This window comes from Dendropsophus ebraccatus, chromosome 1, assembly GCF_027789765.1.
Source record: "Dendropsophus ebraccatus isolate aDenEbr1 chromosome 1, aDenEbr1.pat, whole genome shotgun sequence".
NCBI lineage: Eukaryota > Metazoa > Chordata > Amphibia > Anura > Hylidae > Dendropsophus > Dendropsophus ebraccatus.
Genome location: NC_091454.1, coordinates 208,057,298 through 208,195,434, shown reverse-complemented (window position 1 = coordinate 208,195,434; position 138,137 = coordinate 208,057,298). Strand labels below are relative to the sequence as shown.

Sequence of the window (138,137 nt, the reverse complement as noted above, 5' to 3'; positions counted from 1 at the left end):
ATACCTGTAGGAGCAGTCCAGAACTAGAAAAAAAAAGTTTCAGAATTTTTCCCACAGTAGCAGTGACACATATGGGTGGTGTGTGGTATTGCAGCCTTATTCGCTGCCTTTAGGAGTGGTAAAGGTTGCCTTACCTTCACATGTAATAGGAACCTATTAGCTTTTATGATTGTTATTTTATTTGTTCTTTCAGTGTATTGCTTTAGCTAAATCGGTTTGACTAATGCAGAGAAAGCTCTATAGTAGCCGCATGGTGACACGTATACTCATCATGCTACAGGAGGAGGCCACAATACACAGAGCTCCATAGTTTAACACTTTGAGTGCCGTGATCTTTGCTGATCATCTGAGAGGGCCCATTTAATCGAAGCTAAGCTCTACACACAGTCCAGTGTGTCCAGAGTCACCGGATGTGGTTGTTGTGTTTGGCGCTGAAGGGTGAAGATAAGTTGTGTAGGGACACCAGGGATCCCTGGCCTGTGTACAGATCCGCCACTGATGCAGTGACCTGTGTGAGAGAAGAGACAGCTGGAGGTATGGAGCTGGGCCGACACTGACGTGAGAAAGCAGCGGGTGCAGAGACTGTGTCCTGACGGAGAAACTGTGTGGTGTCCCACTAGGGGTGTTGCATATGTATACTGTACTTATTGTGTTATTATAGTGATGAAAGTAGTACTAAAGTTCGCCATTAGATGTCGCTATATTATGTATGTGTATATGGAAGTTGCACAGCTGAAGGATTGCAAAGGGTTATTGTTTTCTTTATGTCACCTGAATCTGTAGACCAGTAGGAGTCTAGCTTTTTTCTCTGCTATCATCTCCTCTCTTTCTTCTTCTATTGCACTCTTTCACCAACTCACATCGCACCTAACACGCTGGGGAGGAAGTAAGTCACATGGGTGGAGGAGGAAGTAAGTTCTTTTCATTCTGGACGTTGTGGAGGAAGGACACAAGCTCTCTACAGTGGTCCTGTCTGGGCCCTGGCCCTCTGCCAGGTCCCCGTACCTCAGAGCAGTCTTAGCGAGTACCCCGCATGGGAAGAATGCAAGACAGCACACTGCTACCAACTTCTTCACTATTTACACTCCAAAGCACTATGCATTGTTAAACTCCTCTTAGGAGAGGACAAGCCAGAGACAACCTCAACCCACGCCGTGGACAAGAAGAAGTCACAGAGCAGGACAGTATCCACAATAGAGCCAAAGAGCTAGGAACTAATCTGGACAGTTCCTAGCTGGTGGCCACTGCAGGAACGCGGGAGGATAACTTCACACTGACACAGGACAACCATATACCCGGAGGGATTTTGGGCACTCACTAAAACACAGTAGCATAGAGGGATAACTGATCTATTGTAGCCACTGCCACTGAAGACCTTCCCTCCTACTGCCTCTGATCACGGTATAGTGAGTAGCCATACTGCTGTGTCCTGATATTACAAACAGTCCTCTCTTGATATGTGTTTAATGAATTGACTTGCACTGTCAAAATTATTGATAGCCTCGACGCCCCTGATGAGGTCACGATCACTAGTGACTGAAACGCGTTGGGCGAGGCATATGTTATGACTTTCTGGACTTACACCACTCAATACGTGACTGGTTGGACTTACTGCCATACTCATCCGGTTTCAATAGATAGAGTAATTTACTGGCATTACCATCACGGTGTGGAGTAGCTTCTGGTTACAGCTTAAATAGACCACTAATGGTTCTGGACTGTACTGGACAATCCCGACATAGGGAAAGAACGGCACAACAACGTGCATTGTTGCTTAAAACTGAACTCTTTTGTAAATATTTGTATATATTGGTAAAGTTGTCACCTGAATAAATACCCTTTGATTAAGCATATCCTTTTTCTTGTTATTCAAAGTTGCAGTAAGCCTAATAACTCTGTCTCGCAGCGCGGGTGTCAGCAGGGAACCCTCAGCATTCTGCTCAACCCAGGTAACAAGGTCTGGGGCCTGTGTCACCCATTAGGAAGGTTCAGCGGAGTCTAGTGGGCATAAGGTGGTGTGAAGACTGAAGTCAAAGGTCAATACACAGGCACAGGTGTTCTTATTCTTCTGATTCTTCTTCTAAGTATTCTACCTCATCCTCCAACATCCTGGCAGAGCACAGTACTACATGGGTTGAGACTAGGGATGGTCCGAACCTGCCGAGGTTTGGGTTCCTATGAACCCGAACCCTCGGCAGCAGATACGCGCTGTCTGCCCGCTCCGTGGAGCGGGCGGATACAGCGGTAGGAACGCCTGGAAAACTGGGATACAGCCTATGGCTATGGCTGTATCCCAGTTTTCCAGGCGGTCCTCCCGCTGGATCCGCCCGCTGCACAGAGTGGGCAGACAGGGGGAATCATTACCAAGGGTTCAGGTTCGTACGAACCCGAACCAAACTCGGTTCGGACCATCCCTAGTTGAGACTCTCACGGCATTCTCCTCTCTGCTACTCTATCTCTTATATCGCTCAATACAACTCAACCAACACGACTATCTCCTACACTGCACTTCTACTACAGATCTGGTCGTTTTATTGTCAAGTGTTTATTGGAACTTTGTCAAGCGTGTTTCAGAGACTTTATCTAAAGGAACCTTATACTGTTGAACCTGTACTACCTGCTGCACATTTACAAATAGTAAACCGACTTAAAGGGGTTATCCAGCGCTACAAAAACATGGCCACTTTCCCCCTACTGTTGTCTCTAGTTTGGGTGGGGTTTTGAAACACAGTTCCATTGAAGTAAATGGAGCTTAATTGCAAACTGCATCTGAACTGGAGACAACAGTAGGGGGGAAAGTAGCCATGTTTTTGTAGCGCTGGATAACCCCTATAACCGGAGAATCTGTGATTATTCATGGAAACTACCGACAAAGCACACACTGCAACCTTGGGACAATCTCCCCTTTCTGTGGGTGGCGGGTCCTACTATCCGGGAGGGTCACTACACCGCTCTGGCCACCTGTCAACGCTCTAACCCAAGGGACCCAGTAGCAACCCAGCAGGACACTGACCATGGGGGAAAAGGGTACAACCGGCCTTGTCAAATAAAAGCAGGCATGCCATCACACCTGTGTACCCACACTGGCATCACGCAACAACATCCCAAGGTCCGGCTGTATCTCGACCATCCACCACAGAAGTCACACCATAACACCTAGCAAGTGTCCGTCCTCCCCTCCAATATAACACCTCTGGGGGTACACCTCAACTGTAAAGTAAGAAATGTGCACTACATGATCACCATCAGTGACAGAGAGGATGGTGGCAGTGAAAACATCAACATGGGATGGGCAAATGTGACGTGGAGCACCATCATCAGTAACATCGGATAGCACCTGAACAAGTGTCGCAGACACTGAGTGGTATTAAACAGGAGTGAGGCCTACTGTGAGAGTACAATGTTAGAGACTGTGCAAAGGGAGCCTAAGGTTCTAGGGCCTTGCACTGGACTGCCCTGGGATCAGCAAACAGAGACTGTGGCCTCATTTACACGTTCACTGATTTTTCTGGTCCATACATTAAAGAGGTTGTCTAGGCAAAATTAACTTGTCCACTGGGCACAGAACAGGGGACAAGTAAAAGATTGTGGGGGGTACAACCTCCATACACCCTGTCGATCTCTGTTTCGGGCCCCCGAGTATGGCACGTGACCCGTGGCTCTATTCATTCCTATGGAGCTGCCAGAAAGAGCTGAGTAAGCCAGAAAGTGCTTACTCGGCTCTTTTGGGCAGCCCTACAGCAATGAATAGAGCCACGGGTCATGTGCCCAATACAGAGATCGGTGAAGGGTACGGAGGTCGGACTATCCCTTATCCCGGGGATAGGGGACAAGTTCATTTTGCCTAGACAACCTCTTTAACATCAGCAATCTCCTCCCCAATCCACAAAAAATTGTCCATATCTGGATCCATAACACTATGAACAATGGGACTAGCCCTATAGAAAGCCTACGGAACGCCTGTATAAGGCCTGTGGCTGCAAGTCTTCTGTTATTACTGCTGCTGGTATCCAAGTACTAATACTGAAACAATTAAGCTTGAATGCCTCTATGAGTAAAGTGTTCTGCCTTCTGCAAGCAAAAGGGCCGTGTCTGCCAAGTTTATGCTACGCCACTACCCCAGTGAGGGGGTTACCACTGAACGTCATATTACCAGCTGCCCATAAACATCCTCATCGCACAGAGGGGTGAACCCCTAAGCCACTCATTCCCGCCACGTCCCTTCAATAAACTTTATTTTTATTGTCTGTAAATAAGAACTGGAAATGTTATACTAGAATTATGCGTGTGTATCCTCCGGGGTTTTTTTTACTTGGCGTAGCTACTTCTACAATGGTATACAGTTGTCTGTGGTAGAGGATTGTTTCCATGTAATTGCCGCATCCTCATGGCTCCCCGGGGAGGTAATGCAGGTGCGATGATGGTCCCTGATCACCCATTACTGGAGGTCATTACCTAATACACTTGTTTGTGTCTATGAAGCACCTGTGTGTACAATATAGACAGCCAATCCTCATATCCTGTATTCATATACAAACCAGGCCAGGCTGGATCTTACCGGTGTGCATTCTTACTTACACATTGTCACTTTGTGTAATAAAAGGCAACAATCAGCCGACATGCACAATGTCTGCTGAACATTGTCTTTTAACATCTTTCAACATGTTGAAAGACAAAAGACAACGATCTGCTGCCGTCGCTGCTAGCAATAGGAGCAGTGGCAGCAGACCACCGCAATATCCTATGGGCAACATCCCACCGCAACTCCCCCCCTCCCCCGCACTTAGGTATGAGGAGCAAGCGAACACTAACCGGACAGGTTGACGCTCGCTTGTTCCCTCTGATCGCCTGATCGCCCTTTAGGCCCTTAGTTACGCTCCTCTGGGTACCTTAAAAAAGGGATTTTTTTACAAAATGGCCGCCTCCTTCAAGCTTCCAGAGAGCTGAGAGAGCATGAAATCTTTTATCCATTGTGACTGCTTTGAAGTCTCTAGACTTTTCTTTAGAGGTTTTTATCTCTTTCTGGATCATTCAATAATTTTTTTATCACCACCGCTTACACGGAGACATGGAGCAGATTGTTTAGTTTAATTATGGCCGGGTACAGCACAGTACAGTCTGTGTCTATTACGATGCCATGCAGATATACATATTCCCACGTAGATGTTAATACCCAACATCTGCCCGTCTCTTCTGTCTTCATTAAATGTGTCATTAAAGGGAGAATAACTGCTGGAAACTTCGAGGATTCCCATACATCGCATTACCATCAAGCAGCTGGATCGCATGCTCGCCGACTTTACTGCGGCCACAAAACTTGACCCTTTATTATTTCCTTATAAAGTTGATAACGTGGCAGACGCCGATAATTATACGTGACTAAGCAATCGTTTTAAAGGGATAGGAAATGATGGTGTGTCATGATGGGAATTCAACCGCAAGGGGACCCATTGCTCAAGAAGTTGATAGGTGCAGCCAAACGTTCATGTGTTCCCTATGGGAAGGGGAGGGATAAACTTCTGCCAAACAGATCTGATGCTGGCTTACCCCTCCCAGAACAAAATGGTCAGGCTGTGAGAATCCATCATAACTGATCCCTATCTGCACTAATATAATCTGTTGGTGGAAAGTTGGGAGGCCTCCATACACCTTATACCGTCAGGTTCAGTACCTGTGTGTGAGAACTAGACATAGGTATAGGTCACCCCACCAGTCTCCCCCATTTCTCTGTCCTGGTCTCCATAGCTGACACACATCTGCCTAAGATAATATTTAGTCCTATAAATATTTGCCTTGCAAGTTGCTTGATAGTTATGAGCCGCAGTTAGTGGTGTGCGTGCAAACAACATCCATGTCAATAAGGGCCTAAGTCATGGCTGGTGGATTGGGCCTTGGGATTGGAAGAACCTAATATCATCCATGTGCTTTGTTTACTATTGCCTTGTAGAATAAGTACAAAGCACGATAATAGTAAAAAAGAAAAATTATTACAAAATGTAATAAATTGTTATTATACTTGTATACTACTACAATTTGTATAGTACTTTGTACTTGTATTTTACAGGGAATTTAAGAAGATCACATAAAGTTGTAAAAGTGAGGTGTCCAAGAACAGGTGTGCCACTATGTTTCTATCTCACCTGTCGCACAGATGTCGCACAGATGAAGTGTATAAAATGGTGTTATATGTTCTGTGTTTCCTGACCAATCCGTAGCTTGGGTGCCTCACACTACACCACCTATCAGACGCTGACACCTATTCCTTCCTGCACTTTCCCCCCCAATAGGATGTTAGTTCCGGTCACCCCTACTTAGGCTTGTTAGTTCCTGGTGGAAGTATCTTCTCTTAGTAGATGGTGTTGAGAGAGAACGAAAAAGCTAGTGTTTCTGCTAAAGTTCAAGTCCGGGCCTGGCCAAAAGGCCAGGGCCTCTGTGAAAGGGTCTTTTTCTAGTAGTTGGGGTTTGGAAGGAGAAGACTAGTTTTGTTGGAGTCATCTGAGAAAGCGATTATGCAGTGCTGTCAACTGGGATACCTTGTCTACGCCTGGGATAACATTATTAACATTATTATTATTATCCTTAAACTTACTCAGGAAAATCTAAAACAGATTTGTCTGCAGTGAAGCAAAGTGCAAGCAAGCCGACGAACTCCCTTGAAACCTGCTCAGGGAACCTTGAGAGGTTAGCTTCATCTGGTCTTCTAAAACCCGGGACTCGTGCTACCAGACTTGACACTTCATGGGCTCTTCTGGCTGAAAGTGGTATAGTGGTATATATCACTGTTCTAATCCATGAGTATGAGAGTCTTCAAGCAAGTCACTAACTTACAATACAAGTTGCCCCACCAGACAAGGCCCCAAGACAGCCTCTTAACCTTGCTCACACAAGTTAAACCTAATATAGATACCTTAAGCACCCAAGTTCCCTACTCTGTGTTGTTCATCAGGTGAAAGGACTCTACTGTTGTGCCTAGCTATTGCAACTTGTCTTCAAGAGTATATCTACTGTAGTGCACTAAAGATTTTTCAGACTGGCCCGCTTCCAGTGCTTCAGCCCAGGACGGTGTCTGGGAATAGAACGGCACCGTATGCAGGAACCTGGTCGTGGTTCAAAAAAAGGACTGTGGCACCAGCTTCCCCGCCCCAGCGCCATTCTATCCATGTGAAAAACGTAAAGTGAATGTACTGCTGGTTGAAAGTTGAAAGGTCTGGCTCAACTTGACAACCAATGTGTTTGTGGTGACAACAGGGGAAAAATTTACTAACATGAGCCCCTTTTGTATGCCACAGAAAAGGCGCAGATTCTTACCTTATTCTTGATGTACACCAGCCATAACCCCGCTCGAATGATGTATGGCAAGGCAAAAAAAAAAAAGGCTAGGCACCAGGGCTTTGAGACTGAGGGCCCTATTCCACGGGACGATTATCGTTTAGATTATCGTTAAGTCGTTCGAATCTAAGCGATAATCGTTCGGTTGAATAGCAGTTAACGATTAACGACCGAACGAGAAATCGTTGATCGTTTAATATGATCTGGACCTATTTTTATCCTGGCTCGTTCGCAAATCGTTCGCATTGAATAAGATGTCGTTCGCAGTAGTGACGAACGCAATAGCGACGACAAGACGACCGCAAGAATGATCATAAGTAACAATTATCGTTCCATGTAAATGGGTGAACGATTTCAGGTCTTTCGCAATAGCGGTCGTTTGGATCATTTATCGTTAACAATTATGTGAACAATAATCGTCCAGTGGAATAGGGCCCTAAGGCCTAATCTCCCCCTAAATGTATACCTACAACAGAAGGCTACAATGTATTGCAGCGGAATACATTGCCTGATCCCACAAGGGAAGCCCTTGGGATCTTCTGATGACGCAACTGTCTATATATGGGCATTACCATATATGGATAGTCCATGTATGGTAATTGTCCATGTGTAGACACTTACATCATCAAAGCTTCCCCAAAAAAGTCAAGTGGATCTAAAAGTACACTTTATAATGCCATCAGTAAAAGGGTATGGAGACCTTCTGTGTCTCCGTTAATAATATTGGTGGAGATAGGGATTGGGAGTAAAGAATTTCTCTTTGTTCTCAGGGAGATAAGCCACCACCAGGAAGGAGGAATGCCTGACTCCGGAAGCTCTGGTGATAGTGTCTATAAATGGACAGTGACATCACAGCAGTTTCTCAATGTATTTGTTGGAAGGATACCTATGGTGGATACTATATATTGGTGTCCATCACCCATAGCCCAATATAGGACCTATTTAATGGATACATTTTTTTTTAAAGGACCATGTTAGATGGAATGGCATGTCCTATTTTTTCCAGTATAAGGACATATTGCAACCAAAAATAAGTCACATTGATGGAATCAGTTTTGCATGTACGTCAGGAGCTTTCCCGACATAAACATGTGGCACAACCACTGTGGACCCAGCCAAATTCTGAGAAGCTGGGTGACATCTTCTGCTGAAGCGGGAAGTGTTGTCACTTTTCCCAGTCATTGTGGCCGTACCCCATAATCGGGGTTTTCGGCCTGGAGCGTATGGATGGATCTTGTCTTTATCAGTTTATAATGGTAATGAGAGACGCGTAGAAACAAACAGCAGAACATGTGGTAATATTTAGGAGGTTTATTACATGATGCTGAGGTTCTGTATCCTGTCGTGAAATGTAGCAGTCTGCTGCGAATTACCACCTCTTCCCACAAGTACAGGCCGGAGGGGGAGGCACGGCCTTCAAACACATGGCCGCCCGCTTTATTTATGTTATCCCCCCACAACAGGGTCTCATTTCCCCCATCGGCCTTATTTGTTGAAATAATACAGTAAATACCACAGCACACGCTGCCTTCCATTACTTCATTATCATTTTACTATAGTACTTCTAAAAGGCGGCCATTTTTATGCAGTGAATCAGTATTTAAATGTGACAAGTTTCCACCTCCTATAGGGCTGTCATCCAGCTTTCCTAGATTCGGGGGGTAACTAGTAATCATGGGACTCACAAAGCAACCCAAGCCCCACCCCCAGCAGCATGTTCATTACATGAAAAGCTTAGGATTTTTTGTGGTCACAGTACAGGATAATACACACAGTGATGTCACAGTACAGGATAATACACACAGTGATGTCACAGTACAGGATAATACACACAGTGATGTCACAGTACAGGGATAATACACAGTGATGTCACAGTACAGGGATAATACACAGTGATGTCACAGTACAGGGATAGTACACACAGTGATGTCACAGTACAGGGATAATACACAGTGATGTCACAGTACAGGATAATACACACAGTGATGTCACAGTACAGGGTAATACACACAGTGATGTCACAATACAGGGGGGATAATACACACAGTGATCTCACAGTACAGGGATAATACTCACAGTGATGTCACAGTACAGGGATAATACACACAGTGATGTCACAGTACAGGGATAATGCACACAGTGATGTCACAGTACAGGATAATACAGTGATGTCACAGTACAGGATAATACACACAGTGATGTCACAGTACAGGGATTATACACAGTGATGTCACAGTACAGGGATAATACACACAGTGATGTCACAGTACATGGATAATACTCACAGTGATGTCACAGTACAGGGGGGATAATACACACAGTGATGTCACAGTACAGGGATAATACACACAGTGATGTCACAGTACAGGGATAATACACACAGTGATGTCACAGTACAGGATAATACACACAGTGATGTCACAGTACAGGGATAATACACACAGTGATGTTACAGTACAGGATAATACACAGTGATGTCACAGTACAGGGATAATACACACAGTGATGTCACAGTACAGGGATAATACACAGTGATGTCACAGTACAGGGATAATACACAGTGATGTCACAGTACAGGGATAACACACACAGTGAGATGTCACAGTACAGGGATAATACACACAGTGATGTCACAGTACATGGATAATACACACAGGGATGTCACAGTACAGGGATAATACACACAGTGATGTCACAAAACAGGGATAATACACAGTGATGTCACAGTACAGGGATAATACTCACAGTGATGTCACAGTACAGGGATAATACACACAGTGATGTCACAGTACAGGGATAATACACACAGTGATGTTACAGTACAGGATAATACACAGTGATGTCACAGTACAGGGATAATACACACAGTGATGTCACAGTACAGGGATAATACACAGTGATGTCACAGTACAGGGATAACACACAGTGATGTCACAGTACAGGGATAATACACAGTGATGTCACAGTACAGGGATAATACACACAGTGATGTCACAGTACAGACATAATACACACAGTGAGGTCACAGTACAGGGATAATACACACAGTGATGTCACAGTACAGGGATAATACACACAGTGATGTCACAGTACAGGGATAATACACACAGCGATGTCACAGTACAGGGATAATACACACAGCGATGTCACTGTACAGGGATAATACACACAGTGATGTCACAGTACAGGGAAAATACACATAGTGATGTCACAGTACAGGGATAATACACAGTGATGTCACGGTACAGGGATAATACACACAGTGATGTCACAGTACAGGGATAATACACAGTGATGTCACAGTACAGGGATAATACACAGTGATGTCACAGTACAGGGATAATACTCACAGTGATGTCACAGTACAGGGATAATACACACAGTGATGTCACAGTATAGGGATAATACACACAGTGATGTCACAGTACAGGATAGTACACACAGTGATGTCACAGTACAGGATAATACACACAGTGATGTCACAATACAGGGGGGATAATACACACAGTGATGTCACAGTACAGGGATAATACTCACAGTGATGTCACAGTACAGGGATAATACTCACAGTGATGTCACAGTACAGGGATAATACTCACAGTGATGTCACAGTACAGGATAATACACACAGTGATGTCACAGTACAGGATAATACACACAGTGATGTCACAGTTCAGGGATAATACACACAGTGATGTCACAGTACAGGGATAATACACACAGTGATGTCACAGTACAGGGATTATACACAGTGATGTCACAGTACAGGGATAATACACACAGTGATGTCACAGTACAGGGATAATACTCACAGTGATGTCACAGTACAGGGGGGATAATACACACAGTGATGTCACAGTACAGGGATAATACTCACAGTGATGTCACAGTAGAGGGATAATACACACAGTGATGTCACAGTACAGGCATAATACACACAGTGATGTCACAGTACAGGGATAATACACACAGTGATGTCACAGTACAGGGATAATACACACAGTGATGTCACAGTACAGGGATAATACACACAGTGATGTCACAGTACAGGGATAATACACACGGTGATGTCACAGTACAGGATAATACACACAGTGATGTCACAGTACAGGATAATACACACAGTGATGTCACAATACAGGGGGGGTAATACACACAGTGATGTCACAGTACAGGGATAATACTCACAGTGATGTCACAGTACAGGGATAATACACAGTGATGTCACAGTACAGGGATAACACACACAGTGATGTCACAGTACAGGGATAATACACACAGTGATGTCACAGTACATGGATAATACACACAGTGATGTCACAGTACAGGGATAATACACAGTGATGTCACAGTACAGGGATAATACTCACAGTGATGTCACAGTACAGGGATAATACACACAGTGATGTCACAGTACAGGGATAATACACACAGTGATGTCACAGTACAGGATAATACACACAGTGATGTCACAGTACAGGGATAATACACACAGTGATGTCACAGTACAGGGATAATACACACAGTGATGTCACAATACAGGGGGGATAATACACACAGTGATGTCACAGTACAGGGATAATACTCACAGTGATGTCACAGTACAGGGATAATACACACAGCGATGTCACAGTACAGGATAATACACACAGTGATGTCACAGTACAGGATAATACACACAGTGATGTCACAGTTTAGGGATAATACACACAGTGATGTCACAGTACAGGATAATACACACAGTGATGTCACAGTACAGGATAATACACACAGTGATGTCACAGGACAGGGATAATACTTACAGTGATGTCACAGTACAGGGATAATACACACAGTGATGTCACAGTACAGGGATAATACACACAGTGATGTCACAGTACAGGATAATATAGTGATGTCACAGTACAGGATAATACACACAGTGATGTCACAGTACAGGGATAATACACAGAGTGATGTCACAGTACAGGGATAATACTCACAGTGATGTCACAGTACAGGGGGGATAATACACACAGTGATGTCACAGTACAGGGATAATACTCACAGTGATGTCACAGTACAGGGATAATACACACAGTGATGTCACAGTACAGGGATAATACACACAGTGATGTCAAAGTACAGGGATAATACACACAGTGATGTCACAGTACAGGATAATACACACAGTGATGTCACAGTACAGGGATAATACACACAGTGATGTCACAGTACAGGGATAATACACAAAGTGATGTCACAGTACAGGGATAATACACAGTGATGTCACAAAACAGGGATAATACACAGTGATGTCACAGTACAGGGATAATACACACAGTGATGTCACAGTACAGCAATAATACACACAGTGATGTCACAGTACAGGGATAATACACAAAGTGATGTCACAGTACAGGGATAATACACAGTGATGTCACAAAACAGGGATAATACACACAGTGATGTCACAGTACAGGGATAATACACACAGTGATGTCACAGTGCAGGTATAATACACACAGTGATGTCACAGTACTGGGATTATACACACAGTGATGTTGCATCATGTATAGGTATAATACACACAGTGATGTCACAGTACAGGGATAATACACAGTGATGTCACAGTACAGGGATAATACACACAGTGATGTCACAGTACAGGGGTAATACACACAGTGATGTCACAGTACAGACAATACACACAGTGAGGTCACAGTACAGGGATAATACACACAGTGATGTCACAGTACAGGGATAATACACAGTGATGTCACAGTACAGGGTAGTATGGGATGTGTAAACAATAGCCAATATGTCCCTTAGTGCACATGGGTGTAAATGGATGAACTGCGACTACAGATCTATAGCTATATGCACAGCCTCAGAGAAACTGGAAACAGCAGCCAGGTAATCTGGATGCTCCCTCCATGTCGCCTGCGTTTGAGGCCGTTGTCTGGTCTTGAGGCAAACAGTAAGACATATAACAAATAATGGGGGACAGAAGTGGTGAGGATGAAAAGAACTGATAGAACTGATAAAGCAGGAAACAGAACACGTCATTTACTAAAATGACTGCCAAATGTTTCCCTGACTGGAGGCTCTGGGCCAGGCACCAGGGCAAACTGTCTTCTCCCTTGGGTAGTTGAAGAATGAGAATACTTACAGATAAAGTCGCTCGCATTTTAACAGAGCGTTCTGTAGTCTCAGGTCACTTTGCTGCTGAGTCATCGTAAGTTGGCTGTCCACATTAGAGTAAAGGCTATGGACATATTCGAAAAGTCACTTTTTTTAAAATTCTGGCTTTGTACATTTTTTCCATGGGTCTTTATTAAAAAAAAAAAAAAAAAAAATCAGTTTACTCTTTCTTCTACAGCCTCTGCAGTTTGCTGTGTGGACTCTGTTTTCTCCCTTTACTTGTACAGGTTATACTTACCTAGAGCTGTGTTTTTTCGCTCACCGCAGCTGGCACTTCCGGACCCGTCTCTGAAGTGACAGGCCGCTCAGACAATCACTGGCCGTGGCACTGTCCTGTCTCGGCCAGTGATTGGCTGAGTGGCCTGTTACTGCAAAGACGGCTCCGATGAGTGGAGAACACAGGAACAAGGCTGCAGGACACCGGGGGAGCCCAGACAGGTAAGCACTCTCTTTATTATTTTACACCAAAGCATGGGCATAGGTATAAAAGGCACTCGCTTATCTACAATATCTGTCTGCCATACAACACTAAGCGGGAAGTCCACCAGGCGGTTTGTATGAACCTGAACTATCGGCTTCTGATTCCCGCTGTCTGCAGCCTCCGTGAACAGGGTGGATACAGCCTTACGGACCGCCTGGAAAACTGGGATACAGACATTGCCATAGGCTGTATCCTAGTTTTCCAGGCGGTCCGTAAGGCTGTATCCACCCTGTTCACGGAGCGGGCAGACAGCGGGAATCAGAAGCCGATAGTTCAGGTTCATACGAACCCGAACTTCGGCAAATTCGCTAATCTCTAATTGTTTCCTGAGTAGCAGCTAAATGGTAAGAAAGTTTTAATGAAGACTATTAAGAAAGTTTCTTCACTTTCCAATAAGGAAATAAATCGACAAAAAAAATAACCATACTCACCTTATGTTTATGGCGGACCTCTATCTTTCCCTGACAGCAGATGTTGGGGAAAAGAAGAGCAGCTTTGCGCCTACTCACATAGTAAGCGAGGTTTGGGAACAATAGCCCTCGACCCAGTTAGTCTGACAGCTATCCAAAGTATATGTATTCACAGGGTGCACACCTGTATGACAAGCATCTCATTCTGGTTGACCCATAAGTGTCCCATAGTGGAAAGTTTCCCCTGCTATTGCAGCTCTGTAGGGGGCCGCATCTGATAGTTGTTGGGAGAACTATAATATAGGGGTTGCCCAAACCAGACAACCCCCTAAGTCTTTGACTGATACTTGTCAGTAATAATTGTTTTCTCACTTCTTTATTTCATTGCAAGCTGTTCAGTGGCGCCTACTAGTGTTTGCCTGTACTGCTGCAAGTGATTCACGCAGGTATTTCATATGTCCTCGAGTGACTCAAGTGGATTGTGCCTTTAAAGGGGTACTCCAGTGAAAATCTTTCCAAAGATTTTTCTTTCAAATCAACTGGTTTCAGAAAGTTATGTAGATTTGTAATTAACTTCTATTTAAAATTATGAAGTCTTCCTGTACTTATACAGCTGCTGTATGTCCTGCAGAAAATATTATTTTCTGACCCAGCGCTCTCTGCTGACATTTCTGGCTGTTACAGGAACTGTCCAGAGCAGCAGCAAATCTCCTTAGAAACCCTTTCCAGCTCTGGGCAGTTCCTGTCTCAGCCAGAGAGCACTTTGTCTGAAAATAACATTTCCTGCAGGACATACAGCAGCTGATAAGTACCAGAACAAATTACAAATCTATATAACTTTCTGAAAACATTTGATTTGAAAGAAAAAGATTTTTGCTGGATAACCCCTTTAAGGTCACGAACACAGCTACTTTCTTAGAGAAACAGCGCCACCCAATGCTCTAATTTTGTTTATGGAATTACAACTCATCTCCATTCACTTCAATGGATCTGAGCTGTACACCCAACGTGAGGATAAGAGTGATGCTGAGACCACTCTTTTAGCAAATTCCAGACAAAATACCAATCCCAGAGAGTCTCTTCTTAGAACGCTGTGTAGTCCTCTGTAATTCTACCTGGAAATATATATAACACAATTATATCGCCGTGTAAAGAAATCCTCAGCTCATTACTGGCTGGGGGTATACGAGGACAAGAGATGAGAACGCTCAGATTCTTCTATGTATTACCCCACTTTTTTCAACATAGTGGGTGGGATTCTACGTCGCGCCAGGCACAACTCAATTCATGATGATTTTCTAGCACAGTGGAAACTGGCCTCAGTTTGGGTGTGGGGTTTTTGAAGCTCAGTTCCATTGAAGTGAATGGAGGTGAATTGTAATACCACACACAACCTCAGGACAGGGGGGCCCATCCCTGGTACCGGGGAGGTAAGTGACCAGCGGCATCTATATCCACCCCCTCCCTGGCCATATACAAAAAAATAACCCCAGCCCGGAGTAACCCTTTAATATAGGATCAACCCCTAACGAATACAAATTTTAAAGGGATTATCCAGGATTAGAAAAAACAGCTACTTTCTTGCAAAAATAGTGCGTCCCGGATCATGCTGCCCCGTTCTTCCATCCTGCTGCGGCTTTCTAGTCTGAGCTGCGGCTTAAGACGTGACGTCTCAAGGCAGCTCGGCCATTTTGTGGCCGAGGTGGGACTCCGCCACGACCACTGAATGGCTGAGCTGCCTTGAGACGTCACATCTCAAGCCGCAGCTCAGACCAGGAAGCGGCGGCTGGACGGAAGAGCGGGGCGGCGCGATCTGGGACCCGATGCCGCAACCGCAGAGATAAGTGACCGGCAGCCTCTATTTCCACCCCTTCCCCGGCTATACCTTAAAAATAACCCCAGCCCGGAGTACCCCTTTAAGCGTGTCGTGTCCATTCCCCATTGTTATATATTTTTATCACTTTCAGCGCTTAAGATTACTTGATGGAAAACAGAAGATCTGTGGACGTGATTGCCAAATCCTGAGCGACCTCCAGTCTCGTATAATTGTCTTTGGCGCGCTTACGCCGTAAATGATCTTGGAATAATCCTTACGTCACCGTGTCAGAATGTGTTTGCAGGGAATTAGGCTTCTTTGATTGGAACCTTGATTAAAAGATCTGGCACGTCGGTGCGGGATTCCTTCATCTTGGCGACCCAGAATCTAGAGGGCGGTCGCACTTCGTTCTGGGAGATTAGATTCTTAACTATATTCATCCACTTCAGAATTTCTTTCTCATTGAATGAATTCTTCTTAAAGGTTATGTCCACTTCTACAACTAAAATGAAAAATGAAGCAGCTTTGCAATAGGTCTTGTTTAAAAATCTTCTTTTCGTTTTGTGTCTACAGCTCCAATGCAGAAGAATGCGTCTTCATAAAGTCATATTTATGAAAACTGAGACATACAGTATATACCCATATCGACCAATCACAGCTCAGCTTTCATTTCTCAGGTTACTCTGGTAAAATGAAAGGTGAGCTCAGGGGCGTAGCTAGGATTCACGGGGCCCCATAGCAAAAAAGTTTAAGGGGCCCCCCTCCCCTATGCACAAAACCAAGCACTGCACACATATATATATCTAACTGCTTTACTGCTGGTGCACCGATAACCCCTGACCTCTGCACATTTTACTTTTCTACTTGATTGCCAGCTGGAGAGCAGAGGTCAGAGGTTATCAGTGCAGTGAAGCTTGTTAACCCTTTCTTTGTGTTGTAGCATGTAAGTAAACATTGGGTCACTCACACACTGCAGTACATGAGGGGTTAAGCAGAAGGACACACGCTCTTACCTTCTCCCCCGGGGCCCCCCTCCTGCATGGGCCCCATAGCAACTGGCTACTCTGCCTCTATGGTAGCTACGCCACTGGGTGAGCTCTGATTGGTTGTTATTAGAGATGAGCAAATTTACAGTAGGAACTAAATGAATGGCCTTTCTGCATTCTGCTCATCAGGCTGCGGGCTTTGAAGTCTGCTCTGCTTTGTGGCACTCCTCCCGGCTGCTGGGAAAAGCTGGATCCAGTCCTGGGAAACTCTGCTTTGTGCCTTCTGTAAACTCAGGTTATCCAGAAGTAGGGGACGTTTAAAAAGAAGTATGATAGCCGGGGTCAGACTACACAGGATTGGTTTGTAGTCTGTCACCATGGAGACACATAATATTACAAAGAAACTGAAGTTCCTAAATCATATTTCTTTCCATTGTGGACGACTCTGTACCCTTAATGTATATATATATATATATATATATATATATATAGTATATATAAAAAACAAAGAATTACCACAGCACTTCAAAGGATATCTTCAAATGAACGTGTTTATTTCCCCCAAACTGCAACGTTTCCCTCTCATTGCAAAAGCGAAACGTCACGGTTTGGGTGAAATAAACGTGTTCATTTGAAGATACAGTACACCTTTGGTCACTGGTGTCTACCGCTTTGCACCTTTCTATTCCTATCTTGAGTGCTGCATTTACTATTTGAAGATATCTTATCCTATATGGACTGCCCAGGGTTTCAATCACTTCACCTTAAGGACCCTATTACACGGGACTATTATCGTGTGAAAAATCGTTATATCGTTCACATTTAAACGATAATCGTTCTGTGTAATTGCAAGCAACAATCGAAAAATCGGTTGTATGTCGTTGATCGTTGATTTAGATCTGAACCTAAAATTATTGTTAATCGTTCGCTGTAATTCCACATTCCTTCGCTCAAATTCCGCATTTTTTCACTAATAGTTAAGTGTAATAGCACATTGTCCATTGTTTTCCTGAGATCAGAAGGAATAAACAATCACAATAACGATCGTATCTAACGATTATCGTTCTGTGTAATATGGTGAATGATTTCAGGTTAACGATAAAGAATCTTGTTTGCGATCGTTTATCGTTAGTCGTTAATCGTTAAAAAACCCTCCGTGTAATAGGACCCTTAGAGGACAGAGCCAATTGAAATTTTTGCGTTTTCGTTTTTTCCTCCTTGTGCTTAAAAGGCCATAGCAGTTGCATTTTTTCACCTAGAAACCCACATGAGCCCTTTTTTTTTTGCGTCACTAATTGTACTTTGCAATGACAGGCTGAATTTTTTCATAAAAAACACTGCAAAACCAGGAAAAAATTCAATGTGTGGTGAAATAAAAAAAAAAAAAACCCAAACGCATTTCTTTTATTTGGAGGGTATTTCTTTTACGCCATTTGCCCTGGGGTAAAACTGACTTGTTATATATGTCTGTCAAGTTGTTACGATTACTATGATATATAACATGTATAACTTATATTGTATCTGATGGCCTGTAAAGAATTCAAACCATTGTTAACAAATACATGTTCCCTAAAACCGCTCCATTCCCAGGCTTATAGCGCTTTTATTCTTTGGTCTGTGGGGCTGTGTCAGGTGTCATTTTTTGCGCCATGACATGTACTTTCTATTGGTACCTTGATTGCGCATATACGACTTTTTAATCGCTTTTTATTACAATTTTTCTGGATTTGATGCGACCAAAAATGCGAAATTTTGCACTTTGTGATTTTTTTGCGCTTACGTGATTAATTAATAGTTCGGGCGATTACGCACGCGGCGATAGCAAACATGTTTATTTATTTATTTATAACATGGGAAAAGGGGGGTGATTCTGACTTTTATTAGGGAAGGGGGTGTTTTATTAATAATGACATTTTTTTTTTCTTTTACACTTATACTAGAAGCCCCCCTGGCGTTAGGGTTATTCCCCCTGGGGTTAGGGTTATTCCCCCTGGGGTTAAGGTTATTCCCCCTGGGGTTAGGGTTATTCCCCCTGGGGGACTTCTAGTATAAGTACACTCTTTCATTGCGATCTATGCTGCATAGTAATACAGCAAAGATCAATGAGATAGGCACTCGATTGCTTCTGGCTGCTGCAGCTGGAAGCAACCGAATGCCGAGCTGGGATCAGCTTCGTTACGGCGCAGACCCCAGCCGGGTAAAGACACGGAGATCGCTCCTCCAGGACAAAGTCCCGGGGGGGGGGGGCGATCTCTGCCACTAGACACCAGGGAACGGCTGCATCAGGTAACCGGATGCAGCTGTCAACTTTGACAGCTGCATCCGATTATCTAATTAGCGGGGACTGCTAATAGCCTCGGACCCGGGCTACATGCTCGGCCCCGCTCTGAACACCTGTGGGCGGCCCTGGATGTACAGGTACGTCCAGGGTCGCCTATGGGTTAAAGTGTACCTGTCGTTTATTTATTTATTTTTTTCCCAGAAATCAATAGTACAGGTGATTTTAAGAAACTTTGTAATTGGGTTTATTAGCTGAAAAATGCATTTTTATCATGAAAAAGCAGTTTGAAGCTCTCCCCCCTGTCTTCATTGTTTTCTTTGGAGAGGGGAAGGGTGGAGGGAGATGAGGCACCAAAACAGGACAAAAAGAGTTAATTTACAGCTACATCACCGAGCTATCATCTCTGAAGTCAGCACTGACCTCTCTGACCTCTGAATAGCAGCTTTCACATAGGTCCCGCTGTGTAATCCTTTGTTCTCTGCTCCCTGCTGCCAACTAATCTCTCTCCTCCCCCCTCCCCTTTCCATACGCTACACAGTGCACATATGATGTAAAAGAGTCGAGATTTCCTGATAATGAGCAGTGAAGGAGAGAGACGAGGGGGGGGGGGGGGCACCTGGGAAAAGGCTTTTTGAATTAAGATAATGGCATATTTGCCTAATAAACCCAATTACAAAGTTTCTTAAAATCACCTGTACAATTGATTTCTGGAAAAAGAAAACAGCAAAAAAGACAGTGACTCTAACTAATTAACCATTCCCCATTCCCAGCTGGCTAAGTCTGTCTATACTAATGTTGTTGTGTAATTTAAGGTAATTGTTTGCAAAATTGTTAAAGAAGTAATAAGATTAGAAGTGTTAGATTACATTAGAAAACATAAGCAGCGCCACTTTTGTGGATGGCTGTGCCTGGTATTGCAACTTCAACTTCAATTGAACTGTATAAATATCTTATTTAACTTCCCGTCGATGTTAAACTAGTGGCATCAGTGGATATTATGATATAATGCACATCCTTGATATGTAATATAATGCACATCCTTGATATGTGATATAATGCACATCCTTGATATAGACCCCTGAATGGAGCAGATGTGAACCTAACTTTAGTTTTTTTCCCTCTGAAAGAGAGCTAATTTGTTGTAGGCTGTAAATTTAGGTGAAGGCTCCATCTAGTGGCGATTGTCATGTATGACAGTCTTCTGACACTTGGTGGGTGCTGAATAATTTAGGATCTCTATGGGTTGGAAAAAATATCATGTGAGCCATCATGGCATTATTTCTTCTGCATTTTTTAAAAAACAGCACATATAAACCCCTATACTTATGCACTATGGGGGAGATTTATGATCAAACATGGTGTAAAGTGAAACTGGCTCAGTTGCCCCTAGCAACCAATCAGATTCCACCTTTCATTCCTCACAGATGCTTAGGAAAGTGAAAGGTGGAATCCGATTGGTTGCTAGGGGCAACTGAGCCAGTGTCACTTTACACCATGTTTAATAAATCTCCCCCATTATTTCTGGGAGGGAAAAACACTGTAAAAACTGCATCATAGAGTAAGGGGAAAGTATAGGAGAGGGCCCAGGCTAAGAGTTTGCATTGGGGCCCGAAATCTTTAGCTACGCCCCCTACCAAGGTACAGTGATGAGATGCATGGATGCAGCAGAGCTGGGATGAAACAGATGACACATATCCCCACATTCTCCTATCTAGAAACTGCCATAAATAACTTCACAATGTTATAGTCATAAAAGTATTTATACATAACACCAGATACGCCATCAGCTCTGTACAATCCAGAAAAATATAAAATAGGTTACAATAAAAGCTTGTTTCCTTGCGGAAATAAATAAGAAAAAAATAATATTCCAGGAAAAACCAAGATTGTGCAGTTTTTTGTAACCTCAGTTTTCCCCCCCACAATCACATTATTGTTTATGTACAAACCATAATTATAGTCGCTGTTCCCTTTAAGGCTGTGTTCACACCTGCAGTAACGCAATAAAAATGCAGTAATGGATCATTTCATTGCAGTAATTGATCATTTCATTGCCATCCAGCCGCCCTTCATTGCGTTAAAGAGGAATTACCTGCAGGTTAGACACATCTAACCTGCTGATAGCCCCCTATAGCCCCAGGGACGCTGAGGAGGCAGGTATGTCTCTTACCTTCATCCTCAGCGCCAGTCCCGCAATCTTAGTTAGGGTAAACGCCGCTCTGGAGCACTGTTAGGAATTCCCCTTTAATGCACTAAAACTCCAAACTGTGTGAACATACCCTAAGCTGCGTACTCTGGGAATGATGGAGTTAAAAACTCCAACCAGCGTTGACAGGTACTGCTGCTGTCTGGCTTCTAAACCTTATTAGCATGTTGTTTTAACTTTTTCCTCTCCAGAGTTTAGCCTAGAGGGAATACTGCTCATAGACAACTGCACAAGGCAATTGCTTCAGTACCGTATTGTATACAGACATAGTAGAGTCATTGTCAAATGTCCATGGAAAGTTGCTCATTTATTCTAAGCCCTGACCCCGACCTGTGGCTTTCCAGCTGTAGTAGAACTTCATCTCCCATCATGCCTTTGGAGAACACTCTAATACGTGGTCCACCCAGGTCCACATTTGAACATAACCTAGGTGGTATACAGATAGTTGAGGACACCCCCTAGGGATATGTTTGCCGATCCACTCCAGCCACCAAACAACTAACATGGATGTCAAGAAGGTACAAGGTATAGACGTTTGCTTGACCTTTTGCACCATTCAGGGGATATAAGGCTAAGAAGCCCCATTATCATGACTATTGCTATGACTGACACCATTTGAGGCCCCAAAATAATTATTCTTGGCATTTTCTATTATAAGGGTGACCAATAGAGATCGAGCATGCTCAAGACTGATCTTGGATACCGGTGGCTGAAGAAGTTGGCTGCAGCCCTAGGGAGTCCTGGGAAACATGGATACAGCCTATGGCCTACTTCTACTTCTGCATCCTACTTCTTCCACCACTGGTAATCAAATGCTGAACGATCAGTCTTGAGCATGCTCGAGTCGCGCTCATCTCTAGTAACCACCAAACAGGAGAAGAAGAGAAGCCGCCCACATACGGAAGTCTCAGGGAATGGGAAAATGGGAAAAAAAAAAAAAACGTTCTATATGTAGTATCAGAACTCTGGTGGGATCGGACGGATGTTGACACATTTATGGTTAGAAGAGATGAGTGAACCTTGCCCAATCCCGAATGTGCGGCATTTGACTACCGGTGGTTGAAGAAGTTAGATGCAGCCCTAGGGAGTCTGGGAAAACATAGATACAGCCATAGGCCATAGGTTGTATCCCTGTTTTCCAGAACTTTCACAACTTCTTCAGCTGCCAGTAATCAAATGTCTTCACAGATGGAGGGCCGCAAGTTTGACACCTTTGATCTAAGGGGAACAAACCCATCCCCTAACCCCCTATTTATCAGATGCATTATTGGTAATGTTAAAGTCCATCAGATCTACTTTATATCCAGTTGACCCAACTTTTTATGTCTTTTTATGTCTTTAGTTTGTTTTTTTAGACAATAGTTTTTATAAAAATCACCCCCAGAAGGCAAACAGTGGCTGAAAAATGTGTACATTTCCCTTTACAATTTACAATTCCTCAAAACTTTCATCATCTTCGGAGTTCACACTTTCTAAAGGGAATCCTTATAGAGTTTCTGGTTCTTTATCGGCCAACCATATCCATCTCAATGTCTGTATAATATACAGCATCTCCCTCATCTCCGAGTCCTCGAGTCTCCATTGACTCTTCTCAAAGATCGTTTAAGCTCTGTTCTCCACCAGATTTTTTGTAAGTTTTTGGCAGTTTCCATCCTTGGTATAGGAATATTTTACTTGTAATCCTGAGAAATCGCATAAGATTAAGTCTTAAGGAAATAAGTCTGGAAGAACATGAGATTGTTTTTGAAGAAGAAGGAAAAATTCCACGTTCTTGATATTTTCGGTACAATGTGATAAGATTCCTCATCCTTACACTTCGGTTCCTTCTTCACTACTCGGTACTTTGATTTGTTCACCTCGGGGAGCTTTCACCGGCATACGGCTGAAGTGACCCCTGGAATATGTTAAGCTATCGGAAAACCTGTCGTCTTCTTCTCCTTCTCCCTGATAGGCTCTTTCACCATCTTTTCCATCGAAATCTAGAATGAAAAATAATGGGAAGATCTATTAATGGTGCTGTATGGAGCAATACATTGTTCTTTAGTTCTGTACACCAGTCATACAAGTCGAAATTCGGTGCAACTTTTTGTTTTTTTTGCACCATTTTTGTCATGATCTTATTTTTTTTAAAGTGGGTACTGCTAAATGGGAATTCCACGTCCATAGCCTGACACATATACTTAGAGTAAATTATAACTTGTAGCTAATGTAGATTTTAGTCCATAGCAGGAACTGCCCAGAGCAGGAGAGGTTTCCTATGTGGACAGTTCCTGTCATGGACAGAGGTGGCAGTAGAGAGCGTTGTGTCAGACTGGAATAAATACACGACTTTCTGCAGGACATACAGCAGCTAATAAGTAATGGAAGGCTTGAGATTTTTAAATAGAAGTAAATTACATATCTATAAAACTTTCATACAAAAGCTTACCTAAAAAAGAAAAAGGCAGCACCCCATTAAAGAAGAAGTTCTGCCCAAAAAAATCCAGGGCCGGCAGAGCGGTGCAGGAACATAAAAAATGTATACTTACCCATCCCCAAATCCTGCAGCGCAGGCTAGTAAAGCTCCCACTTCTTCAATATCACAACCCCTCTCAGGAATGCCCAGTCAGTCAGTCACTGGGATGGGACACCGCTGCAGTCACTGACTGGCTCAGTGGGCCTTTCTGGGATAAAACTTGAGCTGCCAGTGGACAGTAACCCTGTGACATGACATTGTGGGGGCATAGGGATGGGTAAGTATACATTCTTTATGTTCCTGCACCCCCCTGCCGACCCTGGATTTTTATTTTTCTGCTTTAACTTCTAGCCGCTAAAATCCTTCCCTGAGCTGTGATAAATTGGCAGTTTTTCTGTGGCAGTTTTTGGTGCAAATAAGAATGTTTTTACTGGTAGAAAGCAGTGATCTTGTCATTGTGCATAAGGAGTGCATAACCTTTTACTATACAGTTAAAAGAGAAGTCCGGCTATTTTGAAAATCCGGCAGATGGCGGGGTAGGACGAAATTTCATAACAAGTATGAACTTACCTCTCTCTGTGCCTGCGGTGAGCAGCAGGAAAGGCCTCAGGACCCCTTCCAGGCTCCAGGATCGCCGGGGTGTACACGTCATGATGACAGATGATGGACTGGCTGCTCAGCCGGTCAGTTACTCTGGTGGGACGCCACTCCAGTCACTGATTGGCTGAGCGGCCAGTCCATCAGCCGGGAAAGGCCATTTTCAAATGAGTTGTCACATCATCACAACTCGGGGAAAAAAGCCTTCCAGTGCAGGTGCCAAGGCTGACACCGCAGGCACAGGGAGAGGTAAGTGCATACTCGTTATCACATTCCTCCCTGCCCCTGCCGGTTGTCGGTTTTTCAAATTAGCCGGACTTCTCCTTTGAAGGAGAAGTTCGGGCTCAGACTTGTTTTTCAAAAGAGTCCGGACTTCTCCTTTAATAACTTTCATGAACAAATTTTATAAACAAAATTTTTTAGGACCAATAAAGTTTGATGCAGAATGGATTAAGAAGCCATTTTACCTGATACATCAGCACAGTAATCGGCTCCCTCTGCAGGATCCTAAGGAACACAATACGGGAATAAAGTATTTAAAATTTTCTGGGAATTCAGCCAAAACTGAAAAAAGTTTATAATAGTAATAAAAGTGCAGGCTCCTTTATGTACTAAAACTGCAGGAAAGAGGTAAGAACAGGGGGGAAAAACTAGATATCTCCTCCTAGCAAATCTCTTCTTAGTCTTCTGCGGTGGTCACACTCTCCCATCATTCCTACCTCAGATATCATGGACTCATCCATTTCGGCCTCCGAGGGGTCTTCCGCCACTTCCTGACGTCCCGCTGCAGGCAGCTCATCCATCCCAAATAACTTCTCATAGTTATTGATAAGGAACTCTACGGCTTGGGCTTGGTTCCCAGAATCTAACAAGCAGGTCATAGGTTTGTCCTGATCCGGTGATGGGCGAATCAGTGTGGGCCCAAAAATGATTCCCAGGTTATTGGAACTCATCTTATTGTCCTCAAACCTTTCTGATACTCTGTACATGTGGAAAGAAGACAACATTGGTTAGTTGTAGCACCACAAAATCTACCAGAAAATATCTCAGATTTGGGACGAGTTGAATGGGGCGCTGTCTGCTATAGACTACATATCCAGACTGCTGTTATAGGGGGCTCCACACTACACAGACTGCTGTTAAAGGGGGCTCCACACTACACAGCCAGACTGCTGTTATAGGGGGCTCCACACTACACAGACTGCTGTTATAGGGGCTCCACACTACACAGACTGCTGTTATAGGGGGCTCCACACTACACAGCCAGACTGCTGTTATAGGGGGCTCCACACTTCACAGCCAGACTGCTGTTATAGGGGGCTCCACACTACACAGACAGATTGCTGTTATAGGCAGACATGTAGTGGGGGTAATAACTATTTGATACACTTTGTTGTCGATTTTGCAAGTTTTCACACCTAAAAAGAATGGAGAGGTGTGTAAGAGGTGTTTTATTGTAGGTACACATCAACTGTGAGAGACAGAAAGACTTTGGCCAACAACCTCCTTCCCTCAGTAAGAGCATTGAAGATGGGTTGCGGCTGGTTCTTCCAGTGTGACAATGGCCTAAACGATTATTTAGTTCATTTACTTTTACAGATGACGTGTACCTATGATTAAAATCACCAGTGTATTGAATACTTATTCTCCCTGCTGTATATGTAAATCAACATCTGGAAAGCTCCTTTTTTACATTGTTGTTCATGTAAAAAACAGATACATCTACAGCAACATGTGGTGGCCTCCAGGGGGCAGTGTTGTATATACAGATTGACAGCCCTGCAATGTCCCACTCACCGATACAGGTGAGCCGTCAAGTGGCGCAGTGTGTTGTAGTTACTAGCTGGAAGCTGACAAAGAATATCCTTCATCTGCTGGATGGCCTCGTGTCGAATCTCCGGCTCTTTCTTGTCTTCTGGGAATTCTCTTGAAAAAGCCATAAATTTCTCATACAGGTGATGGGAGACCACAGAGTCTGGGAGCTGGAGAGAAAAACATGAAGCTTTGCTGGTGAGTCTTCCTGGTACTGTAGGAAGTATATGTGGTGTCCTACCACAGGTGTTGCTATTGGTTACACCCTTCAGATAAGTCTGTACTTATTGTGTAAAAGTGGTGATGAAAGTAGTGATAAAGTTTCGCCACTAGATGTCGCTGTATTAGATTTGTGTATTCAGATGCGGCACAGCTGAAGTGTGTAAAGGGTTATTGTTTGTTTGAATGTCACACGGATCTGCAGACCAACAGGAATCTGGTTATCCGCTTGTTGGGAACACTTTAAGGCCATGTTCACACAATATATGCTTACCAGAAACGGCCCAGCCTAACTATGAAAAACCACCATATTGCTCAGGCACGGGTGAGTGTGCGATGCCCTGACCCGTGAGGGTCACTTCGCAGTGCAGGTGTTGTGAGCGGGCAGGAACCGGGGCAGCTGCAGGGTATAGGCTTGTCACAGTATAGGGCCTGAGGATGGCACAGCTGAGGGACTGGTCTGCGGATATTGCGGTAGAGTTGCTACTGGGCATGCGATTCTTCGCTGTACCTAGTCAGGGCACCAGTAAACGGACACCAATGCCAGGGTTCAGTAACAGCGGTAGTTACACTTTTATTGTAACTGAGGTAACTGGTAGCAACAGTCTCTTCCGGATGCAACCGGGTATATAGCAGACTTGTATAGACAGAGCTAAGGTGGTGCCGCATAGGCTGAGGTGAAACGTGCCGGATGATGGGAGTAGTAGTGAGAGAAGAATAGAGATGCTGGGTGGATTTAAAGTACTTGCGGTATGAATCTTGACTTGATGAGGAAATGAATAACAGGAAGGACACCCAGATGAGAAGATACTCCAGGCACTTGAGCAGACGGACAGCCAGGATCTGTTACAGCAGAGCACCAGGTCCACTCTTCTGAAGGTGAAGAGAGACACACACACACACACACGACCTCCTTGCTTGGGAGCAGGGGCCGGAACTAACTAGCAAGGGGAAGTCACATGGTACTCCTGGCCAAAGCTCGACGGCCATTGGAGGAACCATGGTTACAGGGCTTGGTCACGTGATCCTCAGCCTTTGCATACCACTGCACAGAGTTAAACACATATACAATATACATGAACCTGAGAGTAATAGGGACTATATGGTCACAGTTGCAGTGCAAATAGTTTCCAGAACAGGCATGGCTGTAATAGCAAAAATAAACTGACAGTGAGAAACAGACAGCGTGTTCTGGGACACTGCAAGTGGCCTTAAATAAGTAATGCAGGACCAGGATAGGGAAAGGACAGATTTGGAGTGTGTGTGGTACTCCATTAAGAAGCAGAGAGGGCACACACATATACCCTATGGCAGTGCTTCTCAAACTTTTTCTACTGGAGCCTCACCCAACAGACCAAGGCAATGCCTGGGCCTCACCAGACTGACCAAGAGGGTGCCTGGGCCTCTCTATCTGTGGTGAAAGTCCATTTAAAAACTGAAAACAATGCTAGGGCTACCTTTCACCCGTCTCCCAAGCTCTATATACAGGGCTGTGTTAACAGCTGCTGCTGCCCTAGGCACTAAACCTGAAGACGTCCCATCTTCACGCACCTATTGGCAATACCAGACCTGACCAATACCACCATACCCCCCACCCCCCTGGAAAAGACACCAGATTTACTGGCAAGTCTGAACAGAAGGAGGGAAACTAAAAAAATAAAAACAAAAAAATTAGTTTTTTCTGTCCCCCTGCTCCCTGGTGCTGCCCCCCTGCAAGGTGCTGCCCTAGGCACTGGACCACGGGTGCCTAGTGGTAAATAGGGCCCTGTCTATATACTAATAAAGCGAGTGTAAAACAAATTAATAATGTTGTTAAAATGGAGATTTCTGCAAACAGAAAAAGGACTGTGAAGATTATAGTTACTTTATGAAAACTGGCTCCCCAGCTGGGCCTCACAGTTTGAGAAGCACTGCCCTATGGGATAAAGTGGGAACCACAGCAAAAGGAAAGGCAGGATGGTGGCAGGATAGGAAACAGACACGGACATGGCAGTGAGCCACAGAACACCAACAAGAGCCAAACACTGGCCTTACAGTAAAGGCAACTCTGTCAGGTGTCACACAAGGGGACGAAGTTGCCTTTTGCACTTTCACCTTTTGGTGTCCCACTCTCCCCTATCTGTTTGTAAGAGCACAGCTGCAGTATGAAGGGTTAACTATGTGCTTGTATGTTCACTGTTTCCACCATTCACAGATGCAGGTACCTCACACAGCTCTCAGCCACTCACACTTCTTTCCTCTTTCTGGTATGTTCCACACCAATAGGAGGTTAGACCCGGACGACCCTATATAAGCCAGAGCCATTGTCAAGGACTAAAGACTAAGGGCCCTATTACACGGGACGATTATCGTGCGAAAAATCGATAAATCGTTCAAATTTAAACGATAATCGTTCTGTGTAATTGCAGGCAACGATCGAAAAATCGTTCATATGCCGTTGATCGTTGATATAGATCTGAACCTAAAATTATCGTTAATTGTTCGTTAATCGTTCGCTGTAATTCCACGTTCATTCGCTTAAGTTCAGCATTTGTTCACTAATCGTTCAGTGTAATTGCACATTGTTTATTGTTTTTCTGGGATCAGAAGGAATAAATGATCATAGTAACGATCACAATAACGATTGTAGTAACGACCATAACTAACGACCATCATACTGTGTAATATGGTGAAAGATTTCAGGTTAACAAGAAACAATCTCGTTTGCGATCATTTATCATTAGTCGTTAATTGTTAAAAATCGCTCAGTGTAATAGGACCCTAAAGGTGCGTTTACACGTAACGATTATCGTGCGAATTTGCGCGATAACGATCGAATTCGAACGATAATCGTACGTGTAAACGCAGCGAACGATCAAACGACGAACGAGAAATCGTTCATTTTGATCTTTGAACATGTTATCAAATCGTCGTTCGTCGTTCACAAAAAATTTGCAGATCGTTCCGTGTGAACAGTCGTTCGCCGATTTAACCAATGTGTGAAATAGGCTTAAGCGTTCGCAAAACGATCGCAAAACGATTTTCCGTACGATATATCGTAACGTCTAAACGCTGATCGTTATGAAAAAAAAATCGTTACTCCGACATCGTTAATCGTACGATCGGGCCAATTATCGTTACGTGTAAACGCACCATAAGACACTGATTCTTTCAGAAAGACTCTTTACAAAAGATGCAGTGCTAGACCCACAGGAGGGTTAGCCATCCTCTAGGGAAAACCTTTGGGCTTTGGGCCCTCTATCCGGCTCTAGGATGCGGAATCTGGACTTCTGCGGTTGGAGGACTTCAGTCCATTGCACAAGTGTGGTTCCAATATAGGCAGCAGCTGGTTCCCAAGGACCAGACAGAGTAAGTGAAAGGTGTCGGGGAATAGGCTGTGTACTGTATATGTGGTCAGCAAGCCAGGTCGTCAGCAAGAGAGCACAAGGGAAAAGACAGGTATCATCGTTACACAGGCAAAGGGTAAGGGCAAGCGGCTTCAGAAACAGGTCAGACAACCCAAGTTGGCAACAGAAGAGGCCGGCAATACAGGCGAAGCTCAGGCAATAAGCGTAATCCGAAGAAGGGGCACAGGTCAGAATCCACAGAGAGTAAGCAAAATAGCTGACAGACACCATCGCTTGGAATGCAAAAATCCAACAATGCTCAGGTAGGAAGCAGCAGGAAGAGCTGGTTTAAATAGGTGCAGGTGGCTCTGGATTGGCATATGTCAGGAGCAAGTGGAGACAAGCTGCTTCTATAAATCCAGAGCAGTTGGCCACATCCACACCCTAGTGGCCAGAGATGTCACTGCAGGAGAAGGTCACTGGATGGCGCAAACAGCCCTAGGACAAGTATGGAGCAAAGCAGAGGAGTGAACATGAAAGTGGCACCGCGTCTCGTCCGGCAGCATTACAATGATAAAGCTGAAAAGGTTTTATATAGTCTGTGATTTTTGCCTCTACACTAAATGCAGATGCTTTATACTACTATATACTTTACCTCTTTCAGGAAGTGTTTAAGGACACTGGTGATGTCGTGCGGTGAATGTCCTGACAGATCCACGAGTTGTCTACCATTCTCAAACGCCTGCATAAGTTTTTCCACCCGCGCTTTGGCCCCACTAATGCGATACAGGCCCTGAAAAAAGACCATATAAAAATGTCTTGATAAGCAGATTACAAAGTGTACCCCCCCCCCCAGTGATCAGCTGTGGGGAAACCTTCTACTAGGAGCTCTGTTTTCCTGCAGTGCCCCCACAGGAGAAACAAGGCATTACACAGTGCCCATAAAAAATCATAGACGGTAATGAGTGACTATAACCAAGCTTAGTATAGGATAATAATGGGCTCACCTGTTGCCCCAGTGCCCTTAGCTCAATCTCAGATGTACATTTTGTGATGATGAAGGGCACCTCCTCAGGGAAGTATCTCGGGAATTGACAAAAATCTATCCCAAAAAGGGGCACTTTGGGTGGTAGTTTCTGATGACCACATTTGATCAGTAAGTTCTCCAGACACTTCTTATGACAATTCAAGTAGCACTGCAGTAAAAAGACAGGGTTTAGTATAAAGCTGGTAAAGATGTATAGCTCCTAGGCATGGCGAATGTGTAGGTCCCCCTTTAGCAGATGCCCCCTGTGTAAATCCTTCTTTAGTATATGCCCCCCGTGTCATCCGTCTTAATTAGATAGCCTTTGTAATGGCAATAAATGATGGGAAAAAATATATTAGAGTTGAGTAAACTTTCAGCATGCTCGAGTTCATCTGAACCTGAAGGCCCTAATACACGGAACGATTATCGGCCATACTCGGCCGATATTGGCCGATTATCGTCCCGTGTAATATAAAGCAATGATCAGCTGACATGAACGATGTTGGCTGATCGTTGCTGTCGTTTGTGTTTCAACATGTTAAAAGACAAACGACTTTGATAGCAGCGATCTGCTGCCGTCTGCCCGCGGAATAGGAGTGGCGGCAGCAAACCACCCGTATCCTCTATGGGCTTCCAAAACGATCAAGCTATCACCTGGCTGACAGTGCTTGTTTGCTCCTCTATGTCGCCCCATGTAATAGGGGCTTAAGTGTGGGACATTTGATTAGCGATGGATTATCCATGTTCTCTGGCACCTTAAGGGTATAAACCCACACACCGTATACGCAGCGTATTTAATGCTGCGATACGCAGCAAATACGCAACAAATACGCAGCAGATTAGATCTAAATAACTGAACACAGCATCAAATCTAAACCATCAAATCTGCTGCGTATTTGTTGCGTATCTGCTGCATATACGGTGTGTGTGTTTGTACCCTTAGGGTACAAACCCACACACCGTATATGCAGCAGATACGCAGCAGATCTGCAGCAGATTTGATGGTGCAGATTTGATGCTGTGTTCAGTTATTTAGGGTACAAACCACACACCGTATATGCAGCGTATTTACTACTGCGACACGCAGCAAATACGCAGCAAATACGCAGCAGATAACTGACCACAGCATGAAATCTGCACCTTCACATCTGCTGTGTACTTGCTGCGTATTTGCTGCGTTTTTGCTGCGTATACGGTGTGTGGGTTTATACCCTTAGATCTAATCTGCTGCGTATCTGCTGCGCATCTGCTGCGTATCGCAGCAGTAAATACGCTGCGTATACAGTGTGTGTGTTTGTACCCTTAGGGCTTTAACCTACCTGAACAGCCACCACTAAATAAATCCTGCACGCTTGGGGTTCAGAACAAACTCAGAGCAACTCTATTGACTACCTTTGTAGAAAGTCTTGACTGCTTACCTCTTCACACTCAACTCCGGAGACCATGAAGTTCTCACACTCTCTGCATTTGGTTGGAACTCTTACACGTCGAAGTCGGTGGGTCTGGGCCGCTGGTGACATGACCAGCTTATCCATGCCGTGTAGCTGCAAGCCATTCTCCGACGAGGCATCTGTGGAGTCTACAAGGTCGTGTACAAGGTGAGGTGGGCTCAACACACAAAACCATAAGCACAAAGGTTTCTGCATGTAAAAATACTCACCTACATCCTCTGCCTGGAAGGAATCTCTCTCATCCAGGTCTTCAGAAGACATGGTCCCCGTAGAGGAAGCTTTGGCTACTCTCCTGACAAAGTGAGCTATAGGGAAGCAAGAATACTAAAATCAGTGTAATTCATGGGTATCGATTGTCAGGTATTAGTAAAAATAAGAATAGGGTGGCCTTAAAGAGGTTGTCCAGGAAAAATTGACTTTTCCCTTATCCACAGGATAGGGAAAAAGTAGGAGGTCGCAAAGACCCGCAGCTCTATTCATTCCTATGGAGCGACAGAAAGAGCTGAGTACGCTGGAAGAGCGCCGTACTCAGCTCTTTCCCTTGGCTCCATAGGAATGAACAGAGCTGGGGTTCACAAGCTGGACCCGCGGCTCTATTGATAACAGAGCCGGCGGGGCCCTATACAGAGATTAGCGGCGGGTACAGAGGTCGAACCCCCGCAACCTCCTACTTTTTCCCTATCCCTGGATAGGGGAAAAGTACATTTTTCCTGGGCAACCTCTTTAAAGGTGCCTATACACCTTCAATAAATTTTGGCTAAACCATTATTTGGCCGACATTCACCTCTCCTGCCCTCCCAATATACATTCTATGTGAGCACATTATACTCTCGGATAAACCTGCCACCAGGTGCAGGTCATTAGATCCATGTTCGGGTAAGGACTATCGTGGCTGAGTGGCTGTAATAGAGATACCAAACCGCAGCCATTTTGGAGCTACGTAGTACGCCCCTTTGGAGAAAAAATACGCCCTCAATATTGACATGTGGTAACTCTTTCCATACCTGGACTGTCCACGGGGGACTCCAGAGGTCTGGGCTCACTGCTGCCTCCTACACTGTCAGAGTCACTGGGAAGAATCTTGTTGCCCCAAGAGCTTCGTTCTCCTATATAAGGAAATAAAAACAGGTTATTTCTCTATTTTAGTGGCATCTACTTTGTTCGTTCTGTGTGAGGTCCAATCTGCAATGACATTTGGGGTGTAGTTTTAAAGGTTGTAGCAGTAGTACATGGTAGATGGGGGAAGATTGGGTGTAGGTATGACATACATTATACAGTATATACACATAGATAGATAGATAGATAGATAGATAGATAGATAGATAGATAGATAGATAGGAGATGGATAGATAGGGGATAGATAGATAGATAGATAGATAGATAGATAGATAGATAGATAGGAGATAGATAGATAAATAGCTAGATAGATAGATAGATAGATAGGAGATAGATAGATAGATAGATAGATAGATAGGAGATAGATAGATAGATAGGAGATCAGGGGCGTAACTACCACTATAGCAGCCATAGCAGCTGCTATGGGGCCCGCCGCATCAGGGGGCCCCATGGCCTGCTCCTGCAATACACTGGGCCCCCTGAGCCGTCATCATTTGCAGCACCGGGTGGCCCTGCTGGTCTCCTGGGTTTTGCAAATGTCCCTTTAACTGCAAGCTTTCCTGATCAGAGCTAGCAGTTATGTAGTTATGACTTTACTTGACCGTTTAGTGGCCAGTCGGGGGGGGGGGGGGGGGGGGGGGGGGGGGGGGGGGGGGGGGGGGGGGGGGGGGGGGGGGGGGGGCAATCAAAAGTTGGCTATGGGGCCCAGCCATTTCTAGTTACGCCCCTGTAGGAGATATATAGATAGGAGATAGATAGGAGATAGATAGGAGATAGATAGATAGATAAATAGGAGATAGATAGATAGATAGATAGATAGATAGATAGATAGATAGATAGATAGATAGATGATCATGTATAGGTATATATGATACATGTATGTAAGTTTTAGCATGGATGCACATGTCATCTACTCAACACAACACCTGGCAATATCCTTGTTCCTGTCTCATCGACTTTGACATTGAGGTCAGACAAGGAAGACGACACTCGCACCAGTTGCACTGCATTTTTCCTTTTGCCGCCGGGTGATGACCTGCAGGATTATCATTACATTAATATACACTGAGACTGGGGATAAAAATAAAGCAATTACAGTATATTGTGGGATGACGTAAGAATAGCTGGTATGCCGACCATAACAAAAAAGTGTCTCTTCCCTCATAGCCTCTATATACCAGAGTTCTCTTGGCCGATCTCTCTAGCAATGTCATGGAGACAGGGATCAGGCAGGTTCCATAATAATGGAATGTTCACCCTTCACTATCCATGTACAGCAGTGTACATATGGGTGCAGCTGTGCCTGGTACTTCAGCTCAGGCAGGTTCACATCCCCTATTCTGCTGAATGGTGGTGACCCCAGGGTGAGATCAGTTATACACTCGTATACTGATCATTAAGTGATCGGTGGTGAAGCAGCATGCGTTCAATTCCCCTGTAGCGCCACCACAGGTGAAAGGAAGCGCTGCGTAAATCAATAGGCAGCCGAGTTATGCTTGGTTCCCCAGAAAGTGAGAGACACTCTGGGGGAGATTTATCAAACATGGTGTAAAGTGAAACTGGCTCAGTTGCCCCTAGCAACCAATCATCAGATTCCACTTTACATTCCTCACAGACTCTTTGGAAAATGAAAGGTGGAATCTGATTGGTTGCTAGGGGCAACTGAGCCAGTTTCACTTTACACCATGTTTGATAAATCTCCCCCATGGAGTATAGGCTATACCAAGGAAAAGGGGAGGGGGGGGGGCAATCCTCTATGTTTCTATAGAATATACTGTATATGGCAATATTCCTTGTAACAGGGTGACGTCACCTTTGGATTGCAGGGGTATGTTCCTGGAAAGTGAATTTTTCAGGCTCTATATACTTTCGCGGTACAGTCAAGACAAACTGTAGATAGCGGTCTCCAAGTTCATATGGTTCACACAGGCTGAGCAGGTTGCTATAGCCGGCGGGTACAGATTCACACTGTGACCGCTTCATACGCATGAGGTTCTGTGTCACCTGCCAGAATACAGACAATAAGATATAGGTCATAGGTTCCGTCCAGTATCAGGCTTCATAACAGGATAAATGGATGAAAGTAGTAAGAGGTGTAAAGGGTTCTTTACAGTAAAAGCAAAAAACTATTATAGCAATGCAACTCAGACAATTTGCCACAACTTTTTTACTTGTCATCATGAAAATACTATTCAATCTACCTGCAGTATCTTATTGAGCATTGATCTTAAAGGGGAACTCCGGCAAGAAAAAATTTATTTTAAATCAACTGGTGTCAGAAAGTTATATAGATCTGTAATTTACTTCTATTTAAAAATCTCCAGTCTTCCAGTACTTGTCAGCTGCTGTATGTCCTGCAGGAAGTGATGTATTTTTTCCAGTCTGACACAGTGCTCTCTGCTGCCACCTCTGTCCATGTCAGGAATTGTCCGGAGCAGTAGATAATCCCCATAAAAAACCTCTCCTGCTTTGGACAGTTCCTGACATGGACAGAGGTGGAAGCAGAGAGCACTGTGTCAGACTGGAGAGAATACACCAGTTCCTGCAGGACATACAGCAGCTGATAAGTACTGGAAGACTAGAGATTTTTAAATGGAAGTAAATTAGAGATCTATTTAACTTACTGACACCAGTTGATATGAATGAAAAAAAAAGAGCCAAAGAATTACTATGGTTTATTATAAAGAGGAAATTTAGCCAAAATGTTTTGCTGACATCTCAGATATATTTGGGAAGATTATATTGCATAAATTAGTAAGATCACATACCCCTCTGACTGAGTTCTTTAAAGGCCTTGTTCTAGATAGAAGGTCCTATACTGTATTAGGCTATGTTCACACTATGTAAAAGTACGGCTGTTGTTCGTACTTTTTGCGGTGTGTAACATAGCCTATGTTCTATAAGATCCCGGCTGGAGCGTATACACATTGTATACGCTCCGGCTGCGATCTTGTACGGGGCCACAAATAATTGACATGTCAGTTTTCTGCGGCCGCAATTCAATGAATTGCGGCTGTAGGAAACCCTGCCAGTTCACACAGTGAAGCGAGCGGCTCGGGCCACTTGCTTTACTGTGTGCTATAGAAGGTTCTGATGCGGACGCGGGCTGATGCACCCACATCAGAACCCTACCCTTCGGCCGGGAAGATCATCCGGCTGGGATGATCCGGGCAGAGACCGGCCATTCCGTGACCCGGCCGGGGTCACGGAACAGCCGGTCTCTTACATAGTAGGAACATAGCCACAGGGTTCTGAGATTAACACTTTCTCCTACACTGATGCATCATGGGGAATGTTTAGGGTGTCTTTTGAAGATGGGATAATCCCTTTCATGGGTATAACTACAAGGGAGTAAGAGGGTCATAGGCTGGGTCTTGGTTGACCAAGATGAAAATTCTGCCGTAGCAGGTTAATTTAGAGCTAGGGCTTGGACAGCAATAGGTGACTATTGCTTGTTAACCCAGTATAATCTAGACCACAATTAACATTTGCTGGGTCAGGCACTCTTCACTCTCTTTAGCCACTCAGTGTACTGTACAGGAGCAGGGACACCTGTCTTTGACACAAGTCCCTGCTCCTTTACATACTTTGAGAAGGCAATTGTGGGGCAATCTCTACTGAGCATGCTTAATAAAATTTAGCCAGGATTTTATCCCTTTGGAATTAGCACTCTCTCCCTAAGGGTGCGTTTAGACGTACAGGATCCGCAGCAGATTTGATGGTGCAGATGCTGTGTTCAGTTATTTAGTTACATTGATATCAAATCTGCTGCAGAGCCTGTATGTGTGTGTGGTGTCCCACCACGGGTGTTTTGTATCTTTCCTTTGCACCCCTCAAAAAGCTTCTCACTCCAGGTTAAGTGGTGATGAAGGTATTACTATAGTTTCACCACTAGATGTCAGTATCTTTTATTAATTAAGCACAGCTTAAGGTCCTAATAGGTTAATGCTTTCTATGTACCATGTGTTCTTATTGTCCAATAGGAGGGGCTTTCTTCTTCTGACCTATGTCTATCCTTCTCTCTTCTACACACGCTTATCCCCACCACTCACAGGGTAGATTACTTAGCCCCTGTAGTAAGTTAGTTACTTGGTGGAGGAAGTAAGTTCAGTTCTAGTTGGATTCTCTTGGTGTCCCTGCTGTAGCCAAGCCAGGGACTGGCTAATGTCAGGACCCTTGTCCGGGACCGAAATCAGTTGAGTGGAATCTAGTCTGTGACACATGTGTACAGATGCAGTTAGAGACAACCAGTTTACTACTGGTTGTCTCTAGCTCACACACACATTTTTGTGTCTCCAGCAGAAAGCAGCAGCTCAGAACTGGGGGAAGGAGACTGAATAGATAATAACAAGTATGGAAGTAATTGTTAGTCTCACCATGGGCAGCAACATATAAAAAGTTTGTTATGTTTGAGTGGAATACCCCGTAAAAACCAACCTAGATCTTGACCAAATGTGTATTTTCAAATCTAGAACCACCAAAGTTTTCTATAAAATTCTGCATGGTATTGATCTCCTTTAAATATTGCAACACCTTTTGCCATCTCTGAATTGATATGGAAATTATATGGACAATTATTATGGGACAACAGCCTCACTACAGTGCTGGTGCCATTCCCAAGAACAAAATATAAAGAAGAACTTGTCCTAGGTTTGTGTACAGCTGGTGATATTTATGTAGAGTGGTGGCTGAGGAGATAGAGATACAGTAATATGTGGCAGACCACAGACCACAGGGGAAAATTACCACCATATGGAATCTACAACACATGTACAGCAAGACGACAAGCGTTATGTATTCTGAAGTGTTATTCTGGATTTCATAGACCGTACATGGCACTTAGGGCACCTACCTCCTTCATCACCTGGTCCCCCTGGTTGATGAGTTTTCGGATGTGTGATATTATTCTCTGCCGGACCTTCTCCTGCTGCTCACTGCGGGCATTCGCCTCCGTCACACAGGATCTGTACATCACCTCAGCCTCGTGTGCCTGGCGTCAGAAAGTTATACAGATTTCTAAATGACTACTAACTATTAAAAATCTCTCAAGTCTTCCAGTATTAATCAGCTGCTGTTTGTCCTGCAGGAAGTGGTGTATTCTTTCCAGTCTGACACAGTGCTGTCTGCTGCCACCTCTGTCCATTGCAGGAACTGTCCAGAACAGGAGAGGTTTTCTATGGCGGATTTGCTGCTGCTCTGGACAGTTCCTGACATAGACAGAGGTGGCAGCAGAGAGCACTGTGTCAGACTGGAAAGAATACACCACTTCCTGCAGGACATACAGCACGCTCCTCAGTACCTTCCTGGCTTCTACTCGCTGCAAGCAGCCACCTGTGGAGCTTCAGCTTCACCATTTGTCGTCTCCCTCTCTCTCTAGTCAATGCACAGCTGATAAAGGATTAACTTTGTTCACTGTTCTGTTCTCTCCTCCTATCACACTCTTACACTTCACTCTTTCCAGCACTTTCTAAACCAAGCAAGTATGCAGTGCTAAACCCAAAGGTGGGGTGTCACCCGGGTACACCTTGCCTACGCCAGGAATATTCTACTCTTCAGGACAATCCACCTACCAGGGTTGATCTGCAGTGGAGCAAATAGCATAAGCTGAAGAACTCCATTGGAAACTGCTTGACCTATTCAGGAAATCTGGAGGGGTTAGTTGTGCATCCCTAGGACTCGTGCCACTAAACTTGACACTTTCTGGACTTTCGTTCTTCTTATCTTAACCGTGAGTACAAGATTCTTCTTCTTCTACATCAAACACTGTAACTCCATCCCAGAGTACTGGCTAGACAAGGCTCCAAGACGGCCCATGCCATCAAGTCTCAAATAACACTTTCCTTCTACCTACTACTTTCCACCTGCTACCTCAACTACCTGCTACCTATGTTCACATAAAAACAATAGGCAGAGGCTTTTCTCTTTTTTTTTTTACTTAGTGTGAACATACCCAAGGACTGTATACATGTTTTCCTGGCAGCCCTAGGGCTGCATCCAACTTCTGCTGCCACTGGAAATTAAATACCGAGCATTTAGGTTCGGGGAACGTTGCAAAACCCAAATATTTTGACAGGTCCTCTCAACACTACATCCTATGCCTTCCACCATACTTTTCCCCTCACCTTGATCTGAGCCTCCTCACGGGACTTTTTGCGCTTCTCCAGAAGTTTGCTCGCACTTCCAGGGTAGGTTCCTGTGCTCTGCTCTTCTTCTATTTTGGCGCTAAGTTGTTTGGCTTTCTCAAGGTCTTCACAGCGTTGTATGTACTGTTGTCGGGCCTTCCGTAATGAGGACAGAGAATCGGACTATGGTGGAGGAGAAGAATGTGTCACGACAGGGGTAAAAAAAAAAAAAAGTTTGCTATGGTCTTACATCTCTGGGGGACTTCAATGAAAAATTCTTGATATACTGTAGACCTGTCTGGTTCACATTCTATGGAGAACAGAACATAAGTGGCTTTGTGGGGTGAATAACTGTAGATAGACACTCTCAAATTGGTAGATGTTAAAGGGGAGAGAATACATCACTTCCTGCAGGACATACAGCAGCTGATAAGTGTTTGTGTTTTTTTTAATAGAAGTAAATTACAAATCTCTGGCACTTTCTTGCACCTGTTGATTTGAAATATTTTTTTTTTATGAACTGCTAAATTACCCCTTTAAAAAGGTCACTAGAATAACCGAAAACAAAGAACAAAATTTACAAAAAATCTTGCAAATTTTTATGCTTTCTTTCCCCTGTATATGGCTTCTTCTCCATTCTTGGATAGAGCTATAATTAGGGATACTGCTGGTTTCCTCTTACTAGACAGAAGTGCATTGTGGGAAGACAAATCTGATAGTTGGTGGCAACAACCTTTCATAAGTTTTCAAAGAGCAACAGAGTTTTTTCAAATAGTTATGAATATAAAGGTAAAAACAACAGGAAATAACTAAGAAATATTGAAAAAACAAAGAGAAAACTACCCAACGTTTTGCATAGACCTATGCAGTTAGGTGTGGAATCCAAGATCTGTCCTGGGGTCCGTTCGGCAGGTGATGCAGTTATTGTCCTAAAAAACAACTTTTAAACTTGCAGCCCTGTGTCAAATTGGCGTGGCTTAGAGTGTCTGTGCCCTAGGCCTGCACCGCCTCTCTGTACCTCCTCCTCACGCTCCATATTATTAGGAACGCCCCTGGATAGAATCTCTCCTAGCACACACACTCTAGGCCACCCCAATTTGACACAGGGCTGCAAGTTTAAAAGTTGTTTTTTAGGACAATAACTGCATCACCTTCCGAACAGACCCCAGGACAGATCCTGGATTAAAAGCAGCTATTCGAAGGTACAGGTGTTTTTTTTTTTTTTTGGGGGGGGGGGGCAGATTTTGGTTATTGATCTTGGTGGGACAATCCCGGGCATCAAACCTCAAATGGGCAAGGTGTATGGAAACCCCATGACAAAGTTTTTTTTGGCATCCCCAGTGGTCCAGAGGATGAAGATTGAATGTCGAACATTCAGAAGTCAAGGCTCACATATTATATCAAGACAAGGTCACTCACCATTCTTTTCTGTTCTCTGAGCCATTGTTCCCTAAACTCCTTTCTCCACTTTTCAATCTCCGTCTTCTTGGCTAATAAAGGCTGGAAGACAAACTGGATGTTAGATTACGGAATCCAAGGACATCTCATCTAGAAAAATTTCTTAGGCTGTGTTTACACGTGCAGTAATGCAATGAAAACACAATGTGAATGCATCACTTCATTACAGTGTTTAATCATTTAATTGCTGCCCCACTGTCCTTCATTGTGTTAACGCAATGAAACTCCAGCGTGTGAACATCCCCCGACAAACAGGTATTCTCATGCTAACTAACATAATCATGTTATAAAGCAGAAAGAGCTGAGCAGATTGATATATATCTTTATAGGAAAATATTTAGTATAACTTGTAATTTGATTAAAATCCCTGCTCATTCTGTAATAAGGAGTCCAGTGGGCGGAGTCACTCAATGAACTGGACTCCTTAACATGCCTTGCGGCATCCGACAGTACCCATCCCGCAGCCCCTGCATCCTCATGGCTGGCCCGGGGATCTGGAATCTAAGTTCCAGATCCCCTGGCCACAGCAACCTTTAGCTGTGCGTACGCACGCACAGCTAAAGGAAACAGCAGCCGGGGCAGAGACACAGAGGCTTCCTGTGCAGGCGGCCTCTGTATGACAGGTGGCTGCCTGCACCGGAAGCCAGAAGAGGACGGACTCACCAAGAAGAGGAGCTGGAGGCTGCAGGGTGACAGGTGAGTTTCTGGTGTGGGGGGGGGGGGGGGAATCCTGCACAGAGGGAGCCCCGATATGTCCCGATAAGCCCGCCGCCCCCGCGATAAGCCCGCCGCCCCCGCGCCAACGTTTAGGTCATCCAGCTCTACCAGCATTCTGTATGTCAGTGTAATGGAGGTCACCCAGCTTTCCCAGTATCCTGTATGTCAGTGTAATGGAGGTCACCCAGCTTTCCCAGTATCCTGTATGTCAGTGTAATAGAGGTCACCCAGCTCTCCCAGTATCCTGTATGTCAATGTAATAGAGGTCTCCCAGCACTCTGTATGTCAGTGTAATGGAAGTCACCCAGCTTTCCCAGTATCCTGTATGTCAGTGTAATGGAGGTCATACAGCTTTCCCAGCATCCTGTATGTCAGTGTAATGGAGGTCACCCAGCTCTCCCAGCATCCTGTATGTCAGTGTAATGGAGGTCATACAGCTTTCCCAGCATCCTGTATGTCAGTGTATAATGGAGGTCATACAGCTTTCCCAGCATCCTGTATGTCAGTGTATACTGGAGGTCATACAGCTTTCCCAGCATCCTGTATGTCACTGTATACTGGAGGTCATACAGCTTTCCCAGCATCCTGTATGTCAGTGTATAATGAAGGTCATACAGCTTTCCCAGCATCCTGCCCTGCCCTGCATGGAAACATCCAAATTTCGATCAATAAATTACAAGTTATACTCAATCTCTTCCCATAAAGATATATATCAATCTGCTCAGCTCCTTCTGCTCTATAACATAATGGCGATAGCTTAGGTAGCATTTTCATGGTGACAGGTTTCCTTTAAAGGGACAGCTACTCACCTGACAATACTTCTTCATCTGTAGCTGGGCCGCTGTTTCAAGAGCTGAATTTCCAGTATACGTTTCATGGTCCAAGAGTAGGAGATAGACATCTTGTAGCGGCATGCATGTCTGTAATAGTCCAACCACAGCGGAATGACATGGGAACATGATTTAGTAAGAGTAAGGGGTTGTCTAGGAAACTCTTTACAGTTAAATGTACTTGGTGGGGTAAAAACAATTAAAAAAATGCATACTCATCTGTTCCTATCGATTGCTAACGCTGTTTGGAGCTGGTCTTGATCTTGACATGAGTAAGTAGCTGCTTAGCCAATCACTGGCTGATGCAGGCTCCCTCTGCAGGCAGTGGTTGGCTGCTCGGGTACTTTCTTGTGTCAAGACCAGGAAGGTAGGTAGGCCGCCCATCTTGAGCCATTGTCTGGGTTGCTCTCTCTTCCCTCTGCCACTAAAGGAAGGATACTGTATCTCCATTTCCCTGCTCTCCCCTCCTTACTGTATACTGGTTACCATTTTATACTACACAGATTTTATTGGGAACTGACTTGGTTTTTGAACAATTAAAGAACGCCTGATGGTATCAAAAGGGAAGCTAAAAATTGCTTAAATTGAGGAAGATGTTAGTTTCCCCAAATTAGATATTTATAGAGTAGCATATATTGGTATGTGTGATACATATGACTCTATGGAATTTTATAAATATCAGTGCACCCTCTACTTCATGGGTCTCCAAACTGCGGCCCTCCGGCTGTTGGGAAACCACAACTCCCATAATGCCTGGCCAGCTAAAGCTTTGGATTTGGCTGTCCAGGCATGATGGGAAATGTAGTTTTACAACAGCTGGAGGTCCGCAGTTTGGAGACCCATGCTCTACTTGCTAACCTACAAACAATGGTGGAGGATACCTGGCAGAGAGTAACTGCAGGACCTATCTACATCCAGAGCTTTACAGGTAGGAGACTATGAAAATGATGGGTATGCTTCCAAATCATCTGAAAATTTCCTTTATTCTGTACATGAGTATGCAAAACCCCATTCACATGCATTGTACCGTACTGTGCAAGACATACACAACCCACTGGTCTATTGAAGGAACTTACCTGTTGGCTGAGGCTGCTTCTTGCAGATTCGCACAATCGGATGGTGTTCTTTGCAAATTCAGACTCTACAAGAAGAAGAAGGACCAAGATGGAAGTCAGATATCTTAAATTTCATAAAAACTTTGTAAAATTGCAGAGTGTGTTACCATGTCTTAAAGGGAATGTGTCACCTAGATTTTTATTTACTGATTATATTCCAAATTGTTTCTATTTTCTGACTGTCATTTTTTTTAATATTTCACTTTTTGTTCATTGTTATGGGGGCTGCCATCTTGCCTAAGCGGTTTTTAACAGCATTTAGTGAAATGCTTTACAGCAAGACTCAAGGACATAGACAACAATTGACAGAGTCTGCCCCCTTGAGATCTACTAACAGCGCTCTGTGACCATTAAAGCGACTCTATACCCACAATCTGACCCCCCTAAACCACTTGTACCTTCAGATAGCTGCTTTTAATCCAAGATCTGTCCAGGGGTCCGTTTGGCAGGTGATGCAGTTATTGTCCTCAAAAACAACTTTTAAACTTGCAGCCCTGTGTTGAAGGGCCGTGACCTAGATTGTGTATGCATTAGGCTGGCTTAACCTCTCTGTCCCTCCTCCCCACCCTCTTCATCATTAGGAATACTCCAGGCAGATTGCCTCCTATTCATCACCTGTGTCAGCCCGGCACATGGGCTGGATCGTTAAGGCACCTGTGCAATGTTCATCATGAAGAAAATGTTCTAGGGGCATTCCTTATGATGAAGAGGGTGGGGAGGAGGGACGGAGGGGTGGTGCAAAGTTAGGGCACAAATATTCTAAGCCACGCCTGTTGGGCACTGGGCTGCAAGTTTAAAAGTTGTTTTTAGGACAGTAAATGCAACACCTGCCAAACGGACCCCAGGACAGATCTTGGATTAAAAGCAGCTATCTGACTGTACAAAGTGGTTTGGGGGAGGGGGGGTCAGATTGTGGGTACAGAGTCGCTTTAAGAAGGTCATTCCACAGGGAGCTGCTATCTTCTCCTCTATCTACTGGTGTCACATGTCGCTGCAATGCTGTACAGATCACTTTACGACAGCCTCCTCTTATCACCAGAAAAACTGAAAATTAAAAAAAAAATCACCAAAAATTCTTACATTTTTTTTTTTTAAATAAAAACATTGTTTAAACAGTAGGTCATTTTCTGTTGACACATTCCCTTTAAAGGGGCAGTATCAGCCCCCTCTGCCAATCTCTGGCTGAAACGGGACAGCGCCACAGATGGTGGGTCGCAAAGCAGGCTGTCACTGCCAAGACAAAATCACAGAGGTAGCAGTTCAGCGGGGACCTGAAAATGTCACATGGAGACCCCTGAGGGAGCAGGGTAGGTGAGTATGTGTTGTTTATTACTTTCTGGGCAGCCCAAGCTATTTATTAAAAAAAAAAAAACACTCCTTGAAAAAGACTAGCGAAACATGTTGGTGATATCACTTCCTGGATAAAATGGTGATGTCACGACCTGACTCCCAGAGCTGTGCTGGCTGTGGCTGCTGGAGAGGATGATGGCAGAGGGACACTTAGGGACACAGGGCACTGGAGGGACACTAAGCATCCCTCTGCCATAATCCTCTCCAGCAGCCACAGCCCGCACAGCTCTGGGAGTCGGGTCGTAACATCATCATTTTATCCAGGAAGTGACATCACTATTTAATCCAGGAAGGGAAGCCTTGTGGCAGTAGTAAGTGCAGGGGAAAAAGCACTTATTATATTTCCCATAATAAGTGTATATTGGGGACTTGTATAACTTTTGGGGGGCAATACAATACTTTAATAAAAAATTTTGCCGGACTTATCCTTTAACAAGCATACAGAATCATAATTCTGGATTAAAATATGTGATAATCCAGTATGATGATTGCCAGATTTTTGGTTTACTGAAAACTACAATTAAAGATGTATTTGAGTTATGTATACTGTACATACCATAAGTGAGCTTCTTCTCAATGTACCCCAGCACCTCCCGCACATATTTACACCAACGTTTGGCGTAGTTGAGGGCACATTCCACTCCTCCCTCATTACGTATGAGAATTTCATCAGCTTCATCTGCAAAAAGAATGAAAAACAGGTGTAAAACTTAAGCAGGAAAAAAAACTATACTCACCAGCCCTGATCACCCGCTGGTGCTGACCACTCCTAGTTTCCACTGCTCTTGGATGTTTCTCAGTTCCAATGATGTGTTATGTGACCTCTGCAGAATTCCCGCAAGGACAGATTATCACAAGAACCTGCCTATTACATGTAGTGATGAGTGGTCGGTGGCCAGTGTTTTTTAATTTGCCAAAAGACAACGATCAGGTGCCAATCAGCTCTTTGTTGTCTTTATTACACAGAGCTATATCGTTCTAATTTGGCCTGTGTAATAGGACCCTAACTTGAATTTTACACTGCTCTAACCAGATCACTTTAGGTCTTGGTCTTAAGGAACTTTTACGTGGGCCGGTTACTGGCTGAACTGTCAGTTGTGTTTGGCTGTGTTCACATATCTGCAGTTTTGTTGCATTTCTTTATTCACATAATTAGAGCCTAATTGATTATGTGGGCTCTGCAGATTTGATTAAATTAATTGTCTTGGCTTTGCCATGTGATAAGTATTACCAGGCTTCATCAGGTCAGTAACGACAAGAAAACAGCAGGAATGAAGTCTGGTAATGCTAATCACATGGCAAAGTCCAAACAGTTAATTCAATCAAAATAGATTTCACATAATCAATTAGGCTCTAATTCAGCTCTAGATCGGAGCTCGTCTATTACATGGCTCGATTATTGTTTGGCAAGGGCTGCAGGGACATTGTTAGGCATGTCCATACAGCCCTTGCCCTAATCTGCTCATACATTACCTCTCCGCACTCCCGGTCTCCTCCTGCCTTCTGCTTGCTTCCCTTGTTATGGCGGTCCCGGACAGTGATTGGCTGAGGCTAAGCGGCCTGTCAGCTCAAAAAAACTGCAGTGCCCTGTGCCAGAAAGCAAACAGATGGCAGGAGGAGAACGGGAGTGTGGAGAGGTAATGTATGAACAGGTAATTCAATCATTAGCCATCAGCCATGCATAAGTATTACACATAGCAATGCGGCGACCCATAATTTTTGGTCTGGACCTAAAGAAACGATCAGCCGATGATCGTTTCATCGGCTGATTGTTGTCTCTATTACATCGTCCAAATTGTTTCAGGTTATGCGGGCAACGATCATGGTGAATGATTTAAGGTTAACAATCTCGTTTGCGATCGTTCATTGTTAAAAATCACTTCGTCTAATAGGATCCTTAGATATGGACTGGGTTTGATGAAGTGATATGGTTGATATTGATTTAGGTCCGTTGTAAGCCTAAACCCACCAGGGCATCCTCTCCAACTCTGGTGAGTAATTCTTTCTCTAAAAGTCACCTAGAAACTAAATCAAGATCTCTCTTTTGAACTTCAACGCAATAAAACAAATCTGTCCACAGCTTCCAGTTTTTTATATAGTGACGACACATTTTACGCATATACACACATGTACAGTACATCAGGGTCAGTTTCATAGGAAACAGTCCACCCTATCAGTAGATCTTTTCTATAAAGGAGAGCAGCGTTTCTGGAGAAAACCTATAAAAGCAGAAGAGCGTATAAACTCTGCAGATGTCATCCCAGGTTAATGTTAACCACTGAGACATCATCCAGTCAGGTTCATGGTCCTCTGAGGTTGTCAAGCCATAGCTTTCGAAGAGAAGAGCTATTGGCAGGATTGCTCTATGGGGCATTACAAAAAGTTTAACTGGGTCCATATTCCTGTGATGATATATGGGGTTAGAGTAGACATAGAATATGAAATGAAGTGGATGATGACCTACATGGGAATTTACATATCAAGGAATATCAGGGAAAGATAGTACTTACTAGATGAGGGTGTCCCATCCCGCTCATTGGTTGTACGGCTTATCTCCACAGGAGTGCTTATCTATGAGAGAATAAAGCAGACATATTAAAGGGGTTATCTGGTTAACAAAAACAATATTCTAAATAATCCCCCTTCTCAATACCACCCTATGTCTAATATACACGTATAACCTATCTTGCACCCTTTCCCTGGTTTTTTTCCTCTCATTCTTATCTGCTTTGGATGTCTAAAAGCCTCTACTCTGGGTCCACTCTGACCACGCTCAGTTCTGCAATCCAGGACAAAAAAAATCTGTTGTTTTCCATGACCGTTTGACCAATTTGCTAATAACTTAGCTTCTCTGGTGACCTGGGCAAGTTCCCACCATGCAGTGGCAAAGAAGATGGCACCAACCAGGGCCAGGCCTCTCTCCAAGGGTTCCACAACAGTGGCATGGTCTGTCTGCATATACAGTATGGCCTAAATTGGATGTCAGTGACTAAGTGGTTCTATAGTACTTTTCAAGATATATCCTAACAACAGCCCTAGTGCCCTATAACATCAATGCCTACAATGTTCCCTACAATGGCCTATGAGCCCCTTTAACATGTTAGCCCCATTACCATCTTTAACGTTCCATCCACTGTGCCGTTTCTTTTACCTTGGTGTGGGCATGATGACATTGGGGGTCAATGATAGTAACCCAGATCTGGGCACACATTAGTGTTTGTATACTTGCCCCTGCATGCACAGACAATGTATGCCAAAAAAAAGCCAATACAACCAACAACAGTTGGTATATGGTTCCAATACTCAGCTACCAAATAACCTGGGTTAATCTGGAAGAAATGTCTTTATTTTTGAAACTCTGGAAGTGTTCCAATTTTTTTGTTAGTTTTCAAGGAAAAGGAACGGGTATGTGTAACATTTACATAAGTTCCTATAGGACTATGTTATAGTATTAGTCCCTCTGGTTCTACTAAAATAATGTGTACTGTATTAGTAGGAATGCCTTATTGTATTGTTTTCAGTCTACACCAGGGGTAGGCAACCTTGGCTCTCCAGTTGTTGCAAAACTACAACTCCCATCATGCCTGCCAAGTATGATGGGAGTTGTAGTTTTGCAACAGCTGGAGGGCAAAGGCTCCCTACCCCTGGTCTACACTCACAGTCCTCTATCATGCGTTTCTATAAAGATAATGCTGGGTCACACAGTCAGTATCACTTAGGCCTGAATCAGATCAGATCAAAGTGGGGCCAGCGGAAAGAGGAAGTTGCATAGGCCTGTGGTATATATTATCACAGCTATGACCACACCTGGTTACAGAATAATATTCAGTTCGTAGTAGTGACTGAACAATCCCAAGGTACTAACATTCAGCTAGCATCCAGTTTAGCTCTATGATGAACACACGTTTGTAATGTAATGTATTGAGATGGTTTCCTATAAAGCAATACATGAACATACAATGGCATCCACTGTATTATTATGAACTTGCAATTGTTGAAGGAGAAGTTAGGCGATGAAAAAAAATTCAGTACAGGCAGGGGGTGAAGGGAATATAATAAAGAAAGTATACTTACCGGTCTCATGCTCCACAGCTCCACGTACCATGCACCATCACGACCCAGCTGATAGATGCCTCACTCAGTTAGTCAGTGACTAGGCAGGACGCCTCTGCAGTCACTGACTGGCTGAGCAGGCTATTTTCCACCCTGGGCAGGGGTCCAGGAGTCTGTTGACGAAGCACTGCGGGGGGCATGGGGACTGGTAAGTATACTTTCTTTATTATGTGACCCCCCACCCCCACCCCACCCCCTGCCTGCTCCGTAGTTTTTAATTTTGCCAGACTTCTCCTATAAAACTGCTTTGCATTAGCCACACTAAGTGATTACATGTCTATAAAGTAAGGAGTTTGGTCACATGACCTTTCCACAGACAGCTTCAACCTGGAATGTGGCCTGAGGAAGGAATCTCATGGGTTAGACCTCCAGTTAGAACCAATCCCTGCAAATCTAGGTCTAACCCCTTTTTTTCCCAGAGTGCTGACTTTAGTCCTGGTTTGAGAACATCTACCTTTGTCTCCTCCTGTTTTCTGGGCCCTGCACAAAGCCTGAGGCATAGACCGTTTCCTGTAACATCTACTTCAGCCAAGCAACTAAAGACTTGTATGCTGCAACGTTCCCAAACACCTTGCTCTAGGTACTTTGCCTGACTAATCTGGGTTATATACATGGTGATCACAGAATTGTGCGGAGTTTAGGAGGTTTCACCCAAGGCTTCCTTTAGTCTTCACTGAAAGGACTATCCTACTTTCAAGAACCTGTTTTTAATCCAGACAGAGAAAACTGACAATACAAGAGAGGGGAAAAGTGTACAAGGACTCTCTTGCAACACTGAACTCTTCATGGGTTTACAGCTGGAATAGGAGTGCAGCATGCCTTATATGACAAAACGCTTTGTCCTGCATGTGACCCAGTGGGTGTGTAGTATGGTATTATACGGTAAAGTCTTCTTCACTAAATTACACTGCAGTCGGTAAATCTACTATCCACTTCAAGTCTTATAACTTTACATCCCGGGCTGTATAAGAAGTCATTACCAGAATTGTTGCACATAGACTTTGAGTAAAGTGTTAAAGTTGTTTCACCCAACTGTAGTGTCCAGAAGTCTTATTTGTCCTTTGCATCACTGAAGCAACTACAATGACAAAGCATTGCTGGACTCACGAGGAACCACCTGGTTAGTTTCATCACCCTGCCACATGACACAACATTACGACTCCCGGCTTAGCCCGCAGCATAACGCTCATCCTCCCCGTGGGTACCACATATGGGGCTGAAGAGAAGACAAATACCAGAAGTTCTTTTTAAATGTTGCCATAAGATTATGTACGCCACTGCATCTGCACAGTCTATGGACCCCCCATAGATATATAGCTATATATGCACAGTGCACCCTCCTGTATGGACATACTTGCATACACAAATCTGTACAACATGCCACAGGCTGATGTGGACAACATTGGGTCCTTGTGCAGAAAATGTCTATGGACCTATTTATATATTGATCAAGAGTGAAATATTCATCAAAGATCTCCTTTACGGCCAGTTCTTCAGTGGTTTCCAAAGTTGGACCCTAGATCCAGTGTTTCGGAGCTAGATATAATGCTATATTTATTTGTGACCTTTATCTTACTTAGTTTCACAATATACTAACACTTAAAGGGGAACTCCACTTTTATTTTAACTTTCTTGTCAAAAGATTTCCAGAAAGAAGAAGGGGTGGAGCTTCGTAGAGTGCCCACAATCTATTGGCCATAAGTGGGCTATTTACGTAGCGATGGCACAGCGAAGCTGCTGAATTTTCCACCATTACCAAAACCGTGAAGCACCACAGTCCCTTTAGTGAGAGAATCAACTTCTAGGACAAATCAGAAGGTGGCTTTGTCAGATTGGAAAAACACCATTGCCTACAATAAGTTAGGTTCACCCACCTATAGTGGGAGCAATATCTCCATGAGAATCCAAGTCCTGAGAATAAGCCATTATTTTTCTAAGGCTAAATAACTCCTAGTGTGAAGAAGGCAACAAAGGTCCACGCCGCTTCTGATGAATATGTGTAAGCAGGCCGGCACGGGGGGAGTAGGTGACTAGATGTCTGATTATGCGCTCCTGTCATTTCTGCACTTCTATTGGGGGATCCATGCCACGATCCTCCTCCGCACTAGGACATGTCTAATTTTTTTTGATTGTGTAAATAAATGAATTAATTGATTTGAATGGTTCATAAAATTGTCTGTGGTCGAGGATCTGCACCCACAGACAATTTCATGAGACGTGTGAATGTAGCCTAAGAGTTCAGTGTTGCAAGAGAGTCCTTGTATAGCTCCCCCTCTCTTCTCTTGCCAACAAACCCTTGAACCAGTACAGGTCAGACATGACCTGTGGTGGTTCAAATAGTGGAGCAATACTCGGCACGTGGACTTGACAGGTGCAGAGGCTCATTACAGCCTTAAAGGCAACACTGTGGTGTTATGTGGATGTCCAACAACAACGGATGTTGCACAACAACAACTAACCCACAATGGCTATGAAGTAGGTATACCTATGGGCACTTTACCCTCTGGATACAGGCAGACCCACCAAAAAACCTTCCAATATCACATTGGCCAGGACAGTCAGGACCTGGGAAGATCCTCGAAGTATCACAGATTGGCAGAGCAGGGACACCAATCAACTTCTGGAAAGTTTTGTAATTTTAGGTAAAAGTAAACGTAAAGATTACCTATGAATAAACACTAACATACAGTATAGACCAGGGGTGTCAAACTCAAATACACAGAGGGCCAAAATTAAAAAATTGGACAAAGTCGCGGGCCAACCATGATATTTAATAAAGATAGCATGCAGCGTTTCTGGCACTGTCAGAGCAGCGTGCGGCATTCCTGGCACTGCCTATCCTAAAGTAATTTTCCTGACATAAAAGTTACCCATTATATCCCTCAAGCAGTAGGTAATCCCATAGTTGTTCCCCATGTAGTAGCCACCCCAAATAGTGCCCCGCATACTAGCCAGGCCTACTATTAGAGACCTACATAGTAGCCAGCCCTCCCAATAGTGTCCAATATAGTAACCTGCTCCCCAATAGTGTCTTATACAGTAGCCAGTCCTCCCAATAGTGTCTTATATAGTAGCCAGCCCTCCCAATAGTGTCCCATATAGTAACCAGCCTCCCAACAGTGTCTTATATAGTAGCCAGCCCTCCCAATAGTGTCTTATATAGTAGCCAGCCCTCCCAATAGTGTCTTATATAGTAGCCAGCCCTCCAAACAGTGTCCTATATAGTAGCCAGCCCTCCCAATAGTGTCTTATATAGTAGCCAGCCCTCCCAATAGTGTCTTATATAGTAGCCAGCCCTAAAAATAGTCTCTTATATAGTAGCCAGCCCTCCCCAATAGTTTCTTATATACTAGTCAGCCCACCCCAATAGTTTTTTTTTATAGTAGTCAGTCCTCTCCAATAGTCTTATATAGTAGCCAGCCCTCCCCAACAGTCTCTTATGTAGAAACCAGTCCTTAAGAATAGTCTCTAAAATAGAAGCCAGCCCTCCCCAACAGTCTCTTATGTAGAAGCCAGCCCTCCCCTATAGTCTCTTATATAGTAGCCAGCCCTCCCCTATAGTCTCTTATATACTAGCCAGCCCTCCCCAGTAGTTTTTTTTATAGTAGTCAGCCCTCTCCAATAGTCTCTTATGTAGAAGCCAGTCCTTAAGAATAGTCTCTAAAATAGAAGCCAGCCCCTACTTGTTCATGACTGCCCCCTTAGCTTGGACTCACCCTTCCTGCGGCTCCAGAGGCTGCAGGAGGTGCCCGTCGGAGGATGCACGCGACGACTTCACCACATTGCCAGCGTTGGGGCACTGCTGAGATACTTCTAGGCCACGGTCTAAAAACTGTCTGCGGCCTACGAGATTACAATATGGGTGGTCCAAGCAGCTCTACGGACCACCCATATTATAATCTGCTGCAACATCAGGTGGGACAAATTTAACACAGCAATGGAAAAGCAGGGTGGGCCAAAAATAATGGCACCACGAGCCAGAGTTGGCCCGCGGGCCAGAGTTTGACATGACTGGTATAGACTATACAAAGGCAATGACATTAGCAATGATCCTATCTCCACTACAAAGTGTCACTCTCCTTCCTCCTACCACTATATAATGGCCATAAAAACCACATTGTGTACATGAACATAGATAATATGTGATTATGTAACAAGAGGAGAAGTCTAGAATAGATCTTTATTGTGTCTGTGTTATGAATACATACAACATTGGATAATGGTTAGGCCAAGGCTTTAATCCAAGTATCATACTCTGGGACTAGACCCTACCTAAGAACTTATTCTGCGGTCCCAATATTGTCACATGTAAAATGTATCCGGGCATAAATCATCTTTTCTAAATAAAGACAGGCCTTAAAGGGGTACTCCGGAAAAATTATTTTTCTTTCAAATCAACTGGTTTCAGAAACTTGTATAGATATGTAATTTACTTCTATTTAAAAATCTCAAATCTTCCAGTACCTATCAGCTGCTGTATGTCCTGCGGGACGTGATGTATTCTTTCCAGTCTGACACAATGCTCTCTGCTGCCACCTCTATCGATGTCAGGAACTGTCCAGAGCAGTAGCACATCCTAATATACCGAATGTTATTCCTGTTGTTTCTAAACGTTAACTATACTGTTGGCACTAAAGTCAGCGCTTATAGATTTTCTCTTTTGTAATTTGTTCTTAAAAAACCTAATAAAAACATTGAACCAGAAAACCTCTCCTGCTCTGGACAGCTCCTGACATGGACAGAGGTGGTAGAAGAGAGCACTGTGTCAGACTGGAAAGAATACACCACTTCCTGCAGGACATCAAGCAGCTGATAAGTACTGGAAGACTTAAGATTGTTAAATAGAAGCAAATTACAAATCTATATAACTTTCTGACACCAGTTGATTTGAAAGAAAAAGATTTTCGCTGAGTGCCCCTTGAATACGTGCACTGAAAGCTTATACTGTATTTGGAGGGGCATGCTGACGTCCTTTTAGCTTACACTTATCTCATATTAACATTTCATCTATCAGTCTAAGAGCTGCAGATAAGAATATCCCATGTGTCAGCTCTGACAACTGACCATACCACAGACCATTCACACCAGGCAACCATAAGATAGTGACACCGTGCAAAATCTAAGCTACACAACATCCCAAACCTCAGTATATAGCACAAGATTCGTGCCTTCTGAGGCACAGATACGTCGGAACCCTGTCACAATTGGGTGCAGAGGTATTTGCACAGACTGGCATGGCCCCCATTTACAGCTATGGCTAGTCATGTAGTCAGCTAGTGATTATGTTTGGACCATTTCCTGCACTAGTAAAAGTTTAACTCGTACATAAGTCTGGTTTGCTGAGTGAAAACTGGCATATTTGCAGGAAATCACCCAAACAATAGTCATGTCCGGACCATATAAGTAAATGGGGTCCATACCAGTCTGTGCAAAGACTCTATGGCACTCTGTACAAATCTGGTGCCAGCAAACCTGTGCAGACTGGTACGCAATACACCCTTTGAAGACCTTATGGTTTCATGGGGACTGGCCAACTGTCCAAGGTATACCAGGGAGACCCAATGACATGGAAGAGAAAGAAGGCATTATAGCTGTCTGATTCTTTTGTTCTTGGGAAGATAAGCCACCACCAGAGGACTCTGGTATAGGCCCTATTACACAGGCCGATCAGCGGGAGTAAGCGAGTGCCGACCTGTCAGGTCATCGTGCAGTGTCCCAGAACATGCTGACTACTACTCCTATTATGCTCATTTCTATTGCTATGTCAATGCCTGTTCTGGTAAGTGTTTGCACTGCAACTGCTGCTGGTTTTCCCCTAGTATTCTCTGGTAATGTGCATTCTCATGTGTATTCTCATGTATTCCTGTGTATTATTGCATTGTACAGTGGTATGCAAGGCTGTTGATCACGTGACCTGTAACCATGGTTCCTCCAATGGCCGACTAGCTCTGGCCAGGAGCAACCATGTGACCTCCCACTTCCTCCTAACAAGTGAGTCTTCCCCCTGCTTCCAAGCAAGGAGGATGTGTGTCGTCCCTCTCCTGCCTCAGAGGAGTTGGGCTTCTTCTCTGCAGCTCCCACTTCACCACTAGAAGTGTGGATCAGGTGCTCTGCTGTATTCCAGTCTTCGGCTGTATCTGCCTGCTCAAGTGTCCGGAGTCTTCTCTCTCATCTGGGTGTCATTCCGTTATCTCTCCTCATCGCTGCAAGGATTCACAGCAAGTATTATTCTCAAGCTAATCCACCCAGCACCGCTATTTCTCTCATACTCCTACTCCCATCATCCGGCACGTATTCTCACAGCCTATGCAGCACCACTCCTGCCTTATTTGTCAAAGCCTACTATATACCCGGTTGCATCCGGAGAGACTGTTGCTACTAGTTACCTCATCTATAATAAAACCGCTGTTACTGAACCCTGGCATTGGTGTCCACTAACTGGTGCCCTGACTAAGTGCAGCGAAGAATCGCATGCCCATCATCACCCGCAGATTCCACAGACCGGCCCTACAGCTGTGCTGCCCTCAGGCCTATACCGTGACAAGTATAACCCCTGCAGCTGCCCCGGTCATTGCCCGCTCATAACGCCAGCACTGCGGAAGTGGCCCCCAGGGGCCAGGGCATCGCAATCGCTCTCTTACTTCTGGGTAAGTGCAGGAGGGGCTCCCCAGATGATCTTCTGTTCGCCCGGGGAGCCCATAGAAGATATTGGCGGTCTGTCGCTGCCACTCCTAATACATGAAGCAATGGCCGATAATCAGCCAATTACGCCCAATAATCACTTTGTATAATAGGGCCTTTAGTGTACCTTCAGTAAACATAATCCCTCAGCCGAACCAACCCCACATGTGTACAGAGGAATCAGATGAGATAGTTGAGGGCCAAAGGAACGTATAGCTAATAACTGTGAGGGTGTATGACCACCTTTACTCCATCTTAATGTATCAGTACAAGCCTCTTGGATCCTCGCTTATAGGATCAATATACAGACAGACTAGAAAAACTACCCAGCTTCCCTGTAATGGCTGACCATGCAGGTCAAAGGTTATTCTCCCCTCCCAACAAGGGGTCTGGATTACTATGCAATTATTTTTTTTTGGATCACCAGTTTGCACATTGACTGTATATTATCTATCTATCTATCTATCTCCTATCTATCTATCTATCTATCTATCTATCTATCTATCTATCTCCTATCTATCTATCTATCTATCTCCTATCTATCTATCTATCTATCATCTATCTATCTATCTATCTATCTATCTATCTATCTATCTCCTATCTATCTATCTATCTATCTATCTATCTATCTATCTATCTTCTATCTATCTATCTATCTATCTATCTATCTATCTATCTATCTATCCATCATCTATCTATCTATCTATCTATCTATCTATCTATCTATCTCCTATCTATCTATCTATCTATCTCCTATCTATCTATCTATCTATCTATCTATCTATCTATCTATCTATCTCCTATCTATCTATCTATCTATCTATCTATCTATCTCCTATCTATCTATCTATCTATCTATCTATCTATCTCCTATCTATCTATCTATCTATCTATCTATCTATCTATCTATCCATCATCTATCTATCTATCTATCTATCTATCTATCTATCTATCTATCTATCTCCTATCTATCTATCTATCTCCTATCTATCTATCTATCTATCTATCTATCTATCTATCTATCTATCTATCCATCATCTATCTATCTATCTCCTATCTATCTATCTATCTATCTATCTATCTATCTATCTATCTCCTATCTATCTATCTATCTCCTATCTATCTATCTATCTATCTATCTATCTATCTATCTATCTATGTATCTATCTATCTATCTATCTATCTATCTATCTATCTATCTATGTATGTATCTATCTATCTCCTATCTATCTATCTATCTATCTATCTATCTATCTATCTATCTATCTCCTATCTATCTATCTATCTCCTATCTATCTATGTATGTATCTATCTATCTATCTATCTATCTATCTCCTATCTATCTATCTATCTATCTATCTATCTATCTATCTATCTATCTATCTATTTATCTATCTATCTATCTATCTATCTATCTATCTATCTATCTATCTATTTATCTATCTATCTATGGGTGCGTTTACAGAGAGAGATTTATCTGACAGATTTTTGAAGGCAAAGCCAGGGATGGATTGCAAAAGAGGAAAAATGTCAGTCATTCCTTTATGAGCTGTTCACTGGTTATAGTCTGTTCCTGGCTTTGGCTTCACAAATCTTTCAGATAAATCTGTCTGTGTTAACACACCATACTATCTATCTATCTATCTATCTATCTATCTATCTATCTATCTATCTATCTCAATAGCATCTCTATTAAACAGTAAAAATATTATTATTCAGGATAACTATAAGCTGTAGACTGTAAAATACAAGATTTAAAAAAAAAAAGTAAAAAAAAAAGACACAAAAAGTCTTAAGAAAAAAACAAAAACAACCAATGTTTTTCTGTCATCCACGATAAGAAATTCTTTCACTGACCATAATGCTGTGAGCACCGTCGTCCTGGGCCACTGCCCTAATGCCCTTGCTTTGCCCGCATATCTTGCTGGTTACACAGCCATACCTGAGATTACTGGTGCCAATCAGCTAATGCAATTACACTAAATAATAACAGCACATATTATGAATGTGCCAACTTCCCTCTCCGCCACCTAATGATAGTATCACACCGTAATTCTCATGGCCTCCCTATGACGCAAACAATTATAATACTATGGAAAAACCGTGTCAGATAACTCTACAATGCCATCCACCTCTTCTTGTAGGTAGGATGATGATGTCGAGCTTTCTCAATGTCGGCCTCCTTGTCGTCAGCACAGTGAGTACTGTAACAACATGTCCTCCATGTCTCTACGTCCCATAAAGGCAACAATAACACCACATGAAGGGGAGACGTCTGTCCCTGCCCGTCTGTCCCACAAATAAACAGACCAGTCTTACCAGTGGTTCTTCTTCGTCCTGTTGCATCTCGGAGTTTGGTAATCCAGAGTCATTTAGGAACATTTCGACAGTCCTAGACGGAAGAATCCTTATTATTAGTCACAGGGTTATCTATATGGGCCATAGGACGGGACAATACCCAACCTTAATTTCCTAGATAAAATAAAAATGGTGGCCCACTTGTTCATGTTTTCCATTAATTCCCTTAAATTGTCTTATATTATCCAAAATAGTTTGGTGAAAGACGTGATCCCAACAAAGTATGGAAAACCCCATCTGCATCCAAAATTTTATGCATGGAAGGCTATTCTTTTGTATTGGAAAAGCACCCGAATCACCCACACCTGGATCCTGAATTCCTTACCTACACTAGAGATGAGCGAACCTCGAGCACGCTAGGATTCGTCTGTACCCGAGCGTGCAACATTTTATTACCGGTGGCTGAAGAAGTTGGATGCCGCCCTAAGGCTACCTGGAAAACCTATGGCTATATCTATTTTTTCCAGGACTCTCTAGGGCTGCATCCAACTTCTTTAGCCACCAAGAATCAAATCCCACACGTTTCACTACTCTAATGGCCCTACTACAAGGAACGATAATCCGACGATTCTGTGTGATAGAGACAACGATCAGCCAATGACAACAATCATCGGCTGATCGTTGTTTTAGGTTTGGACCTAAAATTGTTGGGCGACGATTGCGCATCACTACATTTAATAGCGATGCGCAGCCGACAGCTGATAAACACCTGACATTTGACAGGCCGCTCAGCCAATCACAGCGCCGCGGCCTGTGTTTGACTGACAAGCTGCTCAAATGCTGCAGCCGCCAGGACTGGGAAACTGCAGAGCACAGGAGAGAAGACCAGGAGCGGGGAGAGGTAAGGTCTCAGGTGTTTGGGCAAAGGCTGCATGGACATCGCTAACGATGCCCATGCAGCCCTTAATGCCCGATTATCAGGACGCCTAATAAATCCAGTAAACAAGTGCCGATCTAGCAGATCGGCGCTTGTTTACTAAAATGATCGGGCCGTAGTTGGCGCGTGTAATAGGACCCTAAGGGCAGAGAACCCCTTCCATTCTCAAAAAGATCTCCCACATAGGTTACATACTGTAAAAAGTCCCTTTATTTTATCTGCTTTAAAAATGCTTCTGTGACCCTACTATAATGTGGCTACCACCTATTTGAGTTGATACAGTTTGAGTCATATTATTATGACTACCAGCTAATATCAAGAGTAGCCACAGTATACTAGACAGGCTGGGAGTGACTCAATAAGGTCCTGGTAGGTGTCACAAGTATATAGAAGCGTGCTGACTGCAGATCATCCCATAGCTGCCGGAAGGTAAGGGTCATATTAGGCTGGGGTCACACTGCGCTTTTGCAATTCCGTTTTCATCCGTTTTATGCAAAAAAATCGGATGATAAAATAAATGCATTTGTGGGCATCCGTTTTGATCCCTTTTTCCATTGACTTCCATTGTAAAAAAAAAAAAAAAAAAAAAAAGGATCAAAGAACGGATAAAAAAAAGGGCAACCATTTTTTAGCATACACAAAAAAGTGGTTAAACGTGTTTTCATCCATTTTTGATCATTTCTTTTATAATGGAAGTCAACAGAAAAACAGACACCCAAATGCGTCCGTTTTCCTTCAGTTTTTTGCATAAAACAGATGAGAAAAAAAAAAACAGAAAAAATGCAGTGGTAAACCCAGCCTAAGATAAAGAGATTTTTTTTATTTTCGCCAATTAATGAACAAAAACGAGCGCTTTTGGGGATGACCTAAAAATTGTTCACCATAACACACAGAACAATAGTCATTAGTTATGGTGCGTTTACACAGAGAGATTTATCTGACAGATCTTTGAAGCCAAAGGCAGGAGCGGACTATGAACAGAGAACAGGTAATAAAGGAAAGACTGGGATTTCTCCTCCTCTAAAATCCATTTCTGGCTTTGGCTTCAAAAATCAGTCAGATAAACCATTAGGATCGTAATTATAATTGTTACTACGATCAATTACGCCTGATTTCAGCCAACAAACGATCAACAACTGATGAAACGATCGTTTCATCAGTAACTCCTACAACTTTAACAATAACCAAATTTCCATGTAGTGGTCCCAAATATAGGGGTTATACTCACTCATTCCCAAGGCCTATCTCCAGGGCATCCAGGTCTCGAAATATTTCACTAAATCTTTTCCGACCCTCTGCAGGCCCAATGTGTGCATTCACATCTGTAAGAAGAACAACACTTAAAGGGGTGGAGTCAAAAAGAAAACTAGGTCTATATGGATGCATTGGGTTAATTGAAATATATTTCAAATGTACAAGCATTTCTTAAAAGGTATCATTTGGGAGCTATAGACTCACCGATCCCGCTGTGCCTGCTGTCTTTTGATAACCTGTTGCCCTTTGTTATAGTGTCACTTTTGTTTGTAAACTTCATAGAGAAAAGTTTTGATTGGTTCGGGTCTGAGTGTTCAGACCCATACCGATCAAGAGAACGAGCGGGGAGAGGACCGCAGCTGCAGCACAGTCCACTCATAATCTAAGTCTATGGAACTTACACAGAGCGGGGCGAGGACGCACTGCAGCGCGGTCTTTCACCCGCTCGTTCGTCCGATCGGTATGGGTTTCAGCACTCAGACCTGGACTTATCAAAACTTTTGACATATCTCTATGACATGTCAAAGATTTTTACAAACAATAGTGATACTTTAGGCCGGGTTCACACATCGTAAGACACCGGCCGTTCTGTGACCCGGCCATGTAACAGAACAGCCGGTGTCAGTGAAGCTTAACCCAGCCGGTACTGCAGTACCGGCCGGTTAAACTTCATTTCTATTGAATTGAGATGCGGGCGTATCCGTGTGCGCCCGCATCCCAATTCACCATTGCACAAAATTGAGAGTGCGGCCAGAGCTGCACTCTCCATTGCGTGAACAGTCAGTGGTGTGCGGCTGCTATTCAATGTATACAGTCCGTTCAGGATTCCCTCAGACTGCAGTGCAATGTAAAATTTCTATTAATTATTAGTGATTTATTAATGATTAGTAATTATTAATGATTAATAGAAATTTTACATTGTGTGAACTTAGCCTTAGGGTGCGTTCACACCTACAGGATCTGCAGCAGATCTGCAGCAGATTTGATGCTGTGTTCAGTTATTTAAATGAAATCTGCTGCAGAAAATCAGCTGCAGATCCTGTAGGTGTGAACGCACCATAATAGTGATACTGTCACCACCCTTACTCTGTGAGGTGAGGTTCTCCGCACCATCCACAAGTTTAGATGCTGCGCATATAATATATACCTGTATAACACCTGTCTGCGTCTTCTTTCTGTTCTAAAATTGCTTCATTTTATCGATGGATAGTGACACCTACGCGGGGCTTCACGGCAGTCGGGCCATCTCTCCTATATGGACAGTGGCAGTTAGGCTCTTTCAGTTAGAGTGCCTAACTGTCATGAAGCCCCGCCTAGGTGACACTGTCCACTGATAAAATTAAGCTATTTTAGGGCAGAAAGAAGAGACAGACAAGTGTTATATCGGTATATATTGAATGTGCAGTATCTAAGCTTGTGAATAGTGCGGAGAGCAGCACATAGAGTAAGGGGGCGACACTGTCATTTTAAGGCAACTACTAGGTTGGGTCACTAATGCTCAGTTCATCTGCAGTCACATGTCTGTCTTATTAGTATTGCCAGTTGGTTTTCACTTCACACGCAAGCAAGGGGGATTGTGGGAAAGTGTCTGTCTGTTTCATGGCAACAGCAGGGTCATAGTTCAGAGAGGAAAACAGGGAGCAATCACATCCGTTTTTACCTTCTTTGCATCCCTTTAGGGTGCCTTCACACCTACCGACTCGCAGCGTAAATCTCGCTGCGAGTCTGGCAGGTCCTGGCAGTTCACTGTCACTACATACTCACAGCTGTCTGAACGACCGCTGCGTGTATGTAATTCTGCCAGCCCCTTAACCTCTTCTGCTGCCGCCCGACTCCCTCGCTGTGTCTGTATACATTACCTGTCTCTCACTGCACGGGGTCCCGGCGTACTGCTCTCCCCCCCAAGCCAATCAGTGGCTGCGGCAGGGCAACACACTGATTGGCCGGGCGGGAGAGCGGTACGCCAGGACCCCGTGCAGTGAGAGGCAGGTAATGTATACAGAGTGGGAGCGCAGCGGGAGCCGGGCAACAGCAGAAAGGGTAAAGGGGCCGGCAGAATTACATACACGCAGTGGTCGTTCAGACAGCTGCGAGTATGTAGTGACAGTGAACTGCCAGGACCTGCCAGACTCGCAGCGAGATTTACGCGGCGAGTCGGTAGGTGTGAAGGCACCCATAGCGAAAAAAATAATAATAATAAAAACACTAACATCATATGTAATGCCGAGTCATACAGCACTTTACAAGGTAAACATACAAGGACAAAATAAAGTAATAAATTGATAGACTCATCTAGACGTAGACTGGACCGTGAGGAGACAAGGTCTAACAAAGTAATGGGGCCAAAACAACGTCCAATGTAAGGAGATATGAACATATTGGGGGAGATTTATCAAACATGTTATAAAGTGAAACTGGCTCAGTTGCCCCTAGCAACCAATCAGATTCCACCTTTCATTTTCCAAGTAATCTGTGAGGAATGAAAGGTGGAATCTGATTGGTTGCTAGGGGCAACTGAGCCAGTTTCACTTTACACCATGTTTGATAAATCTACCCCATTATGTGTAACCATAGGATAAGAGCCCTAGTTCCACTGGTGGGCCCAAGGGTCAATCCTGGACATAGGGGGGGGGGGGAGTTCTCCCTTCAGTCCTGAACATAGGGGGGGGGGGTGAGTTTTATCAAACTGGTGTAAAGTAGAATTGGCTCAGTTGCCCCTAGCAACCAATCAGATTCCACCTTTCATTTTTCAAAGAGTCTGTAAGGAAAGAAAGGTGGAATCTGATTGGTTGCTATGGGCAACTGAGCCAGCTCTACTTTACACCAGTTTGATAAATCTCCCCCAGGGTGTTTTATTATTTATGGTGACGCCTTTACTGTCTCGTAGATCCGTATAATCATTGGAAATCATTTCATTCATGGTGATTTTACATTGTCCATTATATATAAACTAGGCCAAGGTCCTGGTGTCCTATACTGGGTCTAAGTGTTTCGTTGCTAGGCAACGTCATCAGAAAAATATGGCATATGATGTGGCATATGATGTCATATTTTCCTGATGTTGTCGCCTAGCAACGAAACATGTTAAAGGGGTACTCCAGCCGGGGTCACTTTTTTGCTGGGACCGGGGAGGAGGTGGCCGAGGGAAAAGACGTCCACTCACCTCCCCGGTTCCAGCGGCGGGTCCTGCATTGCGGCGCTCCAGTGCCCGGTTCCCGGCCGCTTCCGGGTGTCTGAGACGGGCCCGAGATGTGACGTCTCAGGTCCGCTCAGCCACTCAGTGAAGGAGGCGGATCTGAGCGGACTTGAAACGGATCTCGCCTCCTTCACGGAGTGGCTGAGCGGACCTGAGACGTTACGTCTCGGGCCCACGTCAGACACCCGGAAGCGTCCGGGAACTGGGCACCGGAGCGCCGCGATGCGGGTCCCAGCACAGAAGTGCCCCCCCGCATATACAGTTTTTAGATAGCGATTCTCAGGGTGAGAAATTTCCCAGTGCGGCAGCCTGGGTATTCTGGGGGACAGTTTAGGACCAGTGATTGATACTACTCACCTGACATTGCGTTATATTGGATAATCTCTTAAAATAAAATAGTAAGTACTACAATTCTGTTTAATCTTTTACCCTTTTGCAGGTTCATCACCATGCTCTACAGATCAATGGGGGATCCTAAGATATATACAATAAAGGTACACCACAAAAACACTGTCTTATAATATATACAATAAGAATCGCTTGTACTACCGTGTGGACGTATTTTTGACAGGTTGGCTCCCATATATCTCTCTGATCATAGGGGGTGCTACTCTTATATAACCAGTTCAATGTGCAAATATCCACCGATAGAAAGAGAACAAAAGCGGCACTCACCCAGCATTAGTGTTCAACTGTGGATTCTTTATTTTAGGTTACAATACAGCAGCGTAGCAGGTGCGGGCAGGTGCAAAACAGCCGTCGCACTTACTTGTGTAACACACCTGCTATGCTGCTGTATTTTACCCTGAAATAAAACATCCATATTCGAACACTATAGCTGGGTGAGTGCCGATTTTGTTTTATCAGTGCACACTGTCTTATATCTACATCTTCGCCAGTGGAAGACACACACATTGGCTATGGGAATCTCCATAGTGTCATGAGTAAGAGCGCTATTAGCACCAGAAACACGTTGGTGTGAATTCTGGGGTAGATGTGACAATATATCTATTGATTTTATGGGTCACTATGAAATAAAGACAAAGATTTGGTTCACTGCTAATAAGCCGATTCCGTGTGTTATTGCGCCGCCATGCTATTATTACCTTATATAATCTCTGGCCATCTCCGAACCTGATTTGTCCCTCCTTACGTTTCTAATCCTGTCACCCTCCTGCCACTTTTTGTGCAGACAGAAATAAAGTCACTGACTTGTTATACTACGCCGAAAGCAGGATGTGGTTAAAACATCATCAAGAGAACATAGAACCCTATAAAGTCTGACACAGGCACGAGCCATGAGTATGATATAGAGACTAAGCCTGAGCGTATAGGTTATAGTAGTAGCATATAATCCCTATACATACAAAATATGTGATCCCTCCGTTTGTATAGGAAGTGGTCGACATGGCTGGACGCATATAGTGATGGCTTAAGGACATCGATTTGTGCAAGAGAATGAAGACATCGAGACATGTATACATTGCATCAAGTAAAATCTAAGTACGGATAGTGGAACCATGACACCAAATATATCCATATCAGAGCCATGTACAACCAGCTTATACCCGACTCATAGCATGTACAATGTATATATATATATATATATACAGTGTATGTGTGTGTGGTCGTGAACGCCAAAGAGGAACAGATTGCAGCAAACAGTTATACATTAGGTAAGAGATAAGCCCATAAGAGCCATAAGGGAGTCATAGAGACAGCAGGGCGATAAATGGGGGGGCAGGTTGCAGTTTCTTACCCCCTCCTCTGCCTGACGCCATCTTCCCAGGCCCAGCTGGAGTGGACGCCCCTGCCAATGTTAGAACCCGGGTTTACTGATGTAGTGACAAAGACCCACAGCTTCCTGACAGCAGTCATCGCATCAGGAAGTGCAAAGTGAGAGTGCTGAGCACTGCAATCACCCTCATAGGCGGACTCACTAAGACAGAGAAGAGGGCGATAGCTGCCTGGAAGGGGGTCGAACTGTCAGGTCTCCCTTGCAGGACTGTATTGTCTATAAATAGTTGCCTGTTACTTTAAAAAAAGAAAAATATGGCCATTTCGCATCTAACTGCTGGGTGCATATATATATATGTGTGTGTGTGTGTGTTTGTTCTTCTTTGTTGCACAAGAATAGTGGGTTGCAGTGCCTGCAGCACCTCAATGTTGGATCACTGTAGGTAACGGGTGAAAAGCGGCCAACCACAACATGGGCCTAAACCCTAGAGGTGGATCTTCTGGTGTCAGAAAGCTATATATAGTTATTTACCTCAAGTCCTTCAGTACTTATCAGCTGCTGAATGTCCTGCAGGAAGTGGGGTATTTTTTCCAGTCTGACACAGTGCTCTCTGCTGCCACCTCTGTGCATGTCAGGAACTGGCCAGAGCAGCAGCAAATCCACATAGAAAATCTCTTCTGCTCTGGACAGTTCCTGGCACAGACAGAAATGGCAGCAGAGAGCACTGTGTCAGACTGAAAAGAATACACCACTTCCTGCAGGACATACAGAAGCCGATAAGTACTGGAAGAATTAAGATTATTTAAATAGAAGTAGATCCCAAATCTGTATAACTTTCTGACACCAATTGATTTGAAAGGATTTTTTTCCCGTTGCCTTTTAAGATGATCATAGTGCTATGGCTATGGCTGGAGCAGGGTTCCCATCTGTATAACTAAGAACCTTCTGGAAAAGGGTGGAGCTTGCCTCTCTATGAAGTCTGGGAAGCCCCTGGCTTATCAGTTTTGAGCAACGGATACTGCTGCATGTGTTGAAGACCTGTACCCCACAGCTAGGAATTGCAGTACAGACCACAGTGCACAGCAAGGATGGGGAACCTTCAGCCCTCCAGCTGTTGCAAAATTACAATTCCCATCATGCCTGGACAGCCAAAGCTTTAGCTTTAGCTTTTAGACTCGAAATGACCCCCAGACTGCACTACAGGTCCCAGGTTTTATATATATATATATATATATATATATATATATATATGATATAGGTAGCAGGATGACACCTGAAATCCTCAGTGCGGCTCAGATTTTATAGGCCATTACGTTGCATCACACATTAAACACCTTCCACAAATCCATCCATCATAGAGCAGGTATGACGGGTGTCATGTGGAATGTGAGGCTCACACATAACATGAATGGATGAGAAGCTTCCGGAGGTAATTATACAGAATTAACCTGTGACAGCCAAGCTCCTGAGTGCCATTTACTATTCTGGTATCATTGGATGGTATTAATGACATCCTATTGTCCTGACATCTATTATTGGAGCTATCCATGGAATGTCCAGAGGACGGCACAGGCAGCAAGGTGCATGGTAATGTGGGTCACAGTACAGGTCTGATGATGCCGGGATCCCCCATGCCACCTGTGGTACCCAGATCTGACCTGATCTGTCATTACAGCAACATATACTGTAGGAGAGATTGTGTGTGCAAAATACTAACCAGTATTGTCTATGGAGGATAAGAGACAGCCAAGCCAGCGAGACACCTAGCAAAAGACAGGACCACCTAAACACCACTGCTTGACTATTTACTAAGGCTCTGATACCCAAATGGTTACTCCACTACTCCCCAATATGTAAGATGTGACGCTTAATAACCTGAGGAAGACGTCAGTATGACGAAAACACAAAACACGTAGAAATGATATCGGCAACGGTTTACCTTGGAACCACATTAAAGCACAGGTTAGCAATGCTCTGACATAATGTTATCATTGGGCCGGCTCCCTCATAGCTGTGGTTGTGTCCTTACAATAACAAGCAGCCTTCAGCCCTGTATCTAGCTATAGAATCTATATGATCCTTCATCAGTCAGTATTGGAGCGGTCACTGTTACTAGTAGGGTACCACAGGGGGCAGTATTGGGGGGGGGGTCACTGTTACTAGTAGGGTACCACAGGGGGCAGTATTGGGGGGGTCACTGTTACTAGTAGGGTACCACAGGGGGCAGTATTGGGGGGGGGTCAATGTTACTAATAAGGTACCACAGGGGGCAGTATTGGGGGGGGGTCAATGTTACTAGTAGCTTAACACAGGGGGCAGTATTGGGGGAGTCAATGTTACTATTAGGGTATCACAAAGGGCAGTATAAGAGGGGGTCACTGTTGCAAGTAGGGTACCACAAGGGGCAGTATTGGGGGGTCCCTGTTAGTAGTAGGGTACCACAGGGGGCAGTATTGGGGTGTCACTGTTACTGGTAGGGTACCACAGAGGGCAGTATTAGGGGGTCACTGTTACTAGTAGGGTACCATAGGGGCAGTATTGCAGGGTCACTGTTACTAATAGGGTACCACAGGGGGCAGTACTAGGGGGGGTTTCCCTGTTACTAGTAGAGTACCATGGGGGTCAGTATTGTGGATTCACTGTTATTAGTAGGGTACCACAGGGGGCAGTATTGGGGGGTCACTGTTACTAGTAGGGTACCACAGGGGACAGTATTGGGGGGTCACTGTTACTAGTAGGGTACCACAGGGGGCAGTATTGGGGGGTCACTGTTACTAGTAGAGTATCACGGGGGGCAGTATTGGGGGGTCACTGTTACTAGTAGGTTACCACAGGGGGCAGTATTGGGGGGGTCACTGTTACTAGTAGGGTACCACAGGGGACAGTATTGGGGGTCAGTGTTACTAGTAGGGTATCACGGGGGGCAGTATTGGGGGGTCACTGTTACTAGTAGGGTACCACAGGGGGCAGTATTGGGGGGTCACTGTTACTAGTAGGGTACCACGGGGGCAGTATTGGGGGGTCACTGTTACTAGTAGGATACCACAGAGGGGCAGTATTGGGGGGTCACTGTTACTAGTAGGGTACCACAGGGGACAGTATTGGGGGGCCACTGTTACTAGTAGGGTACCACAGGGGGCAGTATTGGGTGGTCACTGTTACTAGTAGGGTACCACAGGGGGCAGTATTGGGGGGGTCACTGTTACTAGTAGGGTACCACAGGGGGCAGTATTGGGGCTCAGTGTTACTAGTAGGGTATCACGGAGGGCAGTATTGGGGGGTCACTGTTACTAGTAGGGTACCACAGGGGACAGTATTGGGGGGCCACTGTTACTAGTAGGGTACCACAGGGGGCAGTATTGGGGAGGTCACTGTTACTAGTAGGGTTTCACGGGGGGCAGTATTGGGAGGTCACTGTTACTAGTAGGTTACCACAGGGGGCAGTATTGGGGGGTCACTGTTACTAGTAGGGTACCACAGGGGGCAGTATTGGGTGGTCACTGTTACTAGTAGGGTACCACAGGGGGCAGTAATGGGGGGGTCACTGTTACTAGTAGGGTATCACGGGGGGCAGTAATGGGGGGTCACTGTTACTAGTAGGGTACCACAGGGGGCAGTATTGGGGGGTCACTGTTACTAGTAGGGTACCACAGGGGGCAGTATTGGGGGGTCACTGTTACTAGTAGGGTACCACAGGGGGCAGTATTGGGGGGGTCACTGTTACTAGTAGGGTACCACGGGGGGCAGTATTGGGGGGTCACTGTTACTAGTAGGGTACCACAGGGGGCAGTATTGGGGGGTCACTGTTACTAGTAGGGTACCACAAGGGACAGTATTGGGGGGGTCACTGTTACTAGTAGGGTACCACAGGGAGCAGTATTGGGGGGGTCACTGTTACTAGTAGGGTTTCACGGGGGGCAGTATTGGGGGGTCACTGTTACTAGTAGGTTACCACAGGGGGCAGTATTGGGGGGTCACTGTTGCTAGTAGGGTACCACAGGGGGCAGTATTGGGTGGTCACTGTTACTAGTAGGGTACCACAGGGGGCAGTATTGGGTGGTCACTGTTACTAGTAGGGTACCACAGGGGACAGTATTGGGGGTTCACTGTTACTAGTAGGGTACTACAGGGGGCAGTATTGGGGGGTCACTGTTACTAGTAGGGTACCACAGGGGGCAGTACTGCGGGGTCACTGTTACTAGTAGTGTACCACAGGGGGCAGTATTGGGGGGTCACTGTTACTGGTAGGGTACTACAGGGGGCAGTATTGGTGGGGTCACATGGGGGCATTATATTTGCACACTGTACATGGCCCCATACTGCTGTTCATTATGATTAGTATAATGATATAGTAGAGGGCAGTACATACACATATAGTACACAGCGGAGTCTAATTATATGGTAGAGGACATTATATAACAATATAGTAAACAACAGTCTTTAATGATATAGTAGAAGGTGTAAGTGTAAAACAATAAAATGCAAATCAGTGTATAATGATATAGTAGCGGGCAGTATGTAACAATATGGCACAGACTAGTGGAGAAGAATATGTACAAGAATATGTATAGTTATAGTATAGTTAAGGCACTACATAATAATATTATAGACATCCATGTATAATGATGTAGTAGAGGACAAAACAAAACAGTACAGGTATAATGATATGTATGGTAGTATAGTAGAGCAGAGTATATAGCCATATGCAGAACAGTGTAATACACTGCAGAACAGTGTTTTATATATATGTATGTTGGGCCGTACCTCGGACTCGGTTGATGAGGTTGGTCATTGCCTCCTGCACACAGTGAGATTTCAGCGCTGGATACTTAAAGAGAAGGAATACAACAGACTGGAGTAATTCTGATAACTTCAGCTCGATATAGTCACAAGATGGAGGACCTGCGAGGGGGAGGAGAAATGGTGATAAGTGGGAAAATGAACAAAAATGACAGAATTTAAACGCTAAAAGAGTCTCATAATCCTAAATTCATTACAGGCCCCAAAAATAAAATGTGCGTCTACTTAAAGGGATATTCTCGTTTCAGAATATTATCCCCTATTCCCAGTATTTGGGGGCTCATTGATCTGAATGAATGGAGCGGTAGTGCACATATATATATATATCCAGTGCTGCACTCATTTTCTATAGAGGATGAATGGGGCGCTGGCCAGTCTTCAATCAGGGGCACCATTTTGCTGTCATCTTGTGATTGGTGGGGTCTCGAGAACTGTATTCCCACCGATGCCTTTAGTTATTCCCTATTCTTTAGATAGAAAATAACTTCCTGAAATTACAATGTCCCTTTAAGTTCCATGTTCAATCCACGTATAGCCATTGGCATTGGATTCATTCTTGTCAAAACTTCCAGTAGATTTTGGCTGACATGGTCACACCTGTTTCATAGCAACTTCCAAATCCTCATTGAAATGTGTAAGAAGGTCCCATTTAACTGGTTGTCAGTCTTACAAGTTGAACACCCCCCCAAAATTAGACACCTATGACCAATGCTATAGATAAGTGATAGATGTCTCATTTTGGGGGTCCTACCACTGAGAACCCCAGTACAAAGGTCCCTTGTCCCCTAAAAGCAGCAGTGGGCATGCTTAACCTCCTCTACATTTACTATCTATGGGACTTCTGAAGATACCTGAGTAGACCACTCGGCTAGAGAGTCCTATAGAGAGTGACTGAGACCAAGCTGCTCTATTTACTCCCGGCACAAGGGACTGTATCATGATGATAAGCGACAAGACTAGTAAATAGATGGCAATGAACAGGTCCGCCGTGTGAGATGACTAGACATGTGCACCCACCTCTCTACTCAAACCAGTTGGAGTCATAAAACCATCAAGTACCCAATATAATGTTAGGAGATACGATAATGGGAAAAGCCATTCAATTCAAGGTCTACCCCATCCACACTATGGGTATTGCCTATACTATTACCCACCCCTTGCACATACCTCCAATCGTCCCTACAAGTGTTCTCTTCAGATTTTCCCTTTAACTTCTCACCTGATCCTTGGTAGGCATCTCTCATCTCCTGAAGCTTCTGGTCAACTTTCCTGAGCCGAGAGCAGAACTGGATCAACTGAGGAGAGTCCACCGGGGCAGCATGACTCCCCATCAACGCTGAGTGGCAGAGAGCCGACAGATAGCAATCACCTACAAGGCATCTTGGCGTGGCCCCAACTTCCCCTGCAAAGCTCATGTCTGAAGGATTAGGGAAGGTTTCCACTGACCTTTAAAGATCTTTTAGGGTCATCTTACGAAGCGGCATAGTCGATAAGGTTGAAAAAAAAACAACAAGGATCCATCATGTCCGGCCTATAACTCTATTGTGTTGATCCAGAAGAAGCCAAAAAAACTTATGCTGTTGATGCCAATTGGACGTACCTCACCACCTGCAACCAAGCTTGGGATACAATAGCTGACACTTGCAGTGGAGTCCTCCTAACTGCAAAGTCTTCTAAGAGAGTCCTTCTAGCTACGATCCATGGTGCCTGAATTTCAATGTCTCTCCGACTAAAGATGATGCTCAGTATCTTGGAATCTGGATTTAGGATACCAAGGAAATAAAAACAATGTGGGTGAGAATAGGAAACTCCCTAATGACTCTGTCAGTGCTGCTTAATGAGTAAGATCAGAGCTGAACATGGCTACCATACCCTGCCATACCTAGAGTCACTATTCTCCATATATTCTGATGGAGTGTGCAGTGACTATCAGGGGTCTATCTAGGTTTGGCACCCGTGCACGACGTCTGTGAAAATGTTTGCATAAAGGGTTAAATTCCTATACCAGGTGTGTGCGGGCGATTTTAATTATCCTATTAATTGTAGGTAACCTGCTCGGCAAGAAAAGGGAGACAGACCTGCCCTTAACCACTCCCGCAGAGGCCTATTAACCAGTGTCCTCACCACAGAATGACAGACGGTCCTATTCACAGGTCGGTGACTAAACGTAAGGGTTCTGCAGTCACTTTAATGTCTTGTATCAGTCGTGAAGTAAAGGGGAAGGATACGCACTGTGAGGGGACCACGAGTACTGATACAGCAGCAGGAGAGGAGTATGTTGGTCTTATAGGAGGAAGTGACCAGTCCATTCATGTCTCTGTTGAAGGGAATGTGTCATCAGGAAATACATATTTCTACATATTTTATAAGAATTTTTGGCAACATTTCACCTAATTTTCCATTTTTCTATCAATATGATAAAATAATCCTGCGATCTTGCAGTTTTTATTCTCACAACTGGGGGATAAAACCAAGCAGAGACTTTCTGTAGCGTCTGTGGTGATAAGAGGAGGCTGCCGTAAAGTGATCTGTACAGTATTACAGCGTCATGTGACACCAGTAGATAGAGGAGACAGTAGAAGCTCCCTGTGGAATGACCTCTTCACAGGTCACAGAGCGCGCTCAGTAATGTTTCACATTTATCTCAAGGGGACAGAGTCTGTCTATTGTCTTCTATGTCCATGAGGCCTGCTGTAAAGCATGTCAAATGCTGTTAACAACAGCCCAGGCAATATGGCAGTCCCCATAACAATGTACAAAAAGTGAAATAAAAAAAAAACTTTAAGTACCTGACTAATCAGTAAAGGAAAATTTAGGTGACACATTCCCTTTTAAGTACCTATCCTTTCAACAGACTTCTGACATGTGAGATGTTTGTAATGGTGGGGGTATAGGTGCTGGGACCCCCACTAATCTCTAGAGTGAAAGAGCAGTAGCATGTACTTAACCCTTCATGTCTGCCCTGTGCACTTTGGGGAGTTAGGGAGTATCAGTGAAGAGGGGGGAGGACAAATCACATGTCATGGAAAGTGACACAGTGGCACAGAGTATTTCAGGAGATGATGGTGCTGGTTTTGTGGGAGAGAGCAGGGTTGTGTGTGAAACTGTATAGTTGTCCATGGTCTGCTTCATCCTAAACCCCAGGCACTGCAGCCCACCCAGCCCCGACCACTGTCCATGGTACTGACAACAGCAGTGGTCTGTAGGCAGAAACAAGGGGGGGGGGACCCATGGCGGCTTATTATAGAGAACACTATAGTTATATCCTGGTGATAATATAATTATAGTCAATTGCTATAGTGTAATCCATAACATAATCTATATAGGAGACCTATATGTCCAATCCCTGAGGTTTAGCAAAAAGGCAACAACTTTCACAGAACCGGCAGATTTCCCACATATGTCAACAGCATTGACCACCAATATCTGCTGAAGTATGGCCACATCTTACTCATTGCTGCTTGACGCTTTTTAGTAATGCTTAAGGGAAGCCCCGGACTTTGCCTTTTAGTCCTATTACATGTTAAAGTATAAGTAGACTGCAGAAGAAAACACAACAGAACCGATTCCAATGCCCCAGTGGACAATTGTGGTCACTTATTAATGAAATGAAGGCCAAACTGGGAAGTACTTAAAGGGGTACTATAGCGGGGAAAAAATTGCTTTCAAATCAACTGGTTTTAGAAAATTATACAGATTTGTAATTTACTTCTATTTAAAAATCTCCAGTCTTCCAGTACTTATCGGCTGCTGTATGTCCTGCAGGAAGTAGTGTATTCTTTCCAGCTTGACACAGTGCTCTCTGCTGCCACCTCTGTTCATGTCAGGAACTTTCCAGAGCAGGAGCAAATCCCCATAGAAAACCTCTCCTGCTCTGGACAGTTCCTGACATGGACAGAGGTGGCAGCAGAGAGCACTGTGTCAGACTGGAAAGAATCCACCACTTCCTGCAGGACATACAACAGCTGATAAGTACTGGAAGACTAGAGATTTGTAAATAGAAGTAAATTACAAATCTATAAAACTTTCTGACACCAGTTGATTTGAAAGAAAAACTAGTTCTCTGTAGTTGCCCTTTAAAGTCTACCTCCTAGGGACATGCCAAATAGCAGAGGTGTGAGTGTTCAGACCCTGACTGATCTATAGAATGAGGATGCCACGCTCTCTCCATGCTATCGTTTTGTTTTTTAAGATGACAGCTCCTTTTAAAATGTGTATATTTAAAGGGTAACTCCATCCAGAATGTTTTGCATACTGCAGTTACAGGAGTGGCTGTAGGGGATACAGAGGTAGCAGGCCTCTTTGTCATGTAGTACAGATACCAGATAGTAGGTAACCATTCTGCATTGGGGCCCAGTTGGCTCCACTTTATACTGGTTGATCTTTCCGTCAGTGGTTATGTACTGACAGCATGGAGAAGTGATGGCGTCTTCCGAGGCTGTTTACATGTATAGTGAAGGCACAGAGCGTTCTACATCACGGCCTATGTGGTAGGAAGTGTTTCCTCACCGGCTGTGACACAATCAGCACACAGGAAATACTGAGCCGTCTCCTCTTCTGCCAACCCTGAGCAACAGCACTCGCTTTACAGAACTTCCTTTAATTCCTTAGCAAAGTATATATTCTTCAAGCCGTACAGAGCCGGTATAATGAGCGGTCTATTGTTCTATAGATTCTTCAGTATATTCCTATAGGCATGAACGCTCGGCTCTACTGAGCATGTATGTTATTTTAATGGGAGATAAGAGAGCTGCTGCCAGACACCTGAGCATATCTGGCATTTACAGATCAGTACCCTCTTCTTATCACACCACCACACTATGACTATTGTGGTCAATGGCCGGAATTGGATTGTTGCTTTTTTTTTATTTCTATACTGCACAAAAATAGGAAACGTTAATCAATAACCTAAAATAGCACAAGTGAATAATATAAATTGTTCAGTAATGAAGGCCAGAATAGTCTGCTTCCTTAGAGGGTTAATGTGAGGGCATCACTGGACAATTATCATTGCATAGATAGTGGCTGCAGTGACCTCTGCTGGCTAAAATACAGATTTTTTCCTTTATAATTTTGTGCGTCATGCAATGATTTGTATTCAATTGTAAGAAATAAAGTTTTATCATCCTGAATGCCTTATCAGCCGCACCTGTGACGTTGGCATGTAATACCAATGTGCCGCCAACCCTCTAATCTCTATTCTACAAGGAGGAGCCTTCTGAAGAACCGTCCATAACAATGTGAATACTGCACTGAATCAACAACTTTGAGGTCAGCCATATGAAGAAACTCACCAACCAACACATTAGGTGTGGTCATTGTATATCAGTTCCTGTAAGTGATCAATATGTGGATGTTCTATGTGTCAATACAAGGTACAATAACTTTTATTGCAGCGCTTGGTGTTCTAGGCCTTCATGGAAAAGGACAGCTCCTATTATGTCTATGAATGGGAAGGGGCAAAAAGAGTTCGGATTATCGGAAAGAAACAATTTTTTTCTATAAACATCACAGATCTGTCCATCAGCTGTGTATTACATTACCCTCTCTCTCTGTCCTCCTTGATCTTCAGACGCCGGTGCCCATGTGCCCAGGCCCAGCGCCGCTTCCTCTTTTGCCCCCAGGGGCACCTCTCCGCTCCACAGTGGTGCTCTCCACTGTCCTGGCTGGCGCGCAACCCCCCCCCCCCCCCCCCCCCAGGGCCAATGCGTCCCTAACTGGTTACTGCACCAATCACCTTCCCTATAAATGTTACACTTGTGCTGACATGTTGGAGCCTCTGCATGCTTCCTAGCGGGTGGTCCCAGCTCTCCCGTAATTCCTGCCCGTGGTTCCAGCCGTTCCTGATTCCCTCTATCTGTGGTTCCTGCCTGTGACTGCTATTCCAGTTCCAGCTGTGAGTCCTGCTGTGTCCCAGCCCGCCTCCCTACCAGTCTCCAGCTGCAACCATTGCCACTAGCAAGCCAAGCCAGGGGTAGGGACCTAGGGGGTCACCTGCCGCAGCTTAGCAAGGGACATTGGAGGACAAAGAGATTCCCAGAGACGTGAATGTATAAAAATCTATGAGTAATGTCTGATCAAAACCTTTCTGAATATGACTAAGGTTGAAACTTGGTTAGAATGTATCTTCCCATAAGGTTTAGGAAAAAAAATCTATAGAAGCACATTCTATATAAAACTTTTATTCATAGTATTAGCTAGAACATAAAGATTTTCTTAGTCAGTATTTATAGTGTCCAGTTCTGTGTCCACACTATTAGGCTACATAAACCTAATGATGAGTTCTGCTCAGAAGAAACCAGTTCCTCCTCCTCCTCCACCACCACCTCCTCCTCCATCATCATCGTCGTCCCTTTCCGGCCGCTCCTTCTTCTTCCTGGTGTCCTCCATCTTGTACTTTATTCTACGGATGGGGTCGCTGACGCTCCTTGAGGCGGTGGAGTCGGTAAATTCGGGAAGCATGAAGCTCCTGTCAATGATTTCCGAGACTTCCTGCCAATTCTGGAAGCATGGGGGTCCGAGGCGAGTCACCTCATCCACGGCATTGGCAGAGATGATTTGTCCAGAGGGCTTCAGGACCACAAGGACTGGGACTTCAGAAACTGAGAACTGTTCTTCCAGGTCCCTAAAACAGTATCATGTAAGAAACAAATGGAATCAAACCAAATCCTTCAGTAAGCCTTTATGTATCATTTATTATTTAAAGTGTCACACAGACGTTACTGGAAAAAGACCACTTTAGGTCGAAACGTTGTATTAGCACGTGATCACCAAATAAAATTTTGGATTATTCTACCTTGTGGACTTTGAACTCTTTTGGTATATCGGTTCATTGGTCTGGGATTGTGAACCTCTGGCATGCATCCAGACTTCCTACCAAGGTCTATGGGTGCTGCTGGTGTAGGTGTAAGTGTTCAGAGCCCTACAGGTCATTAGATAGAGCTGCATGAAGTGTGCGGCTGAGTGCTTCATTCTGCAATTTTTAGGTCTATGGGACCCATTTCCTGCAATGAAATAAAAAAAGGCAGCATGGCGAGGAGTGAAGCATTCAGCTGCATGCTTCTCCTGGTTCCAAAGACTGGTGTGGGTCTAAATGCCCAGACCTGAACCATTTGTGTTGGGAACTGCTGGGCTCCCTAAGCCCTGCAGTTTCCAATTTCCCTGCCCTGCCTAAGTGTTGCTGCAGAGTGCTATGCAGAGCAGGGCTCGGTTCCCCCCTATGCACTGCATATTTTTATATACAGTACAGGGGGAAAGAGTGGAGACTGCCCGACATGATTACTGTGGGTGGTCGGCAGCTATTGCTATCACCACTCACTGTGCTAGAACCACTAGTAACGCCAGCTATCACCACTCACTGTGCAGAGACTGCCGCACACAGCTGGTTAGCCTCCCCCGGGAACTGTATATAAGACAGTATACAGTAAGGGGGGGGGGGGGGTTTCTGTATAGCGTTTGAGCTTGACAAGGGTTTGGGAACTGCAGGGCTTAGACAGCCCTGCAGTTCCGGATACAAACATTGGTGGCAGCAGAGGGGCCATGCCACTTGTATTGCTGCCAGTCAACAGAAGTGCTTATGTAAGTAAAAAAAAACAAAAAACTATACATTCATTTTAATAAAGTTATATTACAAAGTAATATAACCTTATTAAAGCAATGTATTAGCAAAAATAAACATCTCCGGAGTACCCCTTTAGGTATATGATTATAATGGTCTTATATTCACAGCTGTATACTATACACATCCAGAATATAACTGTATAACACTGAGTTATCTGACTGTCTTTATAGCTAACCCAATAACATGAATGGGTAGTATGATCCTGTAATACTAAGCCTACAACATCCCATAAATCCTCTATAATTGCCATATCTGTAGAGCGTAATCCTGTGGCGGAATCCAGATTAGGCTGCGTTGGGGTGAGTAATGAGGCACCATGAGAGGATGATTATTCGGAGAGATGGCCGTAATCATATACAGTATGTCTCATGGTAGAGATGGAGGTCTTTATCCTGAGCATTACGGTAATATGTGACACCATTAGGATCCCATAGTAGAGATGGAGGTCTTTATCCTGAGCATTACGGTAATATGTGACACCATTAGGATCCCATAGTAGAGATGGAGGTCTTTATCCTGAGCATTACGGTAATATGTGACAACATTAGGATCCCATAGTAGAGATGGAGGTCTTTATCCTGAGCATTACGGTAATATGTGACACCATTAGGATCCTAGAGTAGAGGTAGAAGTCTTTATCCTGAGCATTACGGTAATAAGTGACACCATTGATGATGATGCTTTATACTATACGCTATGTATGTGCGGTGATCGTGTCTGGACAGTTCTGCAGTGAGTCACTGCCTGACGGCTCACAACTCAAATAGATTATTGTGCAATGTCATCATGTGTTCTATTTAAAGGGGGTGTTCATCATTTATAAAGTGATGGCATATTGCTGGGTCGCTTTGGGACCTGTGGGACATCGACAATATAGAGACTTGTAGCTTTCATTGTTTTTCCCTGCAAGCACTGAAGCCCCATTCCATTCATGTATATGGGACCATGCTGCAGTTTCCTGCACAGCCAGTGGTGTGGTTGTACAGGGGGTAACCTGTAGCTGATCTGCCCTATCTTTGGCTGGTGATCCAGATTTTGTGATAATATGAGACAATATAGAATAATTAAAAAAAGGGGGTACACCGGTGAAAAAAATAATCTGGTACCAGAAAGTAATACAGATTTGTAAATTGCTTCTAATTAAAAATCTGAAATCCAGTACTTATCAGCTGCTGCATGTCCCACAGGAAGTGGTGTATTCTTTCCAGTCTGACACAGTGCTCTCTGCTGCCACCTCTGTCTGTATCAGTAACTGTCCAGAGCAGCAGCAAATCCCCATGGAAAACCTCTCCTGCTCTGGACAGTTCCTGACACAGACAGAGGTGGCGGCAGAGAGCACTGTGTCAGACTTTAAAGAATACACCACTTTCTGCAGGCCATACAGCAGCTGATAAATACTGGAAGATAGACTTTTTTTTTTTAGAAGTAATTTACAAATCTATATAACTTTCTGACACCAGTTGATTTGTAGTACCCCTTTAAGGGAGAAAGTTGGGATACTCTTTCTTGTAAATTTTTGGAGTTTGGGGTTTATTAATGTTTTTGTAATGTTTTGTTTTTGTTTCCTTTTGGATTTATAGATTCAAATCTTTAGTGTTGGGTTCTATGGAGGGGGTGGCAAGGTTTGGTGGGCTTGCACAAGAATAGAGGGGGGATTTGTAATGTGGTATGAACCTGAGATGCATCTACAGAGGCAGTAAAGGATCATAGATTATTATCGATGCTGCAAGCTGGTGCACGGACCCATTAATGTATGTACAGGGCCACGGGGGCTGACATTTAGATACTATTTACAAGACAATAGCAGGTCCCTATGGAATGGCCTTTTTAAAGGTCACAGAGCACAGTGAGTAATGTTGTACATTAATCTCAAGGGCACAGAGTCTGTCTATTGCCGTCTATATCCATGAGTCTTGCTCTAAAGCTCTCTAAAATCTCTAAATGCTGTAAAAAAAACAGCCCCAGCAATATGCCGCCATAACATAAATTTTTACATAAATAGTCCTGGCTAAATAATTTTTCCTTGATTACTGCACCTGTGTATATTTATGTAGAAAAAAAAATTCTACCCAAATTCTGAACATTGTAAGAATAAAAAGTAAACTAAACTCCAAAATTAACCTTCTAAACTCTTCATCCTCATAGGGGACCACCAACCACCGTTTCGGCATGTCCTTTATGAAGCTGTCATGCTCCTCCTCACTGCGGTCTCGGGACACATAAACCAGTGCAAGCTGAGAGGATCGGTTCACGTAGAACTCATCAGTCAATTTGGTAAAAAAATCCTTTAAGAGCGGTGCAAACTCCTGACAGCGTGAACTTCCTGACTCGGCAAAGTACAATAGTAGAACGCGGTTTTCCAGTCTCTCCCAAATCTCTTTTTCTGTGTCCAACTCGTCCTGATCGCGGTTGTTTTTTAGCAACACTTTGCCTAGAAATAATTCCGCCATGTTTTCTTGACCAAGGTCAACCCCTGTAAGGAAAAAGACACTTTAATGTTTCTGGTGGTTCCTACAAAACCAATAGTTTAGCCATATAGCAAATCCCAGAGAGGCTACCAGTAGCCATAACATGTGCTGCAGTGAGCCATAATGCTCACTGCAGCACACTTCTCTCGGGTCTATCTCGGGTTCACAGTGGGTTGCAGGAGTGAGACCTAATGCGATCAGTAACTTTTGACATGTCATGTCAGAAAGGTTAAAGGGGTTATCCAGCGCTACGAAAACATGGCCACTTTTCCCCTTCTCTTGTCTCCAGATTGGGTGGGGTTTCAAACGCAGTTCCATTGAAGTAAATGGACCTTAATTGCAAACCGCACCTGAATTGGAGACAAGAGAGAGGGAAAAGAGGCCATGTTTTTGTGGCTCTGGATAATCCCTTTAATGCACTTCTCTTTGAAATCAATAAAACTAAGGGACGTCGCAAGTCCTCCAAAACAGCAGATGTTCTTTGTAGTCACTGGTAATTGTAAGAACTTACAAGTATTGACACATTAAAGGGGCCGTGGTGCTTGTTTAAGGTGCCATAAATTGAACGCCTGCTTATCTAATATTGACGGCCTATCTCAAGGATAGCTCATTCGTTTTTAAAGGTTAGAAATCTTTTATTGAAGGATACTTCCTATAGACACACTGGGGGAGATCTATCAAACATGGTGTAAAGTGAAACTGGCTCAGTTGCCCCTAGCAACCAATCAGATTCCGCTTTTCATTCCTCACAGACTCTTTGGAAAATAAAAGGTGGAATCTGATTGGTTGCTAGGGGAAACAGTTCTTAATGGAAAACTTCTTTTTAATTGCTCTTTTGGGAATTCTGAGAAGGTAATGGCAGCCAAGAGATGAAGATCCTGAATATAGGACCCCCCCACCATTCACTTCCCAGAATTCCTAAAAGACCGATTGAAAATGAGTTTTCTACACCAGACAACAGATCAAGTCCCGAACCTATAGAGAATCGCCAGTAATTTGGATTCCTTTATAATGATACAGGGTTAATGAATCAGATTAGATGTTAATTACTTAATATTCTACTAACTATGAGCGCCTCCTGCCTCCTATTGTAAAGCTGTTAACGTCTAATTCCCGTAATGACTTCATTAGTTTGTTAATCCAAAAAGTCTTCAATCCACTTTCGGTGTTGGCAATTACCTAAATATCTAATTATACGCAATGAGGTAAAAAAAGAAATTCAATATAGACCAGTTACATTCTATTACAAGACTCGCTGGGACATGGCTGGACATAAGATATATATATATATATATATATATATATAAAGCTAAACCTAAAATGTAAAAACTAACCACCTAATCACTGGATATCTAGTATACAGCTAATCTATTCTTACAATACCCTGATTCTGCTCTGTCTTTCAAACCAAACATTTCAGCCCTTACCATCCTCTGCCACCTCCACCTTTAAAACATACATAAAATCTGCTTTTTCTTTAACCTTGACTCCTCATCATGTCCTTATCCCCCCAGCATGGACCACTGCAACATCCTCCTCCGTGGTCTTCCATCTAATATCCTTCCCTCTAATCCGCCCACTTCTCCCCTTGTTCCTCTTCTGCTTCTCCTCTCTACCAATCCCTTCTCTATATACCCATTGCCCAAAGAATCCAGTTCAAAATATTACCAATGACTTAAAGCCCTATTACATGAAGCGATTATCGTCCGTATTCTGCCGATATCCGCTGTTACAACCGATAATCTCTACGTGTAATAGAAGACAATAATCACAATGTCGGCTGATCATTGTCTTTCGACATGTTAAAAGAACAACGACCCACCATTCTCTCCTATGGGCTCCCTAGGCGATCTTTAAATCCCCCGCAACCCCCCCCCCCGCACTTTCCTGCTCCCTGACGATGTTCTCTTGCTCCCTCTCATGGCCTCGTGTAATAGGGGATTTACAAAGATGTCCAGGAGATGAGCGAACCTCGAGCAGGCTCCAGTTCATCCAAACCTGAGAATACAGCATTTGATTTCCAGTGGCCGAATAAGTTTTGTGCAGCCCTGAAAAAGATGGATACAGCCATAGGCCATATCAAGGTTTTCCAGGACTCCCTAGGGCTGCATCCAACTTCTTCAGCCTTTGCTACTCTCCATACATAATCTCCGATCCTAACAACATCTTCTGTGCTCTCCTTTTGTCCAACCTTCTCCAATATACGGCAAGACATATGGTGGAGCGTGCTGTGGGATCTGCGGCGGATGACATGCTGTAGTCCAGTGTTGATGGACCACGAGGGTATTAGGTGAGTAGTGGGAGGTGGGGTCGCCACCTTACTTTTGGGGGATTCCTTAGTTAAAGGGGGATGTCTTACTTTAGGCTAGTTGGTAGGATAGTGGGGTGTCTTATTTTAGGAGGATGTCCTGTTTTTGAAGTAGGAACATAACTTTCTGTATTTTTGACCCTCTTCTGGTTTTGCTTAAAAATACTGACCAAAATACTATGTGTGAATAGAGTCTATGGAACCTTGGAAACCCTCTTTACAGGAGATATCCGTAGAGCAGAAAAGGTTCTACTTCTTCTGCTCTCCGGCACTATACTTCCTCCCTCTGACCGTCTTCCACAGATGAGAGAGGTTGGATGCTGGTGTTACGGGCATTGTGTACTGGCAAAGCCACGCCCGCACACAATGTCCAATAGCTACCCGATGTCACTGCGACTTCGATAACATCAGGCTGCTATTGATCATTGATTGCCATTGATCCCTGCTCCCACACCTTCTCATCTGCAGAAATTGGGAGGGAGAGAGGGAGGGAGGGAGGAAGTGGAGCGCTGGAGAGCAGAAGAGGGAACATCTTTTCTTTTCTCCAGATAAACCCTTTAATATTGATTTACAGATGTAACAATAGTTTTTCTCTGATTTCAGGATAACTAGTCCTTTGACTTTTCCATTTTGGTCTAACTTCCATCAAAATACAAACTGTTTCACAAAAAAATAAATCTCTGCATTTTATTAAAGAAGCAGTGCATGTTTTTTATTTCCTTCCCTGTTGCAGGCTGATATGTACACTTCCTATTGATGATCGGTTTCCAGGAGCACAGCTTCATTCAGATGGTATGACGCCACCCGGGTCCGGCTGATGCCCATGTGACCTCTTCTCATTAGCTGCGAGACAGCCAGCGGCTGGAAGTCAGACTCTTCAATGCATGACAGCGCTCTCATAGAGATGCATTGGAGACCCTAACTTCTGGTCTTTTAAATCAATGGGTAAAGAAGAGGGTCAGAAGAGCCATGAATGAAGCCATGCTGCTGGAAACCGATTGTCGATGGTAAGTAGGGGACGAAATAAAAAAAATTGTGCACTGCTTCTTTAATTGGATGTGTTAAAATGAGAACTGTGATTTTTTTTTTTAACTCTTAATTTGTATGAAATTAAACATACCATAGCCAATAGCTTGTCAACTATTGATAAGAGGAATACTATTGAATAACATCTTAAAAACTTTAAAATAATTAGATGTATTTCTTAGTTTTTGGGTTTACAATGTTGATAACTATATTAATCTCATTTTGTAGAATTACTATTTAAGGCTATGTTCACACTACGTAAAATAACGGCCGTTGTCCGCGCCGCAAAACTACGGCCGTTGTTTTGAGGTTCCCTATAATGATTGCAATGCAATGTAACTACGGCCATTGAATTCACACTACGTATCAGATAACGGCCGTTGTTTATACGGCCCCGTGAAAAATGAACATGTCAATTATTTCCGGCTGGTAATACTGCAACAACGGGCGTGGATTTCAATGCGGCCGCGAACGTAAAACTTATATCTGCCGAATTAAACTTTATTTTGATGTAAAACATTTTCTGAGTTGTTTCTTGGGCTGGGCGCAGTATTTAAAGTAAATGACCTGTTTCATCCATTTATAAACATGCTAGGAATCAAAATTAAACAACAGCCGTAGTTTCACGACTAGCCCGTAAGATCTTAAATCTACAGCCGTAGTTTTGGTCGCAAAAGTCCGTCCGGTGAAAACAACGGCCATTATTTTACGTAGTGTGAACAGGTTTATATAAAGAATGTTCTAAATAACCAATTTCTTAAAATAACTTCGATTTTTTTGGTTATTTTTTAAAATTTTCTCTCACTAACTGTAAATTAAATAATTACAATTCATATTCATAAAGAAATACTAGAAATATAGGACTATAAGTATAATATAATATAAATAATATATTTTTTTATCGTAATATTTTTCAGTAAATAAAGGTAATATTAAAATTTAATTCACTAAATGATTATTTGTTTTAATCTATAATTCTGTATACAATGTTTAAACCTTGCAGCTATTTATAGTCATGGTCATATACTGTATATATGAGGGTTTTTTTCTATTAACCTTAAATTGAGTTTTTTTCTATAAATCTTACATTTAAATCATATTTAAATTTCTGTAAAAACACATAAAAAATTAAATGTACTAATTTTGATTCCTCCTAGCAATCCTTTATACAAGGGTCTACATCCTCCATGAAATCCATGACCATTGAGACGACTTACAGTATTCCTATATCGGCAATAAGATTCTTAGCCATCTAAATCATTCCGAGCTCATGTTATACCCTATAAAGTTTACAGCTGACATTAAAGTTTACAGCTTTGCCCAGATGTTACCAACCTTCTATAGAAGAGTAGGAGACACCACTGGTCCATTAGAAAGCATGTACAATCTGCCCTATGGGACTTTTACATGCGAGATCAATAAACAGTGAAAGGGATTAAGGATGACGTCCTATAAATAGAGCAGATCTGATGCAAAGGATCCTGGGAGTATAATCAGCTTATATAAAGGGCTAAGTATAGATCACCTGTTAGAGTTTGTGGAATTTTTATAATGTCAAGTTTGGCTATTTATTTTATATATTGTATATATTATATTAGTGTCATATTTTTTTTTTTATTTTTTTTTTGTTTGAAAGTGTAACAGATGATATGCAAATCAAAGATGTGGTACTGCTAAGAACCCAGTGATCATCTGCGATCTGAGGAAGAATATGTCAGACAGGGCTCAATTCCACTTCGTCAAAATGAAGTATTACACAGTTTTTCTTTGATTCAATATTCTGTCTGTATACTGCTCCAGGTGCCCTTTTGCTGCTGGCAGGGGCATAACTACCACCATAGCAGCTATAGCGACTGCTATGGGGGCCGCCACATCAGGGGGCCTAGTGACCCGCTCCTGCATTACACTGGGCCCCTGAGACATCCTCATTTGCAGCACCAGCACCCTTCAGGATTCTGCATATATTCCATTCCCTGCTCATGCTTCTGACGAGCACTTGCAGCTAAATGTTAAAGGAAAAGTCTGGTGTCTGACATATTTTTTTAAAGAGAAGGTGGCTGAAGATAACAACATGCCCCTACCTCCCTGGCTCCAGCGATGTCCCCAGCTCCAGTCCCCCGGCTGCTTCCTGTTCTGAGTGGGGACCTGGGTCGTGATGTGTCAACCCCGCTTAGCCAGTCAACTGGTCCCCATTAAGACCAGGGAGCGGCCAGGGCACCAGGGTCTGGAGTGGGGGACAGAGGACCCCAATGCTGGAGCTGGGGAATTAGGTGCATGTTGGTATGTTCAGCCACCTCCTCCCTCAATCTTTAAAAAAAAAATATGTCTGACTTCTACTTTCGGGTGGGCTCACATGTAACGGATCCGCAGCGGGTTTCACGCTGCGAATTCTCAGCGAGACCTGCTGCGGATCCCTGCCCTGTACACCCTATGGGCAGACAAACTCGCAGCAGGATGGATATCCCGCTGTGAGTTTGTCAGCAGCCCGCCCCGTTAACCCCCTGCCGCCTGAGCCTATACATCACCTGGTCCCCGCTTCGGCTTGCTTTGGGGGTTCCCAGCATATAGTGCACTGATTGGCTGAGCGGGACGTGAAGAACCGGGAGCCCCGAAGCAAGCATGGACTTCCTGCTGCGAGTTTGTCTGCCCATAGGGTGTACAGGGCAGGGATTCGCAGCAAGTCGCGCTGCGAATTTGCAGCTACAAACCCGCTGTGGATCCGTTTTATGTGAACCCACCCTTAAAGAATATGATTACACTTGATCGGTTTGTGGTCAGTGTAAAGGATTACGATATGTGTGGATACTTCACAATAAATAGATAGATAGACGTATATTGTGTATGTGCTATAGAGACAGGATTGTAAAGGGGGAAGTGTACTGTATATGTGCATATATGTATACACAGATGGAATGTGCACTGTCCTTTTCACCTTCCAATTAATGACCCCCAGCATTTGTCCTGTTCTCTCCAGCTTTATACAGGAGACAGGACAAGACAGGAGATTCCAGTAGGACAATAGTTAGTTTCGGCCAGGTGGCCTGGAACTTGCCCACTCCACATTCCTGCAGCACAAGATGGAACTGGGTCCTGAAACAGGGGCGTAACTACCACTATAGCAGCCATAGCGGCTGCTATGGGGCCCGCCGCATCAGGGGGCCCAATGGCCTGCTCCTGCAATACACTGGGCCCCCTGAGCCGTCATCATTTGCAGCAGCGGGTGGCCCTGCTGGTCTCCTGGGTTTTGCAAATGTCCCTTTAACTGCAAGCACTCCTGACCAGAGCTAGCAGTTATGTAGTTATGACTTCACTTGACCGTTTAGTGGTCAGTCGGGGGGGGGGGGGGGGGGGGGTGGCAAACAAAAGTCCTGACTTCCATGTCAGATGGTTCACGCACTAACTACCTGTAACCAGAGTACGTTAGGCACCCCTAGGTGAAGTCCTGCCACTAGGGTTTTCTTTCTCTTCATATTTTCTCTTGCCACCTGTGCCTTGAGCGTGGGAAATACACATCTGCCTGGACCGGATGACATCACTGTTGTCGGGCAGATTGCTGGGCCGGAACGTCAGCCTCTGCGCTCCGCCTCCTCCCAGGTCCTCAAGACCACGCCAGGGCTCAGCAAGATGGCGTCCTGCAGGGAGTGCGTACCTGCCTCTGCTGTACCAGTGCCACCGGAACCTCCCGCATCTGACACCAGCATCTCACCGGGACCTGGCAGTTCCCGCTCCTCTGATTTTGCCTCCTCCGCAGGAGGGTCCGCATCACCGGAGGCCGCCGCGATTGTAGGTGGACTGACTCCATTGTTTTCTGTCCCCGGCCCTAAGGGGGAGAACTCGGCCAAAGACTCCATATCTGCGGGCTTGTGGCGGGCCTCACGGGCGTGAGTCGCCGCCCCTTCCACAATGGGTGTTCGGGCGTGAGCCAAAGATCCTGCCGCTGATAGAGGAGATTCAGCAGGCCCACTCAGCCCTGCCGCTTGCCGTTAGAGCTGCAACCGCCATGCCCACCGCTGTTCCCGCAGCTCCCACTACATCGGGGCAGACCACAGCAGCTAACACTGCCTCTTCTACAGCCTTGGCTAAAGCTGCTGTTTCGACCACCACAGTCGCTTACCATGTGGCTCCCATTATTTCCCCCATTACCACGGTCACCCCTAGCATCGTGGTCACCACTGCCTCCAGCGAAGCCTCCGCTTCTGGCCCTCCAAGTGTCCGCTACCCATGGCAGAAGAAGAAGCCTGCTGGGGGACCCTCTGCCTCCTATTAAGGCTCCCGCCTGGAGCTCAGCCCCTGTGGGTTATACTGTTCTGTTGTTTTTTTTGTTATTTGGTGTTCTGCTCTGTTCTGTTTTTATGCAACGTTTAAGCTCTGTACCTGGTCCTCCTGACCAAGCTCCTTGCCTTAACCAGCTATGTACTGATGGACACTCACATTGCCAAAAAGTTCTCTAGTGCCTGTCCCAGAGCCTTTACATGGACGATAGTCTTTATTGCCTAAAGAGACTCTACCACAACAGAGACACTTACCCAGTTCTTCCTAAAGCACTTTTCAAGATTATGTGATTGTCAGAAGTTCACTATTGCACTCTATTATTACACTTCAGTGGTCAAAAGGTTATTTTTATATCAGAGTCATATCTATATATATATATTCCCTACCTCTGAGTAAGCAGAAAAGTCATGTGTATATTTTCATGTCAGAGTCAGACAGTTTCCTCCTCCTCTGAGTAAGAAGTCAGTATATATCTATAGCCTCAGAGAAAGTCTGTTTTCTAAAGAGCATATTTTTCAAAGAGTGTATTTTGTCACAAGGGTATTCCATTTCCTTCATAGATTGTATTGTGGTGTTTTCAACTGGGAAGGTCATGGGAACCAGTTTGCCTCTAGAAGTCACAGTATTAGCTGAGCCAGTGTTCCTAAAGACCTCACAGTGTTCTTGTCTTCTATGTTTCCCTTCCTTGTGTCTCCATTGTTTGTTTGTACCTGTCTTGTCCCTACACACAATAGTTGCTACACATAGTCATACTTAACATTTACATTTGTTCATACATATTGCACCTTGGATACCTTTTCGTGTGTTTGGCCTATCGTGTAATTGAGTGTATGATTGACCGGTATGCATGGGCGCCCAAATGTATGCTTGCGTTTGTTATTTTATTCTTTTCTCTTTCAGGTGTCCAAGTCACTTCACACAGACACCCAAGGCAGTACACGGGTCTTCACAGTTTTCTTTCCAGTAGGGTAACGTATTTCATTGGAAACCTACTGTCTAAACTGACTGGAATTGAGGGTCGCCCGCCAGCAGTTAAGTAGTCCTGACTTCCATGACAGATGGTCCACGCGCTAACTACCTGTAACCAGAGTAGGCACCCCTAGGTGAAGTCCTGCCACTAGGGTTTTCTTTCTCTTCATATTTTTTCTTGCCACCTGTGCCTTGAGCGTGGGAAACACACATCTACATACTTACTCACACTCACATTCCTTCCTCTTGTCTTGTTGTCCTGGTTCTTTATGTTTCATTCAGCCACATCTACCTCAACTTGTGGTTCGCCGAGGTCGGCTCATTTCTAGTAGGGAGGTATGCAGTGTCCCAGAACAGCCCTCTTATGCTCACACTTTTAATATAACCAGTTCTGTTCTGGAAAGTTATGGTCCACTGCAAACTGCGGGTATTGTGTCACCCCCCTGCAGTGTTCAGGTCTGCTATTCCATTCATTTTCTTGTATGTATATTTTGGTATCAGTGCCTAATGGTATTATGTTGCCCCCCAGTGTTCAAGTATGGTACTTCTCATGTATATTTCACTGTATATGCCTAATGGTGTTATGATGCAATGGCTGGATGTCACGTGGCTGTGCCCTGTTGCCATGGTACCCCCAATGGTCATCAAGCTTTGGCTGGGGTTACCATGTGACTTCCTGTTCTACCCCAGTCTTGTCCTCCACCTTCAGGGAGACAAGTGTGTCTGTTCTTTCTCCCCTGTCAGGAGAGAGATACGCGTTCTCTGCTGCTCGAGCTCCACAAGAAGTGTTCCTGGCTGTGTGCTATTCTCAAGTTCTCAAGATTCTCATCTATTCTTCAGATCTGGGTGCCGTTCTACAGTCATTCCTCTCATCATCTTCTCTAATCATCAACTGCAAGTATTTTATTCAAGTCTCATTCCACCCAGCATCTCATCTTCAGTTTCACTACTACTCCCATCATTCAGCACGCTACTCTCACAGCCTATTGCAGCATCACCCATTACTCTGCTTTATTCAAGTTTGCTTTATTCCCGGTTGCATTTGGAGAGACTGTTGCTACTAGTTACCACCGTTACAATAAATATACAACTACCGTTGTTTCTGAACCTTGGCATTGGTGTGATAATTGGTGCCCTGACTAAGGACAATGAGGAATCGCATGCCCAGTATCCCCGCATGGTCAGGAGCCTGGTTTCCAGCTGTATCACCCTCGTGCCTTCACCGTGACAACACTATACCCTACAGCTGCCCCGGTTCCTGCCTGTTAGCACCATCTACACTGCGGAGTGGCCCCTAGGGGCCTGGGGCATCGCAACACCATCCTAACCTGGACAGAGGGAAAGAGACTACAACCACCATCAGACCCAGACTGCATCCGGCTAAGTATCATAGCCCAGGGATAAGATTGCATGTGTGTATGTATGCTGGGTAGCAGGGGTCTGTGTGTTGTTTTCCTAGGGGTCAGGTAATGTGTGTATGTTGGGTTATTGAACTGTAATCTATGGCGATTATATTTGTATTGTATCATATTGTTTTGTGCCCTGTAGATTATAATATGTCATTCTCACTGTGATTTGGAGAATATCAAGCTTGTTTAGTAAAGTTCTGTTTCTACATAGCGAGTGGTGAGTTTTCTGTACATAAGGTAAAGTGGGATGACCATTAACGGTGGGATAAATAATGTACATACATATATATATAGTATATTTGTGTAAGCAAAGGAGGGAAGGATATAAAGAGTAATTAAGACACATAGACCAATCCCAATATTCCTACAATATTACCCTTTTACAGTCAGTCATTAAAGGCCCATTGAAAAGTTTGCTATGGGGCCCAGCCCTTTCTAGTTACGCCCCTGGTGTCTGCCCTTCCTCTTCCACTTAGGTTGAGGAGCCTCAGACAATAACTAGGTTCAGACTATGCTTCAGGGGTCTGTCAGAGAGAAGCCATTGTATACTGCAGATAGCACCCCATGAGCACCCCATGCTTATTCTGGGAGGGTAGGAAACCTGTTGGCTGGAGTGTTCCATGACCCATGACCCACTTACATGAAAGGACTACAGAAACACACGTATAGGAATGATAGTTGGCTTTAATCATTGTCTATGTGCTATTTCCCCCTTCATGACTAGCGCAGTTGGGCGCCAACGCACGACGTGAGGCGTACAGTGACCATTGGCCGTCTTAGTCACATGACCTGTTGGATATTATAAACAGGTCTTTTTTTTTTTTTTTCTTTTTTTTTTATACCTAACAAGCTTTGATCATACTAAGAAACCTCAAAATTATTAGTCAATATATCACTCTATGCTAAAAAGGGGGAACTAAACTGTGTGGACATATAAAATAAATCTTGCAATCCTTCTATTTCCTGGGTGTAACCTACATAAGTGCATCTTGGCTTTCAGGCCATTTTAGAGCAATCATTGCAGGAGGTTATTATCCCTTGCCAGCACTTGCTCAACTTACACACAAGTACTTCCGCCCTCACCTGACGCTACTTCCGGTGGAGGCCAGCAAGGCTAAAAGCTATTACCAGGTGAGTGAGGAGAACTCTGGCTTCACCTCGCGTCATGTCCGCCCTTACTGAGGCTTCACAGGTAGGGCTGGGTGACGTCACTTCCGCCCTCTCACCTGCCAGTTCCCTTCTGTTTTTTTTCTTACTCTTGTCATTGTGCAGCTCAGTGTGCGCTCGGTACAGTATCCATTATTGCTCTGCTTTCAGTGGGAGGGTGGTTGTGCATGCTGCCGGCGGTCCCCGCTGCGACATTATGTATGCTGCGACAGAATGCCTGTGACAGTGTGTGTGTGGGTGTGGGTCATGCTGTTGCTGATGCTGCCGTGCTGGGCATTGTTCTAACCTCAGCTCCTCAGGCTGCATGGATGATGGCACAGGTGGAGCACTAATACAAGTGATAGCATGCCTTGCTGGGACTTGTAGTGCCACAGGAGCTGGAGCCTATTGTGTGCAGATGTGGGGGCACATGGTTAGTGATGAGAGCTGCTGCCATCATGGCATGTGCCCTGTGTGACGGTAATGACCTGTTGCACATGGCGCTGCGGCTTCTATCTCCACAATCCAGCATGGCATCGCAGTGACTGGTATGATTGGCACCTAGCTTATACCCAGCGTGCACAGTAGTCATGGCCGCCCCTGTATACCTGGGCATCACCTGTATACCTGTGGTCACGGAGGGCGGGGGGCACAGCGATGGGCACGGGACGTGTTATTGTACGTGTGGTTTGTGCTTTCAGTGTGTATTTTTTATTTTTTTAAATAATAATTGTATTTATATTGTGTGTATAAGTCCCCTATCTACCTGTTTATTTATCTATCTAGCAACCATGGACGGAGTTGCCCATGGCAACTATAAACAAGGTGATCTGGGCTGTGGTTGCTATGGGTAACGCCTCCATGTTGGAATAGGATGCTTCCTGCTGCTCTGTGTATGGAGACGCTTGTCCTTACCTCTATTGATACAAGGACGGGCTCATGTGGTGCCAAGGGAAGGGCCGGGTGTATCCAGGGCAGGGCTGAATACCTACACAAGCCTTAAAGGGATTATAAACATTTAGAAAAACTTAGCTATTTTTCCCAGGCACAGCGCCACTCTTGTCCTGAGTGGTACTGCGACTGCGTTCAAAGAATTGAATGGAGCTGAGTTGTAATACCACCCACAACCTGAGCACTAGGGCGGCGCTGTTTTTGGATGAAAGCAGATCTGGTTTTGTAATCCTGGATAAACCCTTTAAGTGAACTCTCCGGACTTATAGTTGTTCTTCTGCTGCGCGTGAGGACATGTCAGTGCAGATGTGACAGGATAAATCTTCCAGCTGTTGGGGAACTACAACCCCCACCATGCTATGACAGACACAGCGGCATGTCAGACCCTGTTGGGTGTTGTAGTTTCTTGATAAATTGAGGATAAGCTGTAGTGTGGGTCTCTGTGGCGTTCTTTGGGGAGTCATGACTGTCAGCTGACCACCACATAGGCTGGGTGTATATATATATAATATACTAGAAAATGTACCCGGCGCTGCCCGGGTATAAAGTGTCAGTGTGTTAATTAGATTTGTTCTAAGGTGCCCAGGAGGCCAAGCTAAAGGTATTGTTTCATCTGAGTTAATCAGTGGAATTAGTGTATACCTGTAGTGCATAGTTGGAGGGGTTCTGTATACCCACAATGTATAGTTTTTAGGGGTCTCGCATATCTGTAGTGCATAGTTGGGGGGGCTGTATACCTATAGTGTATAATTGAGGGAGGTCCTGTATACCTGCAGTGTACAGTTGGTGAAGGTCCTGTATACCTATACTGTATAGTTCGGGGGTCCTGTATACCTGTAGTATATAGTTGGTGCTGTATACCTGTAATGTATAGTTGGTGGAGGTCTTGTATACCTGTAGTTTATAGTTTGAGGGTCCTGGATACCTGTAGTGTATAATTGGTGGAGGTCTTGTATACCTGTAGTAAATAGTTTGAGGGTCCTGTATAACTATAGTATAGAGTTGGTGGAGGTCCTGTATACCTGTAGTGTATAGTTTGGGGTCCGATATACCTGTAGTATATAGCTGGTGGAGTTCCTGTATACCTATAGTATATTTGGGGTCCTGTATACTTGTAGTATAGAGTTGGTGAAGGTGCTGTATACCTGTATTATAGAGTTGGTGTAGGTCCTGTATACCTGTAGTGTATGGTTTTGAGGTCCTGTATACCTGTAGTGTATAGTTTGGGGTCCTATATACCTGTAGTATATAGTTGGTGGAGTTCCTGTATACCTGTAGTGTATAGTTTTGGGGTCCTGTATACCTGTAGTGTATAGTTTGGGGTCCTGTATACCTGTAGTATATAGTTGGTGGAGGTCCTGTATACCTGAAGTATATAGTTGGTGGAGGTCCTGTATACCTGTAGTATATAGTTTTGGGGTCCTGTATACCTGTAGTGTAAAGTTTGGGGTCCTGTATACCTGTAGTGTAAAGTTTGGGGTCCTGTATACCTGTAGTATATAGTTTTGTGGAGGTCCCGTGCACTTGTAGTGTATAGTTTTGGGGTCCTGTATACCTGCAGGGTTGTATTTACCCGTATGGCAGTGTTATTCAGTCACAGAGTGTCGGTATTGGTCATGTCTGGTATGGGGGTGTTATCCAGTCACAGTATGGCGGTATTGGTCAGGTCTGGTGTGGCGGTGTTATCCAGTCACGGTATGGCGGTATTGGTCAGGTCTGGTATAGCAGTGTTATCCAGTCACAGTATGGCAGTATCGGTCAGGTCTGATATAATGGTGTTATCCAGTCACAGTATGGTGGTATTGGTCAGGACTGGTGTGGCGGTGTTACCCAGTCACAGTTTGCCGGTATTGGTCAGGTCTGGTATGGCAGTGTTATCCAGTCACAGTATGGCGGTATTGGTCAGGTCTGGTATGACAGTGTTATCCAGCACAGTATGGCGGTATTGGTCAGGTCTGGTATGGCAGTGTTATCCAGTCACAGTATGGCGGTATTGGTCAGGTCTGGTATGGCAGTGTTATCCAGTCACAGTATGGCGGTATTGGTCAGGTCTTATATGACAGTGTTATCCAGTCACAGTATGGCGGTATTGGTCAGGTCTGGTATGACAGTGTTATCCAGTCACAGTATGGCGGTATTGGTCAGGTCTGGTGTGGCGGTGTTATCCAGTCACAGTATGGCGGTATTGGTCAGGTCTGGTGTGGCGGTGTTATCCAGTCACAGTATGGCGGTATTGGTCAGGTCTGGCAGTGTTATCCAGTCACAGTATGGCGGTATTGGTCAGGTCTGGTATGACAGTGTTATCCAGCACAGTATGGCGGTATTGGTCAGGTCTGGTGTAGCAGTGTTACCCAGTCACAGTTTGGTATATCTGTTGTGCCCTGTATATACATGTACTGTATGAATGGAGTAGGGGGTCCTGTATATACATGTACTGTATAGATGGAGTAGGGGGTCCTGTATATACATGTACTGTATAGATGGAGTAGGGGGCCCTGTATATACATGTACTGTATAGATGGAGTAGGGGGTCCTGTATATACATGTACTGTATAGATGGAGTAGGGGGTCCTGTATATACATGTACTGTATAGATGGAGTAGGGGGCCCTGTATATACATGTACTGTATAGTTGGAGTAGGGGGCCCTGTATATACATGTACTGTATAGATGGAGTAGGGGGTCCTGTATATACATGTACTGTATAGATGGAGTAGGGGTCCTGTATATACATGTACTGTATAGATGTAGTAGGGGGTCCTGTATATACATGTACTGTATAGATGGAGTAGGGGGTCCTGTATATACATGTACTGTATAGATGGAGTAGGGGGTCCTGTATATACATGTACTGTATAGATGGAGTAGGGGGTCCTGTATATACATGTACTGTATAGATGGAGTAGGGGGTCCTGTATATACATGTACTGTATAGATGGAGTAGGGGGTCCTGTATATACATGTACTGTATAGATGGAGTAGGGGGTACTGTATACATGTACTGTATAGATGGAGTAGGGGGTCCTGTATATACATGTACTGTATAGATGGAGTAGGGGGTCCTGTATATACATGTACTGTATAGATGGAGTAGGGGGTCCTGTATATACATGTACTGTATAGATGGAGTAGGGGGTCCTGTATACATGTACTGTATAGATGGAGTAGGGGGTCCTGTATATACATGTACTGTATAGATGGAGTAGGGGGTCCTGTATACATGTACTGTATAGATGGAGTAGGGGGTCTACCCGTTATTACTGTGGATGTTGTGAGGCAGCTTCCCTAGCAACCATTGCTCCCTGTGACAATGAAAGCAGTAATCCTATTGGTTGCTAAGGCTCCAACTGCCATGTCTGCTGCAGCTAATTATATCACCTGTGTTTGCAGTGAGATTTTCCCATTCATCTCTATGAGGTGCCTCTCTTTCCCCTCCCCCTCCCCTCCTGTACATCTGGCGGGGACGGGAACTTCGCAATAACCTTCCCGGGCACCCAATGTATCGGTGTGCCAAATTTGGGGTCAAACGGTTCAGGCGTTTGGAAGTCTATAGAGGACAGACAGACAGACAGACAGACAGACTTTGATTTTTATGATATAGATGTGTTTTTTAGTTTGGCAGTGAATCTGTTGCTTCTATCATTCCTCGTAAACAGCTCGGCCCCGAGGAATACGTTCTCCGGGGTGGGGGATGCTGTCAGCCATAACAACCTGTTCATGGTCTCCCGGCGGAGCAGAGTATTACAGTTACCTGGAGACCATCGGCTTATGTAACCCTGTATAAGGACAGCTGTGTCTCTGGTAGTAGAGAGTCCGCCACCCGGGGCCTGCACGGCGCCCGCTGTGACATGTTCTGTGACCCAAACCCACTGGGATACATTCTTGTCTGGGTCCTGGCAGAGACAATGGCGGATGTATTATGTGTGTTCTGCAGATGTGAGGAGAACATTGTGGGGATAACACAACAGTGCCGCTCTGTCTCCTTGCATTGAATGTGTGTGTGTGTATATATATATATATGACAAAGAAGATGGAATATTTAGCTGGAACTTGTGTGCTGGGTCAGCTGCAGCTGTTATGTGGGGACCAGTTGAGCTGGTACTATTATAGGGGACCCAGCAGGATTTGCACTGTTGTTGTGGGCCCAAGGGGATGATGCTGTTGTAAGGGACTACATTGGAATGGTACTGTTATGGGAGACTTGGTGTGGCAGGGGTTATTATGGGGCACACATTAGGACTGACACTGTTATGGAAGACCCAGTGGGGTTGGTACTGTTTTGGGGACCTAGTGTGGTTGGTTCTGATATTGCAGAACCAGTGGAATTGGCACTGTTATGGGGGAACAAAATATGTCTGGCGCTGTTGTAGGGTGGGACTGCCGATAATATGGGAAATGTGGTTGGCAGTGTTATTGGGGGACCCAGTGGGAATGGTGCTGTTATGGGGAACTTTGTGTATCTGGCACTGCTATAGGGGCAACTTTTGAGACTTGTGCTGTTATGGGTGGGGGCCCATTGGGACTTGCACGGAGAACCCAGAGGGGCTTGTGATGTTATGGGGGGCGGCCAGAGGGGCTCGTGGTGTTATGGAGGGGAGGGCAGAGGGGCTAGTGTTGTTATGGGGGGCCCAGTGGGACTGGCGCTTCTATGGGGGGCCCAGTGGGACTGGCGCTTCTATGGGGGGCCCAGTGGGACTGGCGCTTCTATGGGGGGCCCAGTGGGACTGGCGCTTCTATGGGGGGCCCAGTGGGACTGGCGCTTCTATGGGGGGCCCAGTGGGACTGGCGCTTCTATGGGGGGGCCCAGTGGGACTGGCGCTTCTATGGGGGGGCCCAGTGGGACTGGCGCTTCTATGGGGGGCCCAGTGGGACTGGCGCTTCTATGGGGGGCCCAGTGGGACTGGCGCTGTTATGGGGGGCCCAGTGGGTTTGGTGCTGTTATTGGGGGCCCAGTGGGACTGGTGCTGTTATGGGGGGCCCAGTGGGACTGGTGCTGTTATGGGGGGCCCAGTGGGACTGGTGCTGTTATGGGGGGCCCAGTGGGTCTGGTGCTGTTATGGGGGGCCCAGTTGGTCTGGTGCTGTTATGGGGGGCCCAGTTGGTCTGGTGCTGTTATGGGGGGCCCAGTGGGACTGGTGCTGTTATGGGGGGCCCAGTGGGACTGGTGCTGTTATGGGGGGCCCAGTGGGACTGGTGCTGTTATGGGGGGCCCAGTGGGACTGGTGCTGTTATGGGGGGCCCAGTTGGACTGGTGCTGTTATGGGGGGCCCAGTTGGTCTGGTGCTGTTATGGGGGGCCCAGTGGGACTGGTGCTGTTATGGGGGGCCCAGTGGGACTGGTGCTGTTATGGGGGGCCCAGTGGGACTGGTGCTGTTATGGGGGGCCCAGTTGGTCTGGTGCTGTTATGGGGGGCCCAGTGGGACTGGTGCTGTCATAGGGATCAGCTGGGACTGACACTGTTATAGTGGCCATATTTGGAAGTGCAGCTATATTGATGGCACCATTTGAATTTGCGTTCTTTGTAGAGATGTAAGACATGGCCACAGTTTGGTCTGTACAGGTTTTACGGCCTCTGAGTATAAAGAAGAACACTCTAATTTCCTCAAAGCAAATAGGTAAGGAATCGGAACGTAGTACAGTGGTGCCTTGGATTAGGAGCATAATTCGTTCCGGGACCGTACTTGGAATTCAAATCCACTCTTAAACCAAAGCAAATTTTCCCATAAGAAATCATAGAAATGCAGACAATTGGTTCCACACCCCAAAATAATGATTTATTATTCTGAATAACATGTAAAACAGATGAAACAAACATTCAGAAACAGCAGATTATGTGATATTATAAGTTACTGTGCAGTAATGGAGAGGATGGGAAACACAAGGACTGACAGAGACTGCAGGGAGCATGAAGGAATGAGCAGGGCAGATGTGGGCACATACATGCAGCACTCTCTGTCCGGGGAGAGAGGGGTTACAGCTATGGAGAGATTACCCCCACAGTCCTGTCCCCTGATGCAAGCCCGATGGATATAGCCCTAGACATCTCCTTTAACGCCTTGCACCCATAGACTGTCTCAGCATGTGCCTTGTATATAGAGATCTCCGCCTGTAATGATGGGAAGCCTGCACGTACTCTCACATGAGGCCACAGGGGGGCGCTATATCAAGAATGTCCCAGTGAGAATAGCATTTCACTGTTCATATTGTAAGCTATACTGGGAATTACAATACAGTTTCCTATATGTAGGGCCCAGTGTACGTCCTTATATGTATGGAAACGATTGTGGATTTATCCCCCGCCGCAGTAAACGCCGGCTGGAAAAACTGTGCTGTAAATTCCTCTTCACCACAAAAGCCGCTACGACATCTACCCTGAGCCTCATGGGAAAGTATATTCCTGACTGGGGGGGGGGGGATGGTTTAGTCTGCATGTAACTGGATGTATTCCCAGTGAGTACAGCTGGACCGTCCTAGAGTTTACTTTATTTTACAACTCATTTCAATTGCTCTGCTTGCTGTCATTGAAACTCATCCCGCTTACAGAGCTGAGGGTCTGTTACAATGTATCAGCCTTCACATGGACTGACGTCGCGTGTCAGTACACAAGCACAAAGATTTAACTATCTTGGAGCTCACAACTTTATAATGAATGATAGTAGGAGTTCTGACGTCCGGCCCATAGCACGTGGTCCATGCGCGCAACGTGTGATTCTAAGGCTGTGTTCACACAATTTTAAAAACTGGAGACTTTTTGGCAAGTTATCCAATCCATGGTGTCGGACAATGCCTATACAGCGATATACAGGAAGTCTATCTGATGTATATGACAGAAAACAATAACCAAGTGTGAACATCTGCGGACCTCCCCTCTAATATAAACATCTGTGGACCTCCCCTCTTAGATTTCCGGTGATTTCCGGCTGAGAAGCCCCTGTCTCCAGTCATATAGCAATAGTCATGTGACCTGAGTAGGAGAAGGGTTAAACCTGTGTAAATACCCGGGGTCCTCCATAATATTAATATAGTCATCCATCAATAGGACGGCTATAATAAATACACAATGTTAGGGCTCCCGGGGTTAGCAGCGGTAACACATCTGCACTGTGTCAGAGTTTTCTTTGGGATTTCGAGGTCGGAGTAGATTAGGACAATGTGTGTGCACCGTATGGAAAGGAATCCAGCAGCGCTGTAATGTACTGGATAAACACAGCCATTCTGCTTTGTATCTCGCCGGTGTGTTCATCTGTTACTAATAGACTTAGAACATGGGAAGAGACAGTAAAGGGGCACTCCTCTTATCTGTTAGAATGATTTCCTGACAATAAGCGGTTAACAGGATGTCCCACCACTTTGGGATCAGCTGCAATCTGTGGTGTTTAAATTCCCTGTAGCACCTCCGCAGGGGAAATGGGGCATTACACAATTCTGAATTTAAATCAAAGGTTTGTCCGTGTAATGTACGGACATGTGGGGTCCTCCGGATTGAGATATGCTATAACGTGGACTACTAGCAATTAACTCACAATTATAGGATAATGCTTTTACAGTCTTTTGGGGCATATAGGCTAAAGAATTAAAAATGTTTTCACCCAATACACATAAATGGCCATGAAGACAATTATACCTTGTATTATTTTTGTATGTAAGTGGCTGGCCAATTCAGAATTGTGTAATACTCCATTTAACCTGCGGAGGTGCTGCAGGGAAATTAAACACCGCAGATTACAGCTGATCTGTGACCTCTTGGGATTCTTAGGGTCCATTTACACAGAAAGATTAGGGGTGTCAAACTTCTGGCCCTCTGGCTGTTGCAAAACTACAATTCCAATCATGCCAAAGGCTGTCCAGGTATGATGGGAATTGTAGTTTTGCATCGGCTGAAGGGCAATTGTTGACAACGGTGTCCCAGAGTAAAAGGACTCTCATCTAGAGACCTAGTGGGATATATATACTGACTGTTTCTATGACCTCTATGTACCTTTTTATTCTTCCCAGATTTGTGATGTCCTCCAATCGTCAGATCCGTGTGTTCCCCTCGCCGGCAGAGCTTGCCCTGTCCCTTTCGCAGCTCCTGGTTCATGAATCCAAGGGTGTCGATAACTTCAAGATCGGATTGTCTGGCGGCAGCCTGGTGCAGCTCCTGAGCCGAGAATTACCTAAGACGGCGGGTCTGGATACAGAGGGATGGAAAGTGGCTATGTGTGACGAGAGGCTGGTCCCGTTCTCTGACCCTGAGAGCACGTACGGCGAGTACAAGGTGGGTCCTAGAATTAGTCACCATAGAAATGTAGAGGTGAGGGCTAATTCGGACGTCTGATGGGATCGGCAATGTAGCTGGCCACAAGGCCTAGTGGGGTAAGTGAGCCAAACTCACAGTATCATCAGTATATCCGCTAGTTTGGGTCATATGGTCAGGACGGAGCTTGCTGATGTAATATGGACACTAAAGTGCAGCACATTGCGGTTGTCGGTGTAATTCTGACCGTAACCTCACACTGTGTCAGTATATGCATGTACGCTCGCCTGTCTCAAGGGTGTGACCGGCTTTACAAAGACATTTGTTTATATAGAGAATCATATGGATATAGTCAAGCAGCAGAAATTTTTAGTCACGTGGCTTCAGCTATATGGATTTGTCTAAGCACCCTTCAGAAAAATGGGCCAGTTAAAGAAATTCACCTTAAATGGCTTGGCCACTAGGTGTCTCCCTTCTCTGCAGTCTGCTGTTCACTCCCTGTTGTTAGGGGGAATCTGTCTCTAATAACAGCAAAATTAGGACAGTGAGGGCTGGGCATAGCATGTGCTATATGTGGGAGAGACCTGGGCTGTGTACCTGGAAGCTCATTGTTTCTGATGATCCACACTGTTCCTCAAAGGTAAATCAAGGCTTCCTTCTCATCTTTTAATGGCCATAATACTCAGGGCATCTGTACTATGTGCAAATACCAGTGCATGTATAATGTGGTCTGATGTGATGTCCCCTTCCACCTTAGCAGAGTGCAGAGTGTAACCCTTTCTTGCAGTGGGTTAATTATCACCCAGCCCAGTGTGGAGCCTAGCAGAGAGGAGTATGTGCTCTAAATGGCTAGGACGTAAGTGTCCCTTGAAATGACAGGTTCGATTAAAGAGTGATGACCCCCATGGTAATACATAGATGGGTGGTTAGATGCACCAGTCTTATGGTTTGTTGGGGGGGGGGTTCCCTTATTTCTCTGTGTTCCTAGTCATAGTCTCAAAGAAACCATTCAGAAGCCCATTTTGTTAGATCTCTGTGTTGTACAGTTCTTTGGCTATTCCTCCTTGAAATGTGTCAATAAACTGACAAATGGGTGTTACCTTTCTGTAGAATGTGTCCTATACAGTAACAGTTTCCGCACTGATTGGACAATATTAGACTTTAAAAGTACACGCCCTCAGTTGGTAACACCCAGTTGTCAATTTATACATACATTTATCTACAGTCAACAGTTTTCCTTATTAATGAGCGCTTCTCCTTTTAAATTTCATCCTCCAGCAATTTTGACAATGTCTTCATACGGTCACAAACAAGGATACGTTGTGGTGTAATTCGGGAAGTTACATAAGAGACAAGCGATGTGCACGTCTCATGGACATCTCTATTACCAGCCGAGCCCTGACCTGTTGCATAACAGCGTCATCCTGTTAAAGTGCTCTCCATAGTAGTATACTGTGAAAGAAACTTAAAGTGACTGTACCACCAGGCCCAGGCTGAAGCACTGGAGGCGGGCCGACCCACCCTTAGTGGGAGGAAACCCCCGCCCCTCTATGATAGGGTTCCATTGATTCTAATGGAGTCACGTCATCGAGAGGCTGGGGTTTCCCCCCACTAAGGGTGGGTCGGCCCGTCTCCAGTGCTTCAGCCTGGGCCTGGTGGTACAGTCACTTTAAAGGCGCCATGGACTTTGTTGTTTCTCCTATGAGGTCTGTCATTTGTAATGTCATCAGATCACAGGTTACTGGGTCTCACTCCGGCTGTGGTCCCAAGCTACAGTCGGGAAGAAGTACATGGCAGCACGCACACCTCCCCAGCTGCCACTCAAATCCGACTTCATTTCAGACAGATACTGTGCTGGCTGCGGAGTGGAGCACACTGCTGTACACTCCCTTTGGCTTTATCTGCAGATAACAGCAGGTTTCAGGAGTGAGACCTGCTGCGATCAGTGACTTTAGACATGTCTGATGTCATATTAAAAGTTATAACATAACAGTAACACTTTAAGATGTTCTGCAGCAGTTGGGCCAGAGAAGTACAGAATAAGCTACATAGTAAGACTAAGGGGGAGATTTATCAAACATGGTGTAAAGTAAAACTGGCTCAGTTGCCCCTAGCAACCAATCAGATGCCACCTTTCATTCCTCACAGACTCTTTGGAAAATGAAAGGTGGAATCTGATTGGTTGCTAGGGGCAACTGAGCCAGTTTCACTTTACACCATGTTTGATAAATCTCCCCCTAAGAGTTCACATTGGGGGCCTGTAGATTTAAAGGGGTACTCTGACTAAAATCTTTCATTTCAAATCAACTGGTTTCAGAAAGTTTTATAAAGATTTGTAATTTACTTTTATTAAAAAATCTCAAGTCTTCCAGTACTTATCCGCCACTGTATGTCCTGCAGGAAGTGGTGTATTCTTTCCAGTCTGACACAGTGCTCCTGTTCGAGACAGGGACTGTCCAAAGCAGGAGAGGTTTTTATGGGGATTTGCTGCTACTCTGGACAGTTCCTGTCCCGGACAGAGGTAGCAGCAGAGAGCACTGTGTCACACTGAAAAGGAAACCACATTTCCTGTAGGACATACAGCAGCTGATAAGTACTGAAAGACTTGAGATATTTAAATATAAGAAAATTACAAATCTATATAACGTTCTGAAATCAATTAATTTGAAAGAAAAAGATTTTGGCTGGAGTACCCCTTTAAGGTCTCCCCTGAGCCGAGGTGTTATATGTAACGTGCAGCGTTTATATATAACCACAGAACAGGCTCTTTTTGCCATACACATCCATTTCTCCCAAATCTCAGGGATCAAGAGTGTATTGTGATGTGGTCTGAGCCACATCAAAGGCTTAAAGTGTCAGGCGGGGGCGGAAAAGTGCAGTTTCCTAGACTGTAACCTCAGCACCACTGTCTAAAGGCTCCTGAGGCCACCAGCCCTCTCTTATGGTTACCCTGGTCCTGGTGTACATCTTGTGTTACAACCACAGTGGGGGGAGGATGGAGCCACCACATCTCCGCGGCTGCTAGAACATGGAGACGGTGGTTGGTTGGATGCTCCTGGGGTGATTCTTTGCACATTTCTTACCCACATTCCTCTGCTTCTTGTTACAGCGTCAGCTCGTTCCTCTGGGCCTCCTGTCGGAATCTCAGTTTATCGTCATTGATCCATCGCTGAACGTGGAAGACGCGGCCGCGGACTATGAGAAGAAGCTGAGAGAGGTGATGACTTTCAGTAACTGTACAGGTCATATATAATCCAGCCGTATTACTTATTGACTTTAATTTGTAATCTCTCTCTAGATTAAGTCATTTGAGTCAGATACTAAAAAGTGTTTTTACTCTAATCTGTTTCTATTTTCTAGCTGTTATTTTTTTATTTCACTTTTTGTACATTGTTATGGGGGCTGCCATCTTGCCTGAGCTTCTTCTTTTTTTCTTTTTTTTTTTTTTTTACAGCATTTAGTGACATGCTTTACAGCAAGCCTCATGGACATAGATGACAATAGACAGACTCTGTCCCCTTAAGATTACTGAGCACTGGGCATATTCATAGGTCATTCCACAGCGAGCTGCTATTGTCTCCTCTATCTAATGGTGTCACATGACGCTGCAAATCTGTACAGATCACTTTACAGCAGCCTCCTCTTATCACCACAGACACAACAGGAAGTCTCAGCTTAGTTTTAGCCCCAGTGGTGAGAATGAAAACTGCAAGAATTCAGGATTATTTTATAATATAGATAGAAAAAGGGGAAATTAGGAAAAAAAAAAATCACTAAAAATTATTTTAAAACATATGTTTAACAAAAACATTATTTAAAAAAAAAGTCATTTACTGGTGACGCATTCACTTTAAAGCGTATTCCCAACCCAAAAAAGTTATCCCCTATTCCCAGGAATCAAGTATAACGGGCTAATCAATGGGGGTCCAACTGCTGGGTGTCTCACTGATCATAAAAATCGAGGAAAATTTCCCCCCAAATTCATTGTTTATTAGGCCACACACACACACACACACACACACACACACACACACACACACACACACACACATACATATATATAGGGAGGTCAGTTGTTCCTGCCTCGATCATGTGGTTTGGCTGACACATATCCAATGTAAAGCATAACTCTCATTTGAAGGACATGCAAACAGACCTGTCAGAAGTTACTGATTGCACCAGGTCTCACTCTTGAGACCTGCTGCAATCCCAGGATACAGCCAGGGGAAGTGCGCTACAGCGTGCTTCTCTCCTTGGCTCTCAATCAGTTACAAATCTTCTGTCTCATTACAGTCCATGAAGTAAAAGGGTCTGATATTAAGCTGCCTGGTTGTATCTTGGCATCACAGTGATCAGGAAAGAGACCCGCTGTGATCAGTCATTTTTAACATGTCGCATAACTTGTCAGAAGTGAGAACAAGCCAGAGAGGGAACAGGATACAACTAGCATCTCTCCTTCTGGAGGACCTGACCTGTCCTGTACTACTACTACACAGATGACCTATTGAATTTAATAGCCTTTGTGTAATACCTAGTTTCCCCTGTTGGGGTGCTGCAGAAAGATTGATCACTTATTGCCAGGTTTCTCTAACTGCCGGGGATTCAAGCAGGAGGGAAGGGGGATTTGTGATCAGCGTATTATTAAGGGAGCCGTCTAACAAATCAGAGAGGCCCTTTAACGGGAGCTGTAACTACTTACATAGTTATAAAGGGGTCTTCTGGGAGAAAATTTACTGATGAGCTATCCACAGGCTAATAGCTCAGACCCGTAAGAGAGAATATAGGAGAAATATAGGTGATCCCTACTGATGGGCCTGTCGTCTCTGCTTCATTGGGACATCTTGTAATCCGCTGACCTGACTGAGGCCATGCGCCAGTCTGACCTGAGTGAGGCCATGCGCCAGTCTGACCTGAGTGAGGCCATGCGCCAGTCTGACCTGAGTGAGGCCATGCGCCAGTCTGACCTGAGTGAGGCCATGCGCCAGTCTGACCTGAGTGAGGCCATACGTTATACTTGTAGGATTTGTAAAGCTGTATTTTTACAAGTGTTCTCATATTCACTTTTCGTTTTCCCTGCAGCTGCGATTGTTCATCGGTAATCTTGTTCATTCTCCTTAGATCTTCCCTGGGAACGACCTACCGAACTTTAACGTGCTGATCTTAGGAATCGGCCCAGATGGCCACACGGCTTCGCTCTTCCCAGGACATCCTCTGCTAGAGGTAAATGGCTTCACTCACAGGTTACAGGAGAAGACCTATCATGTCACCCCCTGTGTAGGCAGCAGTGCCTGACCTCATGTACTACTCACTGTAGACATGACCCCAGCAGCTTTGTTTTGTATAAATGTAGCTCATCCTTCATGCTCGGTTTAGGTCCATTAGTGCCCATTACTATTATCTGCAAAGACGCTTATGCCAAGAGCTGGCTGGCACAATGTTCGCCCCTTAATGGAAGCAGAGAAAACATAAACCACTTTTTTATGATGTCTCATTTGCATGACAGACATTTTCCGAGTCTCATACTGCAATTGGAAATGACTTTTTTCATGCATCAAATATATAAGAAGTTGTAATATATTGGCATAGCATTATCTTCCTCCCTGTTCTTCTTTCCCCGCCTGTGTGCCGGCATGCAGCTGTCTTGAGGTGTGGGACGCAGCTTCAGTGTCTGAGAGGTGTGGGGGGTGCAGCTGCAGTTTCTGAGGTGGGGGGTGCAGCTGCAGTTTCTGAGGAGGGGGATGCAGCTGCAGTTTCTGAGGAGGGGGATGCAGCTGCAGTTTCTGATGAAGGGGTGCAGCTGCAGTTTCTGAGTAGGGAGGTGAAGCTGCTGTATGAGGAAGAGGCTGTAGCTGCAGTTTATGAGGAAGGGAGGGTTTGCAGCTGCAGTTTCTGAGGGGAGGAGGGTTTGCACCTGCAGTTTCTGTGGGGGAGGATTTGCACCTGCAGTTTCTAAAGAGAGGGGTGCAGCTACAGTTTCTTAAGGGAGTGAGCTTTGTACTTTCAGTTTCTGAGGAAAGGAGGGTCTGAACCTGTGATTTCTAAGGGGAGGAGGGGGATGCAGCTACAGTTTTTGAGGAAGGGGGATGCAGCTGTAGTTTTTGAAGAAGGGGGATGCAGCTGCAGTTTTTGAGGAAGGAGTATGCAGCTGCCGTTTCTGAGGAGGGGGATGCAGCTGCCGTTTCTGAGGAGGGGGATGCAGCTGCCGTTTCTGAGGAGGGGGATGCAGCTGCCGTTTCTGAGGAGGGGGATGCAGCTGTCGTTTCTGAGGAGGGGGATGCAGCTGCCGTTTCTGAGAAGAGGGGGATGCAGCTGCAGTTTCTGAAGGGCGGAGGGTTTGCAGCTGCAGTTTCTGTGGGGAGGAGGGGGATGCAGCTGCAGTTTCTGAGGGGGGGGGAGATGCAGCTGCCATTTCTGAGGAGGGAGATGCAGCTGCAGTTTCTGAGGGGAGGAGCAGGAGGATGCAGCTGCAGTTTCTGAGGAGAGGAGGAGGGGGTCCCAAGTATGAAGATAAAATGTATAGTCTAGGCTCCATTATTATTATTATTATTTTTTCAAGTGATACTGTCACTTGAGGAGCAGGGGCGGATTAACTTTACCATAGGCCCCGGGCTGTTCACCAAGCCTGGGCCCCCCCCACCCCACTGTAACTATGGCAACACTAGCCTGGCGTTCATAGTATAGGATAGATAATGTCATGATGTCCTGATTTGTGCAAAATTGCCATAAAAAAAACTGTGATTTTTTGCAAATCATGGCGGAAGTGTAGCCAGGAGACAGTACACCACTGAAAGTATAAGTCTTTTTGGGTGGTCATGGGCCCCCCAGGAGCTCAGGGCCCCGGCTGCCGCCCGAAACGCCCCTATTATAATCCACTACTGATGAGGACTTCTCTACACAGCTGTAAAGCCTAAATTCTGCAGTTTTAATACCTTACTTCATAATAGATTTCTTGGTGCTTGGTGCAGTGAAAAATGCTTTTTGTACTTGGTAGTTTTTGCCACCTGGGCGGGGCTTCACTTTTTTTCTTTTTTTTTTTGTTTTTTATATACTAGGTTACAGACAAGATTGTTGCTCCTATTAGTGACTCCCCGAAGCCGCCTCCAGAGAGGGTCACCCTCACACTCCCAGTGATCAATGCAGCTAAAACAGTCGTCTTTGTGGCCACAGGAGAAGGCAAAGCTACCGTTTTGAAAGTAAGTTTGAAAACTTTATTGACAAATAACAGCCACCATAACAATAAATACCTGACACGACTTACTCTTATTATATTCTTTTGTCTTCCGCATCTACCAGCGTATCCTGCAGGAGGAGACGGATCCATTGCCGGCTGCTCGGGTCTCCCCAGTCCACGGTAAACTTCTGTGGTTTCTCGATGAACCTGCTGCTCGGGATTTAACTTGCCCTGTAGAGAAACACTCAGTTCTGTAATGTTACTGTAAGAACGCCAGCATCCGGAGCCGGTTCAGAACCAGAGTCCGGAGCTCCCCACACGTCATCCCTGGGTTTACCAGGGCCACAGGCAGAAGCAGAGAGCTGGACAGAGCAGAGCTACAGACCATAGTCAAGCCAAGGATAACTAGGCCATGGGCTGATAAAGGGACACACGACCAAAACAAGTTATTACATTGTGATTGTTCTGAAGATGGAGACGCACCCCGGCGCCGTGACTTCCTGGACCAAAGACAGAACTGGAACAAAAGCCAAGGATGCAAACACTCAGCCATCTCCGCCACGGACAGAACGGAAATCAGGACCAGCATAGATGACCATGAACGTAGAGAGGAACCCATAGACCCATAGCCAGAACCTCACACCAACCCACGGGCAGGAACCAAGCTGGCCAGAACATGAAGCTTTGCAGAACTGCCTTTCATATCAGTACCCTCCATATTCTTGACTCTGCCCGCTGTACCCTTTGACAATCTGTCCCCCTCTCACATCTGCCTCCTGCTAGGATTTGCTCCTCTGTGTCAGACGAGCCACAGCTTCCAAAAGGTTTGCACATACCGAGCGCGTCACCTGACTGCACAGTAATAAAATGCTATCTCGTCCACCTGAAGTCTGGATCAATGGCTGCGTGACTGCAAAAATAGAGGAAGATCTGAGGCAAAATAAAGCTTAAAGGGATTGTTCACTCCCCCCCAAAAAAATTATTTCAAATCAACTGCTTCCAGACATGTTTAATGTAAATCTATTAAAAAAAATCTTCCAGTACTTATCAGCTGTTGTATGTCGTGCAGGAAGTGTTGTATTCTCTCCAGTCCTGAGAGCAGGAGAGGTTTTCCTGACATGGACAGAGGTGGCAGCAGAGAGCACTGTGTCAGGCTAGAAAGAATACACCGCTTCCTGCAGGACATACAGCAGCTAAGTACTGGGAGACTGGAGATTTTTTAATATAAGTAAATTACAAATCTCTGGCACTTGCTGGGACCAGTTGATTTGAAAGATTTTTTTTTGGCTGAACATTCCCTTTAACCTTTGCCTAATACATACGTCTTTGGGTCTGATGTACCATATTTTTCATCAAGAGAGAGGTGTTTAATTTTGTCCACCATGTGTCCCCATCTTTGTTTGGTTATGGGCAGGGCCTATTCTAGCCCCTGCCCCATTAAAAATCAGGGTTTACATGCAGAAAATCTGCAGTATATAATAGTACCAGCAAAGTAAACTGTATACTTATATACTGCATTCCCAGTCCTGACTACCTTGCATTTTACATCTATGTGCAGCTGTCATTTGTAGGTCACCTGGTATATAGTGGAAGATATGGCCACTGCAAGATACCATACCTCATTGTAGCAATCTGCTGCCTGAGGCGAGATACTCATCTTGTTTCATAAGAGATACGGCCCTGGTTTTGGGCACCGCCACAATCTAGCAGTAGAAATATGTAGAAGACGGCACTTCCGTGGCGGTGGTGCTCGAGGTGAGAAAAATGTTCAGATATTAGGAAGAGCCCGGCACTCACCAAGTAGATTATGCTTCTTTATTGTAGTGTAGCAAACATATGGTACAAGGACGCGTTTCGGCCAAGCATGGCCTTCATCAATGTAAGCTGATGAAGGCCATGCTTGGCCGAAACGCGTCCTTGTACCATATGTTTGCTACACTACAATAAAGAAGCATAATCTACTTGGTGAGTGCCGGGCTCTTCCTAATATCTGAACAATCTAGCAGTAGTCACTGCATTTTAACAGTTCTTTATGGGCATTTTACTATGAACAAAGTGTAAAGGTGAGCGGACTCCCTCCAGGTCGGTGTAAGGGAATAGGAGAAGTCCTGGGAATGCACAATAACCCAAAAACTGTCCCATTTACCCCGGTAGGACAGCACCCGGCATGAAAAGAGGCTTTTGTTCGGAGCGTGCGTGGTTAGAATGTTATTGTGGTTCTGTTTGTGACTTAAGGGAGGGTGAATAGAATGGATCAGATTGTGGTTCCATTAAACATAATATCCCACAGCTACAGGTGGACGGAACAGGAACCAGATATTCCCAGTGCTGCAATGTAATCCTGGATATTGCCGGAGGAGAAGCAAGCGGCATTGTACCCTCCATAGTACAGTCTTGTGGGCCTAAGGGCTCATTTTGCACCTTGGCCAGTGCCCAACCTCTTTATACCAGGTGGTTTCTCAGATGCTGGAGTCTCAGGTGAAGCCGGGACCAGTCCTGTCATTTCCACTGAGCAGGGCACAATGGTAAGCTGGATAGACGCTCCACTGCAATTTATATACTGTACTGTGTAATATACTGTGTATGTATGTGTGTGTATATGTATATATACACATATACACACACACACACACAGGGAGATTTATCCAACATGGTGTAAAGTGAAACTGGCTCAGTTGCCCCTAGCAACCAATCAGATTCCACCTTTCATTTTCCAAAGAGTCTGTGAGGAATGAAAGGTGGAATCTGATTGGTTGCTAGGGGCAACTGAGACAGTTTCACTTTACACCATGTTTGATAAATCTCTCCCACAATGTATATACACTCACCGACCACTTTATTAGGTACACCATGCTAGTACCGGGTTGGACCCCCTTTTGCCTTCAGAACTGCCTCAATTCTTCGTGGCATAGATACAACAAGGTGCTGGAAGCATTCCTCAGAGATTTTGGTCCATATTGACATGATGGCATCACACAGTTGCCGCAGATTTCTCGGCTGCACATCCATGATGCAAATCTCCCATTCCACCACATCCCAAAGATGCTCTATTGGATTGAGATCTGGTGACTGTGGAGGCCATTTGAGTACAGTGAACTCATTGTCATGTTCAAGAAACCAGTCTGAGATGATTCTAGCTTTATGACATGGCGCATTATCCTGCTGAAAGTAGCCATCAGATGTTGGGTACATTGTGGTCATAAAGGGATGGACATGGTCAGCAACAATACTCAGGTAGGCTGTGGCGTTGCAACGATGCTCAATTGGTACCAAGGGGCCCAAAGAGTGCCAAGAAAATATTCCCCACACCATGACACCACCACCACCAGCCTGAACCGTTGATACAAGGCAGGATGGATCCATGCTTTCATGTTGTTGACGCCAAATTCTGACCCTACCATCCGAATGTCGCAGCAGAAATCGAGACTCATCAGACCAGGCAACGTTTTTCCAATCTTCTACTGTCCAATTTCGATGAGCTTGTGCAAATTGTAGCCTCAGTTTCCTGTTCTTAGCTGAAAGGAGTGGCACCCGGTGTGGTCTTCTGCTGCTGTAGCCCATCTGCCTCAAAGTTGGAGGTACTGTGCGTTCAGAGATGCTCTTCTGCCTACCTTGGTTGTAACGGTTGGCTATTTGAGTCACTGTTGCCTTTCTATCAGCTCGAACCAGTCTGCCCATTCTCCTCTGACCTCTGGCATCAACAAGGCATTTCCGCCCACAGAACTGCCGCTTACTGGATGTTTTTTCTTTTTCGGGCCATTCTCTGTAAACCCTAGAGATGGTTGTGCGTGAAAATCCCAGTAGATCAGCAGTTTCTGAAATACTCAGACCAGCCCTTCTGGCATCAACAACCATGCCACGTTCAAAGGCACTCAAATCACCTTTCTTCCCTATACTGATGCTCGGTTTGAACTGCAGGAGATTGTCTTGACCATGTCTACATGCCTAAATGCACTATGTTGCCGCCATGTGATTGGCTGATTAGAAATTAAGTGGTAACGTGCAGTTGGACAGGTGTACCTAATAAAGTGGCCGGTGAGTGTATACACACAATGTTATGGTTGGAAATCTACCTCAAAGCTATTGGAGCATTCAAGAAGAGAATATGCCCCTTTATCTCCTACTAGATGATCCTAGATCAGGGATAGGAAACCTTGGCTCTCCAGCTGTTGCAAAACTACAACTCCCATCATGCTTGGACAGCCAAAACTAAAGCTTTGGCTGTCCAGGCATGATGGGAGTTGTAGTTTTGCAACAGCTGGAGAGCCAAGGTTCCCCACCTTTGTCCTAGATGATCAGAAGAAATTTGGCGCCTGTTTCTATATTGCAGGAAATATAAGGGTTTTATCAAGCATTTGGAAAAACAGTCCTCTGGTTGGGTGTGGGTTTTGCAGCTCAGTCCCATTGACGTGAATGGAGCCAAGTTTTAATACCACACACAACCTGTGGACGGGTGGCGCTGTTTTTAGAAGAAAGCAGCTATGTTTTTCTAATTCTGGATGAGAAATGGATAGCATGGATATGCATGGAATACAGTTTAATCAGGCCCGGACTGACAATCTGGCATACTGTCCAAATGCCTGGTGGGCCACCCGGATTGCCAGCCTGTGGGCCGCTTAAATAAATTTAGCATTGTTAAAAACCAACAGTGCCGTGACACTAAGGGCCCTATTACACTGGACGAATATCGTGTGAAAAATCGTTACATCGTTCAAATTTAAACAATAATCGTTACGTGTAATTGCAGGCAACAATCGAAAAATCGTTCGTATGTCGTTGATTGTTGATTTAGATCTGAACCTAAAATTATCGTTAATCGTTCGCTCAAGTTCAGCATTTTTCACTAATCGTTCAGTGTAATTGCACATTGTCCATTGTTTTGCTGGGATCAGAAGGAGTAAACGATCATAGTAACGATCGTAGTAACCATCTTTTTAAATCCATTCCTGGCTTTGGCTTCAAAAATCTGTCAGATAAATCTCTCTTTGTAAACACACCATTAGCAGCACCTATAATCTCTGACCAAAAGGGAAGGATCCTGAACAGATGACTCCTCTGATTAACTAATGGTGCCTTTACACAGAGCGATTTATGTGACAGATTTTTAAAGCCAAAGCCAGGAATGGATTTGAAAAGAGGAGAAATATCAGTCTTTCCTTTATGACCTGTTCTCTGTTTATAGCTTGTTCCTGGCTTTGGCTTCAAAAATCTGTCAGAGTGAGGGTCCTGACAACCACTTTAATAGACAAGTACTGTGTCCTGATGGGAGCACTTCACCCCCCCTATAACTTTGAGGTATTTAGATAGGAAATAAGGAACCGCTCTGGTAATGAAGTGAGGGCTGAGAACCTGCGTTAGATCACTCTAAGAAGCAGCAAGGGCCTGGGAATCGGGAGATGGGCCTGGTTTAGTAATCTACAAGTCGCTCCCCAGAGAGTAAGAAATGTCCTACAACTCTCAGGAAGTGAAAGAGAGATGGAGAACGCTCGATCAGCAGCAACTACAACCTATACGTGAGAGTCCAATCTGAAGAAAGTCCACAGCACCTTCATAGTCTACGAGTGATACACAGTAGTAATGGATTCCTTCCGTGCCTAAAATTCAATCAGCTTTATTTCAATTCTTTAAAATTACCAATGTAATTATATGCGATGCCATAGTGACCACCACACAACACATTATAGAATTATAGGGGTGTTCCTGTATGAGACAACATCCAAATGTTTTTACTTCATTTGACTTTTCACGTCCACAGCACAAAGAAAATCCTTGGACGTCCCACAACTATTCATCATAGCTATCCGGGTGACCGTCCCACTACCCAGCACATCAGACACATGTCCATACCGGTACTGGGACTCCCACCAGCAGCTTCACCTGTTTATCCCCAGGCCAGGAACCCTGTGCGGGCAGCTCAAACCCTTCTTAAAGGGGCCATCACTGTCTTGTGTAGTGGAGCCTTTCCTACTTTTATGAGAAAACTAAGTAGCAACCAATATGGCGGTAGTATAAGATTAAAAAAAAACATGGCTGCTTACTATTAGCAACAGCGCCAATTCTCCCCTCAATTTGTGTGTGGTATTGCAGTGAATGGAGTTATAATACCACATAAAACCTGAGGACAGGGGTGGTGCTCTTTCTGCAAGACAGCAGCTATGTTTTTCTAATACTTGGTAAATGGTATATATAATTGCCACAATATGAGTAAGAGACATACTGCTGCTGCTGTTACTGGAAGAGAGCGGCCATGTTTTTGTCAGCCTGGATAACCCCTTTAGAGGTGGTGTTTCATTTATCTTGTGAAGCTTTTTTCTCCCATAAGGTTTGCATAGCTTCAGCGCCTTCCACATATGTTGTAATTCAGTCTCAGCAGTTTATGGTCGTGTTTTTCAGATGTGAATTGCATAATGCGCCTTCATGTTACCCATGTATCACTGCCTCAAGGCCCGGACTGACCGTAGGTCTGGTGACCTGAACTATCAATTTGGACCAATACCAGAAGTGGGGGAAATACAGAAAAAGGCGCAAATATTTCCATTATAGTTTTTGGTTGTGTCACAGTTCCAGGGGCGGAGCTAAAGGTTCATAGGCCCCCGATGCAAACAGCAAACACTTGGCTTGTGCCCTCCACCAATGCCCCCTTAGACTTATGTACCTGTGCTGCCCCTATAGTCTTCTGTACCTGAGCGGCCCCTGTAGACTTATGTACCTGAGCGGCCCCTATAGTCTTCTGTACCTGAGCGGCCCCTGTAGACTTATGTACCTGAGCGGCCCCTGTAGACTTAAGTACCTGAGCAGCCCCTGTAGACTTATGTACCTGAGCGGCCCCTGTAGACTTATGTACCTGAGCGGCCCCTGTAGACTTATGTACCTGAGCGGCCCCTGTAGACTTATGTACCTGAGCGGCCCCTGTAGACTTATGTACCTGAGCGGCCCCTGTAGACTTATGTACCTGAGCGGCCCCTGTAGACTTATGTACCTGAGCGGCCCCTGTAGACTTATGTACCTGAGCGGCCCCTGTAGACTTATGTACCTGAGCGGCCCCTGTAGACTTAAGTACCTGAGCGGCCCCTGTAGTCTTATGTACCTGAGCAACCCCTGTAGTCTTATGTACCTGAGCGGCCCCTATAGTCTTATGTACCTGAGCGTCCCCTGTAGACTTATGTACCTGTGCGGCCCCTGTAGACTTATGTACCTGTGCTGCCCCTATATGTCTTCTGTACCTGAGCGGCCCCTTTAGTCTTATGTACCTGAGCGGCCCCTGTAGACTTATGTACCTGAGCGGCCCCTGTAGTCTTATGTACCTGAGCGGCCCCTGTAGTCTTATGTACCTGAGCGGCCCCTGTAGACTTATGTACCTGAGCGGCCCCTGTAGTCTTCTGTACCTGAGCGGCCCCTGTAGACTTATGTACCTGAGCGGCCCCTGTAGACTTATGTACCTGAGCGACCCCTGTAGTCTTATGTACCTGAGCGGCCCCTATAGTCTTATGTACCTGAGCGGCCCCTGTAGACTTATGTACCTGAGCGGCCCCTATAGTCTTATGTACCTGAGCGGCCCCTGTAGACTTATGTACCTGAGCGGCCCCTATAGTCTTCTGTACCTGAGCGGCCCCTGTAGACTTATGTACCTGAGCGGCCCCTATAGTCTTATGTACCTGAGCGGCCCCTGTAGACTTATGTACCTGAGCGGCCCCTGTAGTCTTATGTACCTGAGCGGCCCCTGTAGACTTATGTACCTGAGCGGCCCCTGTAGTCTTATGTACCTGAGCGGCCCCTGTAGACTTATGTACCTGAGCGGCCCCTGTAGACTTATGTACCTGAGCGGCCCCTGTAGTCTTATGTACCTGAGCGGCCCCTGTAGACTTATGTACCTGAGCGGCCCCTGTAGACTTATGTACCTGAGCGGCCCCTGTAGTCTTATGTACCTGAGCGGCCCCTGTAGACTTATGTACCTGAGCGTAGTCTTATGTACCTGTGCGGCCCCTGTAGCCTTATGTACCTGTGCGGCCCCTGTAGCCTTATGTACCCATGCGGCCCCTGTAGCCTTATGTACCCGTGCGGCCCCTGTAGCCTTATGTACCCGTGCGGCCCCTGTAGCCTTATGTACCCGTGCGGCCCCTGTAGCCTTATGTACCCGTGCGGCCCCTGTAGCCTTATGTACCCGTGCGGCCCCTGTGTAGTCCTATGCACCCGTGCGGCCCCTGTGTAGTCCTATGCACCCGTGCGGCCCCTGTGTAGTCCTATGTACCCGTGCGGCCCCTGTGTAGTCCTATGTACCCGTGCGGCCCCTGTGTAGTCCTATGCACCCGTGCGGCCCCTGTGTAGTCCTATGCACCCGTGCGGCCCCTGTGTAGTCCTATGCACCCGTGCGCCCCCTGTGTGGTCCTATGCACCTGTGCGGCCCCTGTAGACTTCCAGTAGACTTGGAGTTGACGTTTCTCAGGTCAGACATAGACAGTCGGCCTCATAGTGCAGTCACAGCTGGAGCCCCTGTGGCCCCCACAGCTGCAGCACTGGTCAGTTCTCCTCCCCGTTTTAGCTTTTTTGGTCACTTACAATCTTTGCCACTTTAAGTCTATTCTGTTCTCATACGACCTTGACGTGTCACAGTGACCCCAGGGCTGATGACCTTCTGCGATCATTTACAGGACGGATATTGCCATTAGTTTTCTATATAGCACTGATACACTTTTCAGGCTTTTTCATAGTATAAATGTAAGCTGGGGCTACATGTTGTAAAACTACAACTCCCAGCATGCCCTGATAGCTGAACAGGGACACCTGTGACTAGTTTAAAGGGTTAATCTGGGATTTAAAAACAAAAAAACAAAAAACATGGCTGTTTTTTTTTCTCAAAAAACAGCGCCACCCCTGTCCTCAGGTTGCATGTGGGATTACACTTCACCTCCATTACCCCTTTAAGAGAGCCATATTGGTAAAATAAAAACATTTACTTAGCATGAATGTCCAGTCTGTAAGTGTAGGTGATTTTCCTCCTTACTATAAGTGGGCTGTGTCCATTTCTCTCTACTGAATAAAGTCATTCACAGACTTACACCTCACCAATTGTGCGCATTTACTACACAGAATACGGCCTCCCACCTCCCACGCATCCACACAGCAAAGTCAATTCATCCTACTAAGTGCGCCTCTACTCGGTGTAGTACGGCCTTGAGTTGGCAGTGCGCCCATCCCTTTAAGAACTCGCTAGAATGTGACAGCGAGTTAGAGGCTCGCGAGTCGGAGGCGAGATATGCGCTTCCTTAAAGGGATTTTCACACTCGGCGTCCAATCCCCGTTCTCTGGTGGTGCTGGCCCCGCCTTCCCCTTTAAATCGCTGCTCCTGCCGCTGAGTTGTAGTCGGAGGGTAGAAAGTGAGTGCAGCCGCCGCTATGTACCGGGTCTCGGTGCTGCTGGGGCTGCTGGCTGCTCTGGCGGCTACCGGCGCCGGTTACTTCCCGGAGGAGCGCTATAACCCCGAGTCTCCGCTCCGGCAGCCCACCGTGCTGATCGCCCTGCTGGCCAGGAACGCCGAGAGGTCCCTGCCCGAGGTGCTGGGGGCTATAGACCGGCTGGAGTACCCCAAGGACCGGCTGTCGCTATGGTGAGACCCCCAGCCCCCTCCCGCCCATAGTGCAGAGTAGTGTGACCGGGGAGGGATGGGTGGCAGCCGGGCAATGCTCTGTGTGACCGGGGAGGGATGGGTGGCAGCCGGGCAATGCTCTGTGTGACCGGGGAGGGATGGGTGGCAGCCGGGCACTGCTCTGTGTGACCGGGGAGGGATGGGTGGCAGCTGGGCAATGCTCTGTGTGACCGGGGAGGGATGGGTGGCAGCCGGGTACTGCTCTGTGTGACCGGGGAGGGATGGGTGGCAGCCGGGCAATGCTCTGTGTGACCGGGGAGGGATGGGTGGCAGCCGGGCAATGCTCTGTGTGACCGGGGAGGGATGGGTGGCAGCCGGGTACTGCTCTGTGTGACCGGGGAGGGATGGGTGGCAGCCGGGCAATGCTCTGTGTGACCGGGGAGGGATGGGTGGCAGCCGGGCAATGCTCTGTGTGACCGGGGAGGGATGGGTGGCAGCCGGGCGCTGCTCTGTGTGACCGGGGAGGGATGGGTGGCAGCCGGGCAATGCTCTGTTTGACCGGGGAGAGATGGGTGGCAGCCGGGCACTGCTCTGTGTGACCGGGGAGGGATGGGTGGCAGCCGGGCACTGCTCTGTGTGACCGGGGAGGGATGGGTGGCAGCCGGGCACTGCTCTGTGTGACCGGGGAGGCATGGGTGGCAGCCGGGCAATGCTCTGTGTGACCCTGGCATCATGTGCGGGCACCGGGGGACACTTCTATACATTGTATCCGGGGCATCACACGTGGGTCATCCTGTGCCAGTCCTGCAGGGGGCACCCTCCTCTTATCTCCACACATGGGGGGGGGGGGCACCCTCCTCTTATCTCCACACATGGGGGGGGGGGCACCCTCCTTATCTCCACACATGGGGGGGGGGGCACCCTCCTCATCACACATGGGGGGGGGGGCACCCTCCTCTTATCTCCACACATGGGGGGGGGCACCCTCCTCTTATCTCCACACACAGAGGGGGGGGGCACTACTACTTGTTATAGAGTCTGCACCTCACTTGACCTTTTATAGATACAAGAACTCCTGTACTGATCCCACTCCAGAGCTGCACTCACTATTCTGCTGGTGGGGTCACTGTGTACATACATTACATTACTGATCCTGAGTTACATCCTGTATTATACTCCAGAGCTGCACTCACTATTCTGCTGGTGGGGTCACTGTGTACATACATTACTTATCCTGTTCTGAACAGTACAGGATCAGTAATGTATGTACAAAGTGAGCCCACCAGCAGAATAGTGAGTGCAGCTCTGGGGTATAATACAGGATCAGTAATGTATGTACACAGTGACTCCACCAGCAGAATAGTGAGTGCAGCTCTGGAGTATAATACAGGATGTAACTCAGGATCAGTACAGGGAAGTAATATAAAGTATTTATAGGAGTTTGGTGTAGATTATTGTCTTCTGTATAGACGAGTAACTTGTTGTAGTCACTGATGGTTAGTCAGCTTGTAGCTGTCCAGATAAGAGCGCCCCCCTGTGGCTGTGTCTATGGCGGTGCACTGCAGTGTTTCTGATGTATTGGGGTGTAACTATTAGTGATCAGGTTCTATTTCCTCTGTCCTGTCTGGCGCAGATCTGTGCCTGGTGTGACACCCCCCCCCCCCCCCCCCCCCCCCGGTAGCGGCACGAACAAAGCACATCCGGTAGCGGCACTAGCAAAGCATCCCCGGTAGCGGCACTGATATAGTACACAGTGTGGCTGGTGCCAGTTCTTTCGCTCCTGTCTCGCCTGTAGCCTCGGTGCTGCTCGCCAGCTGCTGCCCAGTGCCAATGTGTTTGAGGAGTGGGGAGTGCGGACTTGGCACAGTCCTGTCCCTCCAGTATTAGATCCCTCCGACTTCCTGCCAAGATGTCAGATTCCTTCCATGGTCCTTGCGAGGTCCGGGCCCGGGGATTACACGGTGTGGATGAGCTGTGCTGGAGATTCCTCCTATGTGGAGCCTGAGGCTACATAGTCTGCTGTGTGAGGAACGCCATGTAATCCTAGTACACGCCCAGGGAGACACCGCTCTGCTCGCTCCTCTCTACTACTACTATAGCAGAGCTGAGGTTGTCATTAAGCTGGGATGCCTCCTATACTTTACACTGCAGTATATGTATGTTTAATGGAGGAAGCAAAGTGCCAGTAGGCGGCAGGGAAAGCTTTAACCATATTATTCCTTAGAAAAACTTGGACACTTCCTTTCAGCATCTCACACACAACCTGAGGACAGGGGTGGCGCTAGTGCATGACAGAGGTGGCGCTTATCTCCAAACAACGTAAAGCAGTGGTGAGGACCATGTGACCCTCCAGCTTTTGCAGAACTACAACTCCCATCATGCCTGGAAAGCCATAGCGAAGCTTTGGCTGTCCAGGCATGATGGGAATTGTAGTTTTGCAACAGCTGGAGGGCTAAAGCTTCTCCACCACTGAAAAGGATGGTTCTCCCATTGGAAATCACTACTTAACTTACAGTGGCTGATAACAGAGAGCAATACATTGTATATATGAATAACTAGATGAAGAAAGGATCAGCTTAAACTATAGAAAAGAGTTGTCTGAAGTTATAGCGCCACCTTTGTCCCCAGGCTGTGTCTGGTATTGCAGCTGAGGTCCATTCATTTTAATACCGCAGTACCAGACACAGCCAGGAGAGGCGCTATTTCTGACCCTTATCTCCAATCCTGTCCCCTGACGAGGCCTGCGTTCCCCTATACACCGCTGTACTAATACGGCTCCGTTCATTCCTCTCTGCAGGGTGGCTACAGATCACAATGTGGATAACACCAGCAGTATTCTCCGTGAATGGCTGATCAACGTACAGAACCAGTACCACCATGTGGAGTGGAGGCCGCAGGAGCAGCCCAGGTAAATGCATGGGGACAGGGTGGTCTCTTACCTGATGCAAACTACAACTCCCAGCATGCCCAGACAGTCGTGTTCTGTCTGTGACCTGATCAGTGACCCCTCTAATCCCCCAGAATGCAATGGCTTAAGGACAGCAGTGCCCCTATTGGTCCATTATAGTCAATGGCTGACCATGAGAGTCCTAGGTACATATGGCTTAAAGGGGCGTCGTCCCTCATGGTTGTTGATCAATAGAATATTGATCCCCTGTTACTCCTCATTGCACAAGAATGAAGAGCTTAGGGGGAGTCTTGGTCACATGACCCTCCCTCCACTCTATGGAGCAGGTATACAGCTGAGCGATATCGAACACCTTCCTGTCATTATCTTATGGGATTTGGGGGAATGTGAGCAGCTTTCTGCATAATGTGAACAATTCCCATCCTGCGCCTATATAGTGAAGAGGAGGAGGAGGAAGTCATCTGACAGAAAATAAGGAAGGGGAGGATATTCTTCCTCCTGACAATTTCCCGTCTTAGTCGTCTTTTTCTTCACATTCACGATTCTTGGGGGAAGGAGCTTGTAAGGGGAACGACAGGAAAACAGGACGTATGAAGACAAAGGAGTACCAATACAGAGACTGATGGGACTTCACATTAGGTAGTAGTCTATGAGAATAGTTGTGGATTAAAGGGGAACTCCGGAGGAGAAAAACTTGTTTTTAAATCAGCAGGTGTCAAAGTTATATAGATGTGTAATTTACTTTTATTAAAAAAATCTTCAGTCTTCCAGTACTTATCAGCTGCTGTATGTCCTGCAGGAAGTGGTGTATTCTTTCCAGTCTGACACGGTGCTCTCTGCTGCCACCTCTGTCCATGTCAGGAAGTGTCCAGAGCAGGAGAGGTTTTCTATGGGGATTTGCTATTGCTCTGGACAGTTCCTGTCATGGACAGAGGTGGCAGCAGAGAGCACTGTGTCAGACTGGAAAGAATACACCCCTTCCTGCAGGACATAAAGCAGCTGATAAGTACTGGAAAACTTGAGATTTTTAAAAAGAAAGTTATACAATTTTTGCAAATTACTTCTAACACCAGTTGATTTGAAAACAATTTTGTTTTCTCCGGCGTACCCCTTTAAGGATTAAACCCATCAGCTGAATATTTTGGTTTGGCACTGTTGCATTCGGTGCTGAGCTGTATCGGCTCGGCTTTGCTGCATCTCCCAGTGAGGTTACAGGTGTCTTCAGAAACAATCCAAACCCTGAAGACGTGTGACCTCCCTGGATAAGAGGGGGTAAAACTATACTTGCCACTTCCTAGGCAACGAGCTGACATAGTACAGGGACTCCAAGGGGCCAAACCTAAAAAGAAAGCATTTATTCATTCCCCATCGCCTAAGAAAAGTTTAGGTTATGGAGCTACTCCTTTAAATGACCTGGAGTTCCAGACTCCTTGACATGCGGTAGTATTCCCCTCCAAAAGTTTGGAGGAACATGAAGAAGAAATCGCTATAATAGTGAGGGAGTCGTATAGCATTTCATATAGTCTATAGCCCTCGTCCTTGTAAGACAATACAGTGGTGCCTTGGATTACGAGCATAATTTGTTCTGCGACCGTGCTTGTAATCCAAATCCACTCTTACTTCAAAGCAAATTTTCCCATAAGAAATCATAGAAATGCAGACAATTTGTTCCACACCCTAAAATAATCAAACAAATATTTAGAAATCTGATTATGTGATATTATAAGTTACTGTACAGTATAGCAATGAGCTTGGTGTATAATGTATAGTAAGTACATATGAATAAAAAAACAGCAGCAGTTTGTAGTTACAGGATGGAGCTGTAGATCCCCATAAGGCAGTAGTGTAGTACAACAGGCTAGAATAGAGAAGCAGGGCTGCTGTCAGAGGTCTGTGTGGTCACATGACAGCAATGGGGAAGGGTGTGTGTTCAGCATGGACCAATCAGGAAGTGAGAATCACAGAGCTGTGCAGGAGGACAGTGACAGAAACTTCTCTATACAGCAGTGTGTATAGCTGAGTGTAAGTGCAAGCACATTATAGCAGGAATGGAGAGGATGAACACAAGGGCTGACAGAAACTGCAGGAAGGAATGAGCAGGGCAGATGTGGGCACAGTAAAGCATCTCTCTCTTTCTGGGGAAAGAGGGGTTACAGCTATGGAGAGATTACCCCTACAGTCCTGTCCTCTGATGGAAGCCCCAGCCTGAAGTGAATCTGCTATGATTTGGAAGGTGAGGGAGACTTCCTGGGTCAGAGTACAGTGCTGTAGACTCCGCCATGCAGACCATGCCCCTCCCCCACTCGTGTTCCCACCCAGTACAGGAAGCTCTTACACCAAAGCAATCCTTTCAAACAAAGTCACAATTTTGAAAAACTGTTGAGCTCTTTATCCAAGTTACTCTTAAACAAAGGTACCACTGTACCCTGATGTGATTGGACACTGTGTAATGCTTTGTTTGTCCTATGGAGGCGCTGTAGAGAAACCAAACGCTTGCTGCCAGGCTTCTCCTGATCTCTGGGGGTCCCAGCACCTGTATGATCAGCCGATTCTCAGTGGAGAACCCCTCTAAGGGTGTTGGCTCTTCTGTGGGTTGTTTCGGGGGTAACACTTCAAGAGACTTCATGAATTCCAGTGGGTGGTTACAATATTGTCTTTCTTATGGGGGGGGGGGGGGGCACAACCTCATTCCATTAACCCTCAATAGATGGTGCTTCACAGTAGTGAAAGTGTCTGACATCCAGGACAAGAAGGTGCCTGGGATCAGTAGTCCTTGTCTGATGTCTTTACTTCTAGTCCTGGAATATGGAGAAGATCCTGGGGTTAAAGGGGTTATCCAGGATTAGAAAAACCTTGCTGCTTTTTTTTTTTTTTTTACAGAAAACAGCGCCACTCCTGTCCTCAGGTTGTGTGTGATATTACATTTCAGCTCCATTCACTTCAATAAAACTGAGCTGCAGTGCCACACCCAAACTGAGGACAGGAGAGGTCGCTTACATCCAGAAACAGCGCCATGTTCTAATCCTGGACGATCCCCAGAGACGACCCCCTCCAAGCCTTTGCTGTGTACAGTATATAGTGATCGCTGCCTCCTCCACTCACCAGCCAGGTTTCACAGTAGGCTGTGGTATTTGCCAGTATACAGCTCTTCTCTCCTCTGTACACACAGTGTGGTGTTACCACAGACCATCTGCCACCAGTGCCGTACTAGCAGACTAAGGGACTCTCATAGTCACAGTCCCAGCTACATAGCCTGCATGACTCTGATGTCGCCCATAGCCGTGGTGCTGCACGCATCATACAGAGCGGCACCAGCTGTTGCTGCAGGACTATGTCAGCTCCATATGGGATCACAATGCCGCTCTGATCCTGGTAGGAATCTCTCTTTAGCATATAACCCTTTATATTCCGGTCTCTCTCTAGATGGTTCCAGGATGAAGAGGGCCCGAAGCACTGGTCGCACTCACGCTACGAGTATGTCATGAAGCTACGCCAGGCCGCCCTAACCTCCGCCCGGGAAATGTGGGCAGACTACATACTGGTGTGTACTGTTCTACTGAGATCACTTCATACTGACATTACATATGTGTGTATGTATTCATCATGTGTAGCGTCTCGGGCGGCGTCAGACACCAGGAAGCTGCCGGGCACCGGAGTGCCGTGATGCGGGACCCGCCGCTGGAACCGGGGAGGTAAGTGGACGTCTTTTATTTCAGCCCCCCCCCCCCCCCCCCCCCCGGTCCCCCCCAAAAAAGTGCCCCCACGCTGGAGCACCCCTTTAAGCAGTGATTCTGCCCATTGTCATATTTGAAAAGTGGAGCTCTTGCCTATTGGGAGAAAGACCTTTTGTGTACCAGGTTGAAACAGAACAGCTATAGCTAAACATTCTGTGCAAAGCATGCCCACTACAGCCATAGCTCAACATTCTGCACAAAGCAAAGCATGCCCACTACAGCCATAGCACAGTGGCAAATATTTCAATGACAGAATTCACCACCTCTCCAGTGTCTGGCAGTGGTCAATAGGAAGCCCATGTAGAGAAATTGGCTCTTCCAGGTTTCTGCATGGTAATTTGACTAGTTGTAGGGATATGGAAATCTATAAGGAGAATAGTTTTCTGTATTCGCTAGACAATGGGGGAGATTTATCAAACATGGTGTAAAGTGAAACTGGCTCAGTTGCCCCTAGCAACCAATCAGATTCCACCTTTCATTTTCCAAAGAGTCTGTGAGGAATGAAAGGTGGAATCTGATTGGTTGCTAGGGGCAACTGAGCCAGTTTCACTTTACACCATGTTTGATAAATCTCCCCCAGTGTCTTTTAAGAAGATCCAACCATCTCAAAATACATCAGTCTATCTTATCTAATAAAACTACTTCTTACAGATTGTGAGCAGCGTTTTATTAGTGGTTTCTCCTCCTGATCCCTTTGCCTTGTGATTCATTGGCCTAAACACTGTGCAGTACCCTGTGTGGTCACTAGAGGTCGCCCGTGTATAACTCTGTATAGATGCCGATTCAGGTGAAGTCCCACGGTAGCGGTAATTGCTTCCTGGCTGCAGACAGGCGTTCATTGAGGAATCTCATTGACCTCTGGTGTAGAGGAGACCTGTAATCGCTGTAACACTGCGCTCCTTGTCTCCTGGGCCACCATCACATTGTCAGAGCTTATAATTAAACCCATATTCTACAGACAACAGCCATATGTCCTATACACAGACATGGGAGTCTAGCCGCTGCTGTCACATTTAGTATGTGGGAGTATCTTTTCATGGAAAGCATCCAGTATTGCCTTGATCTATGGCCGTACACAATAGATCAGTGTCGTTCTAACCTATTCATTATGTCCCCATCCTGGAGACTGTGACCCTTATAGTTGTCTCTCCGCTGCAGTATATAGATGCTGATAACCTGCTGACAAACCCAAACACCCTGAGTTTGCTGATCGCAGAGAATAAGACCATAGTCGCCCCCATGATGGAGTCCAGGGCGGCGTATTCTAACTTCTGGTGCGGGATGACTACACAGGTGAGTGCCCACTGCTGGCCATGTCATGACTGGGGACGCTATAGATCTAAGGCAGGGGATAGGAAAACTTGGCCCTCTAGCTGAAGCAAAACTACAACTCCCATCATGCCTGGACAGCCAAAGAGTTAGCTTTGGCTGTCCAGGCATGATGGGAGTTGTAGTTTTCTAGAGGTTTCCTACCTCTGATCCAATGTATAACTGTATCCTATGTAATGCACAGGGTTATTACCGGCGCACCCCCGCCTACATGCCAATCCGGCGCAGAGAACGACGCGGTTGCTTTGCGGTGCCCATGGTCCACTCGACCTTTCTGATCGACCTGCGGAAGGAGGGGAGCCAGTATCTAGACTTCTACCCGCCTCACCCAGACTACACCTGGGCGTTCGATGACATCATCGTCTTTGCCTTCTCCTGCCGCCAGGCTGGTGAGTCTGTATACTGTCCCCCGGGTGGTAGATTGCAGGATGCAGCTATAGTCCTTGAGACAACTTAAAGTTGTCCACAACGGAGGTGACGTCACCTAAACAAGCCATATGGATTGGAAGGATAAATCCTGCACAATAACTGAATGAAGGGGTATACAGGGTGACTCCTGAGATATTATCTATATATATATATATATATATATATATAATATATATATATATATATATATATATATATATATATATATATATATATATATATATATATATTAGTATTCCTACAGTAATCCACCGCCCATTGCATTAGAAGCTCATACTGTATCTGTGTCCCATGCTTTACATTGCAGCTATTCTCTCCCATTACTAGTGCAGTCTATGCTTCTCTCCATTACTATGAGGGAAGGTTATAACCCCAGGCTGCTAGTACTCAATGCTTCTGTATGATAATATGCCAATCATGTGTCAACTTCCTTATATTTTTTTAACCTCTAGATGTCCAGATGTTCCTCTGTAATAAAGAAGTGTACGGCCATCTGCCGGTTCCCCTGCGGGCGCATAGCTCATTGCTGGATGAGGCTGATAACTTCCTTCATACCAAGCTGGAGATGATGGGTGAGTATCACTATGGCGGGTTATACATTATGGCTTTTTCTCTTTCCACATTGATTACTGTTTCTTTGGAAACAGTCAGCATTGATCTCCACCCAGACCTCTAGAAATAGCGACTATAACCATAGACTTGTATGGGGAGATCATGTGATGCAGAATCTGACTCTGTGCGCCATCTTGTATCTGCAGTGAAGGGGCCTCCAGTGGAGCCGTCACGTTTCCTGTCTGTTCCACCCAAGGTGTCGGATAAGATGTCCCTGGACGAGGTGGGTAGAGAGCCGCTATCTATAATGTTGAGGGTACTTGATGAAAGTTTTGGGTTTGGCAACATTACGTCCGAACCTGAATGCCCAATGTCTGGGGAAACTGGATGCCACCTTAAGGAGTCCGGGAAAACATTGGTACAGCCTTGTTTTCCTGGCAGCCCCAGGGCTGCATCCAACTTCTTCCGCGCCTGGAATCAAATGCAGAGAGCGAATGTTGCCGAACCTGAACTTCCGAAAAGTTGGCTAAACTCCTCCTCCATTGGCTCATCCTCCACCTGACTTCTGATTTCATCACCTTTCATAGATCTTCCTCATCAATCTGAAGCGTCGGCAGGACAGGAGGGACCGTATGAAGAAGACCCTTTACGAGCTGCAGATTGACTTCAAGCTGTCTGATGCTGTGGATGGCCGGTGAGTCAAGACAGAATGAATCACTTCGTTATATAACTTCTGTACATATGGCTCCAGCATATTCCATAGCGCAGTACACAGATCATCATCAATCTCACAAGTCTCAGAATAATAGGTTTGTCCGAGATCCCACCTGATCCCATGTACAGATGGCATATGGAGCGGCAGTGTGCGTGTGTGGTCAGGGCTCCATTCATCCTCTAGAACTGAGGGCGTCTAATAAGAGAGAACAGACGTTCATATATAACACACTCACAGAAATAGTTATTATACATATGGCTTTCATATAACTTTACAACATCCACCATATGGCAGGGAGCTCTGAGAAAGCACTTAAAGGGGGTTTCCAGGTCCAGGGCTGCTATCCATGTGAGACAGGTGGGGATCCATCCCCTGGAGCTGTGCCTAGTCCTACAGCTCGCAGCTATCCTGTTACCTTCAGTGTGATGACTTATAGGGGTCCTGAGTCCCATAGAGAATAAATGAAGCACTGGCTGTGTGTGTGTGTGGGGGGGGGTCTGTTAGTTATTGCCTTTCCTACATCTGATCATGAGCATACCCCATCAATGAAAAGTTATACAATTATACAGTACTTTCTGTATCCGATCCTCCCGGGTTACAAGATCCTCCGTAATGACCGGCTTTAGTGCAGTCAGTCCTATTTATGGTGACCTGTTCTAGGGGTACCCCCGCCCCAGTTGTAGGAAACTACTTTATTTGCATTGATTTGAATGAGCCAATGCCATGGTGGATATAATAATTTAATAAACATAATAAAAAATTATTTATTTTTTATATATTAATTTTTATTATGTATCTGGCCAAGGAAAGCCTAAAGTCTCTTGCTGCTATGCTGTAGTGCTGGTGAACTGTGCACTGGACTGAACAGGCTGGCGCTATACTGGAGGATAATTTACAGTACACTATAGATGACGTGAAGGGGAAGGGGTTACTGATGCATTCAGTTTGCAAGGTGTAAACAAGCTAGAAGAAACAACAACACAGTTCACACACCTTCCTGCTATGCCATGACGTAGTGCTAGAGAAAGTGTACTGAACTGGCTGGCACTGTGCTGGTGATGTACACATGACACTTCTATAGGTGCCCTGTAGGGGAGGGAGGGGGTTACAGATATACCGGGTTTGCAAGGAGCAAAAATAAAAAATGTAGAACAGCTAGGAATGGGTTACACAAAGCACTGACCTGCTGCAAATGGATGGGTCAGAGGTATTCTACTACAGCAGTGAGTACACTGGTATTTACAAATGAGACTGCTTCCATGAGCTTTGTGTGTAGTGACTTTTATGAGAGAGAGGCCTCGATTTACCTTTCAAGAACAGAGTGGATCATCTTCAGCAGTCAGACCTGGCTCAGGCTTTTGCAGTCTGTCTCTCTCTCCTGCTCATAGCAAATACTAAGCCCTGTCCCCACTTCATGTGTTCTGTCCTAATCTACCTGCTACTAGAGACAGAATTACCTTACCAACAGGCAGTGGACAGCAGGTTGTAGTTTTGCAACAGCTAGAGGGCTGCAAGTTTGACAACCCCCTGCTCTAGACCTTCTCCATTCGGCTGAGTCTTGGAAAGCCCCATATATAGTAAAGCCATATGTATAATAAAAACTGCTCGGGTGTATAACATGTAAACTAAAGAGACTTGGCTGTAGCTGGGCGGAGATTTACTGTCCTCTCACTCTTACTCTTTTCCACTCTCTTCTATCTGTTTGGATGCGTTAGACGTCCTCCGTGACCCCAACTTGGCAAGTGAGACGTCTGCCTGAAGCATCTGTTTTCTGATGTATATGACCGCGTTTGACCTTTGTGAAAGTTGTATATTATTGGTTGGGGCAAGACACTTTTTGTCTTAAAGGGTCAGTAAACCTAAGATCACCGCGTATACTGTGTTGGGGGCTGCTAATTCTGGCCATTAATAAATTTATAGAATATAATTAATGATCAGCCATAACATTAAAACCACCTCCCTAGTATTGTGTACACTCTTCGGGTGCCACCAAAACAGCTTTGACCCATCAAGACTGACTGTAAGTGACTCCACTGAAGAGCAGTACAGTCTGCTTCCTTCAGAACAATAGATGTCATCCAGCCGCACAGGAATATTTTTGTTTATTTACATTTATGACATCGGATCAATATTCTGCAGATTCCTTCTGAACACCTAAAGTAAGGTCTATACATATATGGTATTTTCTTAAAGGGGTACTCTGGCCTGGGGGCTTTATTTTTTATATTGCTGGGGAGGAGGTGGCTGAGGGCAACGACATCCACTCACCTCCCCGGTTCCAGTGGTGGGTCCCGTATCGCGATGCTTCGCTGCCCGGCCGCTTCCTGGTGGCTGACGCGGGCTTGAGACGTGACGTTTCAAGTCCGCTCAGCCTGTCAGTAACAGACACTTTTTGGGCATCCAGTCTTGAAGTTCTCGGCATCTGAACGTTTTTCCGAGCGTGGATGGTGGGTTATACCTGGTGAGTTTAGCACTGGTGAGGCTTCACATACAGTACAGTACTGTATAAAACTGGGGTGGGTGGGACTCTATACAGTAAAGGATGAGTGAGGAGTTGGTGATTGCTGTACTATAATTGCTGGTTTTGTTGAATGTTACTTGTGTATGTCCTGTACAGTGTAGTACTGTAGATGTTAAACTGGGCACTTTCCAATGTAATGTATGGGTACTGTAGGTAATTATTGGTGGGTGCTGGAACCAATTAAACACATTTACATTATTTCCTATGGGAAGACACTGCTCGGTTCTCAAGCTGCCTTCCGGGACCAATTAAGTTCGAGAACTGAGGTACCACCGTATCTATAATCATAAAAATGAGTCTGTCTGTCTGCCCCTATAGACTTCTGAACCGTTTGGCCCACAGATACATTGGGTTCTCGGGAAGGTTAGAGCGAAGGTCCCATCCTTGCCTGATGTACAGGAGGGGAGCGGGATGGGGAAGTTCGCCCCATAGAGATTAGTGCTGCAGCTTCCCAGCAGTAATGGCAGTTGGAAGCCTTAGCAACCAATAGGATTACTACTTTCATTTTCACAGGGAGCTGGAATCTGGTTGCTAGGGCAGCTGCCTCACAACATCCACAGAAATAAATAGTAGACCCCCTACTCCAACTATACAGTACAGGTATACAAGACACTACAGGTATACTGGAACCCAAAACTATTCACTACAGGTATACAGGACCTCCACCAACTATACACTACAGGTATACTGTGACTGGATAACACTGTCATAACACACCTGACCAATACCACCATACTGTGACTGGATAACACTGCCATACCAGACCTGACCAATACTACCATACTGTGACTGGATAACACCGCCACACCGGACCTCACCAATGCCACTATGCTGTGACTGGATAACACCGCCACACCATACCAGACCTGATACCACCATACTGTGACTGGAAAATACTGCCATACCAGACCTGACCAATACTGCCACACTGTGACTGGAGAACACCGCTATACCAGACCTGACCAATACCGCCATACCCCCCCCCCCCCCTCGAAAAGACACCAGATTTTCTGGCAAGTCTGAACGGGAGGGTACTGCCTCTCTGCAAGGTGCTACCCTAGGCACCAGACCATGGGTGCCTAATGGTAAATACGACCCTGCAGGTATACAGGACACTACAGGTATATAGGACCCCAAAACTATACAATACAGGTGCGCGGGACCTCCACCCACTATATACTACAGGTATACAGGACCCCAAACTTTACACTACAGGTATACAGGACCTTCACAACTATATACTACAGGTATACAGGACCCGAAAACTATACACTACAGGTATATAGGACCTCCACCAACTCTATACTACATATATACAGCACCTTTACCAGCTCTATACTACAGGTATACAGGACCCCCAAACTTTACACTACAGGTATACAGGACCCCCGAACTATATACTACAGGTATACAAGACCTCCACCAACTATACATTACAGGTATACAGCACCAACTATATACTACAGGTATACAGGACTTCCGAACTATACAGGACCTTCACCAACTATACACTGCAGGTATACAGGACTTCCCAAACTATACAGTACAGGTATACAGCCTCCCCCAACTATACACTACTGGTATATAGGACCTCCCCCAACTACCCACTATAGGTATACAGCCCCCCCCAGCTATGCACTACAGATATGCAAGACCCCTAAAAACTATACACTGTAGGTATACAGAACCCCTCCAACTATGCACTACAGGTATACACTAATTCCACTGATTAACTCGGATGAAGCAATGCCTTTAGATTGGCCTCCTGGGCACCTTAGAACAAATCTAATTAACACACTGACACTTTATACCCGGCAGCGCCGGGTACATTTTCTAGTCTAAAATATATATGCGCAACGTTAGCCCTCTGTATCCCCCTTAAAGGGGAACTCCACATAAGGAAAACTTGTTTTCTATTAAAAGTACATTGTTATGTAAATCTATGTCATTGCAAGAGTGATCATAGCTATCCCACAGTGTTCCGCCCCATCCCCAGGGATTATGGGATTGACATACAGTATATTGGATTAAAAAATGATACTAGACAAGTTGTATTACTCTGCCCTGTTGAAAAAATATTATTACAGAATTGCATAATACTTCTCAGGAAGTGAAACGGAACATTTGGTTGCATATTTTTTTTATTGAAGGAATACTTCTTAAGAACCGGCCTTAATATGACTCCACAGGGCTGGGTGCCTGGCAGATCGCCTGCAGCCGCCGGAAGTCTCAGGCTGTATTCAAACATCCGTTCTGTCCACAATTGCGGGCAGAACATAAAACCAATGTTATTCAATGACCCCGTTCACATGTCCGTATGTGTATACGGGGCCGTGATCCGTGCCGCAAAAAAAAGACATGTTGTAATGCGGACTGTTTTTTGCGGCACGGATTGCTAGGGTAATGAAGTGTGAACGTAGTGCTCTGTGAAGCACGCAGCACTACAGATGCACATTCGTAGTGCGGGCCGCGGTCGCGGACTGCACTACGTCACTCTTACGTCAAGACAGAATAGTATGAGTGTCTTGTCTAATACTTCTGCATTGTCCTGTCCAGTCCGGATATTTCAAGGGTTACCAGAACTAAAGCCCCTATTACACAAGCCAATTGGGAGGAGCAAGCGAGCACCGACCTGTTGGATCAGCACATGCTTGCACCTTGTTCCCTGCTGGCCCTATTACACTCACAGCGAGCAGGTAAGAACTGTGTCCGGGAAGCCCATAGGAGATATCGGCAGTCTGCTGCCTCGGCTCCTATTGTATGCAGCGACGTCTAGCAGACCGCCGTTATGGTTGAAGGTTTTTATTTCAACATTTTGTATTTGTTTAGCAGCTGGCTGGGGGTGGCCGGCTGACCTTGGCTGCCCTGCTCTCTTATTGCAGATAAAGTGGGGGGAGGGCTTCTGCTGCAGCAAGTTGCCGAACAGCCAGACAGATCTGAGGTTTATAAGGAAGTAGTAAAGTGGAAGAATCCAGGACAAAGGGGCAAGGCCTTGTAATAAAAGGGATGGGGTTTAAAGGGGTTATCCAGCGCTACAAAAACATGGCCACTTTTTCCCCTCTCTTGTCTCCAGATTGGGTGAGGTTTGGAACTCTGTTCCATTGAAGTAAAATGAGCTTAATTGCAAACCGCACCTGAACTTGAGACAAGAGAGGGGGGGAAAAGTCGCCAACTTTATTATCACAACATTTCTGCAACACTCAATGGGCAGTATAAAAATCCACAAAAAACACATTCAAAAAATTCATCAAACTTCGCATAACAATATGACAACTTTTACCCAATTCAAACTTGTATAAGGGAAAAACTGTAAGCTTAAAAGTAAAGTCACAAATGACAGATTTCCCCTTGAGTCCTGTGTTATCATCAAGAGCTGTCTTTTTGTTGAGCCTGGGACAAAATTTTGGTAGATCTGGTGATCAGCTGAATTAATGGGCTATGCACCATATTCTGTTGTACTCCAGGGACAGCGCCATGCATCTAGTTGTGGCCGCACCTGGTACTGCAGCTCATTTATGCTCAAGGAAATATGACAAGCTGCAAGACAAGAAAGAGCAATGATGAAATGCACAGATCAATGGCGATGCCAGGATTTGGAACCCCTCTGATCATATAATATACATTTTATTGATTCAGACATTTATGGGGGAGATTTATTAAACATGGTGTAAAGTGAAACTGTCTCAATTGCCCCTAGCAACCAATCAGATTCCACCTTTCATTCCTCACAGACTCTTTGGAAAATGAAAGGTGGAATCTGGTTGCTAGGGACAACTGAGCCAGTTTCACTTTACTCCAGTTTGATAAATCCCCCCGCCCCCCCTATGTTTTTGTAACCTTGCATGTTCTAACAAATATTTAGCCTAAGGGGTCATCCACATGCTCCATAATCCCTACAGACTGTGAAGTATTATTATGATGCCGGGAGCTCCGAACCTGTTCCAAGTCTTCCTGGTACTGTACTGACACAGCCCTGCAAAGATTTAAACACTTTCAGCTCTCCCTTATTGATATGAGGTGGAGAAGCTGACTCCGCTGTGCAGCTTGACGCTCTGTAGGGTCTGAGCACAGGGGGTGGCGCTGTTTGGTTTTCTATCCCTAGACAACCCCTTTAAACCTGTAAGGGTTAAGGCAGCGCATCGCTGTGGCCATCCTCTGCTTACTGTAGGATTTCTTGGAAGGAGAAGTCCCTCTTTCCAGCGCTGTGGAGAGTCTCTTCACAAGGTGCTGAGGGCCGCTGCTTCTTATAAGGAATGCTCACCGGAGATCTCTTACAAATAGTTTCTGGCTTGAAAGGAAGAAGATTTAAGAGCTTCATCCTTTGCGTTGCTTATTGGTGAGGTCATGAACCATACACTCCTCTTCACAGCTGTCAGGACCTGGGCCAATCCCTCCTACAGCTGTCCTGAGAGCCCCCTCCTAGTATCAGCCCCTGGAGCAGAGGCCCCCAGCCGCTCACCCTCCAGCTCTGGCAACACTACAACTCCCAGCATGCCCATATGCCCCTATATAGAGTCTTAAGACTTTTTTTTTACATTGGGGGGAAAAAGAATCCAATTGCTGGAAGTATCTGTTCCTCCTCAGAAAGTGGGAAATATAAGACCTCTTATCCGTGTATATGGGGAAGGATCGATGGTTATGGCGCAGAGATCTTTGATACGGGATGTCATACACACTGAGCGGTCGTATCTGCCAACACACTGCAGTCTGTGTCCATTCTTATAGTATATACTCATTCCACAAAACTGTATATACTTCTAGTGTGTGTGTGTGTGTGTGTGTGTATATAACCCACACAAACTTTGTGTGTCTCCCCTTTTTTTTTTTTTTTTTCTCTGGCTTTTCTTTCTTTCGCTTCTCCCTCTCCTTCGTTTATATATATATATATATATATATATATATATATATATATATATATATATATATATATATATATATATATATATATATATATATATATATATATATTATCTGGGAACATTTATTGTTCTCTATAATTTATTGTGATTTCTCCCACCAGGGCCCTGAATGAATCTCAGGTGACAGCTTTAGGCATAAAGATGCTTCCGGGGTATAAGGATCCTTACCATGGCCGCCCCCTGACCCGAGGAGAGATGGGCTGCTTCCTCAGTCACTACAACATCTGGAAGGAAGTGAGTGGCCTCCTGTCATTACAGTTAGATATGTTCATCATTTTGTGAGGGAAAATAATTTTTATTTTTTTTTTTAAATACATTTTTTTTTTTTTTTTAGTATTACAAACTCAGATACAACATAAAAGAGAAAAACACTTCACAATCTTATTAAACCCCAACCCACCCAGCTACGGAGAATAACACTAGACCAAATGACCAAATTCTTACAACATCTTAAAGTGCTGTGGAGTCTCCCCACGGCCCACCCTGCCACTAGCCCATAATCCTGGGGTGCCTATCTGGCCCTCCATTAGACCACCCGCTACCATAAACATTAATTATCCTAGTCTAACTGCGCAGAGACATCCAGCCCGGGATCCCCCAGCAGGTCACCTGACACCAGTCTTGGCTCTTTCTCTTCTTGCACTGATGTCAGGTATGCTGCGTCGAGCAGGCTTTGGGGTGGAGTCTACAGTCCCCTCTGACTTATATGTAGGATTCGGACAGTCCTCCTATTGTGCGGCCTATTTCCTATGTACCTGTACTCTGTGCCCCAGTGCATGCTGGATACAGTGCTCACAGCATCAGGACAGAAATGAAGTGACCGGCTGGAAGACCTCACAGAAGGACCGTTTGGGGAAGTGATATACATAATTTCTGAGTTGTAGAATTCTAGTAGGAGTTATCCAGGATAAGAAAAAATGGTGGCTTTCTTCCAGAAATAGTATGACCCCCTTTCCTCCAGTTTGGGCGTGCTCAGTTCCATTAAAGTAAATGGAGCTGAATTGTAATACCATACACAACCTGAGGGAAGTGCTGGTGCTGTTCTTTAAAGGGATTACATAAAAAAAACAGCTCCATTCTTTGAACTCTATTAGAACTTAGGAAATCCCTTTTAAGAAATGTTATATATCCGAAGAGCTGCGTCTGCTCGTCCATCTCCTCCCGACCATCTTACATTTCTTTACCGGAAATCTTGTGACTCCCAGATGAAAGTTGGGGATATCAGTACTAACTCTAACTCTTTGACGTTTTTGTAGATCTCTGAGCGCTCGCTGGCGATGTCGGCCGTCTTTGAGGATGACCTGAGGTTTGAGATCTTCTTTAAGAGGCGACTGGAGAACCTGCTGCAGGACTTGGAGAAGGCCAAACTAGATTGGGACCTTATGTGAGTATAATGGTGGGGGTATTGGTGAGTTCTTCATGGCAGGCTAGAGACCACGATTGCCATGTGTGACTGTTTAAATGGAATGTGTCATCAGAAAATGATTTATTGCTTAAATGTTTTTGTGTTTTAAACCTATTTTTTTTTAAAGAATGTTTGGTGTCTTTTTTTTTTTTTTCTTTTTTTTTCTAACTTTCCATTTTTCTATCTATATTATAAAATAATCCTGATATCTTGCACTTCCCATTCTGACCACTGGGCTAAAACTAAACTGAGACTTCCTCTTGTGTCTGTGGTGATAAGAAGAGTCTGCTGTAAAGTTGATCTGTACAGCATTGCAGCGTCATGTGACAACAGTGGATAGCGAAGACAATAGCCGCTCCCTGTGGTATGACCTCTTCTGAGGTCACAGAGCGCGCTCAGTAATGTTTCACATTCCTCTCAAGGGGACAGAGTCTGTCTATTGTCATCTATGTCCATGAAGCTTGCTGTAAAGCATGTCACTAAATGCTGTTAAGAACAGCCTAGGCAATGTGAAAGAAAATGTTAAAAGAAAATTTAGGTGACACATTCCCTTTAAGGGGCTCCAAGTGTATGAAAGTTATCCACCGCCGCTTTTCATATACTTTTCCATAATGGGGGACGGGTTAATTTTGCCATGGAAAATTTGGTTCCTGAGAACGCTTCCTCTTCTGATGCTTACAGTGCTCCTATAATAACTGTTGTATACAGACAAGATGTGGATGTAGTCTTGTATAGAGTATATGTGAACATTAATGTGGATATAGTCTTATATAGAGTGGATATAGTCTTATATAGAGTATATGTGAACATTAATGTGGATGTAGTGGGTATATGTGAACATTGATGTGGATGTAGTCGGGTATATGTGAACATTAATGTGGATATAGTCTAGTATAGAGTATATGTGGACGTTTCCTTGTATAGGGTACATGTGAACATTGATGTGGACGTTTCCTTGTATAGGGTACATGTGAACATTTGATGTGGATGTAGTCTTGTGATAAAATTTAAATGCCAGAGACCAAGTATTTTAGTATTATCATGTGGGACGTAAATTTTTTTTTTTTTCCTACATGCAAGGTTCTTTTCTATAGTTTATCCACTTTCCCGGTCTTGTAGTTATCTAGGTAGAAAACGGATGCAGGTGGATGAGCCGGAAGAGCCCGTACCTGGGGTCCGAAATCTGGTAGTCTCTGACTACTCCTACTGGACGCTGGGATACCTGATCTCCCTGAAGGGGGCCAAGAAACTCCTCAAGGCTAAACCTCTAAAAAAGATGCTTCCGGTGGATGAGTTCCTGCCGGTCATGTATGACAAGCACCCCATGTAAGTACAGCCATGTGTGGATGGGGATTTGGATGATCTTTAGGATTCCTGATAAGTCTCAGTAGTGCAGCCTCTTGCTTTGGGCCTCTGTAATGACATGACTGCATGGACAAGCTGTTTCCTCTTTGTATTAGGAATGCTTTGTAAGAAAGGTGATTACTATAGCACCCCTACATATATTCCTGACCCATCGTTGACCAAATTTGTGCAGCAGTTCATGAACCATAAGGTCATTGGGGTTGGACACAGACGTGACCAGAGCCTTAGGTCTTTATCGCTGCCTCTAGATAATATCATGACCCTCAGTGTAACACAGGTCACTTTGGTTTTCTTGTTCCAGCTCTGACTACTCCTCTCAGTTCTCACCACGTAACCTGCGTGCCTTCTCGGTGGAGCCTCTGCTGCTGTACCCCACCCATTACACCGGGGATGAGGGCTACGTAAGCGACACAGAGACCTCCGTGCTGTGGGACAATGTGACGCAATCAACCGACTGGGATCGGGCAAAATCCAGAAAGACCCAACAGCAGGAGAAGCTACGTAGCGAAGCCCTGAACACCCCTTCGCTTCGATCGCCTTTTGACAGCGCCGCGAGGGACGAGCTATGACCCTTCGTGAGGTCCGCGACTGTAAGAGGAACCACCCATTCAGTGCCTGAGCTCTTTGTGTAGGGATATGATCGAGTATCAATGATGATGAGGCCTGACCGGGCAAGTGGACCTTGTGGGGTGAGCGAAGCTTGGTCTGTTCAGACCCTTGAACACCCCCCCCCCCCCCCCCGCCCAATAATGACTAAGTGGGACATCACCGCTGGGAACAGTGCTATCTATGAGGG

The 138,137-nt window shown here is 45.1% G+C and overlaps 4 protein-coding genes across 13 annotated transcripts in view; 2 read left to right on the top strand and 2 right to left on the bottom strand.

Moving 5' to 3' along the window:
* Positions 1-22,069: 22,069 nt before the first annotated feature.
* On the bottom strand, positions 22,070-72,218 carry GMIP (GEM interacting protein). Of its 7 annotated transcripts, none has more exons than XM_069946002.1 (22): positions 71,524-72,218; positions 70,269-70,406; positions 60,545-60,638; positions 58,401-58,473; positions 47,798-47,858; positions 45,844-45,966; positions 43,899-43,963; positions 42,802-42,912; positions 41,237-41,317; positions 39,818-40,000; positions 38,548-38,685; positions 35,509-35,699; positions 34,622-34,731; positions 33,584-33,685; positions 32,789-32,884; positions 32,547-32,707; positions 31,109-31,297; positions 30,757-30,894; positions 26,542-26,726; positions 25,464-25,725; positions 25,212-25,251; positions 22,070-23,671 (listed from the first exon to the last, which is right to left on the bottom strand). In XM_069946002.1, exons 1-22 carry the CDS (start codon positions 71,717-71,719, stop codon positions 23,502-23,504), a joined length of 2,907 nt encoding a protein of 968 aa, XP_069802103.1. In that variant the 5' UTR covers positions 71,720-72,218; the 3' UTR covers positions 22,070-23,501. The 7 variants fall into 7 exon arrangements, with proteins under 7 accessions (XP_069802103.1, XP_069802114.1, XP_069802123.1 ...); XM_069946013.1 differs by having other exon boundaries at positions 71,751-72,216; XM_069946022.1 differs by lacking the exon at positions 71,524-72,218 and adding an exon at positions 71,472-71,501.
* Positions 72,219-72,419: 201 nt separating this feature from the next.
* PGLS (6-phosphogluconolactonase) lies at positions 72,420-108,763 on the top strand. Of its 4 annotated transcripts, none has more exons than XM_069946059.1 (6): positions 72,420-72,457; positions 100,470-100,731; positions 103,820-103,927; positions 105,829-105,930; positions 107,763-107,903; positions 108,004-108,763. In XM_069946059.1, exons 1-6 carry the CDS (start codon positions 72,435-72,437, stop codon positions 108,136-108,138), a joined length of 771 nt encoding a protein of 256 aa, XP_069802160.1. In that variant the 5' UTR covers positions 72,420-72,434; the 3' UTR covers positions 108,139-108,763. The 4 variants fall into 4 exon arrangements, with proteins under 4 accessions (XP_069802160.1, XP_069802175.1, XP_069802167.1 ...); XM_069946074.1 differs by lacking the exon at positions 72,420-72,457 and adding an exon at positions 91,485-91,508; XM_069946066.1 differs by lacking the exon at positions 72,420-72,457 and adding an exon at positions 91,584-91,664.
* NXNL1 (nucleoredoxin like 1) lies at positions 76,593-91,416 on the bottom strand. Its single transcript, XM_069950630.1, has 3 exons — positions 91,356-91,416; positions 80,047-80,398; positions 76,593-76,929 (listed from the first exon to the last, which is right to left on the bottom strand). Exons 1-3 carry the CDS (start codon positions 91,363-91,365, stop codon positions 76,593-76,595), a joined length of 699 nt encoding a protein of 232 aa, XP_069806731.1. The 5' UTR covers positions 91,366-91,416.
* An 8,427-nt stretch (positions 108,764-117,190) lies between the features above and the next one.
* The window catches only part of COLGALT1 (collagen beta(1-O)galactosyltransferase 1), a 21,451-nt gene continuing 504 nt past the window's right edge, over positions 117,191-138,137 (top strand). The window contains exons 1-12 of the mRNA XM_069945988.1: positions 117,191-117,485; positions 120,262-120,372; positions 123,796-123,913; positions 125,265-125,399; positions 125,620-125,824; positions 126,317-126,436; positions 126,623-126,699; positions 127,004-127,110; positions 134,673-134,805; positions 135,828-135,955; positions 137,096-137,302; positions 137,643-138,137. The exon at positions 137,643-138,137 is cut by the window's right edge and continues 504 nt beyond it. Of these exons, the coding sequence (XP_069802089.1) occupies positions 117,274-117,485; positions 120,262-120,372; positions 123,796-123,913; positions 125,265-125,399; positions 125,620-125,824; positions 126,317-126,436; positions 126,623-126,699; positions 127,004-127,110; positions 134,673-134,805; positions 135,828-135,955; positions 137,096-137,302; positions 137,643-137,910 (1,821 nt within the window). The 5' untranslated portion in view covers positions 117,191-117,273 and the 3' untranslated portion in view covers positions 137,911-138,137. The remainder of the gene's footprint in view (positions 117,486-120,261; positions 120,373-123,795; positions 123,914-125,264; positions 125,400-125,619; positions 125,825-126,316; positions 126,437-126,622; positions 126,700-127,003; positions 127,111-134,672; positions 134,806-135,827; positions 135,956-137,095; positions 137,303-137,642) is intronic.

What these genes read in the sequence shown, in the direction of transcription:
- GMIP (XM_069946002.1), bottom strand. Translation starts at nt 71,719, where the DNA reads ATGAGCTTTGCAGGGGAAGTTGGGGCCACGCCAAGATGCCTTGTAGGT. An exon ending in CCTCATCAACCGAGTCCGAG is followed by an intron (nt 60,639 to 70,268) that starts GTACGGCCCAAC and finishes TTCTTCTTACAG; the next exon opens with ATGTGAATGCACACATTGGG. An exon ending in AGGAACAAGGATATTGCCAG is followed by an intron (nt 33,686 to 34,621) that starts GTGTTGTGTTGA and finishes TTCCTTATATAG; the next exon opens with GAGAACGAAGCTCTTGGGGC.
- NXNL1 (XM_069950630.1), bottom strand. An exon ending in GAGGATGAAGAGTTTAGAAG is followed by an intron (nt 76,930 to 80,046) that starts GTTAATTTTGGA and finishes ATACTGTTTTAG; the next exon opens with GGACCTGGAAGAACAGTTCT.
- PGLS (XM_069946055.1), top strand. Translation starts at nt 95,827, where the DNA reads ATGTCTGCTGCAGCTAATTATATCACCTGTGTTTGCAGTGAGATTTTC. An exon ending in ATGAGAAGAAGCTGAGAGAG is followed by an intron (nt 103,928 to 105,828) that starts GTGATGACTTTC and finishes CATTCTCCTTAG; the next exon opens with ATCTTCCCTGGGAACGACCT. An exon ending in GCAAAGCTACCGTTTTGAAA is followed by an intron (nt 107,904 to 108,003) that starts GTAAGTTTGAAA and finishes CGCATCTACCAG; the next exon opens with CGTATCCTGCAGGAGGAGAC.